General features: G+C 37.6%; 3 protein-coding genes and 1 long non-coding RNA gene across 13 annotated transcripts; 2 read left to right on the forward strand and 2 right to left on the reverse strand.

Moving 5' to 3' along the window:
- The first annotated feature begins 3531 nt into the window (after nucleotides 1–3531).
- On the forward strand, nucleotides 3532–22489 carry LOC148844409 (putative disease resistance protein RGA4). 5 transcript variants are annotated; one of them, XR_016102839.1, is made up of 6 exons: nucleotides 3532–3662; nucleotides 3733–3846; nucleotides 3930–4052; nucleotides 17178–18287; nucleotides 19584–19683; nucleotides 22287–22489. XR_016102839.1 is itself a non-coding variant. In XM_088956622.1 (3 exons), exon 1 carries the CDS (start codon nucleotides 15273–15275, stop codon nucleotides 18066–18068), a length of 2796 nt encoding a protein of 931 aa, XP_088812748.1. In that variant the 5' UTR covers nucleotides 15080–15272; the 3' UTR covers nucleotides 18069–18287; nucleotides 19584–19683; nucleotides 22287–22489. The 5 variants fall into 5 exon arrangements, 2 of the variants coding, with proteins under 2 accessions (XP_088812748.1, XP_088812749.1); XR_016102838.1 differs by lacking the exon at nucleotides 3532–3662 and having other exon boundaries at nucleotides 3708–3846; XR_016102840.1 differs by lacking the exons at nucleotides 3532–3662; nucleotides 3930–4052 and having other exon boundaries at nucleotides 3711–3846.
- A 9675-nt stretch (nucleotides 22490–32164) lies between these two features.
- On the reverse strand, nucleotides 32165–55698 carry LOC148844410 (DUF1997 family protein, putative (DUF1997)). Of its 6 annotated transcripts, none has more exons than XM_088958523.1 (8): nucleotides 55391–55698; nucleotides 55178–55259; nucleotides 54802–55041; nucleotides 54011–54119; nucleotides 45859–45904; nucleotides 45404–45489; nucleotides 33330–33388; nucleotides 32165–32699 (listed from the first exon to the last, which is right to left on the reverse strand). In XM_088958523.1, the coding sequence occupies exons 1-8, from the start codon at nucleotides 55521–55523 to the stop codon at nucleotides 32597–32599; spliced, it is 858 nt and encodes a 285-aa protein (XP_088814649.1). In that variant the 5' UTR covers nucleotides 55524–55698; the 3' UTR covers nucleotides 32165–32596. The 6 variants fall into 6 exon arrangements, with proteins under 6 accessions (XP_088814649.1, XP_088814653.1, XP_088814651.1 ...); XM_088958527.1 differs by having other exon boundaries at nucleotides 55191–55259; nucleotides 55391–55544; XM_088958525.1 differs by having other exon boundaries at nucleotides 33330–33412; nucleotides 55191–55259; nucleotides 55391–55544.
- Nucleotides 55699–57288: 1590 nt separating this feature from the next.
- LOC148844411 (uncharacterized) lies at nucleotides 57289–58428 on the forward strand. The gene is made up of 3 exons (XR_016102864.1): nucleotides 57289–57426; nucleotides 57545–57626; nucleotides 58065–58428. It is a non-coding gene; the product is annotated as an uncharacterized LOC148844411 (long non-coding RNA).
- A 5568-nt stretch (nucleotides 58429–63996) lies between these two features.
- NIAP (Major facilitator superfamily protein) lies at nucleotides 63997–94215 on the reverse strand. The gene is made up of 6 exons (XM_088958568.1): nucleotides 93936–94215; nucleotides 71581–71849; nucleotides 68222–68459; nucleotides 65877–66408; nucleotides 65549–65751; nucleotides 63997–64428 (listed from the first exon to the last, which is right to left on the reverse strand). The coding sequence occupies exons 2-6, from the start codon at nucleotides 71847–71849 to the stop codon at nucleotides 64180–64182; spliced, it is 1491 nt and encodes a 496-aa protein (XP_088814694.1). The 5' UTR covers nucleotides 93936–94215; the 3' UTR covers nucleotides 63997–64179.
- Between the last annotated feature and the right edge of the window lie 10782 nt (nucleotides 94216–104997).

Raw genomic sequence — 104997 nt, forward strand, 5'->3', positions numbered from 1 at the left:
ACTAATGAGTGTTAATATATTACAATTTTAACCTTCATAGAACAATATAAAAGATATACAAAATAAATTAACGGGTGTTAATATATTACTATTTTAATATTTATACATGAAAAAAGGAAAAGTTTCAAAAGAATATTTTTAAATATAAAATACATAAACACAGAAATTACAAAAAATGTAGAACTTTCAAATAAAAAATTATTTTCAAATTATAGAAACTATAGAAATTGAAAAACAAAATCAGAAAATAAAAATTTAAAAAAACACAAAAAATTATAGAAAAACACAGAAATTGTATAAATAACAAAAATACAGGAAAATTTATAGGTTGCAGAAAATAGAAAAATGTAAAAAATTTATAGATTGAGGGATGTTTCTTTTAATTACCTAAGCTTTATTTTATGCCAGATTCTCTACCCCCTGAATTATCATAAGTTAAACTATAGACACAGTACTGAATATTCCACAGAAATATGCCAAAATTATAGATAAAAAAATCTAAGTGAAAACAAATTTATTAATGATGAATTGAACTGGGTTAAAAGAGAACTCCACTCAAAATGTACACACTGCACAGTTCTTACACTACATATATATGTGTGCAAATATAATTGCTTTACTTAAACTTGTAATTGAGTGGCACTTAGAATGTGTGTTGATGTGAGGCTAAGGCATATGTGGCATTATGAAGTTTAAAAGTTTCAACATGCATCAGCTGATATGTCCTGATAAGATTTTGGCAAAATATGATAACTAGAGTATGATTTTATTTTTGAAAACAAATATGGTAGTCATTTTTGTATTTAAAGCAAAATCAATAATGCATTACCAACTATTCAATCATTGAAAGAAATGGTTGGAAATGATGTCCACTAGGGCAAAAGGAAAAAAACTAATAATAACAATATAAAGCTCTAGTATGCATGTATTAATCTAAAAGGACTCGTATTTTCATTTTGTAGTGACGAGCTGCCTTGGTCACAAAGTGCTTGGGAAGATAGAGTGGATGGCTTATATTTCCCCTTCCAGCAATAAGCTATCCTGATTTTACTATCGACCCCGTGAAGATAATGCATATTGGAGCATGTATTCAGGAACCCTTACGATTTAAATTGATAAGTTTTTTTAATTCATAATTTAGATATTTTTTCTTGGTCGATAATTGATATGCCCGACATAGACCGCTTTGTTTACTCATAGGCTAAATGCTGATCATTTAGTTAGACCAATCTGGTAGAGGAAAATGAACCTTGCCCATGAGCAGTGGAGGATAGTAGATGAGAAGGTCGGGAAGTTCCTCTCAGTAGACTTCGTGAGAGAGGTCCAATATTCGAGCTAGATTGCCAATCTAGTGCTCGTAAAGAAATCCAACAGAAAATGCAACATGTGCATCGACTACATCGACTTCAAAAGAGCCTGCCAATAGGATAGCTTCCCACTTCCTAGGATAGATCGCTTGGTAGATGCAACCTTGGGGTTCGAGCTATTGAGCTTCGTGGACGCCTATTCAAGCTACAATCAAATCCAAACGGATCAGACTGACCAAGAAAAAAACAACTTTTACAATTGAAACGAATTTATACTATTATAAAGTAATGCCCTTTGGTTTGAAAAATGCTAGGGTGACCTACCAACGCCTTATAAACAATATATTTTTTGATTTGATTGAAAATAAAATCGAATTTTATGTTGATGACATAGTTGTTAAAATGTAGTCTCCAAATTCTTTGATTTTCGACCTAGTAGTGTTTTTGAAATCCTAAGAAAATATAACATGAATCTCAACCCAAACAAGTGTATCTTCAGAGTTACATTGGGCAAGTTCCTCGGGTACTTAGTAAACCGACATGGCATCGAAACCAACCTAGAAAAAATCTATGCCATCCTAGACATTAGACCCCTAGGTCCATTAAAGAGGTCCAAAGACTAACCGGATAACCACCCTTGAATCGATTGATGTCCAAGTCAGTAGGGTGACGCCTTCCATTCTTCAAAACAATAAAAAAGAACCAACACTTCGAGTGGATTGAGGAATGTCAACTCGCGTTCGACGAGCTGAAAGAATACTTATGTTCTCCACCTCTACTCACTAGACTAGAGCCTGGAGACGAGCTAACACTCTACCTCTCCGTGAGTAACGAGCTAGTCAGCTGGGTAATAATTGGAATAGTGGATGGGGTACAGTGACTTGTCTACTATGTCGGTAAGGTCTTGTATGCTATAGAGTCTAGGTACCTGAACATTGAGAAGTTGGCCTTCTCGTTGGTACTAGTAGCTTACAAACTACGCCCATACTTCCAAGCGCACACTATCGTTGTACTCATAGATCGACCCTTGAGGTAGATCCTTCAGAAGCCCGAGGTGCTAGGGAGACCGACGAAATGGGCAATCAAGCATAGTTAATATGACATCCGGTTTGAGCCATGTCTTGCAATAGAGGCCCATTCCCTGGTTGATTTCGTAGTCGAGTGCATGTTTGGCATGCCGACCCTTGAGGACGAGCCCATTAACCGATTGGATGCTTCAATCAGCACGACACTCCTCTCGACTTGGGACGAAGAGCCCTAGATCCTCCATGTGGATGTCGCATCTAATCAGAGAAGAAGCGGTGTCGAACCGATAATTTGTGGACCTAGTGAGGTCAAGTTGGAGTACGCCCTTCGATTCATATTCTGAGCATCGAACAATGAAGTGCTGAGTATGAGACGCTGATAGTAGAGTTGTCATTGGGGAAGGAGGTTGATGCTAAGCACCTAATCATTTGCAGTGACTCTCAATTGGTGATTAAACAAGTGAATAAACAATACGAGGCTTGAGAGCCTACCATATTGATTTACTTGGCCAAGGTTAAAGAGCTCCCGTCGTATTTCCGCTCTTGGCACATCCAATAAATCTCAAGGTCCAAGAACATCGAGACCGATGTGTTGTCAAAGCTGGATGGTGCAATGGATAACACCAAGAGGACAGTATATATTGAACAAATGAGGGCGAATGGCCACTCTACCAACATTTAATAGGATCGAATCTGTAAATATGTACCGCAAATAAACAAGATTTTTACTTTTATCTTTTTAAATTAATCAAATATTAATGTACACTTGGTCCAATAAATTCAAATTACCTGAATAGGCCCAGCTTTTGTATAGATTAGTTAATTAGAAACTCTTTCTTTATCTTTTATTAAAATAGAACAGAGGAAACAAATAGAAGAATAAACTATAATACTTGTGCAGAGATAACTAGTAAAGTAACAATGTGATTGCAATTGCAATTTATCTAGAAACTAAATAAATAAATATACAGAGAGAGATCGAGTGGGCTAGAAAGACAAAAGATAGAAATAAATTTATATTTGTCGGAGTGAGCAAAAAATTACTGAAATATAAAAATAGAACATACAGATAAAGAGGACATATTTATGGAATAACCTTGGATATATTATTAACTGAAAATTCTGACATCTGGGATATGAGTAATCTTGTTCCAATCCTCCCGTCTCTCTGTTATATCTCCTTGTTAAATTGGGGCTATCTTCAATCTTGAGATGTTTTAGTGATGTGAAGCCTTGGATACCTTCCCACAGAGATATCAGTTTGGGGCAATTCTCGATCCACAGTGTATTGAGTGACACCGAGTTTTGATTCCCTTCTTTCTGTAAAGAGGTCAGATTAAGACAATTCAAAATAATCACCTGTTCAATCATTGTAACCCATGAAGGTAATCTTGTGCCAGGAAATCCATTTATATAGAAAGAGTTCAGATCAGAGTGAGGTTGGAGAGCTTCCAGCACATCATTGATGACTTCTAGATCATCTGGAACAGAAGAATCGCCACCACAAGTCCCAGGTGAGCCATAGCCTACGAAGTTTGTGTTTTTCCTGTAATGATTTTGCCCTGCTAATTTCTTCTCTTGCTGCTTGTTTATGGAGGTTGAGGTTGTGGAACCAGTCACCTTTGAAATCTATAAGATGATTTAAAGGGCCCGCCAGATCTCCAATACCACCACCAACAACCTTGCCCACTACAGAACCCATTAATATTTCGAGTTCGAGGTTGGTTAATTGTCCCATACCCTCTGGCATCTTCTCGATGCCACTTTCAACGATGTTCAGAATTCAACAACTGACAAATGACGAGTTTTACTTTTTTTCATGAATATTAATTCGACTTGCGGCTAATTTATTCTGTTGTTGTTGTTGTTGCTGCTGATCATTATCGTCGTCATCAACCAATGAGTTTGAGTTCGACCACAAATCAAACACATTGCATTCATCCCCATTCACTGATTGTGCAAGATCGTTCATGGGGTCATGCATCTTGCAATTCCATATTTTAATTACCAAGTTCATCTCTAGATCTCTACATCTTGGAAAAACGACGACCTAACCAACAAGTTATTGAAATACTCCTCAGCGGCATCAACCTCATCATCACCTTCTCCAACCACCACAAATCCATGTGCAATCCATTGCCTTCTCAAAACTACTTTACGAAGGTCATAATCCATTGGAAACACAGAGCAGTAGGCAAAACACTGCTCAAATAGTAAGGCAAATCATCGTAACACAGCTTTAGTGCCGGTAAAATTTTAGTATCATTTTTGCATTTCTTCCATACTTCACTCTTTCTCAGCAACTCCCATTCCTTTCTTGAGTTTTTGGTGTGCATTAGCCCTCCCAATGCGTTATTTTCACACCAGCTCCTTTCCAATTTCCTCCTAATCATCTGCGTTGTTTTTAGCCCCATCACCACCAAATGCTTTTCGCACAAATATGGACCAACAATCTTCAAAGTTCAAAGGAGAATCCTTTCAGATGGTGCAAGAGAGCGAGAAAGTGGATTTCGAAATTGTGTGTTTCGAAGTTTGATTCATGCTCATTAAATAATTTATGAAGAGGTATGAAGAAAATGTAGGTGTTGGTTTAGAAAAAGTACATTGAACAATTACAATTTCAAACATTGTGACTGTTTAAAAAGTAGTTAACAGTTAATGACTGTTAACTTTGAATTGTGACTCTTGATCACACCTAATCGAATCGTGACCATTGATCTCATCAACGATGATCAACAGTCCGAGACTCTTCTTCAATACGAAGGTGTTGCTGAATTTGCTCCAAGGTAAATTCTTCAACCTTGTGCAAAGGCTTCTTCCTGTAATCCTTCCAAGAGGGTGGAAGTTTGGCAATGATTGCTCCAACTTGGAAAGATTCAGGAATGATGATGTCAAGGGATCGAATTTTGTTGACTATCACCTGTAGCTCATGAACTTGCTCCAGTATGGGTTTATGGTCGTTCATGGTGAAATCAAAGTATTCTGCAATAAGATACTTATTTGTACCTGCTTTTTGCACCTTGTATTTGAATTCTAGGGCCTTCCAGATTTCTTTTGGAGATGTAAGTTCCTTGTAGAAGTTGTCGAGCCGGTCTGATAAGGCATTCAGTATGTGTCATCGGCACAAAAGTGAGTGCTCTTCTCGTTTTGCTCTTTCCTTCTTTAGTTTTTCTGACTCTTTGTCAGTGAGTTTAGGAAGTTGTTGCAGATTTGGTCCAACAGATAGTATAGTTTTAGTGTGGTCAGAAAGAAGATTGTCTTGTCTTGCCATCGGCTAAAGTTTGCTCCATCAAACTAGTCTAGTCGAACAAGATCTTGATCGAAGTCATGTTTGCTTCTGCCTCCATTGTAGAATAGCGTTCTAAAATTGTTGGGAATTGGGGTCACTGTAACTTTAGAGGAGAAGCTCTGAGGTGCGTCTGAAGACACTGCCTTTAGAACGTTATTTTCCCTCACTCAGTTTCACTGAGTTTGCTGTTGGTTTATAGGCAACTCCATTCCCTGGATACAACCGAGCCTTGGATGAGAATCTGCAACCAGCAAAGTTGAAGAATCTCCGAAAAAACGTTCTATAAGACTGTAGCAGACCGGACTGAGAGAGAGAGAAAGTGGATTTCGAAATTGTGTGTTTTGAAGTCTGATTCATGCTCCTTAAATAGTTTATGAAGAGGTATGAAGAAAAAGTAGTGCTGGTTCAGAGTTGTGACTATTTAAAAAGTAGTTAACAATTAATGACTGTTAACTTTGAATTGTGCCACTTGATCACACTCGATCGAATCGTGACCGTTGATCTCATCAATGGTGATCAACAGTCAGCATTGCACCAAAACCAAAGTCGCCCTTCGTGAGCCACGCGGGTGCACGCGAAGTGCGAGCAAAGTGCGCTGCTAAAGCACTTCATTGCGCTGCACACACGCACGCACACGCGTGCACGGGCATTGCGTGGTATCAATCCCCCATATTCTCCTCTACTATTTCTAAGGAGTATAAATCAGCTCCTGTTAAAATACTAAAAACAAAGCTTATAATTTTTCAATATGGGACAAGTTCAAAACAGGGTTTTGTAAAAGAAAAACTATTTTTTTTTTCAATTAAGTGTGCATGTGCAAATTCTCATCTAATTGACCAATCAAACCCATTGGATTTAATCTCTTATGAGATTAAAATCCAATAGTCCCTCACATTGATTGATCAATTACATAGTTCTCTCTCTCATTTTAAACTACTATGACACAATTATGCATACAAAAGGTGTTTATTAACTTAAACCTTTTGTTAATATAGATATCTCAGAGTCTTGTCAAAATTATTGGTGGTAAGACCTTAAACCAATTACTCTCAAGACAAACCGAAGACACCCATACACACAAAATGTCTAGTCTCTGCAAGAGTTTCAAGTTTTGCTTAGCACTGTTATGGACATGTGATTTTTTCTTGGTTTCATAAACAATCCCGAGAGCAAACCCAAACTCTCATGAGAAGCGGCACTACTTCTATGTTCACATAGGTGAAGATCTACTATGTGTTCTGTTATTTGACACATTTTAGAACTTCATTAAGAGTTTAACTCAACCTCTCATCATAACGGACAATATTGTTTATGTTGTGATGGGAAATTTCTCAATGTCAGTGCTAACAGTCACATTGCTACAACTTGTTGTTACCCATTAAACCCAATACTGATGGTTTTTTCAGTTCATGTTGGTTTACTATTATAGTGACTAAGTAAATGGTTTTAATCCCATCTCTTTGGTTGTTATTCTTACCAATTCTCTGGCCAATCCCTTAGTAAGAGGATCAACCAAGTTTTTATTTGACCTCACATAGGTTATAATGATGACTTCATCTTGAATTAGTTGCCTGACAAATTTATGTCTCAGACTTATACGTCTGGACTTACCATTGTAGGTACCACTATAGGCTCTTAACAGAGTTGCCTCACTATCACAGTAAATGGAAATTGGAGGCATAGGACTAGGCCAAAGTTTTATATCCAATAATAAATTCGTAATACATTCAACCTCTTTTCTAGCAGTCACTAAGGCTATGAATTTGGATTCCATGGTCGAGTGAGATATACAAGTTTGTCTCCTGGATGCCCAAGAGATCGCACCTCCACCAGGGACGAAAAATCCATCCAAAGGTGGACTTGTTATCTCCATTATCGGTAATCCAACCTACATCAGTGTATCCTTCTAGTACATTTGGATAATCATAGTAAAACAAGCCAAATTCCAAGGTTCTCTTGAGATACCCAAGAACTCTCCTAATTGCCTTCCAGTGCTCTGCACTGGGACTACTTGTAAACTGACTGAATTACTTATTACAAATGCAATATCAGGTCTTACAAAGCATAGCATACATCAAGCTTCCTACTGCACTAGCATACTCAAGTTGTATAATTGCTCTATCAATATTTTCTACTAGATTTATACTAAAATCATATGGTGTGCTATATTCTTTAAACCCTAAATGCTTAAATTTCTCAAATACTTTCTTAATATAATGTGATTGGCTTAATGCATAGCCCCTACTATGCTTTTTAATTTTTATTCTCAAGATGATATCTACTTCTCCTAAATCTTTCACCTTAAAGGCAGAGGGTAAGTAGTTTTTAGTTTAATTTATGCCAATCATATTTTTACACACAATAAGCATATAATCAACATAAAAACATACAATAACTCCATAATTTTCAGTGAATTTTGAGTAGAAGCATCTATTATCACTATTATGGTTAAAACCAAAAGCTAGAATGCGAGAATCAAATTTCTCATGCCACTGTTTAGGTGCTTGTTTTAATCCATATAGTGATTTAACAAGTTTATAGATTTTTTTCTCATTTCTAGGAAGAACAAATATTTCTAGTTGTTCCATATAAACCTATTCATTTAAATCACCATTTAAGAAAGCAAATTTAACATTCATTTAGTGAACAAATAAGTTATAAATGGATGTTCATGCTATGAGTGTTCTAATAAAGTTGTTCTAGCCACTAGTGCATAGGTGTCAAAGTAATCAATCCCTTCCTTTTGACTAAATCATTTGGCTACCAATCTAATCTTATAAATTTGTACAATTTCAAACATTGTGATCGTTTAAAAAGTAGTTAACAGTTAATGACTGTTAACTTTGAATTGTCTCTTGATCACACCTGGTCGGATTGTGGCTGTTGGTCTCATCAATGGTGATCAATGGTCAGCATCACACCAAAACTAAAGCCACCCTTCGCGAGCCACGCGGGTGCACACGGAGTGCGAGCAAAGTGCGCCTCTAAAGCACCTTATTGCGCCACACACACGCGCGCACCCCCTCTAAGAATCTCATTGATTGACATATGAAAGATAGCCCAATCCGACACCTAGTGCAATATCATAACCGAGTCTAGGGGTCAGGTATAATATTCTAGTTTTGCCCACTAATCTCCAAAATCCAAGGCAATACTAGAATTCTGGTCCAGTTCAGGGTTTCAAGTAAACCCACACTACATGTACATCGTGTCTCACCTTGGCAGCTGAGATAGGCTACTCCTACCAACTTGGCGGCACATCAGTGTCAGCCTTAGCATGATAGATCTCCCTAGATCAATCCAACGATTGTGAAGATTCTAAACTAACACGAGTCTCATATGTGTCCAGTTTAAGGGTATTATACAGAATCACACCACAATAACATGAATCAAATATATACTTTATTCATTTACACTAAATGTCATAATGTACATCATTCTGATTGGAGCTAAGGGCATACACTATCTAACAGCTCCCACTTGCACTTATGTCCAATCTTTTGGTACAAACTGGGGTCCCAAACTTTTTATGTGTTTCTCAAACACTTTTTGTGTTAATAGCTTAGTCAATGGGTTTGCCACATTCTCCGTTGATGCCACTTTTTAATATCAATCTCCCTTAGATCCAGTGGTATCACACAATAGTGGAATGAGTTTTATGCTGAATTCCAAATTCCAGAATAAACACCTTCATTCATTAGGCAGCCTCACTTATGACAATGTGTTCGACTTGAGTTGTGGATTGTTATTTTTGCTATTTAGGACCCTTGTTTGCTACTTATCCAGCAAACGGCACATGATCCTATCGTGAAAATATACACAGATGTAGACTTTCTTCCATCTGGATCTGACTAGAAGTCGGCATTAGTATGCCCCTGGATCTGTAGTGAGCTACCATCAAATACCAAACAAAACTCTTTTGTCTTTCGAATGTACTTAAGTATATTTTTCACATCAGTTCAATGCTCTTGCCTTGGGTTGGCCTGGAATCTGCTTACCACACTCACTGCTTGAGTAGTGCCAAGACGAGTGCATAGCATGGCATACATGATGCTCTCTACAACTGAGGCATAGGGAACGTCCTTTATGCTCTCAATCTCCTCGGGAGTCTTGGGAGACATCCCCTTAGAGAGAGTGACTCCGTGGCTGAAAGGAACATTTCCCTTCTTAGAGTTCTCCATGTTGTATCTCTTGACTATCTTGTCAATGTAACCAAATTGGGACAATCCTATTATTCTCTTCGATCTATTTCTATAAAGTCGAAGACCCAATATATAGGAAACTTCTCCAAAATCTTTAATGGAGAATTGCTGTGAAAGCCATACTTTTGCCATTGTCAACATTCCTACATCATTCCCAATGAGTAGAATGTTGTCCACATACAGAACCAAGAATGTAACCTTATCCCCACTGGATTTTCTGTAAACACAAGGCTCATCCGGATTTTGCTTAAAGTCAAACCTTTTGACAGTAGAGTCAAATCAGATGTTCCAACTCCTAGAAGCTTGCTTAAGTCTATATATGGATCTATTTAATTTGCATACCATGTGTTCCTGATTTGCAGCTAGACCTGTTCATGGGCCAGGCCGAGCCAGGCTTTTACTGTGTATTAACAATTTTTTTTAAGGCCCGAGCCCGAGCCTGGCCCGACCATTGGGCCTATAACTTGGGCCCGAGCCTGGCCCTCATAAAAAGCCCGAAGCCCGAGCCTGGGCCCAGGCCCGAAATTTTGCCTATACTATTATTATTATTAATGTTGAAGCAGCTGAATAGAGAGAGATTGAAATTATAAAGAAAAGAATAATATATATATATATATATATATATTAAATTATAAATATTGTATCATTTATATATTTTATATAATATATAAAATACATATTATATATTTCATAAAATATAAAATACTGAGTCGGGCCGGGCTTTTTTGACAAATCCCGAGCCCAACCCGAAACACAATCGGGTTTACTGTATTAAGCCCGAGGTCAGGCCCGCGGGCCTAATTATATGACCAAGCCCAACCGGGGTGCGGGCCGGGCCGTCGGGCTACCCGACCCATGAACAGGTCTATTTGCAGCTATAAAACCTTGCAGTTGTTGTATACATATATCTTCAGTAAGATCTCCATTTAGGAACGCGGTTTTGATATTCATTTGCCAATTCTCATAATCAAGGTATGCTGCTATAGCTAGAAGGATCCTAATGGATTTAAGCATGGCTACTGGCGAAAATGTTTCCTCATAATCTAATGGCAAAATGCTATACTCATAATCTTTTAAGTCTCAATTTTACCATCGGGGCCCTTCTTCCTCTTATATATACATTTGCAACCAATTGCTTTTACCCCAGGGGGTGGATCTACTAGAGTCCAAACTCCATTGGTCTCTATTGAGTCCATCCCATCTCTCATGGCATCTACCCACTTCAAGGAATTTATGTCCAACATAGTTTCTGTATAAGTCACGGGATCCTCCTCACTAGTTGTAGCTTCCACCAGGTAACTATCCTAGTCATAGCCGAGATGGACTTGAGGCCTGGAAACTTGGGTAGATCTTCTAGGTTGATCGTTACTTGGAAAACAGGAAAAACGACGATGAAGCGAGTGCCCTTTTTTCCCTCCCCTCTTCGACAGTTCCTGTTCTGCCTCCGTCGTAGTTCATTTTTTTCTCTTGATGAACAGCGTCAAGTGTGGGCCATGGTGGCGATTACAGTGACGAAATGAGAATACCACCCCTCCTGCTGGCCATGGTAGCGGTTATGGTCGCGGCCAGCGGCGAGGGCTCTGTTTCATTGTTTTTTTTTTTTTAGAAAGAAGATAATGAACAATGTGTTTTATTTTTAAGGGTAATTTTGATATTCTTAAAAATTTTAAATCGCACATGAGGTCACGTGATATACATAACGGACTGTCCATTAATGGTAGGTATTAGGTTGTTGCATTTCGAAAGTTTAGGTACTAGATTGTTGCTTTTAAAGTTTGGGTACTAAATTGGCACTTGGCCTAAAAGTACAGGGTACCTATCAGGAATTTTCCCTTATTTATATTTTATATTCTTATTATTGAATATTATTAAATCTACTATATTTAATTTTGTTTTCAAGATTTTTTTTTAAAGTTATTACATAGTTTTTTTTATTTAATCTATTTTTTGTTTTTTAAATAATCTTTAAAATATGATTTAGTAATATTTCAAAATTAGTTATTTATAACATTATTTAGTTATTTTTGTATTTTATATTCTTATTAACAAAGATTACCAAATCATTATAATTATTTTTTTTTGTTTTTGATCATTTCTTAAAGATATAATATAATTTCTTATTTAATCTAGCTTTTTTTTTTTGTTTTTGAAACAATATATAAGATATGACTTAGTTATTAATTTTTTGATATTTAAATTATTTAAAATAATTATTTACATTAATACTTAATTATTTAGATAATACCATTATTTAATTTTTCAAAATATTAATTATTTATTAAATTTAATAATCCATAAAATTAGAACTTATACTACATAATTTTGTAAAGCATAAAATTATTATTAATTCAAATATTATGATAGATAGTATAATTACTTTTCTACTCTTAAGAATTCTTTTAAATTTATTACATAATTTCGTTATTTTAACTATTTAAAATTTAGTTATGTTAAATATTTCAATATTTAAATAATATTTAAAATATTTAAGTTCTTTTGTTATTTGAATTTTATTTCTTTTAAAGTTATTACGTAATTTCATTATTAATAATATGAATTTCATTATGAAAACACTTTTATGAAAGCATAAAATCACTTTTACGAAAGCACTTTTATAAAAGTACATTTATATGAAAGAACTTTTATAAAAGTACTTTTATGAAAGCACTTTTATAAAAGTACTTTTATAAAAGTTATGGTTTTTTTTTACATTTTCTGTAATTTTTTGGTATTTTCTTCATTTTTGCAAATTTCTGGTTTTTTACATTTTTTAAAATTTTTGGTTTTTTTTTGCATTTTCTACATTTTTTGTGCTTTTCTACATATTTTTTGCATTTTTTCTGGTGTTTTCACGCACTTCCTACATTTTCCTAGTATTGTTTTGCTTTTTTTCTGATTTTTTTTTTGCCAAAGTTCTGCATTTTCTACAATTTTGTATTATTTTTTTTGCATTTTTTTTTGTAATTTATTTTGGTATTTTTTGAATTATCTGTATTTTTTTTTGTTTTTTTTTTGCATTTATCTACAATTTTTGCATTTTCAGGTATACGGGTTGACCTAACCCTTTTTTTTTTCACGTGGCAATCTTGAGAGAGATGATTGTCTAAAAAATGTTTCTTGTATATACGCAACCCAATCCGTTTTTGTCATGTGACAGTCTTAAGAGAAATGATTTTCTCAAAATGTTTTATTTTTTGAGTATGTGTGCCAACCCGACCCAGTTATTTCACATGGCATCCTTGAGAGAGATTATTCTCTCAAAAATTGTTTTTCTCGAGCATATGGGTTGTCCCGACTCATTTTTGCCACATGATAGTCTTGAAAGATGTTCCTCTCAGAATATTATTATTTTGTGTATATGAGTCGTCCCAACCCATTTTTGTATTTATAAGTGAGGGTAGGTGGGCCAATATGGGTGAGGGTGGTTAATGATCAATATGGATACGTCAAGTGGGTCAATATAGGTGGGTCAAAGTAGGTTATGACCTTTAAACATGATTAATATTCAACCCTTACCCAAACCAACTTAATCCACCTATTTGCCAGCCGCAGTGGAAACCCCTTTTTATGGCGTTAACCTTCAATTCACACATTGTAATTCCTGACGATCCTTTGAATTGAATTTACCACTAATATGTCAACAGTTTAACCAAGTAAGATAAATGACAATTAATGCAAAAGACAAATTCAATATTCTAATGTGAAAGATTCCTTAATCATTCACATATTGTTGACTGATCAAGGAAGAGAGCGCATTGTCTACTAAAACCAAGGGGGTGATTTCTGTTCTTGTCATACATATTTCTTGATCTTCAAAGTAGTTCGGGTTGTTTGTTTCTTAACCAAGGGGTGAAACTATGCATTGTAAACCTATCCATAAATGAAAATATACCAGCAGGGATGTTTTCAATGCACAGTTACAAGTGTTATAAGATCAGTGTAGGGAACAATCTTGTGAGGAGGAAATCCAAACCTTTGATGTTTACATTTCTTTGTATAACTCGTTTTCGTCTGTCATCTTAAATGAAAGCCAATACTGAAACATTTCAATGAGGCGGCCATATTTTCGTTTACATTGGAAGAGAGACTACAAAATACAGATTAGGAAGTGTGCTTTCATACATTTTTATTAATTATTTTATCATAAAATTTTATGTTTTTTTCCCGAAATTTCTGTTAATTTTCTGCATTTCTTATTATTTTTCGTAATTTCTGCTATTATTGACTGCAATTTCTATATTGTTTTTGCAATTTATGTAATTTTGGAATTTTTTTCCTTTCTATATTTCAATTAAATGATGCTATTTTTTCTGCAATTTTTATGTTTTCTTTGTAAGTTCTATATTTTGTATTGTATCTAATTATATACTAATCCGATCCATTTACATGAATCGGTTTGGATTCTGTTTCTATGGGATTGGGTCCAGAGTCCAGAGTCCAGACCATTTATAATGGGCTTACATCAAATTGGATCGGGTAGGAAAAAAACCCGGTCCATAGAAACCCCAGTCTGCACAATGGGAACATCTCCCTAATGTACAACTGTAATGGATTGTTGGAACAGGGATGATAGCGTTTGTTGGTAACACAGTAGTATTCCCTAAATCAATTAAAAGGGGAGAAAGTTTTATCCACCACTAAGAGAAGTTGCTATATGTATATATATTTCTTAATCATCAAAAGTGGTTGGGGACTTGGGGTTTATTTAAATTTATTTCCCAACAAGTTTTGATATATATTCACGTTTCTTTGTGTGGTTTCTTTTTTTCAAACCATGGTTTTTAAAACCGATTCAGAGACCAAACCAATTTACCGGGTCAAGCAATCCGACCATTCGAACCAAATGGTCGATTCATTCTGACAAAAAATTAAAAAAATAAAAAATAAAATAAAAAATAGTCAAAACCATTTGAACAATTAACCATCCGGATCAATGATTTGCTGACTAAAATCAACGGTTTTGGGTAAATTTCCAGTTTTGGAAAAAACCGAAACCGATCACCTGACTAGTTACCAATTTTCCTAGTCCGATCGTCCAATCCGTCCGATTTTGAAAACCATTGAAAAAGTAGTAGATGGCCCAATCCCATGTGTTGATGGCGAGATTGATTCAACATTGGCAAGAGGACTACTAGACTTCTCTAGCTAAAGTTCAAGTGCGACAATTTGACTTTATTATGTTTAGTAGTTGAGGCAAGCAGGAGATTTCAAAGTCTTCAAATTTGGCACTCCCACAACCACCTTCCTTCCAATATAAATATAATGGGCCATACCGTGAACCTTGTCACACCGTCCACACATAGTCTCATAGTCTGTGTCCTTTCACACTAGATGCAGTCTAGTGTGACCTCGGGATATCAGATTCGATCTCCGGATAAGCGATGACAGTGGATGATACTTGTACAGAAAGTTGATCAAAATCAAAATCAGAGAAAAATAGCTAGGGGGAATGGCTGAAGCTGTGATTGGTGGTGTCACTGAGGGTATCATCAATAAGTTGATCTACCTGATTGCTGACGAAATCGGTCTGGCATGGGGTTTCAAGGGAGAACTGCGAAAACTTCAAAACACTCTGGTGGGGATTCAGAATGTGCTTGAGGATGCCGAGACGCTCCAAGTTACAGACAAGAATGTGAAAAAGTGGTTGATGAGTCTCAAAGATGTGTCTTATGAAGCTGATGATGTATTAGATGAATTTGCAACTGAAATGTTGCGATACAAGGTTGAGAATACTGGGAACCGCTTGACAAAGAAGGTACGCAACTTCTTAACACCCAGCTCCAACAACCCAGTTGCATTTCGTCTTAGGATGGTTCATAAGATCAGAAATATCAATGTGAAGTTGGATGAAATTGCAAAAGAAAGGGAAAGATTTCATTTCAAAAATGTGACTACGAAAGAGAGAATAACAAACAACAGGGAAACCACTGCATCTCTAGATGATGATGATTTACCGGTTGTTGGGAGGGATACGGATAAATGGATCATCATAGATAAGTTGATTAACAGCAGCGCCAGCCCAGAGGCTACTGTGTCTGTGTCTGTCCTTCCCATAGTGGGGATGGGGGGATTGGGCAAGACCACACTAGCTAAATTGGTCTATAACGATGAGTCCATCCAGGGTTTTTTCGATTTAAAAATGTGGGTCTGCGTGTCAGATGACTTTGATGTCAAAAGGCTTGCCACAGAAATCATACACTCCGCTGGCAATACAACATTTGCTTCAACAACAAATTTGAATACAATCGAAACATCCCTTCGAAGCATTTTAGAAGATAAAAGGTTCTTAATCGTACTTGATGATGTTTGGAACGAAAATGTTGCAGAGTGGAATCGATTCAGAAAGTGTTTAGGAGATGGTGCTAAGAAAGGAAGCAAAATCCTTGTAACCACACGCAGTGAGAAAGTTGCGTCCATCGTGCATACGCATACGGGGGATGGACCTACTCCTCTAATAATGCACCATTTGAAAGGATTATCCTTTGAAGATTGTTGGTCCATATTCAAGCAGAGAGCATTTGGTTATTGTAGGGTTGATGTGGCAGAGGATCAAATTGATGATTTGGTAGAAATTGGAAAGGCGTTGGTGAAGAGGTGTAAGGGTGTACCATTAGCAGCAAAAGCACTGGGCGGGCTTATGCGCAACAAAAGATCAAAGGAGGATTGGGTGTGGGTGAGAGAGAGTGGAATTTGGAAACAATTCGAAAACGATACCAAGATTTTACCAGCTCTGAAGCTGAGTTACGATGATTTGCCTTACTATTTGAAGCAGTGTTTTGCTTACTGTTCTGTGTTTCCCAAAGACCATAAGATTATAAAATATGATTTGATAAGGCAATGGATTGCGCATGGGTTTGTGGTCGCAGCAGCTGAGAACGATGAGGCTAATTCATTGGTAGATACTGCAGACGGATACTTCAATATCTTATTGGGTAGATCGTTTTTTCAAGATGTAGAGAGGTATTCATCTGGTAACATATGGAGATGCAAGATGCATGACCTTATGCATGATCTTGCACTGTCTGTTAATGGAGATGAATGCAATGTCATTGAGTTGTCATCGGCAATAGATGATGATCGACAACAACAACAACATAATAATAAACTAGTAAGATGGATTCATGAAAAAAGTACAACTCGGCATTTGTCAATTGTTTCATCAACAACTAAGACTATTACAAACCTAGTTCATCAACTATTCTCGGCATATGTTAATAATTCAAGCAGAAGCAGATTCCATATCCATACTATTATTCTTCTCTCATCAAATTGTTGGAGTCGTATTAATGTTGACAAAAGGGTGTTGGATTTTATCTGCTTAAACTTTAAGTGCTTACGTTTGTTGGACTTGCAGCATGCTAAGATTAGGGAGGTTTCATCTCGGATTGGCAAGTTGAAGCATTTAAGATACCTTGACCTCTCAGACACAAATATTGAAGAATTACCCGACTTAATCACCAATCTCTACAACTTACAGACTTTATTTCTCTTTGCCTGCTACAAACTCAAACAGCTCCCACGAGATATGAGAAAGATGATTAGTTTAAGAGATCTTGATATCCGTGACAGTGGCATCAGTAAGATGCCGGAGGGAGTGGGACAATTAACCAACCTCCAAACACTAAGGGGTTTTGTAGTGGGCAAGGATGGTGGCGGTGGTATTGGAGATCTGGGCCCTTTGAATCATCTTCGTGAATTAGATATAGTTTTCAAAGCTGGCTGCTTCGACAACCTCAACCTCGACAGACGAGCGAGAGAAGAAATAAGCAGGGCAAAGTTATTGAAGGAAAAGCGCAACCTTGGTCAGTTGTCATTGTCCTGGAGAGAAGACGAAGAAGACAACTCTGTTCATCTGGATCATCAGGAAGTTGTCAATGATGTGCTGCTGGAAGCTCTCCAACCTAATTCTAATCTGAAATGGTTGCTGATAGAAGGATTTCCTGGTACAAGATTACCTTCTTGGATCACAATGGTTCAACATGTGTATATCTTTGTATGTCCTCAACTGAGATCTTTAAAAGAAGGGAACCCAAACTCGGTGTTAATTGAAGAGTTGTACATCAGAAGTTGCCGCAACCTGACGTCTCTGTGGAAAGGGATCCAAGGCTTCACATCACTAAAACAGCTATACATTGAAGATTGTCCCATTTTTACAAGGGCGCAGTACCATTCACGGGCAGGGAGAAGAACCAATCAGCTCAGCGCAGAATTTACTAGGCTCAAAGTACAGGGGAATGCATCCTAACCGTGAATTGATGCCAAATTCACGGACAGGATGTGGTTTATAGGGGGAGAAGGCTAGTTGTAGGGAGGCTGGAATTCAGAATTCTGCATCTTGTGTCTCCGTACTTCTCCGTTTTAACAATGGCATTTGACAGGGGAGAAACGATGGAACAGGGACAAGATTGCTCAAATTCCACATGTCAGCATTTTCTCTGGTAATAGTTTACTAGATTTCTACAAGGTTAGTTCATACATATATTGTCTCTCTTTCTGTAATTAAATTATTTGAATGGTGTTCTGTTTAAGGTAACTTAGATTCTTTAATTATGTGCCTATACTTTGAGGTTAGTCTCAATTTAATTATGATATGAACTTTCAAATTTGCCGCTTTTGTATCTGAACTTCTAAAAGTATACATTTATGTCCAGTTCCATTAAAATAACATTAGGGTAAGAGATAAAATTATAAAAAATACCAATCTTCTTCTTCCTTTGGACTTTTTAGGCTGTGTTTGGTTGCTGTGCAATTTGATTGACACTAGTATAAATGTATGGGATTGCAAATTCTAGTTTAATTTTGTTTTGGGTTTTACTTTATTTTGTTTTATATCTTAATTTATTTCATTTGTACTGCAACTAAACAAAATAAGCTAAAATTTAAAATAAAAGTAGGTCAGGATTTACACGAAAATCATTTACACTACCATAGTTTTGCATCAGTGTAAATTTATTTGTATTGCAAACAAACATATCCTTAGATTGAAACTAGCAATGCCAAATCAAGCATTCGGAAGTGAGACTACTCCAATGAACAAACTAGAGTGAAGTTACTTTAAAACCGCTGGTTTGCATCAATTTAATGGAACTGGACTTGAATATATATATATATATATATATTTCTGAAAGTTCAGGTACTAAAATGGCACATTCCAAAATCAAGGCCCTAAAATAAGATTACCTACAAAGTATATATGTAATTGTTTTTTGTTATACATATGCAGGTATTAATTAAATATCTCTGAGAGGTATGCATAACCATAGACTGAGAGGTTGTTTATATCTCTTCACAAGTATTGTTATTTCGAGTGCAACGTTGTTTATTCCCCTGTTTCCACTTCACATTGAGAGAAAACAATATAATAGTTCAACATTAATTAGGCCAAGTTTTCTTTATGGTTATGTTTGGTTTGAAGGAAAAAATAGGGAAAGGAAGAGAAATGTAGGGAAACCTAATACAAGGCTTGTAAAGATTCCTTTACATTTCTCTACTTTTTCCTTCAAACCAAACACAGCCTCAAGAGATTTTAATTTTGGTGAAGTTCCAATTCAATGAATTAGCTAGCAATTTGAATTTTGACAGCACATGGTAGGTCATACCAGAAATTGGCACTCAGGAAAATTTTTTTATTATTTCTTCTTTTTTTCGTTCAATCATTGGCTTTTATCTGAATTTCTTGTTGAATTCTTTATCTGAATACTCAACTTGTACCAACAAATATTTGGTTTAGACAACGTTTTCTCACATCTTGGTTGTCCAGGGAAGAGCTACAAGTTTATAGCAGGTATCTCAGTGACAAGTGGAAGCGTTTTGAGAGACCTGAATCCAATAATTGAAGCTTAATTAGTGGAATTTGTAAGGTACTATTATTTTCACATCCATCTCAAAACTCAAAATTGACAGTACTTAGGGTTAATTTGGTTCTCAGTCGGAATTGGAATCGAAATTTTTTAGAATTAGAACCAAAATTGTATATTTTCATAGTCCATTTAGTTCAGACAAGAATGAGAATGAGAATTAATGTCAATAGGAATCGGATTTCATTTCTAAGGGAGGGGGAAGGAATGGCCATTCCCTCTCTTGTAATTGCTTCTTTTGCTCTTACCCAGCAGGGTGTTTTGGTATGTATCAGATGCAAGGTTCAAAATACCATTACGTATCAGCCCGTATAAATTGATACATACCGTATTGGAGCCTTCCCGATACACCCCTACAGAGAACGTATCGGGTCTGACCATGGTTCAAAGGGTAGAAAAACTTAAACCGACCCTCTAAACCGGTTTAAAAAAAATAAAATAAACACAGAAAAAGCACAGATACTGACATATCGGCTTCTAACGATATTTAGAACCTTGATCAGAAGTTTGAATGTCCCCGAGTATGTGTAGATTCAGTGCTGATTCATTCATTGGGCGCTCTGAAATTAGCAAGGAGTGTGACTGTAATTATGTTGTTAATTTTGCTGCATATCTATCAAACCATAACACCCATGTGATGATTTTTGGTGGAAGGTTGAAAACCCTTTTCTCAAGCATGAATCCTCAATTTGTATTTTGTAGTTGCTAGTCCTTTTAATTTAATTTACTGTACATGGCAAATGGTAGTTCAATTTTTGAGAGGCTTATACCTTAATAACCAACAGAATGAAATCTGTTGCCTAACTCTTTTATATATGCCGGTTTATTATATATTACAACCTTAATTCATCGTATCTTTTACTATACAGAAACCAATGTAAATTTGAATGAAAACAACTTGATTGGTTATCAATTGGATGACACCGGTTGATTGGTTATAGAGTTGTTTACATTTTGGGTAGACCTCTTCAAGGGACAAGTAACCCAGTGGGATAGACCGGACCCAGACCACTCCTTTTCGATGGAGCTTGAGTATGTTTTGAGACTTGTGGGATCGGGCTCAGGAGAGTATCAAGCCACCCGATTAATTTTAGGCCAGGCTTGGACTAATATTTTAATACTAGTGGGGATCTGTGCGTAGAGATGTAAATTCGGCCGGACTGCTCGTGGCCTGGCACAAAGTTGGACTGGGCTGGCCTGGCCCGTCATGACAGCCCATGGACCGGGGGTTTGAGGTTCACGGGTTGGTATGGCACTACCCACCGCCTGTGTGCCGGCACGGCCTGCACCATGACCCGTCACGGATGGGCACAGCCCAGCCCGTAGCGGGCTGCGCTCGACCTGTTCGAAAACTAGCCGTTGCCACCCCCCCTAGCCCCAAGTCTCCCTAACGACTGCTTTCAGCTTTTTTTTTTTTTGGGGGGGGGGTGGGTGGGTGTTTTACATGTTTTGCTCAGAAAAATATTTTGGGGGGGTTACATATTTGTTTTCAAAAATAAAATCTTTATCATATTTTGCTCAGCAAAAAAGAAGAAAAATCATACTTTAATTATCAGTTGATAAGATGGATGTAAATAAAGTAGCAGAAAAAAATGCAATTCCAAGTGTGTTATGTAGGAGCATTATTCTTAGGTCCTATTTAGTATTCCAACTATTTGGTTGAGTGGAATTGGAATCTCATTCTCAATTTTTATGGATTAGTATTTTCTCATTTGAGGGAATGGCCATTCTCTCCCCTTCGGTGGGAATGAAATCTGATTCTAACTGAGTTCAATTCCTATTCCAATTCCTGTCTGAACCAAACAAATTATGGAAATAGATCATTCTAAATCTGATTCTGAAGGATTTTGATCCTAATTCCAATTATGAACCAAATGAATCATTAGATTGTGTTTGGTTTGAAGGAAAAAGTAGAAAAATGAAAAAAAGGTAGGAAAATCTATACAAAGCTTTATAGTATCAGGATGTATCAACTTATGCGATGAAACTTTTAAACTTGATTATGCCATATATGCCTTAGCTTCACCTCAAGACAACCGTTCTAAGTGCCACTCAATTACTATTTACTAGTTTAAATAGAGGCAGTTATAATTTGCACATATATATATCGTGTAGTTGTGTATGATCTTTGTACATTTTGAGTGGAATCTTCTAAGCTCATTACTCTCTGTTTGGATAAACTTTGGAAACACAAAATTGAACTGAAAACTGTCTCGAGTGTCTTGCTTCTAAAAGAATTATAATCTTAAGCCAATACACTTTTAAGCCCCAAAATAAAAAGCCTGTATTAGGTCTTATTGCCTTTGAGCTCAATTAAATATATCAACACCCTGTATTGGGTCCAGACCATTGTTTTTCGTAATATCCTTGTGGGCAGTGGCCCATTACAATTGATGCACATTGGTGGTTGCCATGAATAGCTAATTGGTTTTAATAAAAATATTCTGAACAGCCCCATGTTATGTTAGGGTATGATGCCCGGACCCTAGACCCATTCAGTTTGCAATGTTACATAGATTGAGCTAGCAAACTCTATCTTGTAACTTTTGTGTTGTGTTGTGTTATGTTTTCAATTTCTAGTAATTGTTTCTTTTTACTCCCTGCAGGGTGTTTTGGCATATATCAGAAATTTGACTGTGGCTGCCTATACATCTTGTATGAATACCATGGAGGCATGGACATGGAGGAAAGCTGGTTGTAGTCGTAAAATTTCTACTGTTTTTATTGTAATTTATAATTAAACTTGGGAGAACCATTGGGTGTGAATAGTGTTTTACATGATTTGAAGAGTAGGCTAAAAGCTCTGTCATCTGTTTCCCATATATATATATATAGATCAAGGTTTCCAAAACCGGTTCGGACAACGAACCGGTCAGGGGTCTGGCTCTTGGGTCGAATAGGTCGATCGTTTGAATCGAACGGACAACCTATTCTGACAAAAAAATTAAAAAAAAACAGTCAAACCGTTGAATGGTTCAAAAGGTTCGACTGCCCAAGTCAGTGATTTACTGACCAAATCAATGGTTTTAGGGGAAATAATGGCTCTAGGGCAAAACGGAACTGATGACCGGTTCTTGGTTTTTTCGGTTTGACCATCCAGTCCGGTCTGATTTTGGAAACCATGATATAGATACATCAGTCTTGATCTAACACAACACTAAGGCTATGCTTGGTTTGAAGGAAAAAGATACGGAAGAGAATTGAAGGAAAAGTCAAAGAAACCTATACAAAGTTTGTAAAAGTTTTCCTACATTTTCCTTCATTTCCTTGCATTTTCCTTACCAAACATAGCCTATATAAATCTCCCCATTTAGTAATTTAATTACTGGGCCTAAATGTAGTTAGCTTATAGTGTTTGATTTAAATCATGTTTTTTTCTCTAGCGTACTAATGTAGTCTGGATGATGAACAAATTTTCTACTAAAATGCTCCTAGGAAACTAAATGATTTGAAACCTTCATTTGATCAAGCTGCTAATTCTTCATGTGGAAGCCACCAATTTGAAGTAGTGGTAGGTCATGATCCTTTGACTATACCACAAATATTGCCTCTTTATGTATAAAGGGCTTGGACCACAATTTATGTAGGTATATTGTTTATTATTTTTTGGTAAATGGAAGTCAATATATTGGGGTTGGAGGATAGCTTGAGTGTAATCGAGTCGAGTCAAGCCAGGCATCAAACTACTCGAGCTCGAGCTCGATTCAAGTTTCGCGTATTTGGCTCGAAACTTGACTCAAATCGAGTCAATTATAAATAAATTAATATTAAGTATATTAAAAATTTGTAAATAAATTAATATTATAAATAAAAATATATTTTGGAAATCAATTATAAATGTATTTATTAATATTATAAATAATTTAATATAAAAAAGTAATGTTTATTATATTATAAATATAAATATATTAAAAAATATTATTTTATTATGAGCTCGATTAGGCTCATGAACCACTCGAACTGGTTATTGTGAAGTTCAAACTCAACTATTTGACTCGAGTCGAACTCGACTCGCTTACACCCTTACTTGAGAATGAAAATTTGGATATCACTTTGGTTATTACACAACTTGGATATAGTAGTAAGAATCATGGATATATGAGTTTTGAAGTCAAGTTGAAGTGTGACAATGGAAGTTTGATTTGGTCCTCACAAAACCTAGAAGGACCGAAGCTGCTGCTTCAATTCAAAGATCAAAGAAGGGAAGCTTCTACAAAATATATTTACTTTATACGACAGGTCCATACAATCTGCCGTATTAGACTTGTTCCAAGAATCTACCGAATGTCAAGTTGTGGTGTGCAAGGGTTGACCGTATATCCTCTTCCTCCCAAGTCCCATCTAGGGATATATAAGAGATGGTAGTAGCTAGTCCACCATCATATATATGCATGCAGATGAATTGAAAGAGATCCTTTTGTTGATCAAAGCAGAATTAACGGGATGGCCTAAGCTGTGATCAGTATTGTCATCAATATAATCTCCTTCATTGCATTGCAGTTCAGATCAATCTAGCTTTTGGGGTTTCAAGGCAGAGCTACGAAAGCTGGAGAAGATATTGCGGAAGATTCAAGGTGTACTTGGGGAGGCTGAGAGTGAGACGACATGGCAAGTAACGGAAGAAAATGTGAAAGATTGGCTGATGAATTTGAAAGAAGTGGCTTATGAAGCTGAAGACATAGAAGACGAATGTGCAACAGAAGTTTTGCGACGCGAGATTGAGATTGGAAACAGCATAAAGAAGAATGTGCAACAGAAGCTTAGTATAAACACACACTGGATTACATACACATGGGTTTGTGATTGCACCGATTGATCACGAGGTTTTGGAAGATATTTCAATAGCTTATTGGGTAGGTCGTTTTTCCAAGATATATGAGAGATGGGTTTGTACCTAATTATATCTCTTCCATCGATCCAATGCAAATTTGTTAATTAAAGGTAATTCAATTAATTTTATCTCATTTAATTCATTGCTCTAGCTACCTAATTTTAGTTCTGCATATGCACCAAACTAACCAATAGTTTGTCTTTCTAGCTTCTCTCTCTCTTTCTCTCTTATCTTCTTAATAAATTGTAATATTACCCTGTACTAGTTATTTCTGCATGTGTATACATATTTTGATGTTGTTTACTCCCCTGTTTCTATTGAGACATTTTCTAGTCTCCCTCTCTTCTTTTTTGAAAGAAGAAAAAAATTTGAGTGTCTAATTAACTAGTAGGTGTACATTTCTTTTTTTTTTTTTGATGAATCCAAGAGGTGCTACACAAACCTGGGATAACACATCCCCAAGAAATTACAAAGATACACATATAGTCTTGTTTGTTTATTTACTTATTTATAGCTAGGCATGTATTAATTACCATTTACCACTGACACCGTAGAGAGCCAATGGCTATTATGTATTGTTTGAAACCCAAACCCTTCATCAGCTTTAACACCTTTACTAATCAAGATTCATTTGGCTCTGTTTGGTTGCAATGCAAATTTATTTGCATTGATGCAAAACCATGAAAGTGCAAATGATTTATTTTTATTTCAAAATTTACCTTATTTTGTTTTGATTGTAGTACAAATGAAATAAAGTTAGATTTGAAGCAGAATAAAGTAAAACTTAGAACAAAATTAAATCAGAATTTGCATTATTTTCATTTGCATTCTTAAGCATTTGTACTAGAGCAAATTGCTGAGTTCTGGCCTGGTCTCTAAGCACTTCAGTTTAGAAATACAGCCCTTGTCCCTGTCAGACAATTTAATCTCTCTCTTTCCTTTCTTTTTTTTTTCCCTTCAATCTTTGGCCTTTATCTGAATTTCTTGTGGAATTCTTTATCTGAATATTCAACTTGTACTGATATATTTGGTGTAGCTAACATTTTTAAACATCTTGGATGTCCAGGAAAGAGTAGTTGATTGACTTTAGGTATCCAATAATTCAAGCTATATATATCAGAAATAATTTGTGTGTGCTTCCGTATATATGCCTCTTAATTGTATCACTACCAGCAGGGAGGAAAAGCATCAGTTCTGAGACAGTTCGCAATGTGTTTGTTGTATTAGTAGAGTTGTGTGAATGTGTGCATGCTTTTGTTCAAGATTTGAAGATTCAATCTAATAAGCATCATATCATGCATGCTTATTAGGGAGAATGATGGTTCAGCCCAAGGTCAAAATACTGTTGGGGTAGGTACTAGCTCGGAGTTGATGTTAATTCACGAGCAGGCATTGGTGTTAGATAGTGTATGTCTTTAATTTCAATTAGATTGATGTATTGGTACATTTATTGTAAATGGCTAGTACTACATATTTGATTCATGTTATTTTTGTGTGTTTCTATGTAATACCCTTAAACTGGACATTTATGAGACTCGTGCTAATTTAGAATCTTCACAACTGTTGGATAGATCTGAAAAGATTTTTCTTGCCAAGGCTGACATTGATGTACCGCCAAATGGGTTGTAGTGGCTTGTCTTAGCTACTAGAGTGAGATCTGAGGTACATGTAGTGTGAATTTTCTTGAAGCCCTAAATCGGACCAAATTTCAGTATTGCCCTAGACCTTGGAAATAGATGGGAAAAACTGGAATGTTATACCCGACCCCAAGACTCGATTATGGTACTACTAAGTGTTGGATTGGACTGTCTTTAATATGCCAATCAGTGAGATCCTTAAGCGGGTAAAAAACCTGAGTATGTTGGGGTAGTCTAAGAATTCACATGAATAGGTGATCATAGTGACAGGGAATGCACTCTTTCTGATGGAAACCTAAATTGCCAAGAATTCACCATTTGTCGAACAAAGTGAATGATCAGGGAATGCACTCACTCTGATGAAAACCTAAATTGCCGGCAACTGATTTCAAAGTGTTGAGATTTGTTTTGCAAAATATATTTATGTAGAGACAAACATATATATTATGATTTCATAAAATATTTGCAAAATGTTTTAATTCCTGGGATCAATGTGAGTAAAGAGTGCAACACTATATGTTGCAGCGAGGGAGAGGTCCTCTCTTGTTGGGCAGTGTTTGATCATTAAGGGTTGAAAGGTTAAGTGTATAACCATTGAGGGTTATACCTAATGGGCTAATCTTGCATTTACTAATAGTCCTTGGGCCTTCATAAGGTGGCTGGATTCAATGACCATTTAGTGTAAATGTTGGGCTCATTAAGAGTCCATACTGATGAACTCAGGGGTTCATTGTGTTCTATAGTGAATTTGGCCAGGCCTTATAACAAAGGCTGGACTGAACCCATGTGGCTGATGTGTAGATCAATGCTAGGGTCCCACGCCATACAAAAAGAGCTAAGCTAGCCAACATTGAAAGGTAAAGTGAGCTATGTGACTAAATGGGCTTAAAGCCCATTTCTAACTAGGCTTAAGTGAGTTAATTAAAAATGGACGAATTATGGTTTATAGTTTGATTAGGATTAGCTAAAGGATAAGATAAGTCTTATACATTTAAGAGTCTAGATCCAAATATTAGATTTCGATCAAGAAATTCTTTCCTAATTGGATTAGGATGCTGATCCAAAGAAGGCTATGAAATAGGGGCAAATTCACCAGTTTCATGTACTCAGCAATCCATAGGATTCTCCTCTAGTTCTTGTCCCCCCTACCCAGTTCGATTTCCACATTTGGATCTTATCAAGAATAATTCTTGATATTGTTGATCTTACCTCACCATAAGCTGTGCCATTTTCAATGGAGTGGGTTTTGGTCACCTCTTTGGGCGTGAACACCTACGTTGGGAGTTATTGTTATTCCGTATCAAGTATATCCCTATTTACTTCCTTTTGGTTTTAGATATGATCTGGTTTATTTTAAGAACGAACATTGAAAATGCGATTTTTTTTAATTAGGGAATATGATTCCCGAAAATGAGAAAGAAAGAAAATTTTTGAAATTTTGCCCAACCTCTCTACAAGGTTTGGTCATCCATATGATGGATCTTCCTTCCCTTCAATTGGTGCATAGAGTGTGGGTTGTTGACATTTTGAATGTTTATAACTCTGTAGTGGAAATAAAAAATCTGCATTGGGACTATCCGTACTTTTCCATATTTATTATTTACTATACAAACCCAAAATCTGTTTGATCATCTTTCTATGTACCAAGGTTCAAAGTATTGATATGTATCGGCCAATACATATCGTTCTGAGAACTCCCCAATACACCCCTACAGAGGGTATATTGGGGTTCTGATCGGTTAAGGGGTAGAGGAGCCTTAAACCGGCCCCTCTGAACTGGTCTTGAAAAAAAATAATAATAAAGTAAAAAAAGAGTATCAATATCGCCCAATACACCCCTACCGACATATTGATATTAACTTTGCTATGTACAACTGTCCTGTATTCAAAACAAGCTCAGTGTGTGTAGGTATCGAGGTGCTCTAGCTCTGAGGTGCTTTGGTTCTAAGGTGCTTTGGTACCAAGGTGCTCTAATTCCAAAGGGACCAAGCTCCTGAGGTCCTCTGATCTGATGTCGTGGCACCACATGCTGATCTGTCGTCTAGCTGGCAGGCCACATCCACGTATCCCTTATTCATTAGGTTGGGCCAAATCACCCTTCATTAGTTCCCAATTAAATAATAAAAAAAAAACGGGCAATCCATTCTAACAAAAAAAATTACAAGCAAAAAATTGAGTGTGTGAGGTCCATTAAGTAGTACCATATGTGTTATGTCAATCAAGCATGTGACACATACGACTAGAAGGCAAAACCATTATGGCTGCCGGTTTTTGGGTCGATAGTTCGACTGTTCGGTTTGAACAGATGGCCCGTTCTAACAACAAAAATTAAAAACTAAAAAAATGACTAAAAACCATTGAACGGATCAACGGTTCGACTGCTTGGGTCAATGGGTTGTTGACCGATTCAACAATTTTTGGCCAAGGACCGAAATTAGGATAAAACGGAACTGATTGCTTGGATGGTTCCTAATTAAAAAAAAAAACAACAACTAAAAGCCATTGAATGGATCAACGGGTCAACGGGTCAATGGTTCGACCACTCAGATCAATGAATTGTTGACCAATTCAACAATTTTTAGCCAAGAACCAAATTAATGGATCGATGGTTCCATTCCAGCCCCTGCAAAGCAGGCCCCTCCGTTAGTTATAAATTATAATCTTAAGCCAATACACTTTTAAGCCCCAAAGTAAAAAGCCTGTATTGGGTCTTTTTTGCCTTTGGGCTTTGACAGCATAAATCCGGAGAGTTTATTCAAACACAACTAAATCTAGCTTTGGTCTTTGCAAGCCAAACTAACCAGGCCAAGGCAATTGAATATATCAACACCCTGTATTGGGACCAGACCAAAACTTTCCGTAATACCCTTGTGGGCAGTGGCCCATTACAATTGATGCACATTGGTGTTTGCCATGTATAGATAATTGCTAATAAAAATATTCCGAACAGCCCCATGTTATGTTAGGGTGTGATGCCCGGACCCATTCAGTTTGCAATTTTACAGTATAGGTTGAGCTTGCAAAATCTATCTTGTAACTTTTGTGTTGTGTTGTGTCAAGTTTTAAATTTCTAGTAATTATATTGTCTCTTTTTTACTCCCTGCAGGGTGTTCTGGTATAAATCAGAAATTTGAGTGTGGGTACCTATACATCTTGTATCAATAATACCATGGAGGTATGGACATGGAGGAGGAAAGCTGGTTGTAGTGGTAAAATTTCTACTGTTTTTATTGTAATTTATAATTAAACTTGGGTGAACAATTGCGTGTGAATAGTATTTGTACTTGATTTGAAGAGCAGGCTAATTTGCTCTGTCATCTGTTTCCTATATAGATCAAGGTTTCTAAAACCGATTTGTACAACGAACCGGTCAGGGGTCTGGTTTTTGGGTTGAACGGTCCGACCATTTGAATCAAATGGATGATCCGTTCTGACAAAAAAATAAAAAAATTAAAAAAGGCCAAACTGTTGAATGGTTCAAACTGTTTGACCGCCGAGCCAGTGGCTACTGACGAAATCAACAGTTTTAGGGGACATAATGGTTCTAGGGTAAAACGGAACTAGTGATTGATTCCTGGTTTTTTCGGTTTGACCATCCAGTCCGGTCTGGTTTTGGAAACCATGATATAGATACAACAATCTTGATCCAACACAACACTAAGGCTATGTTTGGTTTGAAAGAAAAAGGTACAGAAGGGAAAGTCAGAAAAACCTATACAAAGTTTGTAAAGGTTTTCCTACCTTTCCCTTCCTTTCCCTATATTTTCCTTACCAAACATAGCTTAAATAAATCCCCCTATGGATTGTTACATTTTGAAAGTTCAAATACTGAATTGTCGCGTTTTAAAGTTCTGGAACCAGATTGTCACTTACATGGTAATGACCAGGAATTTTCCCAAAGCCTCGCCATTCATTACCCACACTGAAACCATTCTTTTCTTGTGCTCTCACTCTCATTCAGACCTTTTCTTCGATCAAAGTGAAAAACAGAGCATCCGCTCAGACCTCTCCAAAATCCCCCACACAACTATTCTCTTTTCATTTATGGAGCCCTCCCCTCCGCCCAAAGCCTGAGACTGTAATCCCTAGTAGCAGAAGCAGAAAATCGGCTACTATTTTATCATTCATTGTCCCCTTTGAAGATTTCTCATTTTCCTGAACCGATACCAATACCCTCTTTCTCCGTCTCTCAGTAATCTTTTCTTTCACAGAAAATAAACCCCATTTAGATTTAAACTTTAATATATTTTGTCTTTCTCTCTCTCTTTCTCTGCTACTAAAAATTGACATATCATCACTCCCTTTTCTTCTGTTTGGCTCCTCTTCCTCTTCCCTTATTTTCTAGCCACTTCTCTTACAGGGGACGCTATCCTTCCTTGGACAAAGTTGCAACTAGACCCCCTTGGTTAGAATCCTTGTACTTAGACCGAAATGTTTATTATCTAAGTTTTCTGTACATATGAATCATTACCCCAAACCCTTCCAATCTCTTTTCTGAAATTGATTTATTTTTTTAAATTTGCCCTTCATATCAATCACTCATAGGCAAAACTGCAATTTTAAATTCATTTTTTTTTTGTTTTCATAAAGTTTGTATTATTTTTTTCCGTAAATTGTAATTTGCATGCCTCTTTTTATAGGATTTCAATAGGAGGGGTCTACTTGCAACTGTGTCATAAAGTTTAGGAGAGGTGATTGCAACAGCCTAAAACTTCATGGGAGGTTTCAGACATTTACCCTAAATTAAAATGTCTTATGGATTCATCGTTTTGTGTAACTGATGCCTAAATTATAGACTTTCATCAAAATCCAAAAATGGGACATCAATTGAAGTTCCTAAATAGTAAATAGAGCAAGCTCAAGCTTGTCCCAAGCAGCTTAATCATTTCCTTTTGGATCGTTAGAAGCTGCTAGAAAATCAATTTCAAAGAACATGGGGCTTTTAAACACTTGACCATATCCTCAACTTCCCTCTTCAACTGGCAAATTAATTACATACTGAGTTTATTTAGTTTAACTTTTCTAGTCCTATACATTTCCTTTTTATAATACACAAAGTTGTCAATGAGATATCCAGCAAAAAATTTGCCGGGAGAATAACCGCTTTGATCTTAATTACCTAATCAAGTAATCCTTAATTAAGCTGAATAAAGCAATTCATGATATATAGGGGTAAGATACCCTATTTAATTACTGTTTTTTAAGTGTGGAAAATAATTATTTTTAACACACATATAATAAGTTAATATATATGTGTATATTTATGAAATATTGAATTTATTACATATAAATTTATATATTAAAATAAATATTTAATATAGTATTTTAATAAGATTTGATGGAATTAAATCCGCATTCAATTCAATTATTAATTACATGCACATTGTAAAATTTGTCTCCGATCAACAGATAATCCGAATCCAAGATAATCAAATTTCTGAAGTCCATGCCCTATCTGCATCAGGGGACCATTGAGACGCCCCACAAACCGAGACGCTCGAAGATTCAATTGTCATACCATATCTCGACCCCTCATCATTTCCCTTGTATTTTTTCTAATTAAACTTCTCTGTCAGTGCAGGTTATAACCTCCAAGATGCAAAGACTAACGGAATAGTTCCCCTCTCGCTCTGTTTCCTCAAGTCAGTGAGATAGCCACCATTTTGGGATCAAATGACTTTAGTATAAGAGATTGCTTTGGAACAAGAGGTTAGAAAAAAGTAGAGATTTTTAAAGCAAGTTTACACCCTCCCTCCAATGCTTACAACTCAGAACAAACTTACATCAGTTCACCTACCAAACAGGCAAGACAGTCTCAAAACTCAAAAGGATATCCACAGGACTGCAACCATAAATCTTATATTGAATCAAAGAAAATCATGGGATTGGATCTAGCTGTTCTGTCGTGAAAAGATATGGATTGGATCTAGGCATTAGGACTTTTAAAAGCTGTCGCTTTTTGTTTTTCTGTTATGCCTCAACAACAATGTACTACCGAGAACACAAAACAAAGCAATGGACTTGAATATCTTGAGAGTAATATAATTATGTTTACTGATTACAGAAAGTAAATTATGAGTAATATAGTTATGGTTTTTATGGACAAACTTATCAAGTGGTAATATGTTGCATGGGCTAACCATACAAGGTAAAAATTCCAAATTACAGTTAATAAGAAATTGGTTCAGGGACTATTCCAAAACCTGTTACACATGAATGTGCAACCATAAACACAAGCAGGCAGAGCACTACAAATGGCGCACATACAATCTTAAGACTCTGTGATTATCAGCTCAATACCCATTCATTATATCAAAACGAATGAAAAGGGAAAAAAATCTCTTGAAGACCTGAATCAACTTGATCACAAACCCACGCACAGAATACTCAAGAAAGTGCAGGCCAACAGTTTCAGAAACTTACTGAAAGTGAAATATTATGGAAGCATTCATGGAGAAATTTCTAATTGCTCTTGAACCCACTTGTCATAATCTTGGAGTAGCCTCTCAACAAGTAGAGGAACAAGTTTATCTACCAGTCTTTGCATGATTCTGTATGTGACCACATTTGCACAGATTAACGAGTCTCAATGTAATAGAAGCAATAGAAATACTTTTAGTCATGTTGAAAAGGCAAATCACAGTTGTCAGTGAACCATTCAACCTAAAAGTTTAATCTGTTAGGTGAGTCCCTGAATAGGTATTTTATTCTCTAACACACCCCCTCAAGCAAAAGCCTATCGGGCTTGAAGGCATGGGCAAGCACAGGGCCACCCATACCTTGTGCTGAAATTTAATTAATTAAATATGGGGGTGATGAGGATCAAACAATATATCATCACTTCGTCAAGCAGGCTCCAGTACTATGCCAGGGAACCTTTCAACCTAAAAGCTTAAGCAGGTGAGGTTCCTGAATACTAACAACAATCAAAGATGGGAGCACACATCTCAATTGAGAACCAGCAATCAGGATTTGTATGGTCTCAAAGGATATTTCCAAGAAGCTTTGCTTCAGAGAATAACTCTAGAAAGTGCACTACAATGTTTCAGCAACATGTAATGCTACGGAAAAAAGTTGAGAGGTTTAAGCAACTCCAGAAGCACAGTACCTATTTTCACTAGCATTCATGCTTCATTTCTGATACACAATAAAACAATTTCAACAAAATTTTAGTAACTTACAAATTTCCAGGGTTCTCAACAGCAGACACTGGAAGCAAAGTGAACGGTCGTGTATATATCTGTAAATGATACACAAAGCAAAACTAAAACAATATCATTAGTTCATTGCATAAAGTATAATAATAACATCTTCCACTTGGGGTAAATTGTATGTGATCAAGCAAGTCAATAGAACCATAATGATATCTCACTTGATCACATGTACAGAGTATAATTAGAGTACTGAATATTAAATTCAATAGGCTGCTTGAGAAAAACTTGCATCAGTTCTGAACTTCAGTACAAAATATCTCAACAACAATTTTTAAGTAATCTTGTTGGCTTGTTTTTGACGGTCAAATTAAATCAAAACTTGAATAAAGCTAAATATGGATGCAATTCTTAAACTCTGAATGCTTAAAATGGAACTGAACATTTATCAATCCATTTGCACCAAGCCATTCTCTCCAAATTAGATCAGCTTTCATTTGCAAAGCCATGTAGATATTTTTCTATCCTGAAATATGCAGGGGAACTGAGAATGATTAAGCCATATGCCAAATGTTGTCATTTGTCATCTAGCTGTGTCAACTGCTTAATAGCCAGGAAGGGTTTAAGGTATTACATATGAGGAAGAGGAATGCTATTTCCACCCTAAAATCTGAATTGGGATCTGAAGATGATCTTTTGAACATGTCATTAGATTGTCGTGTGGCTAGAAGAAACTCAGTTCAGATCATTCAACAAAGCATAAGCAATCTTATTTTATAATGATGCAATAACATTTACCTCAGACATGTTACAATGAATAAGTAACTTACAAATATGTATATTGATCTTGTTGAGCAAGAGTAAGAGCAAGTGAAGAGACGAGAGGAGAGAAGAGAGGGAAATAGGAGAGGAGAGCCGAGAGGACTGGAAGCCCCTTCGGAACTGTTAGAATGCTCGAGTCAAGGGTATTTTGGTCATTCTGGAATATCTGCTTGAGAGTGAAAGGTCTATTGTATCTGAGTTTAAGTTATGTGTCCCATCTTCTATGAGGGACAAAATGGTCTTTCCTGTAACTCTATGTTTTTTGAATAAATACAAGTGGGTCAGCTAGGGGAGATGATTTTGACTCTCTTCTAGTCTGGCCGAACCTTTCTTTCTTCTTCTTCTTCTTCTTCTTCTTCTTTCTCTTTTCTTTCTTCTTCTCTACTTCAACCTAGAATCTGGTAGAGTTTACTAACATGGTATCAGAGCTGTAAGGTCGTATCCGCATTTCTTTCTTGCTGCTGTTCTCCTTCTGGGTTCGCCGCCAACTTTCACAGTCATCTTCTTCCTTCTTCGACTGACCTGAGTGGAGGTTCGATAAGGGGCTGAAAAGGAGCTCTCGTTTTGTGGGCCTGGAGGTGAGGATGCCTCCCGTCGTTGCTGTGGTGGTCGTTGGAGTGGTATACTAAACCCTCTATTCAGTATCGAAGAGGGCTGAATGTGGACAGGTATGAACACTACTGTTGTTTGTCCAAGGGACTGTGAATGTTTCTTTTTTTTTGTTTCAAAAGTTGGTTGTGGTGGTGGTGCTCAGTGTGACTGATATGCATCTCAGTCGTGTTCCTCTGCATTTCTCTTCGTATGTATGTTGAAAGAAGAGTTGTCGACTGCTGAAGTTCACAACAGCAGTAGATTGGTGGTGGTTGTGTCGTGGTGATTGGTGTATCTATGTTTCAAAAATATTTAAAAGTGATCTCCTATACCTTGTGTGTAATCAGTTCTGCAGTGTGCAGCCCAAGTGTTTGATGTGAGGACTGAGTGATTTCAGTCTTAGTGTGTTGATGGTGAATGGTTCTGCAGTGTGCAGCCCAAGTGTTTGATGTGAAGACTGAGTGATTTCAGTCTTAGTGTGTTGATGGTGAATGGTTTGCAGTGTGCAGCCCAGGTGTTTGATGTGAAGACTGAGTGATTTCAGCCTTAGTGTGTGGTGTGTAATGTGTATTTAAAGAAGCTGGAATTGGTGGTGTTATAAGTGAGATAAGTCTTGTGAAAGAGTGTGAGGTTGTGTTGTATATTTGAAGGTAAAATAATTAAGATGGCTTCAATTGAAAATGGGAATGATAACAAAACAGGTGTAATGCTTTCTCCAGACTATCTAAGTGTTCAAATGACATCCATCAAGTTGAATGGTGAGAATTATGTACCATGGGCAAAATCTGTGGAGGTGTTCTTGAAGGCCAAGAGAAAGGTAAAACATGTAAGAGAGGAGAAGCCTCCCTCTGATTCCCCTGGGATCAGTGACTGGGAACAAGTAGATGCACAGATAATGACATGGCTCTGGAACAGCATGGAACCAAAGATTAGTGTGAACTTCATATTCCTAGATACAGCTAGGGAAATCTGGGATCATGCTAAGAAGTTGTACTCTGGACAAGACAATACAACTAGGGTGTATCAGTTGTACCAAGAGTATTTCAATTTGAAGCAAGGGAGTCAAAGCTTAGAAGAGTACTATGCAAGTTTGAGGAACATTCGTAATGAGCTTAATGTGTATCATCCTCTAACATTAGATGTTCAGATCCAACAACAGCAACGTGAGCAGCTTGATGTGACAAGGTTTCTTGTGGGGTTGAAGGCTGAGTATGAGCCTGTCAGAGCACAAATATTGGGAGGATCTGCTCTTCCCTCACTTGAAGAAGTTTTTGCTCGTCTTAAGAGAACATCCATTGAGTCGGTAGAACATTCTTCTCTCTCTAACAGATCTGGTTTGGTAGTGACTAAAGGGGGTGGTCGTGGAAATAGAAGTGGTGGTGTCAGGAGTGGACTCCCAAGCAACCGTGGTGGTCACATGTTTAGCAGGGCTAGTGGTCGGACTGGAGGTCGAGACTCAGGGGGAGGTCGGGGAAGAGGAAGGAGTTATACTCAGAGAAAGTGTACACATTGTGGTTTAGAGGGGCACACAGTTAATTTCTGCTATGATTTGCGTGGTACACCCAACACTTGGGCTAACTATGCTAGGACTAAGGGTAGTGACACAATTACTGAAAGTCAGCAAATTGACCCAATCCCCTCCACATCTACTTGTGCTTCTGAGAAGGAAATGGTGAGTGTACCACGTGCAGTATATGAGCAGTTCATTCAAACATTTCAGCAGAACACCGCTACACTTGCCCATTCAGGTATGGCTTGCTTAGCTTCCAAAGACTCACACTGGATCATTGACTCCGGGGCCTCGGACCATATGTCTGGGACTCATGATGTATTTTCTTCCCTTTCCCACTCCTCCACACCTCAAACAGTTACACTTGCTAATGGTTCTACCTCTCCTATCTGTGGTGTTGGTGATGTTAATCACCCCTCATTGCCTTTATCATCTGTTTTATATGTTCCTAAGTTTCCTTTTAACCTTATGTTTGTCAGCAGATTAACCAAGTCTCTTAATTGTTCTGTAACCTTCTACCCTTCTTCTTGTGTGTTTCAGGATCTCAAGACGGGGAGGAAGATTGGTGGAGGGCATGAAGCAGGTGGATTATATTACCTTGATGGTGGTGGTCCTCCAGTAGCTTTTCAGTCATCTCTTACTCCTCTTCAGTGGCACTGCAGACTTGGTCATCCTTCTCTCAAGGCCTTGAAGTTACTGGTTCCTTCCTTGAGTCATCTTTCATCATTAGATTGTGAGTCATGTCAATTGGGTAAACATCATAGAGTCTCATTTAGTCCAAGAGTTGATAGTCGTGTCTCAAGTCCTTTCTCTTTAGTTCATTTCGATGTATGGGGTCCAATTAAAGTGGTGTCATACAATGGGTATAAGTATTTTGTAATCTTTGTTGATGACTTTTCAAGGATGACATGGATTTATCTTATGAAAGATCGTAGTGAGTTGTTCCCTATTTTTCAAAAATTTTATGCTGAAATACGCACTCAATTTGGTGTTCATATTAAAATCCTTCGCTCCGATAATGCCAAAGAATACAACTCCTCACCATTTCAGCAATACCTAGAACATCATGGGATCATTCATCAAACTTCTTGTGCCTACACCCCACAACAGAATGGTGTAGCTGAACGAAAAAATCAACATCTTCTTGAAACTGCTCGATCCTTGATGATTAATATGAATGTCCCAAAACATTTTTGGAGTGATGCTGTTCTTACATCCTGTTTTCTTATCAATCGGATGCCCATGTCAATCCTTGGAAGTCAATCCCCTTTCTCCGTGTTGTTTCCCACTTTATCTCCATTTCCTCTTACCCCAAGAATCTTTGGCTGTGTTTGTTTTGTTCAACACTTGGGGGCCTGGGTTAGACAAGCTAGATGCTCGAGCTAATAAGTGTATCTTTCTTGGCTACTCAAGGACTCAGAAAGGGTATAAGTGTTATAACCCAAAATCCCATAAATCGTTTGTGTGCTCTGATGTCACATTCTTTGAGTCAATTCCGTTCTTCTCAGATGCTGGGGTCTCTTCCTCTCCCTCTGTGGTTCCCCTTCCTATATCTGTTGTGGACATCCTTCCAGTAGCTCCTGTTTCTACTGCAGATGCACATCCTATGCCTGTTACTACTGGGAAGCCGCCGATCACTCAAGTGTATACCCGCAGAAGTGCATCGGGCCCTCCTCCACTTCAGCCCCTGTCGACAGATCCTGCTACTGCTCATCCTTCAGATCCTGATCTTCCTATTGCTCTGCGAAAAGGTAAACGTACTTGTACTTCTCACCCCATTTCACACTATGTTTCTACTGCTCACCTTTCTGCTTCTCATTGCAAATTTATATCATTACTCTCATCTGTTCCCATTCCCAAGACTGTCCAGGAAGCTCTTGCCTCTCCAGGGTGGCGGCAAGCCATGGAAGAAGAACTCTCTGCTCTACAACATAATCACACATGGGAACTCACCGCTCTTCCTTCCGGTAAGCACACAGTTGGATGTCAATGGGTCTACACAGTGAAGTATCTTCCAAATGGCAGTATGGAGCGATTGAAAGCGAGGTTGGTGGCCAAGGGTTATTCTCAGATGTATGGTGTGGACTATATGGAGACATTTTCTCCTGTGGCTAAGATTGGTTCAGTTCGGGTGCTGATTTCATTAGCTGCTATGTATGATTGGTCTCTTGTACAACTTGACATAAAAAATGCCTTCCTGCATGGTGATCTAGTTGAGGAGGTGTATATGGAGCAACCACCAGGGTTTGTTGCTCAGGGGGAGTCTGGCAAAGTGTGTAGGCTAAAAAAGGCAATTTATGGACTGAAACAATCTCCACGTGCTTGGTTTGGCAGGTTCAGTGAAGTGATGAAAGCCTTTGGGATGAAACAATGTCAGGTTGATCATTCTGTGTTCAGCTATAACTCAAAGGATGGGAAAATCTTGCTAGTCGTGTACGTGGATGATATTGTCATAACTGGGAGTGATAGCAATGGAATCAACAGGTTGAAGAAATTCTTACAGGATCACTTCAATACGAAAGATCTGGGGAAGCTGAAATATTTCCTGGGAATAGAGGTTGCGAGGTCAAAACATGGGATCAACCTATGTCAGAGAAAATATGTTCTTGATCTACTTGAAGAAACAGGGTTGTTAGGTGCTAAACCAGCAGAAACTCCTATGGAAATCAATGCCAAGCTGAGTGTTGATGCGGGTGAAGAGTTTGATGATCCTGGAAGATACAGAAGGTTGGTGGGCAAATTGAACTACCTGACCATTACCCGACCAGATATATCATTTGCTGTGAGTGTGGTGAGCCAGTTTATGCAACATCCTCGGGTTCCTCACTGGGAAGCTGTTCTGAGAATTGTTAGGTACCTAAAAGGTGCTCCAGGTCGTGGTTTGTTATACCAAAGTGGAGGAACTCTTGAGATAGTAGGGTACATAGATGCTGATTGGGCTGGTTCTATATCAGACAGGAGATCAACTACAGGGTATTGTACCTTCCTTGGTGGCAATCTTGTAACTTGGAAGAGCAAGAAACAAACAGTGGTGGCAAGAAGTAGTGCAGAAGCAGAGTACAGGGCTATGGCCCATACCACATGTGAGTTAGTATGGCTAAAGAACTTGCTTCAAGAGATGGGATTCTCAATTGACAAACCCATGAAATTATACTGTGATAACCAAGCTGCTGTTCACATCTCTTCCAATCCCGTCTTTCATGAGAGAACTAAGCATATCGAGGTTGATTGTCACTTTGTAAGAGATAAAGTAATAAGTGGGGTGATAATCACATCTCATGTGAGCTCAGGAAATCAGTGGGCAGATCTCCTCACAAAGGGATTGTCTCGGGGAAGAATAGATTACATTTGTAACAAGCTGGGACTATATGATATATATTCTCCAGCTTGAGGGGGAATGTTAGAATGCTCGAGTCAAGGGTATTTTGGTCATTCTGGATTATCTGCTTGAGAGTGAAAGGTCTATTGTATCTGAGTTTAAGTTATGTGTCCCATCTTCTATGAGGGACAAAATGGTCTTTCCTGTAACTCTATGTTTTTTGAATAAATACAAGTGGGTCAGCTAGGGGAGATGATTTTGATTCTCTTCTAGTCTGGCCGAACCTTTCTTTCTTCTTCTTCTTCTTCTTCTTCTTCTTCTTCTTCTTCTTCTTTCTCTTTTCTTTCTTCTTCTCTACTTCAACCTAGAATCTGGTAGAGTTTACTAACAGGAACTTAGGGGGCGAAAGAATGATATATTATTATTTATACTAGTACAGCCGAATAATGTAAACAAAGGAGAAATTACAACAGTACTCTTATGGTACTAAACCTGAATACATAAACAACTAACAACACTCCCCCTCAGGTTGGAGCATAGATATCAATCATGCCCAACTTGTCACAAAGATCATGATGTCTGGAAAGGTTTAAACCCTTTGTAAAGATGTCTGCAAGCTGGTTCTCAGAAGTGACATAGGGGGTACACACTTCGCCTGTGATAACTTTCTCTCTGATAAAATGCTTGTCAACTTCGATGTGTTTTGTTTTATCATGTAGCACCGGATTGGCAGTAATGCTTATAGCTGCTTTGTTATCACAAAATAGAATTATAGGTTTGGTCACTGGGAAACCCAACTCCCCCAACAAATTCTTTATCCACCTTCAACAACCCCATGGGCCATAGCACGATATTCATCTTCAGCACTGGATCTAGCTACCACATTTTGCTTTTTACTCCTCCATGTAACAAGGTTCCATCGTATAAAGGTGCAGTAGCCACTAGTAGACTTTCTGTCACTTTGGGATCCAACCCAATCGGCATCTGTATAAACTTCAACTTTCAAATGTCAGTGCTTTTGAAACAACAAACCAGTACCCGGATACTTCTTCAAATATCGGAGGATTCTCTCTGCTGCTTCAAGATGAGAAGACCTAGGAGCATGCATGAATTGATTGAGGACACCAACAGAATATGCAATGTCTGGGCGAGTCATAGAAAGGTATAACATTCTCCCTACAAGCCTCTGAAACTGTTTCACATCCTTGAGTGATTCACCACAGTTGTCACCTAATTTATGGTTGGGGTCAATGGGAGAGTCAACTGGCTTCACCCCCATCTTTCCAGTGTCCTGAAGTAAATCTAGGACGTATTTCCTTTGAGAAATGAAGATACCCTTCTTTGATCGGGCAACTTCAATTCCAAGGAAGTATCTGGTAGGTCTTAGATCCTTCACTTCAAACTGAGTGGCAAGAAAAATTTTCAATTTCTGAATTTCATCCTCCCAATCACTAGTAACAATTATGTCATCCACATACAATTAGAGCAACAATTTTACCTTCTCCTTTTTTCACGAACAGTGTGTGATCTGATTGACATTGCCTGTATCCTTTCTGCTGAACTGCCACATGGAATCTACTGAACCAAGCTCTTGGTGATTGTTTCAGCCCATATAAGGACTTCTTCAACTTGCACACTTTCTGTTCATTGCCTTGGGCTAGAAACCTAGGAGGTTGAATCAGGTACACTTCCTCTTCAAGGTCACCATTCAAGAATGCATTCTTGATGTCCAGCTGGTGTAAAACCCAATCTAGATTGGCCGCAAGAGAGAAAAGGACTCTAATGGAATTCATCTTGGCAATGGGGACAAAAGTTTCTACATAATCAACTCCATACACTTGAGTAAATCCCTTTGCCACTAAGCGAGCTTTATACCTTTCCACTGTTCCATCAGCCTTATACTTGACTGTGAACACCCATTTGCATCCAACTGGAACCTTTCCCTTAGGAAGATCAACAAGTTCCCATGTGCCATTTTTGTGAAGGGCATTAACTTCTTCCCTCATGGCATTTGTCCATTCAGGAACTGAAAAAGCTTCTGCCACATTCTTAGGGATAGGGACACTGTCAATAGAGGTAAAGAAGGCACGGAATGAGGATGAAATGTTCTCATAAGAGACAAAGTTGGAAATGGGATGTTTTGTGGTGTACAATCTAACACCCTTCCTGTGAGCAATAGGACGGTCAAGATCATTAGCAGTAGAGGAATCATTTTCAATAGATTCAAGGACATCATTGGGAGCTAAAATACCTGAGTGAGTATGATCCTCCCTCGAGGAGTCTGGTGGCACTGGAGGTACAGCTTCGGATTCTCTACAGCTCTTGGATTTTGTTGGCCTTTGCGACGACGAGAAAAAACACGAAAAGGTGGAGGGTTAGGGAGAGAGGGAAGCTGAACCAGTTTCTCCTCATGTCTACACTCCCCCTGAGGAGAAACAGGATAGAAAGGCTCATCTTCAAAGAAAGAAACATCCATGGAGACAGAGAATTTACGAGAAACAGGATAAAAAACATGGCCTTTTGAGTGAAGGAGTAACCAAGAAATATGCAAGATATAGCACGAGAGTCCAATTTCCCACGGGTGGGAGACAGATTTTGGACAACACCGGCAACCAAAGACACGAGGAGGAATAGAAAGAAGGGGAGCCTTAGGAAAGAGAAGTTGATGTGGGGCTTTGTACTCTAATCGACGAGAGGGCATACGGTTTATAAGGTAAGTGGAACAAAGAACAGCTTCAAACCAAAACCGTTTGGGAACATTCATATGAAGTAGTAAACCTCGAGCCACTTCAAGGAGATGTCGGTTCTTCCGTTCGGCCACACCATTTTGTTGTGGTGTGCGGGCACAAGAGCTACGGTGAAGGGAACCATGCGAAGCAAAAAATTCCATGAGGTCACTATGAAAAAATTCTTTTGCATTATCTGATTGGAAAATTTGGATTTCAGTTTGAAATTGAATGAAGACCATCCGCTGGAAATCTTGAATGATTTTTGGTACTTTTTCCCTGGTTCGCATCGGGTATACCCATGTAAATCTAGAATAATCATCAATGAGGGTAATGAAATACTTGTAGCCACTCTCAGATGGTAAAGTAACAAGGCCCCACACATCAGAATGAACAATGTGAAATGGAGATTTAGATTTACTATGTCTTTGAAGAAAATGAGTTCTACAATGTTTACTCAACTGACACGTTTGACAAGAAAAATCAGAGACAGACATTGACTTAAACAGTTATGGGAATACAACTTTCAAAGACTCAAAAGACAAATGACCAAGACGACAATGCCATATATAGACTTTTTTCTTACAGGACTGACTCATAGATTCTGTAACATGAAGACCGGCCTTATTCTCCAGCATGTAAAGTCCATTAGCCATACGACCCCTACCAATCGTCCTCCCTGAGGCCAGATCCTAAATCACATAATGAGAAGGGAAAAAAGTCACTGAGCAATTCAAGGAATTAGTAACACTATTAACAGAGAACAAATTAATGGGAAAATTTGGAACATGAAGAACATCAGAGAGGGTAAGGCCAAGAGGAAGAGAGAGAGTTCCTTGACCAGCTATGGAAGAGTATGATCCATCGGCTAGTCTCATCTTGTCTCTTCCAGAAAGAGGGTGATAGGTTTGAAAGTAAGAGGACGTACCAGTCATATGTTTTGATGCTCCAGAATCAATGATCCATGGAGAGTCATGGGTGTGAGAAGCAACATGGAAAGCAGTGGCAGGGTTACCTGACGTAGATGCAAATGAGGTTGAGGGAGGAGTATCCATCTGACGAATTGCTCTACCATAGAGCTCTAAAAGGTCACGGAAGGAATTCATAATGTCCTCCCTCGGGTCAGGTCCAGTGAGATATGTCTGAGTCACAGTAGAAATGGGGGGCTGATGCTCCCGAGTAGCCATGTTGGCCATGTGATGTTTCTTTGTATTTTGCTGTCCGTACTTCTTATTCACCTTTGAACCTTGCTTCTTAGTCAGATCTTGAGCCCATTTTGGTTTCCCATGAATATCCCAACAGGTATCTTTGGTGTGTCAGGGTTTCTGGCAATGAGTGCACCACAATTTTTCCTTATCTTCTATTTTTTTCTGGAGATCTCCTTTCTGGGAAGAAGATCCCACACCAGTAGATACACCCCCTTTTGCAACTAACACAACATCATCCCCACCAGGGCTGTTCATCAAATTTCTCCTGCTTTCTTCAGATTGTACAAGAGCATAGACTTCCTGAACAAAAGGGAGATCCTTAGAGCTGAGAATCTGAACTCTGATAGATTCATACATAGGATTCATACCATGAAAGAATGCAAACACCCTTTGCTGGGAGACAAGCTGTTTGTACTTCTTAGCATCCTCATCACACTTCCAATCCACACTCTGGTAGTGATCCAACTCCTTCCAGGCAGATGTTAAGTTAGAGTAATAGACCGATAAACACCTTTCCCCCTGTCTACAAGTAGAAGATGCTGCCTGCAGTTGATAAATTTTGGCATAGTGTCACAATTCTGAATATGTAGACTTTGCTTGTTCCCAGATTTCATTCGCAGTTTCAGCCCACATGAAATTTTTCCTGATTTGAGGTTGCATGGAAACCAAGAGCCAGGACATAACAATACTGTTCTCCTGATTCCTTCTATCATATTCAGCACTCCTGGAGGATGGTTCTTTTATCCTCCCATTAATATAGCCTATCTTCCCCCTTGCAGTGATGTATAACTTGATCCCTCTTGACCACTCTAGGTAATTTAAACCATCAAGAGGGACAACAGCCATAGGAAAGGATAGGTCACCCCCACCCATTCCATTCAACATTGAGGAAACTCTAGATGTGGTTGAATCTTCACTACTCATGATTTTTGGTTTAAGAAAAAACAGCAACCAAATGAGTACTTCCGTACAAGGCTATTATAGAAACAGGTCCTTCTGACCTACGGTTTCACTGGGAGCAAAGACTGAACACTGCTGTTGCAGTACTGGAATAGGTCTGTATAACCTATGGTCTTGTAGGAATCCAAAAAAAAAACACTGCAGTTGCAGTACATAATCAGGTCTGTATGGCCTACAATTGTACAGAGGTCATATGACCCTCCAACAGAATAGAAAAAACAAGGTGAAGTTCACCACACCCCTAGTCGACAGGTCTGGAAGCCGAACAGTCAATGACTGAGATCAATACAATATCTGCTTTAGGACATCAACAATCCATCGAAGGGGTAAAGAAATACAAAAAAAAAATGTCGAATACAGCTGCTTTGTTAAAGAAATACAGTCCATCAATAGTCCATCAATCGGCTGAACAGTCAATCCGTAAGGCAGCCGAACAGTAAATGAACAGTACCTCTTTTAACTTCAGATGATAGCCTCTCTGTAAACCAGAACTCCCTCTACGAACCTCAGATGATAGACTCTCTATAGTCGAATAGACAATGAATACAACTTCTGGGCTGGAAGATGAAAAGTCTCTATAACTTCTGGGTCGAACTGAACACAACTGATTAGCAGTTTGATGGATATAGCCCTGGGAGATGAAAAGACTATCTGCTCGACATTGAACAACAGGTTTGCTTGACACCACCCTTCGGGCCTGGACGACTTGCTCTGATACCATGTTGAGCAAGAGCAAGAGCAAGTGAAGAGACGAGAGGAGAGAAGAGAGGGAAAGAGGAGAGGAGAGCCGAGAGGACTGAAAGCCCCTTCAGAACTTAGGGGGCGAAAGAATGATATATTATTATTTATACTAGTACAGACGAACAATGTAAGCAAAGGAGAAATTACAACAGTACCCTTATGGTACTAAACTTGAATACATAAACAACTGACAATAGATCTTAAGCTTAAAGGATAAGATAAATGACCTCAAGAGTGATACTCAACTTCACATCCACATCCAATGATGGCTTAGAAGTACTTGCATCCCACTTCATGTGATTTGCCATGGATGCTGCATATTGAAGACAAAGGTTGAAGAACATGTATTTTCACCATGAAAAATCAAAGGAATATAAGTTACTTATAGCATACATAGTGATTTGTTTCTTTTCTTACTCAATAACACAAGGTCGCACATCCAAGTATGCAAGTGTGGTGATAATTTTTTTTTTTAGTTTTTTTAGGGCTTTTAACAACCCCATTACTGCAAAAGCATTGACAAGGTGTTCTTTTCAAGTTCAAAAGTTATGGAAACTTGGATAGAAACCAACATGACTGGTATCATGTTGAGTTTGAACCATAAGCCAAATATCATTCATCTAGGAACCATCTTGATTTGGTTGCACACTTACAAATCATTATATTAGTCCAAAATATGTACCTGAGAAATGGTCATTTTGGCGTTCCATGGCCTCTGAACCCTCAAACTGTTATGTAAAGAGAGAACATTAACAAAAAAAAAAAAATTATATATATATATATATATATATATATATATATATAAATTTTGCATGACCAAGAAAATGCATTACTTGAACATATGTATAACTTACAAAACAAAAGGTTATGTCTCAAATATTAATGCAATATGTGAAAATGTAATAAAAAAAAAAAGAGTTGTGATATATGGAATTCATGCTTTTAAATATCAATCCAATGTCATGTTTGTTGTTCATATTCAATACTTGTGGCATATATCTATTTCATAGATAATGATGGTGTTAATCAAAAAAAATAAATAAAAAGAATGAATTGGAACCCTGAGTAAAAGAGAGCAGGAGTGTCACAAAGCTAAACAAGGACCATGAGAAAAGGGCCCTCATTGAGGCAAACTCATATAAGACAACTCCTACATAGTAATGATTTCACCAGTGGAAATAAAATAAAATAAAAAACTAGAGCTATAGGACCCAATTATGGCCAAACAAAACTACAACGAAACTGACAATCCCTAAGGTTCTCTAGAACCAGATGTTCATAGTAAAGGTGAAGGCTTTGGCCTCCCTGATAAAGTGAACTCAGGCCCCATGGACCATCTGGGATGCCAGTTAACCACCACATCATTAATGGCAATAAAATTGCCACTGCAACAGTTCCGCAACAAAGAAAAGACAATAGCTCCTTATTCCTTTTTCTTCCTTTCCTTTTTCCCCTCTTTACTTGATTAGCAATGATTGTGCTAGGGCCCATTGCTTGGTTAATGGTAAAAGCTCAGACCAATAATCATGAAAACACGGGTTTGAGTCTTGGAGCAGCTACTATGTGCAATGATATGCCAAATGCTAGGTCTGTATACAGCCCACCCCTCCCAAGACCCAAATCAATTTTACCAACATTAGCAATAGTATTTTGTGCTAGGAAAATGAGTAAAGAAATTTTATCTGAGCCTCTCTGGAGTGGGAGGGGATTCTAGAGGTGATTCAGGGGATACATTGACAGTCCATTCAGGGCTTATAAGCACCTTGGAAAGGGAAAATCACCTAACATAAGGGGAATCTCTGCATTTACCCTTACAACTTTCACAAAAGAGTAGCTCTTGGCCTTTGCACATTCCTACTGTCATTCCATTGTGGCATGCTCTAGGTATTATCTGAAACATGACACATTATATCTTGAATTCATATTCAAATATCATTACATATTGTTCCAATGTTCTCAGACATCAGAATATTTCAGCTTTCTTGCATGATAGGATATATATGTACTGGCTAAATCCTCATAAATTTGAGAGTTGATCAAGGAACCCACTCTGTCTAAGAAAGCTTACACCAACTACATGGGATAGACATTTAACGGTTCTAATTACCATGCAAAAAAAAAAATCATGAGGCTAGATTAGCAATTATAAAATATATACTTCTGATGAGATTATAATGCAGTAAATAATACAAAATGTAGAAAATATCTGCACAAGATATCTAAATTTTACAATCTTGACATATTAATGCTAGAACATAACCTATGTAACTTCATCATCTACATTATATTACTTAAGTGGGGTTCACAGCCACAGTGCCCAGATATGGATACAGACACAGAGACAGAAGTGGGAAACAGGATATGACTCTCCATTCACTGTGACCTAGGACATGCGTATGGATACAATTATTCCATCTATTAATGATACTGTTTTTCTATATTGATATTTTTATGAATAACAGAAAATTTATTAATGATTAAAGCCAAAAGATACAACAAGGGTAGCCTCGGTTACCCCTGAAAAACAGAACAAACAAACACCAAACTTTGATAATTACATCTGAGTCCAGAAACAAGTTTCCTTGAACACCCCTTGTTTTGCTAACTGATCTTCCATGATATTTTTCTATATTTATGCTGCATTCAATTGTGAAGAAAATAGAAATGACTTTCCTTAGTTTAGTTGACAAAGGAAATGAAAATACAAAAAAAAAAGAAAATTACTTACCGAAAAACGAGAAAAGAAAATTAAGACAATATAGGTGACATTAGTCTAGGATTTTCAATAGCAACAAGAAGATGAGAAAAGTCATAGGAGGTATATTCAAATGAGTGCCTATAAAAGGGTATGTTTTATCAAGAGGACAGAACATATGTATAATTACAATAATACCCTTTAAGGTTATATATGTATGTATGTATGTAAGGGTATTTTTGGGATCTTTTCATGTATTTGAGATCTATGGATATACATTCATGTTTATGGGGGAAATGTTGGAATTTTACCTTTAACATGTTAAGAAATAAAACGTATTGAGAGGTTGGGGTCACGACTTAACCCTTCACTCCTCTTCTTCATCTCTCCTAAACCACTAAGTCCTACACACAAATTTGACAAGAGACAGAGCCATTATCCAATGTTGGACCTTGCTATTCAGGGTCTTGGGAGGGTGAATTGGATATGCCCCTAACCTCCAGCATTTTTTGCACCAACTGCTGCTTTCTAACCAAGAGATCGGAGATGGGCAAATGGATACCAAAATAAACCTTTAAGTGACCTTGATGTGGATGCTTTTATTGGGAAGACATATCACCGCCAACAGCAACAATAAAGGGAGCAAGATTTGCTGATTCTCATCTTATCTAATTCTAGCTAGATACAGTACTTATCTTACCTACTCAGTATTGTTTTCAGTAGTATGGATTAGTAGGGAGTCTTATCTTATCTTATCAGTTCAGTAGTATGGATTAGTAGGGAGTCTTATCTTATCAGTTCAGTATGATAGATTAAGGGAGTCTTATCTTATCTTATCAGTTCAGTAGGATAGATTAGTAGGGAGTCTTCCTAATTAGCAAGGAGTCTTCTTAAAAATAGGATTCTTATCTCTTGTAATCTCCTATTTAAGGAGCTGATATTATTCAATAAAGGCATCGAAAATTTCAGTCAAGAAAGAGAGCAGAGGAGAGTTAGGTGATCTCTTGAACAAATCACCATTAAGGCGCCAAGATAGGTTCATCAAGAAAAGGGAGGAACAAGGGAAAACAATAGGTTTTCCCTGTGGACCGACCCGTGACGAGGTCCTATTCCCGGGCTCATAACAATTTGGTATCAGAGCAAGGCGTCATGGGTGACTTTGAGCAATTGACGTCTAGGGTTCATTATCTGGAGCACAAACTCGTGGAAAATAGCAAGGAGGTGCGTGAGATCAAGGACAACGTCCGAGAATTAAGGCGCTTGATGGAGTTGTACTTTTCCAGCAAGAAAAGGAACCCGGAAGGGGCTGCAACCACAACCAGCCGCCGACCAGACATGGCAGAATCGTCCGACAAGCAGCAGGTCGTTGCCCTAGCACAGGTTAGCAACACCCAGAATGTCCCAATCAAGTAGGGATCTGGTGTCGTCGAGGATTCCATCGACGAGAGTTCAAAGAAGAATAAGAGCAACTATTCCAAAGTCGTCATCGCTGGTGAAGAGCTTGTATGCCTCATGTTGCGGCTGCAAATGTTGCAAAAGAGTTGTTTGTTAGCTGTAATCAGATCAGATCCTAGGGCTGCACATATATGGGTGAATCTTGCTAATGCATACTATTTAGCTGGTGATCATAGAGATGCTGGAAAGTGCCTGGAGACAGCAGCAAATTGGAGCCTAATTGCATGTCAACTCGATATGTTGTTGCGCTTCATCGTATCAAGGAGGTAGAAAGGTCTCAAGATCCCACTGAACAACTTTCATAGGCTGCGAATGAAATGGCTTCAATACTCAGAGAAGGGGACTTTGCAACAATTGAGCTTCGGATAGCATGGGCAGGACTTGCCATGGTTCACAAGGCTCAACATGAAATTGCAGCAACGTTTGAAACTGGACATAATGATTTGATAGAAGTGGAAGAGGGAGCTCTGTACACACTAAAGCAGGCAATAAAAGAGGATCCAGATGATGCAGTTCAGTGGCACCAGCCTGGCGTTCACAATCTTTGTACTCATACAGTTCAAGACATCTCAAAAGTACCTTAAGGCTGCAGTTGCCCGCGACAAAGAATGCAGCTACGCATGGTCAAATCTTGGTATCTCACTGCAGCTGTCTAAGGATGAACCCTCTTCATTGGAACCCGATCCAGGAGGGCAAAATCATTCTACCTATCCGGGATTCCTTTGACTGTGTTTCAAGACACCCATCCTGAATTCGAGCTTGAGTACAAGCTCATAATCCAGGAAGGGAGTAATGATGTGGATGCGTATTGGGAAGACATATCGCCGCCGGCAGCAATAACAGTAATTTAGTGTTCTCGGCAATAGTAATTTAGTGTTCTCATCCTATCTTATCTATTTAGTATTCTTATCTTATCTGCTTTCAGTAGTAGGGATTAGTAGGAGTCTTATCAATTCAGTGTTCTTATCTTATCAATTCAGTAGTATGGATTAGTAGGGAGTCTTATGTTATCTTATCAGTTCAGTAGGATAGATTAAGGGAGTCTTATCTTATCTTATCTTATCAGTTCAGTAGGATAGATTAGTAGGGAGTCTTCCTAATTAGCAAGGAGTCTTCCTAAAAGTAGGACCCTTATCTCTTGTAATCTCCTATTTAAGGAGCTGAGAATATTGAATAAAAATCATCGAAAAATTCAGTCAAGAAAGAGAGTAGAGGAGAGTTGGTGATCTCTTGAACAAATCACCATTAAGGCACGAAGATAGGTTCCTCAAGAAAAGGGAGGAACATGGAAAACAGGAGATTTTCCCCGTGGACCGACCCATGACGAGATCCTATTCCCGGGCCCATAACAGACCTCTTCTGTTAATAATTGAGTGGATATCAGGGTACAATTGGGATTAGTGACCAAGAGATTACCTTTTTTGTTACCTTGGTTTGATAATTCATAACAAAGGAGAAATGGAGGTGGATGTTGCCTAGAGAACTAGTTGGATGGGAAAAATTGACCATACAAGCATGGAATCAAGAATCCATGTAGAAAGAAATCAGTTTTTCCCAATTTCTCATCCAATGGTGTTTTTTGTACTGTCGAGTTCTTTAAATTGGGTCTTTAAGTGGAATCACACCCAAAACCACATAGGGTGGTATGAGTTAACAATGCAAACCTTAAATCCTGCCCCTTTATTTCAAAAGCTCTATAGAGGTGTGTTAGGGCTGCTATATGCTAGACAATTTGGAAAGAAAATAACTCAAGAATTCTTTATGGCAAGGAGTAAGGAGGCCATTACTGAGGTAGTTTCTATTAGAGTAGTACAGTTTGGTGCTGTCTCTGGAATGTTTAAAGGTATCTCCACAGATATGATCAGAAGGAATTGGAAGGATGTGGCTGATTCGGCCCCTGCACAAACCAAGGTTAGCCCCCTTTAGTCTCCACCAGCTTCTAGATTCACTAAACTTAACTTTGATGGCAGTAGTGAAGATAACCTGGGGCCATCTGGAAATGGTAGAACCTTTGGGGATGAAGAGGGAAGAGGGATTGCTTTATTTTCTTGTCCTACTAGTGGTGGTGACTCACTTCTTGGCACTGATGGAAGGAGTGAAGAAGGCTATGAGTTGAATTGTCGCAAGCTCATTGTTGAAGGGGATTCAAAACTGGTCATTGGCTGGCTGCAAAAAGAAGAGAATGGTCAATGGAAGTTTTCAATCGACTAGCACAGGACTTGAAAATTCAGTTACAGTGGGTAAAGAGATGGGAAGGGAACAAATGTTCTGGGCTATGTTGTAAATTGCTTTTTGTTTTCCTTGGGAGAGGATTAAGAGGGTTTACCTCTCCCTTTCCTTGTAATCATTTTTTTCCTCAATGAAAGTTTTCTATCATTGATAAAAAAAAAAAAAGGTGGAGCAGTGAAGCTTGGTTACTTGTTCTATTGGAGATACAGTGCATTGTAATGCCCTGCCTACTAAAATTTGCTACAGTTTCCTGGGACAACAAGGGTTATAAAATCGTGATGTAGAAGATAATAGTAGGCAAATGCTTATTCATTCTTTACAGGTAATAAGTATATCACATTGATGCCTGGACATAATTTGCCAATACCTGAGCTTGAGAGGAATACAGGTACTTTATTGCTTACACATTTGCCCAAAGACAGAATACTTGGCTGTCTTCCAATCTCAACGAGTCAAGTTTTTCCAGAAGAAGAAATTTGGTGCAACAGCATGTATTTGGTTAGATCAATCTGAGTTCCTTTAGAATCTCAAAAAAAAGATAACAGATCTAAAGAGAAGAAAGAAATAGCATTAAAAAATCTTGTGGCTTCATTCTCATCTCAAGGGAATTTCACAGGAGAAGAATTGGTGAAAACCAAGAGTGGGATCACTTGAGATGCCCTTCTTATATTGAAGTTATAGGTGCACTGGAAATAGGGTTTTAAGTTTTCTAGAAATTTACTGTTATTTATGAAGTACTATTTATGAGAACTTTCAGACACTATTTATAGTAATTCCCATAAATGCCATATATAATAAATCACAATTTACTAATTTTAGTAATTTCTAATGTTGCTAGGGAGTTAAGAGTCCTTATTTGAGTGTCATCATGGGTTTTCATAGTTATAAATCAATATAGAAGTTATCTTAGATCAGTTTCCTAGTCCAAATTGGAGTCTATAAGGAGTCATCCAAGTTGTTGCTAGAAATGGTCATTTGAATAGTGGTAATTTGGTCTATTTACATTACTCTATGTTAATTATGTTTTTACAAGCTTGTATATATTTAAGTTACATCCCCCACACTGAAATAGGACTAGTAACGTTTATGTATCCCATCCCCATGATAACTAATATACAAAGGGTCTTGCTGCCTAGGGAGAGTTTACTTTCTCTTCTGCCCTCATTTCTTTATTTCCTCTTTCTTTCTCCTCTCTTTCTGTTCATACAGCCTCCTTTCTTAACCTATGCTGAACAAAATCTACCTTTCATGGTATCAGAGCTCTATGGGAGATTGCCTAAGGTTGCGATCACTCTTCTACAGATCTGCAATCTTCTTTCTTGGTGTTCCAGTGCTTGATTTTCTGTTAGGAAATAAAGAACTCAAGTTGGTAGGCTGCAATCTCTCCTTTTCTTCCTTCTTGCTGTGGTCATCATGGGTGACATGTTGATGGTGCGTGTGAAAGTTTAAGGAACTCTAATAGGTTGTTACCAAGATGGACTGTATGCAATAGGTTGATTGTGGTGTGGTTTAGCACATCGTATGAGCTGCTGAATCTACACAAATGTGAATCTCATGTGGTGGAGAGCATAGTGTGTTGATGGTGATTTATCTCTGTTGGTGATAGTGGTGTGGAGAATTTCAGAATGATGTATCATAGTCCCTTTTGTACAGTTTTTTTGTAATTTATAACCTTTGTATTTGTTCCTTTTCTCTTGTGAACTCTGATTGTTGCTAGAAAATTTTCTCCTTTTTTTTTCCTACATTTTTCTTTTGGATCAAGGAATTTTCATTAATTAAAGCAAAACATCAGAGTAAAATTGCTTTTCTCCAAAGACTAAAAAACATTACAATTGAGCCCAAAACAGTTGATTTCTCCCCACCTTTTGTTTTGCCAAGTTATCATATATACTATTTTCCATACTTTAAACCCATTGCCATCTCACATCCATACCCCTATATAGCCATTTAATCTTCTTTAGTTCATTTTGATACTTCCATAGGCCATTCCCTTTATTTTGTAAGAGCCTGATCACCAATTGACAGTCACCTTCTATAACCAGCTTGCGCAAACCTAATTCCTTTGCTTTGACTACCCCTTCCACAACTGCCATTAATTCTGCCCTCAAAGAATCCCCATGACCAATGGACCCAAACAGAGTGCCACCACATGACTTCACTCATTTCTAAATAAGTCTCCTATACCAGAGGGTCCTAGATTCCCTCTATTGCCGTCATCAAACTTCAATTTTATGAATTCCTCGGTCAGTGGTGTCCAAGACAAAATACTTCTAGATTCTCTCTAGGGGCATGCTGAAAGTCTCACCTGACAAGAAGTTTCAAATTAAAATAGATGAAAACCACAAATTACTTTATCTCTTTCAATATGACGAGTTCTATGATGAATTTTTTTCACCAAGATAAAATCAAAAGAAATAAAGAATTTGTCAAGTCAAGAATAGAAAGAAAAGCTCACCTTGCAAGATAACATCTCAACTATGCAATCTTCATTTGTTGTTGTCACTCGTAAATCCAACACAGGAGCTACTTCAAAGTTGAGAAGTTGAATTTTCTGCAAAGTGCACCTGCACATGACACTAGTCAAGCATATTGATGTGGAATTTGACATTGCCACCTTGACCTGCCAACCAATTTTCCTTAGCCCTGCTCATTGTTTGAGCAAGACCCAAATTTTCTGTGGGCCTGTGGCATTGCTTATTAGTTTTTATCAGTGTAAAGAGGTTATCAACATGTATGCTAGTATCACAACCCTACACTGAGTATTTTGACATAGGAACTTGAGGTAATACTAAAAGGACTTTTTGGTTATGTGGCAAAGTGAGCATGTCTTCACACACTGATACCATATGATGTTCGACAATGCCAAGTTTTGGAAACTTAAGTATTCTTGCTAGATAGATTTTTAGCTAACTAATGTCACTCTTAGCCAAAACTTCAGCTTGAGAGTAAAGAGAAAGCTTGGAGTGGCAAAGCCTTCCAAAAAAGCATGAATACCATTATTAGCAAGAGAGTTGCATTGTCATTTGCTAATCTTAGAACATACAAGAAAAAGATGTTCAAAGAAAAAATCAAGTGACTTTATTGAGTGATCAGTGATGAAGGTTATTGGCATCGCAGCAATTGAGAAGGAACTCGCATCATCATCAATCAACCAAAGAACTTAATAACAGGCTTAAAGGAGGCATCAGCGTCATCAGTTATCAGTAAATAAAAGAAGAAACGAGTGGAAGGGGGTGACCTCCCCACCTGTAAGTGTTAGAGTCCAAGGATTGAAGACTTTGCAAGGCGTCCTTGTTCAAGATGGTTTCGACCCCCGAAGGATGATTAAGAAATGCGCTAATAGGATACAAATTCCCACCACAACCATCGTCATAATTCGGCAGCTTGACACTTTCCTTCCGCCTAGCAAACAAATTAGCTTTCTTCACGTTAGAGTTAGATCCTGACACCTCTGCCTTTGGTAGTTGGATTGCTTCAATCTTGTTGCTGAAAAACACAATTGACTTCAGAAACCGCAGAACTGATATTTGCATAATTGCATTTGAAGGGGAAAGAAAGAAGGAAACCATTAATGTTGTAATTGTTTGGTGAGATAGCATGAAGTCAAATACAGAGTACAGACCTTCTTGTAATACCTGGAAAAGAGAAGGGTACTTGTACTCTGCATCTAGTAATCCCCATTACTACTGATTGAGTGGCTCTGTCTGTGCAGAATTACCAATTCGCTTCCCATATAAGTACCAATATCCGAATGAATGGGAGGAATTAATGCGAGAAGAGAGATCAATTAGCGTAACCATGTCATGAATAAAAGAAACTAAAGTACAGCAAATACCTTTTAACCGTTTGATTGGAAGAGACCGATGAGAAAGGAGGGGAGAAGAGGTGTTGAGGAAGATGGAGCACTCTCCCCCGCAACCGCAAGCCATGGATAGCGCCTGCCACACGCGCGGAGAGAGAAAGAACATTGCCCACAAACGAACCAAAACGGACGAGACGACTAACCATAACCAGTAACTATGAATTATGAAAAGGGGTAAATTGCAGGTAGCTACCAGTCTCACCGGTGTAACTTTTGCCACTTTAACACCTGAACTTTTATAAATGATATCTGGAAAATTTCTGACCAATCAATTGAACCATAAACGTGATAAACAAGCAGATGTTATTTATCAAAATTTTAAATTTATGGATGGATTTTGATTACTCAAAACTCTTCTTATACCATATTTTTTCCACGTCATACAATATATTTTTAAATTCAAATCTGTTAAATTAATAAAATTATGAAAATGCCGATGTTTCGATTTTCTTTTTTCGTTATTCAGCTTCTTCTACCTTTTGGAATGCGGCAAAAATAAATTCACGCTGGAATGATATGTTCGTTGGGGTAGTCATCAAACCTAAAAGTAAAAGAAAGATGAACAATGAAAAATATAGGTATTTTTGTAAATTTATCCTCCACTAAATTTAACGGAATTAGGTCTGGAAGTTATAGAGCATTAAAAAATGAGATTAAACCCAGGGTACCTATGCTGATAGTGGCACTATTATGTTGTGGAGTTTTGCCTCACATCAATGCGTGAATCGTGTGATTTATGCCGATGCCATAGTGTCACGGGGTAGTGATATAGTGGAATAAATCCGTGCGGCATTCAGGTCAAGGTAGGTTAGGACAAGTCTTTGTGTGCTTGGAGGTTAGGAGTTGTCCGATGGGATGGTTCTATCAAAATCAATAGCACTGGATCATGATCTCAAGTCCAATGGTCGGGGCACTCTTCTGGCTTAGACCGATTCATGGGAGGCACCGCTTATGTGCTAAAGGGAGACGACCATAATGCAAGGCGACTGCGCGCCGATGATGTGACTTGGCACTGATGTGATGGGTCTTCTGTATGTCGACGATGATAGGCACCTGCTTGGGCCGGAACACACCCGTGTGCTAGAGGCAACGAGATAGCTCACTCAGCTTGGGCAAGGGGCTGGCGAGGTGAAGGGCCATGCTTAAACCAGGCCTGCATGTCAAGCCTCCCTTGAATGTCGGCACCGCAGTGTCGGTCCAACATTGTCCCCATGAGCATGTGTGCGTCCATGAGGAACCCTGGTAGCCATGCTAGCCATTAACCAGGGCCGCCCCGCAAGGGAATGAAGGTCTAGAAGTGCCAAGGTTAGGCACCCAAGGAGGTCGACCACCCCTCCTCGAAGAATACGTTAAGCTTTTGGTGGTCTGCCTGAAGATGACATCAATTCTCCCAAAAATCTTATATGCAAAAATGACGGTGATGTCCCTAACGTAAGCCTGCCAAGCATAGGCAAGGCTAAGCCTGTGTTGAACCGTAACAATAGGTTGTGTTTACTTTCATAGGCATTTATTGAAAAATCACCGCCACATTGGCGTTTATTACGTATGAAGCAAAATGAAACGATTGTTTGATTTTACCGTTTATCAAATAAGGGAAAATCTATGATATGAAAAAAGTATCTTTTCCATATCATATTGCATGAGATGGACCGATGAACATTCAATTTTCTGTTTCGGTGAATATGGGTTATCCTGGGTAACCGGTTTCAAAAACAATTATTTAAATTACATTTCAAAAATGAAATTCATTTCAAGGTAAGAAAGGCCTAAACGTTTTCACCATTAAACTCACCATCCCCCTTCTCTCTTTCTCTTCAAATTCCAACCCCCATAGATTTTTCCTCAAATTCTAACCCCATGCCCTGAGTTATGCCAACCTTATTGCCAAGAAGCAATCGAGTCCCGCTACAGAGAGAGACAACCTTTATTGCCGATGGAAAATGGCTTCCCCAACTGCAATCGAGTCCATTGTCGTCTTCAAGAGACCAGACAAACTTCGCTGGCGAAAAGTAATAATTAATTAATTTAGCTCTTCAAGTATTAACCACCTGCAGCCAATCTATAGGAGATGAGTGGGGTGTTTTTCTGCATTTTGGTTATTAACCAGATTTCTTTTTTCCTATGCAGTCACCAAAGAGGGACTGTTGTAGGATTCTGCCATCGAAGAAGAGTTCCACAATGCATATATTCGTGGGCAACTGCCGAAGTGGTAAAGTAACTAAATTGTAGCACTGGAGATTGAGTTAGTTTTTGATTCATTAATCTGTATTTTTAGGGGGGGAGTGAGTTCATGAGGGTAAGATTAGTCTCTATTCACATTACTATAACTGCTAATTCGTATAATACAGCATCGTAGGTAATAATGGACTTTCTTAGTAGAGCTCCGACTCCAACATGACAAATCGTAAAAAAAACAAAATATCAAAATCTCTCCAACTGGTAATAAATTCAGAAATATGTCCAACCTAGAAGAAAATACAACTCAATTATTTTTTACCGACTGACCAAGTGTTTCAGCTTCTTTGTTAGCATTTAGTTCTTCTGAAAATACAACTCAATTGCTATTTCCCTGTATGTGTTTATTTTAAACTTCTCAAAGCATTTTTTCACTTACTATGCCTTGTGTTTGTTGATTTTTGGTTTACAGACTGCAGTTATGCCACTAGGAGAGGAGGAACTCCATTTGGTAGCCATGTTATCTAGGAAGAATGATGAACAATATTTATGTTTTTGGGGTTTTAATGTTGCACCAGGGCTTTACAATTCTTGTCTTGTCATGCTAAATCTTAGACGTATTTGATCTTGATGAAACACTTATAGTTGTAAACACAATGCGACCATTTGAGGATCGAATTGATGCCTTACAGCGGAAAATAAATACAGAGGTGGATCCCCAACGCATTGCTGACATGTTAGCAGAGGTTAAGCTCTATAAGGATGACAAGATTATTTTGAAACTATATGCATAAAATGATTAGGTTTTTGACAATGAAAAGGTGATTAAAGTTCAATCTGAGATTGTTCCAGCTTTGTTTGACAGCCATCAACCAATTGCCCGTCCACTTAGAAGGTTACGGGAAAGGAACATTATTTTCACTCGCATAAATTCTGGGGTATGTATTCACCAAATCCAAATCCTTTATTTAGGTCCAATCAATAACCCAATTGTAGATTTACGATTTCAAAAGGGAGAAGTTCGACTAGAAGAGGGAACTTGAAGGAAATAAGAATGGGTAACGAGGATTCGGTTAACGGATAGGTTAAAGAGTGTTTTAAATTTTAATTAATATAAAAAAAATTAATTACCAGTTAAATAAATTCAGTAACTGTTGTATACGTGGCAGTAATAGAGGTTTTAGATATGATATGTTTTTTCATATCATATTCGGACCTATCAAATAAATAGTAGAAAACTGAAATGCTTTAATTTTTGTGCATGGGGCATTTGGGAAAACATCAAATTCTTGTTTCCCCAATGCCTCAACGTTTCTTGAAATTAAATGTTGATGTGGCACACTTTAATGGGTATTAATCTGAGGTGGAGAATAAAAAACATTTAAAGTGGAACCCAACCAGAAAACAAAAGAAGTGTTTAAAGTAAAAAAAAAAAAAACATTTGAAGTGAAAAAGCACAAATAAATGTTTAAAGTGAAAAAATACAAATGATCATCCTATCCATAAATGCCCATGGAACCAAATACATACAAAATGAATGGAACTCAAAAGTTTGAAGTTTGAATTCCGGTTAATGTATTGGGCGCAAGGATTAAGGTATCGATACGATACTCTCAATACAGGCCGTATCATATCCGTATCCATGATCATGGATATAGGATACACTACGATTGGATACATATCCTACGAGTCATGTGTATCGGGTCATATCACACTGTATTGGTGGATACGATCCAATACACACCGTTATGAAGGTGTATCAGTGTCTAGATTGACAAAATTGTACATTGAGTACTTTTGGATTGTTTTTCATCTTTAATACAAGTTAAAAAATAGTATATGAAAACTAAATAAATAATTCAAGATTTAGTTTTCCTAAAAAAATTAATAAAAATTGAAAATTAAAGAAAAACAAAATATTTATTATTTAAAAAATAGAGTTATTATATAAAAATACTAAATAAATAAATCCCCCCAACAAAATTAGTGAAAAACAGAAAATTATAATTGTAAAACCAAAATGAATAATTTAAGATTTAATTTTTCCCAAAAAAATTTAATAAAAACTAAAATTAAATATAATTTATTTTATCTACCTAAATGATTTATTTGTTTTATTTTACAATTATGTGTAAAATAAAAACATTATATGTTAAAAATGAAAACATATTTATTATTTAAAAAATAATTGCTATTTAAATAAATTACTAAGTTAATAAATATTCCCAAAAATTAATAAAAATTTAAGTTTATAATTATAAAATTGAAAGAGCGATATTTATTGTACAATGTTTGAATGTTCTAGAGTCCCGGTATTGTTTATTGTAATATTTCTCTTCATATAACTTATTGAAGTATGCATTTCTCATATGTTTATATCTTATTTATAGATAATTCAACTTTTGGTTTAGTATGATTAATGTATTTATGTGATTTGTATGCATTTCACTTGTATATCCAAGCGTTTCTATGTCTTCCGTTCATATCCATATGTTTTCAAAGCGTATCTATATCCGTATCCATATCCGAGTTATCTGATATGATACTCAATACCAATACTTTGATCTTTAATTGGGCGCCAATACTACGTATCACCTTATGAGCAGTTGCAGACTCATGACCCTCGGTGTTAGCATTTTGATACAATTTGTAGAGGTCTTAGGAATCGTTTACATATTCCTGTGCTAAGTTTTACTTCATTTTCTCTATAATTTCAATTTGGTACATTTCTGGATAACTTTACCTCTTTGTTTATTGGCTTAATTGTTTGTTTGTTTGTTTGATCTTGTTTATAATCTAAGATTGATTATGAGTTTCATGACAATTACAATGCCGGATGACATACCATGGCCGATATGAAACGATTCCCATTCCATCCATAATCCATCATCCATGTTTTACTATGCGTATGATAGGCCTGCAAACAAATCGAATTCGAATTGAATCAGGCTAAATTCAAATTCGAAACCGATTATGAACACTAATATTCAAATTCGATTCGATATCCAACGAATATCAAATCTTTGAGTTCGAATTCGATTTCAATTGGATATTCGATTTGAATTCAATTGATTGAGGCAGGGGACGGCGATAGGCGTGGATTCTCGGTGGCAATCGTGGGTTGCAGCACAAGAAGGTGATGTTGGCGGTTCACACTGAGACTGAGAAAAGAAGGTGATGGGTTCCCGACAACAATTGTGGGTTGCAACACAAGAAGGTGATGCTGGTAATTCACATTGAGACTAAGAAAAGAAGGTGATGTTGGCGGTTCACACTAAGACTGAGAAAAGAAGGTGATGAGTTCCCAACATCAATCGTGGGTTGTAGCACAAGAAGGTGATGTTGGCGATGATTCACTGTCTCACTATCACCGAAATTGAGAAAAGAAGTTGAATAATGATGGGTTCCTGGTGGCGATTCACTTTCTCATTGTCACTAAGACTGAGAAAAGAGAGATAAAGGTAAGATGAGATGAGAAACAATAATGATGAGGGGCGATGACCGGTGACGGACCAATGGTGGTTGCTCGGGCAGCATCCGGCGACGGCGAAGGGAGTGACGAAGGCCAGAGGGTTAGGGTTTTACACTTTTACTTTAGGGTTTTGAGAAGATGAGAGAGAGGTGGTAAGGAGGTTCGTTCGAATGAAGAGTTTGATTTTGAGATTTTTGAACTCATAATTCATTAAGTCATTAGTTATTTTTTATTTATTTTTAATCTTTATATTATATAATAATATAATATATATATATTATCCATGTTTTACTATGCGTATGATAGGCTTGTAAGCGAATTGAATTCGAATCGAATCAGGCTAGATTCAAATTCAAAACCGATTATGAACACTAATATTCAAATTCGATTCAATATCCAACAAATATCAAATCTTTGAGTTCAAATTCGATTTCGATTGGATATTCGATTTGAATTCGACTGATTGAGGCAGGGGACAATGGTAGGCATGGATTCTCAACGACAGTCGTGGGTTGCAGCACAAGAAGGTGATGTTGGCGGTTCACACTGAGGCTGAGAAAAGAAGGTGATGGGTTCCTGGCAACAGTCGTGGGTTGCAACACAAGAAGGTGATGCTGGTAATTCACACTGAGACTAAGAAAAGAAGGTGATGTTGGCGATTCACACTGAATTGAGAAAAGAAGGTGATGAGTTCCCAGCAACAATCGTGGGTTGCAGCACAAGAAGGTGATGCTAGCAATAATTCACTGTCTCACTATCACTGAAATTGAGAAAAGAAGTTGAATAATGATGGGTTCCTGGTGGCGATTCACTTTCTCATTGTCACTAAGACTGAGAAAAGAGAGATAAAGGTAAGACAAGATGAGCAACAACAATGATGAGGAGCGATGACCGGTGATGGACCGATGATGGTTACTCGGGCAGCGTCCGGCGACGGCAAAGGGAGTGACGAAGGCCGGAGGGTTAGGGTTTTATACTTTTACTTTAGGGTTTTGAGAAGATGAGAGAGAGGTGGTAAGGAGGTTCGTTCGAATGAAAGAGTTCTATTTTGAGATTTTTGAACTCATTATTCATTAAGTCATTAGTTATTTTTTATTTTTTAATCTTTATATTTTATATATATATATATATATATATATATATATATATATATATATAATCGATTCAGATATTTATCAGATTAGATCAATGCATATCCAAATTTGATCCGATAATTTAATCGATAAAAAATAGTATTCGAATTCAATTGAATATTCGATTTGATTGTGCTGAATCTCGAATTTGAATTCAGATTTTTGAATACGGTTTATAGGCCTATGCATATCAGCCAACGCTTTTAGGCTTCCATCTTCTTGCAATGCAAATTTGTACTTTTTGTCACATTTACACTTATTGACGGTGCAAATTTAAAACTGATGCAATATGTGCACACCTTCCTCACACCTCAATTCTCTCTTGGATAAAGTGGAGACCACATCATTTTGCTTCCAACCTCACTCCCAAAACAAATAACTCTTCTCTTACCTTCATTTTGTTTCAAATGAATTGCCTATTATTTCACTTTATTTTTATTTTTATTTTACTTCTCGAAAAAATATCTGAAGTAAAAACAAATCAGAATTTACAAGCATATTTGCAATTTTGCACTCACTCCCGTGCATTTAAACCAGTAAAATTAAATTTGCACTGCAAACAAAATGAGCCTTACACAAGTATGATTGCATTAAGTTTTAAGGGCGACCATCCCTGTTGTCCCAAGTTACCAACTGCCATTATGGCATTATTAGTTTAGACTTTGTTGCTATGGGATTTCAATAGCCCACTTTCTTTTTTGGACTGTTCACTCTTTCATATGATGCAACTTTAAGATGTCTGAAACAGTCCAAAAAAGAAAGTGGGTTATTGAAATCCCACAGCTACAAAGTCTAAACTAATAATGCCATATGATGCAACTTTAAGATGTCTGAAAGTGCTTACTACTAACTAGACACTACATTGCATTCACAACTGACATTTATCCAGTTACCGTCAATATATTACAGCCTACAAATTATAACCCATGATTCATGAACTCATGTCCACCAATGCTATATGAGAGTCACCAACTAAATAAACAACTGTAAGCAACATGACACAACAGAATGGTGGTGGGTACAGACCAACTACTTTCACGTTTCTTGACAGCAAGTACCAGATCCTCCCACAGTCTGGTCTGCAGACGGCATTTAAACAAAGAAACAAGTAACTTTGGCCATTCTTCAGATTGCATCGATTCAAAACACTCAAATAGCATTGACAGCAATATCACCTCTGCAGGCTCTTCATGGAGCTGCGGCAATGCCAGAGTCCCAGTTGGTGGCCCTCAGCCCCCTTCAAACAGTAACTGGTAGAAACAAACAACATGTTTACACTAGCCATACTTTATACCATTTCATTTCTAGTGCAACATCTTTTCGTCTCATCCATCCTCATCAGCCTCCTTTGTCAATTTGCTTTCCAACTTAACTGAAGAGAGAGCTTATCACCTCTGCAGACTTTTCTTGGAGCTGCGGCAATGCCAGAGTCCACAAAATTAGCCTTTGTCCATGTCACACTCACACACCAGGCAGCTTATCAAACAGTAACTGGCAGCAATATCGCCTCTGCAGGCTCTTCTTCAAGCTGCGGCAATGCCAGAGTCCCCAAAATTATCCTTTGTCCATGTCACTCACACACCAGGAAGCTTATCAGTTGGTGGTCCTCAGCCCCCTTCAAACAGTAACTGGTCGAAACAAACAACACGTTTACACTAGCAGAAACAAACAAAATATTTAGCAGAAACAAATATCAGATGGAAGCACAGAAATGAGAGTTCAAAGCACCTACCTTACTGGCTTATCAAATATGTGGTCACTACCACAATTCACAATTGGTAGCAAATAAATCTGGAGTATGCTAGAGAAATCTATAATTTAACATTTTATGGGCTCCTTATAGGAAATACATTATATTACATACAGGTGAAGTACATGTAGCTTCTCGGTGCATTCCTGTTCTACTTACCCCAAGGAATAAACTGGAGAAAGATCAACCTATTTCTAAAAAAATTGAGATACAATCACAGTGGTATCATCCATCAGGCCACTGCATTAATTTGTTTTGAGCCAGATACAGTATCACTCAACTCACGGCCCTTGGTTTCAAAAGGGAAGAGCATAACACAGAACCCTGAAAGGAACATCACAATCACAAATAGAATAATGGATGCAGTTTGATGACAGCTATGTACTAATCCCACAGCTACAAGAGGACATATCATCCCCCCAATTCTTCCAACAGAGCTTGCAACTCCAAGGCCAGTGGCCCTTATTGATGTTGGATATATCTACAGAAAGAAGCAAGGGATGTGGAAATTAGCTATTTGAAAACAAAGCACCCAACTCCATAAAACAAAAGAGAATAGAAAAGAAAAACGGATAGAGAAAGAGGAGGTTCTATACCAAATTATGAAATTTAATGTAATTTCCACTTCCCTTTTTTTTGAAAAAAAGGTAACTTTCATTCAAAAAGGGGGAGGGAGGATGTACATTCAAAAACCATATCACATTGTAGAAAAATGTAATAACTAATATCAGGGCATAGTCTATTATTATGGGATCAATTATGTAACTGATGGAGGCCGGGTAAAAATGAAATGCAATTCCAGTGTTGTATGTGATGGCACCAATTTCCTTTTTCTTACTCTGGGTAAGTGATTACACTAAATTCTGGTTGGATTTAGAAATTTCCGGTACACTCTTAAGAAGTAAAATAGATGAGACACGTTAACAAGAAAAATATCAATGCAAATTGTAAACTTTCTTCAAAAGAAACCGTAGAGAGAGTCAAGATAGTAGTTCGATTGAAAAGTATTCTTATAACAATCAAAAAATCAAAGAGACTATCCCTTTCACACACTGAACTTTGTGACTAAAAAAATGAAAAACAAAGAAAAAGAAAGTTCTGGTTGAGAAAGGGTTAGAAATTTAAATTTTTTACCTAACAATCAATAAAATTAAATTTTTACCAAAATGTAGGGAAGGTACCGTTATTAAGATTAAAATGATACCATTTTATGCTGAAAATGCAGAGTAAGGGTCCATTTGATTCACAGTCGGAATTGTTACCAGAATCAAAATCCCTTGGAATCGGAATTGGAATGATCTATTCCCATAGTCTGTTTGGTTCAACAGGAATTGGAATCAGAATTGGAATAAGCTGGAATAGAATTTCATTCCCAAAGGAAGGGGAGGGAATGGTCATTCCCTCAAATGGAGGAATGCCATTCCAGCAGGAATGGGAATAGGATTCCGATTCCAATCAACTGAACAGTTGGAATTAGAATGACCCATTTCACAGTTAAGAAATGCTTCTCCCAGATTCTATGGATGTCTTTGTCATATCTAGCTCGGCCATGTGATCTTAAATAGTCTTTCAAAACAAAATAGTATATTCCATCAACTAACCTCTGGAGCATAAATATAAACCACTGTGAAGGTTCCAGTAATGCATATGCGTGCACCAAACAGAAGACCAGTTGTCAAGATCTCAGCTCGATGGATTACCAGTGGGAGAAGAAAAATGCAACCTAAGAAGAACATAGCTGACATTGTAAACTTGCGACCAACACTGTCAATAGTTGCTGCTGACAACAGGAGACCAGGAAACTCTGGAAGCATATTAGAGTCAAATATCAATTGGCCTTTTTCTTGGAGGAAAAATTGGCATATAGTTGTGATGCCAAGAAGAAATTTTTGTAACAGAATGAAAAGAAAAGTCATACATAAAGGATACCTGCAAAACTAGTGATAAAAGCATCTCTGTAGACATTTGTATTATGGTAATTTTCTGAATGCAAAGCATTTGGTGTACATTTTCCTTTCCCACTGCTCAACTCGGAGGTCAGCAATACAAGACCATAATATGAAAAGGCATTCCCAAAGAATGCCATCCACAGAAGGAGGGTTGACCTGACTAGTTTTGGCGAAAGAAGAATAAACAGAGAACTAAGGGCTCCCACTTTGGAGCTCATATTCTTAGAAGATATGGTTTCCTTTCTTCTTGGTGAGAGTAAATGAGTATCTTCTAATGGAATACATTCTTCATCCCGTTCAATTTTGTAATCAGAAACAAGCATGCCAGGAGGAAGTTCAGTTTGGTTCACTCTTGCTATTTTCTCCAAAACATCAAGAGCTTCAGTGGTTCTACCTCTCAGACAGAGATACCTCGGTGACTCTGGTGTTATACTATAGAAAAGAGGCAGAACTAATGACGGTAAAGAGGACAGTGCAAGTAGCCACCTCCATCCCAGTGTTGGCATGATAACCTGCAATGCAAATGAAGGATTAAGTGTCAAGTGGTCTGAAGTCTATCTCATCCTGGTCATCTGTAAAGCAATCAGAAACTGTATGGAAGGTAGTCTTTAGGATGTCATATACATGATTCCCGTCTTTAAATATAAAGAGATCCTTATAATGTACCATGTATTCAAAAGTGAAGATGCCAACAATGTATGATTTCTTCAAGTATATCACCATTGTGTGTTTGTGCTGATTCAGTAATGTCAAGGTTGTTGCCTCGAAAAAATTGACTCTACTTGCAAATGGGGACAGAAAGTTCCTGATACTGTTTTCATATAACAGTCTCTGGTTTTTCTCTTAATAGATGGTTGGAAAAGATGCTCCCAGTTACCACTGAACCCATTTCACTTCAAATGAGCGTATTTCTGTAATCTGATCTCTCTCTCTCCCTCTCTTTGACAATTAAGAAGTTTTTATTGAATATAATAACAGGAAATGGGATAAGGGAAAGTTCAAGACAATGACAGAAAGGAAATTTTGTTAGGAAAACTTACACTAAATGTATAAAATGGAACGCCTGTGTATCTATACGTATGAAGACACCCATCATGTGATCATACAGAAATGATGATAATCTTAGCCAATCTGATAAATTACTACTAGACAACAAAATAATACTAGTTGATTTAGAGTACTTCAAGAACAAATATCTGAGGTGCATAAGTAATATGGAGAATACTAAATAATAATTACATGAATATTGCTTCAATGGATATTGATAGAATCTAGTTGGTAGGGCTATTTTGGTCATTCTGTCAGACCGTTTTAGTAGCTATCTTATTTCTCTCTTAGTGTCTCTTAAATAAGGGCATAGTTGCAATTTAACATTCATCCTTATGAAGTAAAAAAAGGGGTGGACAGTGAAGGAGAAAACAGTTCATATTCTTCTAACTGAAAATCCTTTTCCTTATTCTCTTTTTCTCTTTTCCTCTTCATAGCAGAAATCTTTTCATTCCTTTTTACATTTGTTTTATTGCTAGATTATTAAACAAAGCCACATGGTACTAGAGTGTTGAGGTTCAGCAGCTTTCGTTTCTTTTTATTAAGTGTTATTAGGCCCAAGGCCCAACAGTTTATGTTTAGTTTTTATGTTTGTTTTCACGTTATTAGCAGAAGCAGCCCTATTAAGGGAATATTGTTCATTGTATTCTCTCTCTTTTATTTAATAAGCATATAAGATATTGAGTGGGGCAGCCAAATCAGCTATTGGCCTCCCTCTCTCTTAAGAAGTTTTTTGTTGAATATAATAAGGGGAAAATGTCTGTTGAATATAATAAGGGGAAAATAGAATAAGGGAAAGTTCAAGACAATGACAGAAAGGAAATTTTGCTAGGAAAATTTACACTAAATATACAAAATGGAACATCTGTGTATCTATATGGGAGAAAATACCCATCATGGGATCATATGGAAATGATGTTAATCTTAGCCAATCTGATAAATTACTACTGGACACCAAAATAATACTATTCAGCAACAAATATCCAAGGCAGTTAGGTAATATGGAAAATACTGAATAACAATAAGATGAATTTCAATGGATATAGGTCTTATTGACCATGTTAATCAGATAGAATGATCAAGGAATGTCCTATCAGTTCTTTCTCTGGTTAGTAATCTCATTCATAACATTTTTCCTTGAGAATTACAATGAAAAAACTAGTTAAAATAATGAATTATAGATTCCTGCCAACTTCCAATTTCAAATCACAAGGATTGAGTATAGGAAAAGGATAGTAATCGCTACATATATCTATGGTGGAGAAGTGATGGAAGTACCCAAGCAAGTGAAGCCTCAAAAACTGTTCCAAGAGTCCAAAAAGCTGAAAAAACAACCATCCAAGTACCTCTTTTTGGGGCAGGAATAAACTCTAAAAACCAGGATGAAAGCACAGGACCACCTCCCAAACCAATTCCAACCAAACAACGCAGAATAATCAATGAAATATAATTTGGGGAAGAAGAACTTAATAAACCAGCTCCAGCAGTAATTATTGCTGTAATGAAAAACCCAGTCCTGGAGAATGAAATGAAATAAAACTGTAAAAGTTAAAGGGTGTATCAGAGAATAAGAGCACATACAAAAGTAAGTAATAAATAAAGAAATAAACTAAAAAAGAAGTGCTAAAAAATAACAGCTATCTTGCAAATAACAGTTAAATATAGGAATAGATAGATATAATCAATCTGAATGAAATGAATTGTACTCAATAAACAAGGCATACCCCTAGTTAACAGACAAAAGCACTGTTTAAAAATAAAATACTACAGTAATTCAAAAACTTACAAAACAATGTTGTGATGTAGGACAGAGTGCCCTAATACCAAGCTGATCAAGGACCGACTGTTCTGATATCAAACCAATGTAGGACAGTTATGACTCAAGAGTGAATCTAGAAATGTAATGATAAACTAAATAAGATTTATGAATGATTCATTGACTAAAGGTAAGAATTGGGAAGCACTGAAAAGGTTTGAGCTAAAATCACTAAGCTTGCAAATTTTCGAGAAGGTTTAAGAAAAATCAGAATAAATATGTAGAGACGGAATTTTTCAGTGAAAACTTGCATAGATTTTTATTGATGAGATGGAGTCATCTAATTTGAATGCACTCCGATAACATTTTCCACAAGAGGACAAAAAAATTCTCTTCATGAGATAAACTTTCAAAATTCCAGAAACTGGGGTTTCGGACAAGAGGCCATTATGAGGTGATTTGGCACAAAAGTACTAAGACTATTAAAATGTCAAACTTTCATGCTGTATGTAAAGTTGTAAACAAAAAGAATGTAACCAAAGGTCAGACCTCACAGAATTTGTGGAATGATTTAAATACCTCAACAGCAAAATATATCATAAAGTTTTCAGAAAAATCACAACATTCGTTGCTTTGATTCTTAGAACACATAAGCTTTGGACCCCCATCCAAAGGGCACATTTTCTTGCGTGCCCCTGTTTAAGTCTTTGTTCCTCTACCACTTCCCAATTATGCAATTACCTAGTGATCCTGCATGATTCTTTTCTATTTTATTGACAACCTTCACAAGGCCTCAACAATGATATGAAGAAAAATTATGACCGATTGGTAAAGGTATGTTGGCCTTTGGTGAGTATAACACAACACCGAGGAGGAATGAAGTTTTTCTTCATGAAGAAAATTTGTTGCATAATCTTTCAAAAATCAGAACCCAGAATCAAGTGCTCTAGGGCATCCACCAAGTGGAAAACAAAGGATTAAATCCCCTCACAACCTAGGCCCGAAGCATAGCCCTTATTCCCTTCTGCATATTTATTGCAGCAAAGAAACTTCTATTTTACGTTTTACCCAAAGAATGATAGAAGTAGCTGATGACATTTTTAACATCTTGAGGGTGTCATTAGTGAATTAAAGGTTGGATAAAGATACAGCATCCTTCCCCCAGGCCCCAGCCTAACATCACTGATCAAGATGAACCTGTCACCCTAACTGACAAGTTACTAAAAGCGGCTCCAATTATGTAAGGATAAAAATGAGAAGGAGCCTTTGTGCAGTGAACCCCTCCTGTATCTTGCATTGTGTTTTCCTTAATAAAATCTTACTTTACCTCCTCAAAAAAAAAAAAAAAGAGAAGGAGCCCATTTTCTTGATTTTGTCAAATCATCAATTCTTTCATTTTTTGTAAAAGGAAATTTACCAAGGATTAGTTACCTTCTGTAAGCAAACCTTGAGAGGGAGTTTCATTGATTCATCAAGAAAATACCTAGGAAATAAGCTTCTAGATAATAGTAAAATAAACTGGTTGAGTAATATTGCTAAGCTCTTTTCATTTTTTTAAAAGTTGCATTCACATTTTAGAAGGTATTTTACAAGACTATTTACAAGGAATTGGGAAGTTGTAGCGAGAAGTGTTGTAACCATGTGACTCGTCGAAACCAAATCACCCAGGAATGCACTCATTGGGTGATTTGTTTTTTCATTTGACTGATATCATGCTTGTGTTTTATTAGAGTTTCACAAGAAAGTGCCATGACCATGTGAGCTCATTACCCCACATATTAGGCTAGAATTCACAGTGCGATTTGGCTTATGATTTGTTTGATTCCATGTTTTTGTTTTATCAGAGGGTTGCAAGAAAGTGTTATAACCATGTGAGCTTAGTGAATCCAAACCACCCAGGCATCCAGGTTATTTGCTTATTGGAGGGTTGCAATAAAGTGTTGTCACCAATGTGAACTCATCGAAGCCAAACCACCCAGGTACATCCTTACTGGGTGGTTTGGTTTCTCATTTGTTTGATAGCACATCCATGTTTTATTTGAGGGTTGTGAGAAAAGTTTTGTGACCATGTGAACTACAACGTATATTAGGTTGACTTGGTATATCCTAGTTGTCATAATAAGGTTTTATTTCTCTGTATTGTATTGATAGGATCCTTGTATTTTATTGGAGGGGTCACAAGAAATTGTTGTGGCCATATGAACTCAAGGAAAGCAAATCACCTAGGAATGCACATACTGGATTGTTTGCTTTTTCATTTGATTGATATCGTGTCCATGTTTAATTGGAGGGTTGTTAGAAAGTGTAATTTTTTTATCTGTTAGGGTCCAATCACCTAGGAATTCACTTGCTAGTTTCTTCTTATTATTTTCTTATTTATTAGGGTTCAATCAACACGCACATTGCCCTATGCTGTCTCAAACACTCAAAGACTTCGAAACCAGAACCGATAAGTAAGAAAGAACTTAAAATTTTATCCAATCAGCACTTCTTCCTAGGACATTCTTCTACTTCTTGAAACCTGAACCAATAAGTAAGGAAAAACTTGAAATTTCTTTTCTTCTTTTCCTAGGACAAAAATAGGGCTCAGCCCTTGTATTTTCAGAATTTTTCTTTTTTTTCTTCTTTTCCTTCTCATGAGTATGTTGACTTTCTATACACTAACATGAAGTTTATACTTTTCTTAGATAATTATTAAGGAAACATCATGATCACTAGTTGCTAATGGAACCTAGGGAATTACCCTAGGATAATATGGTTTTTACTTGCAAAAAAAAAACACACACACACACATTGCCCAGGGGAGGCCTAGGCACCCCCTATGGCCTAGCCTCACCTTGGTGCCTTGAAAACTATGCATATAAAGTATAAAACGGCATACCTCCGTCCATAGTTATCTGAAACAATGCCCCATGAATAAGCTCCAACTAGCATGCCAGCAAAAACAACACTGGTTATTAGACTCTCTTCATGAGAAGAAAGCCCCCACTCAGCCTGAACTGCTGGTCCCACAAAAGAAAGAAGCATCATTTCCATTGCTTCTGCAATCCAACCAGCCCCAGCATAAGCAAGCACAAAGATTTGGAACTTCCCAAACCCCAAGGACACAAGTGCTTCATCCACAGTGTACACTGGGCAATCATTTCCCATCTGCAAAATTGAAGAAATACAAAATATAAGTTGCCATATACTTGAAATGCACATTTACACTGAAATTTAGACACAAGAGATGACTCAATCAAAGGAGTCTGGATCTGCTCCCAACGAAACTTGTCCCAACACACTTCCAACATGATCTGTATTGGTACATCTCAGACATGTTTCATACTCATTGATGGGGCCATACTTTTGAGATGGTAATCAGGTCCAAGATGTGCAGACATATCATGTTGGAAGCTTGTTGGGACAAGTTTTGCCAGGAGCAGATCCAAACTACAAAGTAAATGATGCCAACATGTTTGAATCATTCATATTTTGAGAGTCCACAGTTCCTCACTTGTCATACAGTGGTTTAAAAGTGAGGACTGCAATAAAAGAACAAGGGTTCCAAAAGCCTGAAGTATGGTAAATTAAAATGAAGGTTAGCAATGTTATGTTATAAAAATTAAGGTTGTAGTCTTGTAGGTTCATGTCCTGCATAGGCTAAACTGTTCAAACTCCAATCATCACAGCTACAATATACAATATGGTAAGTTACTTATTGAAACATCAAATCCAAAAGGTTAATTCAGGCTACTGAGTAGCTAGCAAATGCTGGCCATGCTGGAAGTGATACTTTTTATGGTAGTTCCTTGTGATTATCTTATATTTCTGCAATGGACATCAGGGAAGGTGTTACCCCCATCTTGTGTAGCTCCATTTCCATGTTACCTAAAAAACAGGAAAGAAAATCAAGGTTGATATAAGCACAGTAAGGTGCACTCCCTAATATGAGCCTTGTCAATGTGCCTAGACATGCCTTATAAAACACTGTTGACACATCTTTTTCATTAAGAGCAGAAGAGCTGTGTTAATGATCAAAATAGGGGGCCCACTACCCAAGTCCAAAGCCATGATAACATTATAAGATACAATGGCTGCTAAATTTATAATGTTAAGTCGGCTCTCCTCATGCAGGATGTCCATCACTAAATTTATAATGTAAAGTCCTCTTTCCCTTTACACCCAAAACCACTACTTCTCTTCCTCTCTATCTATCATCACTAAAAGGAAACTCCACATCACTAAATCTGTTCTGAACAGAAACCCCATTTCAAACACCCTCAAAAACATGCCATCCCAGACCACTTTATCTGCCTTAACAAGAACAATTGACTTGTACCTGTTTACACTGTGTAGATGCACTGCAAGCAATAATTAGATCCAAGCAACACATTTTTTTGTTTTTTTTTTTTGAAAAAGGTAATTTTTATTGATGAATAAACAGCATACAAATTACAAAGGGCCTTTCCACTAAAGCACAAAACCAAGAGTACAAAGAAAGTTAGATCTCCCCAGCCAGCAGCTGGGTTCCTAAATTCGCACACATTAAATTGTATTTTAGCTTCTATCTCTTCGTCAACACAGAAATCAGAATAGCATCTATATAGACTATCTAGAAATCTATCATTAAACATACAAGGAGTACAGACCATAGATAACCTATTACAAAACCTCCCTTTCTGCCCTTGTCATTACACCCTCCGTTCTTTATCTCCAACACAGAACAGGACCCATATGCTGCAGGAAACTAGTCTCCAACACAAGAGTTGGGAGCTAAGGCATTTCGGGTGTACAGGTCTGCCAACTGTTTAGCAGATGGTTTAGCTAAACAAGGGGCAATTTATAATTAAAGAAGTTATGTACCTTGCAGGAGAATTTGTAATTAAAGTGTGATAGTTAGCTTAGGCTAGCTGCTCATCTCATCATTGGAATCTGCTTATATGCCATTTAAACATTCCTTTTAATATTGCTAAATGAAGAACATGATTGAATAGTTCCTACAATTACATCATTTGGTATTGACTCCAAGCTACAAGGTGTTGACTCCTAGGGATACCTAATGGTGTTAACCCCATCTTGACTCATCTTTGACCTACCACAGGTATTTCAATCTTTGGTTGGGTAACAGCCTATTGAATTTTGCATCGTTATTTTAAATAGTTTTTTTTCATCTTACTTTCCTCTTTATTGTTGAATCATCTCCTGTACTTTTGATTTATCTTCTTGTTATTCCACTCTTTCCCCCCTTTTTCTTTTCCTTTGTGATCTTTTTGTTGAAATTTTCTTTGTCATCTATTAGTTGTACACCAACCATCCTCACCAGCCTTTTCTACTTACTAAACAAATCCATAAGCTCTATTCTTTTAAATTCTTGTGAGTCTATTTTGCTGGGTATGTCAGAGCTAGATCTCAAATTAACAAGCTGAGGGCTTTGTGGTCTATTCCAGCTTACTAAGGTCCATTTTAACAACCTAACTAGCTGCTGTTTGGGTGGGTCCTGTATCACTCTTTGTCGGTAAGATATGATTTGCGGCAAATTAAGAAAGATATGATTTGCTGCAAATTTAGAAAGATTTGATTGATTACAGATATGAATAAATTTAGGAAAGATTAGATTTGAATAAATTTAGGAAAGATTAGATTTGAAAAATTAGGAAAGCTATATCCTAGGATTAAGGGAAAGATTTAATCAGTCCCTAATTAAGAGAGATTCTAGGAGTAATTGAGAGAGATCCTAGGAGTTTCTCTCCTATCTTTTTCTATTTAAGTTGTATGCTTAACATGTTTTTTTAACACATTATCAGTACAGAATTAATTCTTCTTCTCTTCCTCTTTATTTTTCCACATGGTATTAGAGCTTTAGGGTCTGATCATGAATTTTAAGGCCGCCATGGTTGGCTCTGGTTCAGCCTCTTCGGATGCTACCAGTGGTGTGACATCTTCAGAGGGAGGTATTCAATCAGCGGCCATCTCTCTTTCTGAGAATTCTCTTCAAATTACCATTCACAAATTGAATGGAAAGAATTATCTTGAGTGGTCTCAGTCCGTGCGGTTGGTGATCGACGACAAGGGGAAACTCGGCTATTTGAATGGCGAAGTGAAACCGCCAGCCACTGATGATCCAAAGTACAAGCAGTGGCATTCTGAAAATTCAATGGTTACCGCCTGGTTGATCAACTCTATGGATCCTGTGATTGGAAAACCATTCATGTTCCTGCCAACTGCTCGTGATGTGTAGGAAGTTGTTAGGGAAACCTATTCAGATCTGGACAATTATTCACAACTGTTCGAACTGAATACCCGAATGTGGAAGATACAGCAAGGTAAGCGTGAAGTAATTGCTTATTATAATGAGATGATGGCTGTTTGGCAGGAGCTGGATCTATTTGAAGAAGAAGAATGGGAAAGTTCGAGTGACAGTGCTCGGTACAAAAAGAAGATAGAAAGAGGCCAGGTCTTTGTCTTCTTGGCTGGTCTGAATAAAGAACTCGATGAGGTTCGGGGACGTATCTTAGGGAAAAAGCCCTTGCCTACTATAAGAGAAGTTCTTTTTTTCAGGAAGTGCGTAGAGAAGAAGCACAGCGGCAAGTGATGTTGAAGAATGTTAATGAAACAAAAACTAAGAATGCAAACGTAGACGGAGATAAACGAGGAGGAAAGCAAAGGCCTTGGTGTGATCATTGTAAAAAGCCATGGCATACTCGAGAAACTTGCTATAATAAAAATCATTCATGTTTTAAGTGTGAATCTTGTGAATTAGCAAAACATCATCGTGTTGTTTTTCCATCCCAACCATATAAAAAATCAAAACCATTTACCATGATTCACAGTGATGTTTGGGGTCCTTCTAGAGTAACAACTCTTTCTGGAAAGCGTTGGTTCATTACTTTTATTAATGATCATACTAGGGTCACTTGGGTTTTCCTTTTAAAAGAGAAATCAGATGCTGAAACTGTGTTTAAAACTTTCTATAACATGGTTCAAACACAATTTCAGACTCAAATTAAAATTTTTCGAAGTGATAATGGAAAGGAATTTTTTAACAATGTGTTAGGGAATTTTTTTGCTAAGAAAGGAATTGTACACCAAAGTTTGTGTAATAATACACCTCAACAAAATGGGGTGGCTGAAAGGAAAAACAAACATCTCCTTGAAGTTGTTAAAGCCCTAAGTTTTCAAACTAAGGTTTCTAAGTATCTTTGGGGAGAAGTCGTTTTAACAACCACTTATTTGATTAACAGACTGCCTACACGAATTTTGGATTTTAAAACACCCATACAGGTTTTCATTGACTGTTTTCCAAATTCTCGACTAGTGACAAACACTCCCTTAAAAATTTTTGGAAGTGTGGCCTTTGTTCATAACCATGATCCTAAACGGTCAAAACTTGAACCAAAAGCACATAAATGTATTTTTGTAGGCTATCCCACTAATCAGAGAGGTTACAAATTCTTTAATCCAGATTCGAAAAGGATGTTTGTGACTATGGATGTCACATTCTTTGAAGGAACCTCATACTACAGACACTCCCATCTTCAGGAGGAGAGCAACACTAGTGAAGATGGTCTTTTAGATGGTTCAGATTTAATGTTTGAATTTGTCCATAATGATGTTCCTCACAACCAGTCACTGAAAGAAAGTGAGGCAGGAAATACAAAATTAGCGGAAACTGAAGAAAACTGAAGAGAGGAGAGCTTGAGAGTTCAGCAATGAGGGTCTGGGAATGAGAGTTTCGAACCTACCCTTTCTCAACACCTTAACATTCTTTTATTAAGATATATTTGAATAATTACAAGGAGGCCCTTAGTTGGGAAAGAATTTACAAAGAACTTAATATAGACAGAATGGGCCTAGAATAAGGCCCATTACAGAAAAGAAACATAAATAACAAAAAAGAATAAACAACCTATGGGCCATTCGGCCCCTCCCCCTCAAGCTGAGCATAGATGTCAATCATGCCAAGCTTGCTGGTATCATGCTGAAGTTTTGGTGAGAAAATCTGCCAACTGTCCTTCAAATGTGATGAAAGGAAGACACACTTCACCCGAAGAGATCCTTTCCCTAATGAAGTGTCAATCAACTTCAATATGCTTGGTTCTATCATGTTGCACTGGGTTGTGAGCAATGTTGATGGCAGCCTGATTATCATAGTACAACATCATTGGCTTGTCATATTCAACTCCAAGTTCTTCCATCAATGATTTTAGCCATAATAATTTAGAAACCCCATGTGCCATGGCCCTGTATTCTGCTTCAGCAGAAGACCGAGCAACAACCGATTATTTCTTGCTTCTCCAAGAAACAACATTACCAGCCACCAAGTTGCAATACCCAGAAGTAGATCTTCTGTCATCAATGTTTCTGGCCCAACCAACATCGATGTAGGCTTCAAGTTTCATATGACCATGCTTGGAAAACAGAATACCTTTTCCTGGGGAGCCCTTCAAATAACATAGGATTCTCTCTGCTGCTGCCATATGAGTGTCTCGGGGAGCATGCATGAATTGGCTAATGCAACTGATTGCATATGCAATATCTGGTCGAGTCATGCATAGGTACAAAAGTTTCCCAAGAAGTCTCTGAAAGATTCCTTTGTCTTCTAACAATGTCCCTTCTAAGGCTGAGAGTTTATGACTCATATCAATAGGAGTAGCAACTGGTCTAGCACCCATCTTTCCAGTCTCGGAGAGCAAGTCAAGAACATACTTCCTTTGGGAGATAAGAATCGCATCCTTGGATCGAGCCACTTTACCAAGAAAGTATCTCAAGTCCCCCAAATCTTTAATCTCAAACTCTGTATGGAGAAAAGATTTTAGATCATGAATTCCTAAAACATCATTACCAGTCACTACAAATCATCTACATACACAATGAGGTATACTGCCAGAGGTTCGCTCCTCTTCACAAAAAGAGTATGATCGGACTGTGTCTGCACATAACCAAAGTTAACAAGTGCTGTTCTAAATCTCTCAAACCATGCTCTAGGGGACTGTTTTAGTCCATAAACAGATTTCTTCAGCCTGCATACCTTCCCTTTCGTATTAGTTCCATACATTCCTGGAGGAAGAGACATATAAACCTCCTAATGTAAATCATCATTTAGAAATGCATTCTTCACATCCAACTGATAAAGGGGCCAGTCAAAGTGAGCAACTAAAGATAGAAGAACCCTCACAGATGTCATCTTGGCAACAGGTACAAAGGTCTCTAAATAATCAATCCCATATGTCTATGTATAGCCTTTTGCAACCAGCCTGGCCTTGTACCTTTCAATAGTGCCATCAGCTTGGTATTTGATAGTAAAGACCCACTTGCAACGACTGGATCCTTCCCTTCAGGCAAATCCACCATTTCCCATGTGTCATTCTTGTATAGGGCATCGATTTCAGATCTCATAGCATCCCTCCACTCTGGAATCTTAAGAGCTTCTGACACAAACCTGGGAATAGGATGAGAAGCAACAGAAGAGAGATAGGCAAAGTATGGAGGTGAAAGCAAACTGTAAGAAAGGTGCTTGGAAATGCAGTGTGCAGTGCACTTCCGTTTTCCTTTCCTAACAGCAATGGGAATATCAAGGTCAGGGAAGGATGAATCCAAAGATGCTGAAACAGTACCTGTTGTCTCTTCTGTGACTGGAAGTGTATGAGGCTCATGTGTTGTAGGAGAAACAACCTGCACATTTCTGGATCTTTGCCTTTGATACACCTTGGGATTGAGGATAGGACGAGGAGGTAGAGTACTGGGACAAGGAGAAAGGAATGACTGATCCACCCTTGATGCATTTGAAGGAGAAGCAGACACATCAAGAGACTCAACAGGGACAGGAAGAGGAAGAGCAAACACCTGTGACAAATCCTCCCCTTGTGGACAATGTCCTTCTGGAGAGGAACCATAAAAGGGGGAAAGCTCATCAAAGGTGACATCCATTGAGACATACCGATTGCCAGATTTTGGATCAAAACAACAATAACCCTTATGTGTGGGAGAATAACCAAGGAAGATACACTTTTGAGCTTTGGGCTCAAATTTATGCCTTTGGACACTTTGAACATGTACATAACAGGTGCAACCAAAGACACGAATAGGAACAGGAAAAATGTCCTTGTCTGGATGAAGAAGATTGAAGGGAGACTTAAACCCCAAAACCCTGGATGGCATACGGTTTATAAGATAGGTAAGAACATCATCACCCCAAAACCCGGTAGGAACATGTGAGGCAAATAAGATACTTCTTGCAACTTCAACAATATGCCTATTTTTCCTCTCAGCAATCCCATTCTGTTTTGGGGTCCTAGCACATGAGCTTTGATGAATAACCCCCATGTCAGAGAGATAGCAGGATAGGTTTTGCTCAAAGTATTCTTTTGCATTGTCAGATCTGAAGATTTTAATCCTGGTATCAAATTGGGTTAAAACAAATTCATGGAATTGTCTTACAAGTCTTGGAACTTCATCACGGGATTTCATCAGGAATATCCAAGTAAACCGAGAAAAATCATCAATAACCAGGATAAAATATTTATAGCCACCCATGGAAGGTAAGTGGCAAGGCCCCCACACATCAGAGTGCACAATATTAAAAGGAAAAGAAGATCTTTTATTATTCAAAGGATAATTGTTTCTACAATGCTTTGACAATTCACAAGACTCACAATGAAGACTAGACAAACTAATTCCCTTAAACAGTTCAGGGAAAAGATGACTCAAGGCAGAAAAAGACAGATGACCAAAACGATGATGTCACAACATAATCCGACTAACAGACTCTGAAGAAACAGATCCAAGAGCAACATTCCCAAGATGATCAGTGCATTGTTCCGGGGTATCAAGCAGGTATATTCCGTTCGCCATGGCCACTCCCAATCACCTTCTGAGACTCCAGATCCTGAAAAACACAGTAGGAAGGAAAGAAGGTCACACAACAGTTTAGTGACTTGGTTAAACTGCTTAGAGACAATAAATTTGTATTTAGTTTAGGTACATGAAGGGCAGAAGGTAGGAACAAGGAATCCGTATCCTTGATGGCTCCCTTACCAGAGATAGGGGCAAGCGAACCATGAGCTAAAGTGATTTTATCACGTCTAGGAAGCAAGTCATATGAAACAAATAAGGTAGAAAGATTGGTCATATGGTCAGAAGCACCTGAGTCAATAATCCAAGGGATCTTGAGATTACCTGAAGTGGTAGCATAGCAGAAGCCCTTATACCTGAATGAGCAAATGCTGAAGCAGCAGAAGAATTGCCTGAAGGGTTGGAAGAAGAGGTCACATCACTTGGCTGACTGATCATCTTCCCAAACTTTTCATATTCTGCTCTCATGGCTGCCAACTGTGCAGAAGCAGACATTTCTTCACTATCTGGCTCGGCAACTACATTTGCACTTCCTGATCTTTTACTATCATGCTTTTTCTGAAACCGACTGGGAACAAGATTAGGATGTAGTTTCCAGCACTTGTCTTTGGTATGCTTCGGCTTCTTGCAATACTCACATATAACTTCTTTCTTTCTTATGCCACCAGAAGTTCTAACATTCCCTTTGGGTTTAATCCCCATATTGGCAAAGTGATCATTAATATCAGCCCTTTGAACCTGAACAGCCCTTATGCTCTCTTCACTACTCACCAATGCATAAGCTTGTGACAAAGAGACACACTCCTTGGAAAGAATATTTTGTTTTGTGATATCATATTCTGGGTTTAGTCCAGTTAAGAACTCAAATACCATATTCCTTTCAACCAATTTTCTGTAGATCTCTGCATCATTGGTGGTGTCCCAAGTTACAGCTTCTATTAGGCCAATCTCTTGCCATAGGGACTTCAAGGTTGAGAAATATACAGCAAGAGGTTTCTCCCCTTGTCTTAAATTCTTTACATCACTTCTCAATTTATATGTCCGGGCCACATTGAGTTTTTGTGAATAGGTTTCCGCAACACTGTCCCAAATTTCTTTTGCTAAATTCATCCATAGGTAGTGTTGGCTGATTTGTGGCTGCATTGAGTTCACAAGCCACCCAATGACAGTGTAATTTTCTTGCATCCACTTCTCGTAGGATGGATCATCTTCTGGGGGAGCCTTCTTACTCCCGGAAATGAATCCCCACTTTCCTCTATTACAAACATGAATCTTTACTGATTGTGACCATGTCAGATAATTAGTTCCATCTAGTTTAACTGTGGTCACAGTCAATAAGGAATCACTTGGAGTCCCCTAAACCAGTCCATATTCAGCACCACTTTTGTTTTCAAACTCTGAGGAGTACATCATGTTAACACTCTAAACAGAGTTCAGCCGACCACAAGAAGACAATATACTGAGTTCAGCCTTCAAGAAGTAATCGGAAACTCCTAGGCACTGTGCACTCAGCCTAAGTACCTTTTCGAAGCTGTGCACTCAGCCAAGAAGAGTAAATACCAATCGGTATTGCTGAACAGGCCTTTTCACAAACACAGTGTGGGCAATAGAGACAACCCCACTGTCAAGGAAGAGAAAAGACCCCAAAAACAGTTTGTACAGCCCCTTAAAACAGCCAAAATATGAGTAACAATACACAGCCTTGTTACAAGGATGTTTTGAAAGGTTTTAACAGTTCAAGAAGAAGAGAAAAATAGCACAGAAATTTCTGGGTTAAACCAGATTTAATGCAGTCGAAAGTAGTACAGAACAGCTAGGGTTTTCAGACACTTCAACAGTCCAAACATAGTGGAAGATAATACAGAACAACCAGAAAACTGAGCACAACTAACAGTTCGAGCTTCAACAGTCCAAACACAGTCGAGGTTCAAAAACAGAACAACCAGTCCAAACACAGTCCAGCTTCAACAGTCCAAACACAGTCGAGCTTCAGAACAGAAAACTGAGCACAACTTACAGTTCGAGCTCCAACAGTCCAAACACAGTCGAGCTTCAAAAACAAAACCGAGTTGTTCCCCTTCCCCTCTTTTTTCTCTGATTCTTCCTGGCCACCGAACCACTTCCTCAAGAGATTCTAGTCTTGGGCTCATCCACTGACCTCCAAGAATCAGGCAGTACGTGACTAAGCTTCCAGCCCTATGATATTCAAGTTCAGATATTCTCTGATACCATGAAGAAAACTGAAGAGAGGAGAGCTTGAGAGTTCAACAATGAGGGTCTGACAATGAGAGTTTCGAACCTACCCTCTCTCAGCACCCTAACATTCTTTTATTAAGATATATTTGAATAATTACAAGGAGGCCCTTAGTTGGACAAGAATTTACAAAGAACTTAATATAGACAGGATGGGCCCAGAATAAGGCCCATTACAGAAAAGAAACATAAATAACAAGAAAGAATAAACAACCTATGGGCCATTCGGCCCATCTTCTCTACAGAAACAAATGAATTAAATATTGAAAATGAACAACCTTCGGTGATGCCATCTCAAAATGAAAAAGTTGAAATAGCAAAGATGTGTGCAAAACAATATAAAGGCCTCGTATATTCAAGGGAACATCTAACACTTAAAAGGATAGGCACTATTCCGCAACATCAACAAGAATCTGATCTGAGGGTGGATCATGAAATTCATGATAATTCTCCAAAAATACCTAAAAATATTCCTCCAGGTAATTCTAATTCTTCCAATTAGCTTGATCTTCCCATTGCTCTTAGGAAAGGTGTTAGGTCTTGTACAAAACATCCTCTGTCAAATTTTGTATCTTACAAAAATATTTCACCTTCATATTGTGCCTTTATTTCACAAGTGTCTAGTGTATCCATTCCTAACAGTATCCAGGAGGCTCTAAATGTTCCTGAGTGGAAAGAAGCTGTTTTTTAGGAGATGAGAGCTTTGGAAAAGAATGCTACTTGGGAGAAAATGGATCTATCGGATGGAAAGACAGTTGTTGGTTGTAAATGGGTGTTCACTCTGAAGTACAACTCAGATGGATCCTTGGAGTGATACAAGGCTCGCTTAGTAGCTAAAGGCTTTCTTAGACATATGGAGTGGACTACTCTGAGACCTTTTCTCCAGTGGCGAAACTAAATACCGTTCGAGTACTCTTATCTGTTGCAGCTAATATTGATTGGCCACTAAATCAGCTGGATGTGAAAAATGCCTTCTTGAATGGAGACTTGGAAGAAGAAGTATATATGAAGCCTCCACCTGGTTTCATTGAGAAGTTTGGAACTAAGGTATGCAAGCTAAAAAAGTCTCTATATTGACTTAAACAGTCTCCTAGAGCCTGGTTTAAAAGATTCACAAGGTTCGTTAAAAGTCAAGGATATAGTCAAGGACAATCTGATCATACTCTTTTCACAAAAAGATCCACCAAAGAAAAGGTATCAGTTTTGATTGTCTATGTTGATGACATAATCTTGACTGGAGATGATATTGAAGAGATGAGCAGACTAAAGCAGAGCTTAGCCAAGGAATTCGAGATTAAAGACTTAGGCCAGCTAAGGTACTTTTTGGAATGAAAGTGGCTAGATCAAAGAAGGGCATTGTGGTTTCACAACAAAAATATATTCTAGACCTCTTGAAAGAAACTAGAATGAGTGGATGCAAACCTTCAGATACTCCAATAGAACTTAAGGCTAAACTCGGAAAAGTTAAAGATGGGGTTCCAGTAGATGCGGGTAGATACCAAATGATGGTAGGAAGATTGATTTACTTGTCACATACACGTCCTGACATTGCCTTCACTGTGAACATGGTGAGTCAATTTATGCACTCCCTGTACGAAGAACATCTTGAAGTTGTGTATCGAATTCTTAAGTATCTAAAAGGCACACCAGGAAAAGGACTCTTCTTCAAGAAAAATGAGAAGAGAGGGGTTGAAGTGTATACAGATGCGGATTGGGCAGGCTCGATCACTGATAGAAGGTCAACTTCGGGGTACTGCACATTTCTTTGGGGTAATTTAGTTACTTGGAGAAGAAAGAAGCAAAGTGTAGTTGCTAGAAGTAATGCTGAGGCTGAATTCAGATCAATGGCTCAAGGAGTGTGTGAGGTTCTTTGGCTAAAAAGGGTGCTAGAAGATCTTAAGATACCAGTGATTTTTCCTATGAAACTGTATTGTGATAACAAGGTAGCTATCAGCATTGCTCATAATCCGGTTCTACATGACAGGACTAAGCATGTTGAGATTGACAGACACTTTATAAAGGAGAAACTTGTAGAAGGAATAATTTGCAATTTGTTTGTACCATCCACACAGCAAGTTGCAGATGTTTTGACTAAGGGCTTGTTGAGACAGCCATTTGAACTTCAAGTTAGCAAGTTGGGCATGATAGATATCTTTGCACCAACTTGAGGGGGAGTGTCGACAAGATATGATGTGCGGAAAATTAAGAAAGATATGATTTGTTGCAAATTTAGAAAGATTTGATTGATTGCAGATTTGATTTGATTGATTACAGATTTGAAAAAATTTAAGAAAGATTAGATTTGAATAAAATTAGGAAAGTCATATCCTAGGATTAAGGGAAAGATTTAATCAATTCCTAATTGAGAGAGATTCTAGGAGAAATTGAGAGAGATCCTAGGAGTTTGTCTCTCCTATCTTTTTCTATTTAAGTTGTATGCTTAACATGTTTTTTCAACACATTATTAGTACAGAAGTATTTCTTCTTCTCCCCTCTTCATTTCTTCTTCTCTTCCTCTTTATTTTTCCACACTCTTTTCCTCATCAATAAAAGAATTCATTAAAGTAAGATTTGAAGTTAAAGTTTGGTACAAAAGTAGGAGCACTCCAACCAACTCCCATGTATAAAGGTTAACACTTGGCCCTGTAGAGATACTGGGCCGAATGGGCCCTAGTATCTTTTCTTGTAATATGTTATTAGATAATGGGCCTATCTTTATGGGCCTGTTATTTCTTTTTGTTAGTTTTCTTTATGTTACTGCCTAGCTGGCCACCCACTTAAGGGCATACTTGTAATTAACCTCAGATTTGAAGTTTAACAAAAGGATTAGAGGAGGGAAGAGATATTCGAACTCTTCTTCTTCTTCCTTTGTATTGCTGTTCTCTATTCTTCTTCCTTCTTTCTCTCTAAATTTTACCAAGTTTATATCAGTTTTACAGGACTGATTTACATCTTGGTATTAGAGCAGGTTTCTTTTTCTTTCTTTTTCTTTTTTCTCCTTTTCCCATACACCCTTCGATTAAGAGAGTGTATGGAGAGATAGGTTCTCTATAGTTCAGAGGACCTTTTGCCTAGTTGGTAAAGGGTTTGGAGAGTTGTATTCTGGCCGGAAATTTCCACGAAGTGATGCTGTACTGTTCTGGACCAAAACCCTAGCCGATTAGAGATTTTCGAAGTTGCAGATAAAAGTGAAGCATTGGGTGTGGCGCTCTGTGCTTGGGAGGTGTCTTTTGACTTCTAAAAGAGGGCGGTTCAGGTTTGGAAGAGATTGGGAAGCTCTGGTAGGAGCGGCTGCATCTTCTCTCTTTCTCCCCGACAACCAGGCATAATGAAATCCTAGTTTTCAAGCTTCTAGGTACTGGTTTGACTTCAGTAAGTTTATAAAGATCAGATTTCTGGTTTTTTATTTTCGTTTGATTAATGGAGCAATACGGAAGTGAGTTCAAGCAGGTGCCTATTTCCGGGCTTAGCTCGGTGGATTCTATTTTGACTGGTGTGACCACAATTAAGTTAGATGGAGCTAATTACCTTGCTTGGGCACAATCTATAAGGATTTATGTCTATAGTAGAGGAAAATTGGGGTATCTCACAGGCAAAAAGGTGAAACCCAAAGAGAGACCCTAAATTAGAGAATTGATGCAAGAGAACTATACAGTCATAGGATGGTTGGTCAACTCTATGCAGCCTCATATCAATCAGCACTATCTCTAAATGTCCTCGGCCAAGGAGATCTAGGACAATGTTATTGAAACCTATTCACAGAAGTTGAAATAGCTAGAGTCTACATGCTGAAAAGTGATGTGAAGAACCTAAGACAAGGGGAGAAGAGTGTGGCAATCTACTATTCTATGCTGAAATCCCTATGGCAGGAGATTGATGTTATGGAGACAATTGTATGGGAGAGTACGAAGGATGCAGAAACTTATAGGAATTTGGTGGAACGAAACAGGGTCTTTGAGTTTCTTACAGGACTCAACCCTGAGTTTGATATCATTAGGCGGAATATTCTAGCCAAAGACGAGGTTACTCTTGCCCAGGCTTGTGTTATGGTAAGAAATGAGGAGAGTAAGCGGCAGGTTCAGTTACAGAGTCCACCTATGGAATACTTTGCACATGCTGGAATAAAGCCAAAGGGTCCAACTGAGAAGAAGGAGCAGGTATGTGAATATTGCAAGAAACCAAGGCATACTAAGAGCACTTGTTGGAAGCTTCATCCTGATCTTCTACCTGACCGGTTTAAGAATAACAACAATCTTAAGAAGACTAGTTAGACAGGAAAGCCTAAGTCAGCTAATGTTGCCACAGTACCTGAAGGAGGATGTAAGGAGGGTGAAGAGAAGTCAACCGTGGAACAATTGGTAGAAATGAAGGCAGATTTTGAAAAGTATGGAAGGTTGTTAAATCACTTGGAAGCTATTGTCTCTACATCTCACTCTTCAGGCAACACATCATCATCATCATCAGCATTTGCTCACTTAGGTATTCGTGCTTTTGCAAACCATGCTTTAGTTTTAGGTAATCATAAAATCCATTGGATCATTCATTCTGGTGCATCAGACCATATGACCATCTTGTCTAATCTTTTCTGTTCATACCACCTCTTCTCTGGTAGAGAGAAAATCTCCCTTGTTGATGGGTCACTTGCTCCTATTTCTAGCAAGGGGGATATCAAGACTTCTGACACCCTTTATTTATCCTTTGTCCTTCATGTCCCTAAACTTAATACAAATCGTTTATCTATTAGCAGTTTAACTAAATCCATGAACTGTAGCATAACCTTCTTTCCCACTCATTATGCTTTTCAAGACCTACAAGCTTAGAGGATGATTATGAGTGGCCATGAGGTGAATGGAATATACTTGTTGGACACACTTGATAGAGTTCTTGGACCACCTCATGGAGTTGCCTTGGAGTCAGTTTTGTTAGAATCTGTTGACAAAGTCATGTTATGTCATTTTCGATTTGGTCATTTGTCTTTTACTGCTTTGAGCCATTTGTTCCCAAATATGTTTAAGGGAGTGTCTTAATTTAGTCTTCATTGTGAGTCATGTGAACTAGCAAAGCATTGTAGACAATCTTATTCAGTAAGCAATAAAAGATCTATTTCTCCTTTTCATATCGTTCATTATGATGTGCGGGGGCCATATCATTTGCCTACTATGGGGGGTTATAGGTACTTTATCCTTTTTATTGATGATTACTCTCGTTACACTTGGATGTATCTCATGAAATCCCGGGATGAAGTACAAACTATTGTGCAAAAATTTCATGAACTCATCCTTACCTAGTTTAACATCCACATCAAAATATTCCATTTTGATAATGCTAAGGAGTATTTTGAGAAAACCCTCTCAGTCTATCTTAGAAAATTTTGGGGTTTTTCATCAGAGTTCTTGTTCCTACACTCCACAACAGAATGGAGTGGCGGAAAGGAAGAATCGACATGTGGTTGAAGTTACCAGATCCCTCTCTTTTGCATCCCATGTTCCTATAAAATTTTAGGGAGAAGCAGTCCTTACTGCTACCTTTTTGATTAACTGTATGCCTTCCCAGGTTGTTGGCTTTAAAACCCCCTTTAGCCTTCTCTTTTTGAATGAGGATCTATTCTCTCTTCCTCTCCATGTTTTTGGGTGCACTTGCTATGTATATGTTCACAACCATCAAAGGCACAAATTTGAATCTAAGGCTCGTAAATGTTTTTTCCTGGGAAATGCCTCCACACAGAAGGGATATTGTTGTTTTGATCCAGATAGTGGCACCTGTTTTGTATCTCGGGATGTTACATTTGTTGAATCTACTCCTTTCTTTAGCATTCCTCCTTATGGGGAGAAATTTGAGGAACACTTTTCTATGTCTCCAACAGTTCCTCTTCCTGTTCCTTTTGAGTCATTTAATGAGGTGTCCACTTCTCCCACTAGGCCTACCACCAATATTCCTGTTCCTCCTCCCCCTCCACCTCATCCTCTTGTAATTCCTCCTCATCATGTCCTCCAAAGGTGGTACCAAAGACACAAATTCAAACATGGAAAAGTTGTTTCCACTCCTACAGATGAGCCTCTTGCTCCTCCCATCATCATTGAGGTAATAGGTCAGCCTTCGTCTGACCCATCTACTTCTTTTCCAGACCTTGATCTTCCTATTGCTCTTCGCAAGGGCAAGCGGAAGTGTACAACCCATTGTATCTCTAAGCACCTGTCCTATAGCCTTCTATCTCCTACCTACTACTATTTTCTTGCTTTTGTTTCTTCCCATGTGATACCCAGGTCTACACTAGAAGCCCTATCTAAACCTAAATGGAGGGATGCTATGATGGCTGAATTGGATGCTTTGCATAAGAACCATACCTAGGATATTGTTGACTTACCAAAAGGGAAGGAACCAGTGGGTTGTAAATGGGTATTTGCCATTGAATATCATTCTGATGGCTCTATTGAGAGGTTTAAGGCCAAGTTGGTTGCTAAAGGCTTCACTCAGATGTATGGTATTGACTATCTTGAGACCTTTGCTCCTGTAGCTAAGATGACCTCAGTCTGGGTTTTGTTGTCCCTAACTGCTACTTTTGAATGGCCTCTCCACCAGTTTGATGTTAAAAATGCTTTCTTGAATGGTGATCTACATGAAGCGGTCTATATGTCTTTGCCTCCTGGAGTGTATGGAAAGGAAATGCAAGGGAAGGTGTGTAAACTGCAGAAATCCATCTATGGTCTCAAACAGTCTCCTTAGGCTTGGTTTGAGAGATTTAGGGCTGCTCTTGTCTCATTTGGTTACACACAAACTCAATCTAGCCATGCCTTGTTCTTGAAGAGAAGTGGCTCTTTGGTGACCTTTCTGATAGTCTATGTTGATGATATTGTGGTCATGGGTAATGACACCCAGGAGGTCAATAATCTCAAAAAGTTTCTTAACTCTGAATTTGAAATCAAGGATTTAGGAGATCTCTGATATTTTTTGGGCATTGACGTTGCTAGATCTAAGGATGGTATCTTCATTTCTCAGCGCAAATATGTCTTTGACCTCTTCATTGAGACTGGTAAACTTGGTACTAAACCAGCCTCCACTCCTATTAATCCCAATCAGAGCTTTCTGCTATAGATGGTGAGCGTTTATCTGATAGGAGAGTGTTTCAGAGACTGCTTGGGAAGTTGTTATATCTTTACATGACTTGGTCGGACATTTCCCATGCAGTGGGTGTTATTAGCCAATTTATGCATTCTCCTAGAGATACTCGTTTAGCTGCTGTAGAAAGAGTTCTGTGTTACTTGAAAGGTACTCTAGGGAAAGGCATTCTATTTGCCAAACATGGACACATGAAGCTGGAAGCATACACTGATGCTGATTGGGCAGGATGTAATCCAGGGAAAGGCATTCTATTCACCAAACATTGACACATGAAGCTGGAAGCATACACTAATGCTGACTGGGTAGGATGTATTGATGATAGGATATCCACTTCGGGTTATTGTGCTTTGGTGGCGGAACATTGTTTCATGGAGGAGTAAGAAACAGTCAGTAGTTGTCAGATCCTCTAGGGCAATGGCACATAGTGTGTCAGAATTACCACGGCTACAATCACTTTTAGAAGAATTGGGGGTTGACTATGAGAAGCCAATGATGCTCTACTGTGATAACCAAGCAGCTATCACTATTGCACAAAATCCTATTCAACATGACAGAACTAAACACATTGAGGTTGATAGACATTTTATATGGGAAAGAGTTTCCTCAGGAGAAGTTTGCTTGCCATTCATCGCCTTAGAAGAGCAATTGGCTGATATTTTAACCAAGGGAGTTCCAAGAGGGAAGCTGACACACTATATAAGCAAGTTGGGCATGATTAACATCATAGTTCTCAAGGCGACTAGGCGATTTTTGAAGGTTGCCTCGCCCAAACACCAGATGTTTTGTGCACTAGGCGCCCGCCTAGAGACTTAGGAGGGCGCTTACATACAAGGTGGGCACCTAATGTATCTAAAATATATTTTTTAAAATTTATTAGTTTAATGTTCATTGGTTGTTGTATTCTTTTAAAAAAAGCCTTGTTACACTGTATCAATTTAGTATTAAGGCAACTATAGAATAGTGTATACAACTAAACTAAGACAAGGGTCTACAAGGGTTTTGGTTCAACTAGAGAGGGAGGAGAACCAAACAGGTGAACTATGCAAGCTCGAGCAGCCCAGCTCCATCGCAGTCGCAGTCGCACCTTAGTTCGAGCAGGTACTTCAAGGGCTCCGTCAGTCACTCTCAATGAGTCGGCTCCGCCCTACTCTTCTCCTCCCTTCAATCATTCACAGTTTCACATTTGAAGTCTTGAGTCATCTCAGTTTTTAATCTCTTCTTTAATTCTTCTTCTTCTTCTCATTCAATTTTTTTTTATATCATTAGTATATATGATTATGTGGCTGATTTTTTTATGGCTGAATTAAATGTCTTGAATCTGAAACTTGAATCAAATGTTTATGGCTGATTCTTCTTCTCATTCAAATTTTTTTATGGCTGATTCAGTGATTGTATGGCTGAATTGAATCAAATGTTTTTTTATGGCTGAATTACATGTCTGAAAAGCATATATAAGGTAAAAACTCAATAAAACAAGCATTTTAAAATTCCAATGCCTAGGCGCCTTGAAAACTATGATTGACATCTATGCTCAGCTTGAGGGGGAGTGTAGAGAGACTAGGCTGAATGGGCCCTAGTATCTTTTCTTGTAATATGTTATTAGCAAATGGGCCTATCTTTATGGGCGTGTTATTTCTTTTTGTTAGTTTTCTTTATGTTATTGCCTAGCTGGCCACTCACTTAAGGGCATACTTGTAATTAACCTCAGATTTGAAGTTTAACAAAAAGACTAGAGAAGGGAGGGAAGAGATATTCGAACTCTTCTTCTTCTTCCTCTTCTTTTCTCCACCTTCTTCCTTTGTACTGCTGTTCTCTATTGTTCTTCCTTCTTTCTCTCTAAATTTTACCAAGTTTATGTCAGTTTTACAGGACTGATTTACATCTGGCCAAAAACAAGTGATATCTATTAACCTCCTGTTTTGATAATATATCTGACATCCCATTTACAGTTCTTTTAGTCCAGATAAAGGTGGTATTGAGTTCCCTTGAAGGTAACCTAACTCCCTGAAGGTGTGCCTGTAACTCCAAGGTGCTGTATTAATTTTTTTTTCTTTTTTTTTTTTGAGCAAAGGTAAAGTATCATTGTATTAAATTGTTTTGTCCGAGACATGACAAATTTTGGATCTCCTTCCACTTCCAAATCTCAGAAATCAAGTTGTGCTAACCTCGGTCCTTGCAAAAATGCCATTATTTCAGCTTTAACTGAGTCACCACTACTAATTGACCCTCAATACATAACCACCACCATGCCTAAATGGTTCCTGAACACACTCCTTATGCTTGTCCTCTCCGGATTGCCCATAGAGCTACCATTAAAGTTCAACTTCATTGTCTTTCAGCTAGGGTTTCTGATCAGTTATTTAAGGTGAAGCTTAAAAACAAAGGAAGAAGAAGAGAAAGGAGGAGAAGAAGGGAGAAACCAGATTCTACTCGTTCACCCCAGGCAGAGTGAATGAGTAGGTTAAAGAAAAAGTTGAAAAAAGGGACAGAAAAAAAAAGAAGACATCAAGGGAGGGAAACCAGATTCTACTATCATTCAAGTTTTGTTTCATGAAAACCAAATCCAACTTAGCCAAAAGGGGAGGGATTCATGTTCATTATCCCTCAATCCCCTCCTAAAACCAAAGTCTTAGTTTATTCCAAAAGGGGAGGCTACTCCAAAGTCCAACTTTTGAAATAGGTTTAAATTTGTAGTTACAAAGGGAGTGAAGCATAGGGAATTACAATTTGAGGGGCATGTCACCAATCCATATATCCTCCTAAAACAAAACTCTGTTCCAACAACACACATCAAAATGAATGAAGTTAAGAAATGTTGGGAGTACCTCTTGTATTGCTTTCCAAGGAGAAGTTGAAGAAGAACATGGAGCCACCTTATTTTAATAAAATCTTTGATTTTTACCTATCAAAAAAAAAAAAACATGGAGCCACCTTTGCATCCCAACCATTTTCCGTGACACTATGAATGCTTCAATGACCCTGTGCCATAGCCTATCACTTTCTAGGGGAAATTTCCACAATGACTTTTTTTTTTATCAGTAAATCTCCACAATAACTTATCTAGCAGAGTTGTGTTTCTCTTAATCAAGTTTCCAATAGCTAGCCCACCTTTTTACTTGGATCCACACACATGTTCCCACTTGACCAAATAGTCCTTCCTTTTGTCCCTCAGTTCCCATATGAAGTCCCTCATGTCTTTTCTTTAACTGCTTAGCCATTTTCTTTAACTGCTTAGCCACTTAAACTGAAATGCAAAATGTGGACGGGTAGTAAATGAGCAAGTTGGCTAGTGTAGATTTAATTAGGGTCATTCTCCCACCAATTGAAATGTAATTCCTTTTCCAAAGAGCCAACGTTTTAGCAAATCTCTCTAATTAGGGCCATTCTCCCTCCAATGGAAGTCCAATGGTACTCTAGTGGCCAATCTTTAACTTCACAACCCAGGATTCCTACTAATAATTGAATTTCATCCTCTCCCATGTTAACTCCCATAAAACAATTTTCCCCCAATTCACCTTTAAATTAGAGACCCTCTAAAAGGTATTGACTAAAAAGGTTCCTGATAACACCTTCATCACTCCCATCACAGAAAACAATTACATCATCTGCAAATTGTAAGTGAATAACAACTACCTTATTCCACCTACCCTCCAAAGTCCAAGCCATAATCAAGTTGTCCAAATCAGCCTTGATGACCAATGTACTTAGAACTTCAGCAATTAGTGTGAAAAGTAAAGGAGAAATGGGGTCTCCTTGTCACAAACAGGGTTCCGCATCACTCTTAATAACACATGATAATTATGGTTCTTCCCTTACTGTTTTTTTCTTATTTTTGTTTGTTTTCTATCGAATTAAATCTTATATTCATAGTTCTCAACTTTATCAAAGTCTAACTTGGTTCTCTCTTTAATATGTAAAGCCTTTTTTATGAATAACAGAAAATTTATTAAGAGAAAATATAGGTGAAGAAGAGAATCTTTCTATACAAACTATACAATAGGGTACAGCCCCTATTAGCCCACCCTTTTACATTTTAAATTTTACAATTTAGCTCAATATAAATGTCTCCTGTGCACTCTTTATTTAGCTAGTTATTTAGCTAGATTATCATCCAAGGAATTAGTTGATCTTGGTTGCCACCGTATTGTTACTTGCATACTCCTTGAGAGCCATCCCAAATGTTTGATCCCATTCCTGTAGGTCCAAAATGCATCACCCTCCAACCAACTTATCATCACTTCCCAGTCTTCTTCAATTACAAGTCTCTTCATCCCCATTTTATTTGCATTTTGTACTCCACAAGCTACTGCCAAGAGTTCTTGCCTTACGGAATTTCATTCCTGTAGGTCCAAAATGCATCATCCTCCTTGACAGCCTTTCATGTACCCTGTACATCTCATTCCGGTCTGGAGCAATACCCTAATTTTGATTTTCTAACAAAATTTAAATCACCCCACCACCCACTTTTCAAAGCGGAATTCAACTACATACATTAGCTAGAACGTAGAAGATGCTGTATGGTAAGTCTTGAAAACAAAGCACTATATTGGCAGTTTCCACTACCTTGTTTTTTTTCTTTCTTCTGATAGATAGGGTCCACTACTATATTCAAAGGCTTGGTGTCACGATTACTGTCGACGTTTAGCAAAATTAAGCCAGAACTCAGCAGCGATGAATTTCCAATGATAAAAATAATAAAGCCTGACTTTCAAAATCAAGCATAAGTAATTGGGAAGAAAATCATACAAACCTAACCTATCGAATCAAAAAAGAAAAAAAAAATTGCCCCAGGACTACAGCAATTAGTATGGAAATTGAATATGGTGAATTAAAAACAAAACTACTCACAATAAATAGTAGAATATAAATCAAACCCGAACCTTTAAACACAAAAGCATATACCATATATCTATATCTAATGAAAAACTAGAGCTGCCAAAGAAAACAAATCCAGAAATAAAGTCTTGAGCTGGAACGATTATAGATTTCAAAATACAGGAGAATCGGATACGATCAGAAAGACAAATCTACCAGAAAAATCAAGGAGTTGGTTGATGAGATTGAGATCCTTCGTGTTCTTCTTTCGTCTACGATTTGAGAGAAATGATCGTTAGAAGATGAGACCCAAAAACAAAACAAAAAAGAATGAAAAATGTATCCGTTCGAAATGTTACGGAACCAAGCGAGACTCGTTGAAATTGAAATAATGGAATCGCATGAAGCCAAAACAAGCCGGCTATGTACGGGCCTTGTCGACTTTTCGTGGTTTGAATGGCGCGACGTTGGTCAGCACGTAATAGTTGTGTGACACATGTCGTAACTAATAAGCCTTTCGTTGTATTTATCTAACGTGCCTATCACATCTGGGACCCATAGGCATGGGTTCGGATGCAGTAGGCCCGTAATAGTTGTGTGACACATAACGTAACTAGCTAGTTAATAAGCCTTTCATTGTGCTTACCTAGCGTACCTACTGCATGCATCTAGACCCCTTACATACACGCCACTCTCTAATCTCTAAATCTGATTTTACTAATGACAAACGAGACACGGGATCTCCTGTAATCACAACCTAACACGTTAGCATCGCATGGTTGAGGGTTCGACTTGTGCGAACGACTCCGTTTAATGGAAAAAGAAAAATGGCAGTTTTAACTGCCAAGTCGAGGGAAACTGTTTTACAGCTTCAAAGAAATCGTGTCTACGACAAAGAAAATATAATTCCCGAGTTTATGATGACGCCGCCATTTTAGACTTTTTAGCTTCAAAGAAATCGTTTCTAAGCCAAAGAAAATAGGGATTTTGGGCTTAATGCGATTTTGGTCTCTGAATTTTAAAATATGACAATTTAATATTCAAATTTTTAAAAACATGTCAATCCAATACATACCATCAACCAGCCCTTAAATGACATTTAAAAAAGACAATAATGCCTTTTGAGTGTCATCTAATTTTCTTCATCCACCATCCAAATGTTGATAAAAAATTAATAGTCCTAAATCCTTGTCTCTCTCATTCAAGAGGTTTTAGTGGGCATTCTAGACCCCAACTTTCTTGAATAAGAGAGGCAAGAATTTAGGATTGTTAACTTTTTGTCAATGTTTGGATGGTTGATAAACAAAATTAGATGAAATTCAAAGGGCATTTGTGTTTTTTCAAATGTCATTGAGCAACTAGTTAATAGTAGATACTAGATTGACACATTTTGAAAATTTGAGTGCTAAATTGTCGTATTTTAAAGTTTGGGGGCCAAAGTGACATTAGGCCCAAAGTACAAGGTAGTAATAAGAATTTTCCCAAGAAAATATAATTCCCAAATTCGGGTTGAACAGTAAAGTGTGCAAAATCAAGAGTATATGACTCTTCTTTCCTTTCCCGTGCTATCTGAAATTGAAATCAGATTCACAACCTCATGGTAACTGTGCATTCGAAATATATCCCCATAAATAAAAAGAGAAAATCTATGATGTGAGAAAGATATAGTATGGAAAGATGTACCCAATGCCAAATATCTCCCCACATAAAAAAGTACAATTAGGAAGATGTATCCAATGCGATCAAATCCAATTTTGTCATCACAACCGTGCTCACATCGTTCTCTCCACGATTTTCATGATCGTACAGTTCAGGTCAATGTCAAGTAGGAAAGATTCTCAATTGACGACTGTGTGAACAAGGTTACATGAGGACCAAATCCAATCTCTGGTCATTCTTTTATCTCTATTCTATTCCTTTCAGGTAAGATATTTTCTATGTAAATTTAAAGATATTTTCTATGTAAATTAAGATATATATATCTTAACTCAAAATATATACTTCCGTCCACTCCTGGGTATTTCGTCCAGCCACTTCTCATGATGATATTCTCATATGTACAACATTTAAAAGGGACTATGTTGGCATTTCAATGCTATTTTTTTTTTTGGCAATAATGACATCCTTTGGTGATGATTTTACTTCACCGGAGATTTTCTACTCTTATCGGAGAAATCCACTTCTTCCCACGTTTTTGAAAGAATGATAGGATCCATCGAATGGACGTCATGAAGGGTGCGGAATGGAGGGCGAATTTCAAAAAAAATTTCTTACTTTCTTCCAATTGGGAATCATATTTCCTAATTTAGAATACTTTATTCAAGGATCCTACTTGAACCATAATCAAACCAGATCTGAACGAAAAAAAAACAGGAATGATTATACCTGATCCAGAGAAATAATATCTCCCAAAGTTGGTGTTCACGCTCAAAGAAGTAACCAAGATCCGCTCCTGCTGAAGATGACACAGCTGTGGATGGAACGGAACCAGCAGGGTGCGTCCTACACACTGGATTCTTTACAAGAACCCTCTGGAAACCTTGAACACCGAATCCTTTTGTCTTCTTGCAAGACTATTGTCAAGAACTGCTTTCTTGACTTCCTGTTGCTGTAAAGATCCAATCTTCTAGCAGGGAGTGGCGACGGCTGAAGGAGGAGAAGTCCAGGGACGAAGAGGGCATAACTGTCTCTTCTCTCTGGAGTCAGTGAGAGATGAAATCTCAGATTGCAGGATGTGTTTCTTGCTTGCTCAAACCCCCTAGTTCGAAATCTGATATTTCTGCTAGGGTTTTCTCATCTTTCTTCTTGATTAAGAAACCTCCCAATATTTTTGGGAGTTATCCCAATCCAAATCAGTATTTGGATAGAGGTTAAACTTAATTCTTTCTGCAGATTAAGTTAGTTAACTCATGATCTTATCAGGAGGTTACCATATTCAAATCTAATTTGAATTTGGTCTCTTAGAGTGGATAAGGTTAAATACCCAATCCTTTTACTAACATTAATCTCAGATTCGCCTCATGAACTGGTGATCATATCAGCCCAGTTCGAAATGGGCTTTTGGCCCATTAAGTGTTCAGTGTTTAACCAGTTTCCAATCTGCTGCTCAGTTGGGGCTTCTTTGTATGGCGTGGGACCCAAGCATTGATCTACACACCAGCCACATGGGTTCGGCCCGACCTTTATTACAAGGCCCATCCGAACTCACTGAAAAACTCAGTGACCCCCTTGAGCCCATCATATGGACCCTATGGGCCCAACACTTATATTAAGTGGTCCCTGGGCCAAGCCATCTTATAAAAACCCATGGACTGTGGGCAGGTGCAAGATTAGCCTATCAGGTATTATCCTAAATGGTCTTACACTTAACCTCTCAGCCCTTAATGATCAAGCACTACCCGACAAGAGAAGACCTCTCCCTCGGCTGCAAGGAACAGTGCCACACTCTCTACTCACATGGATCCCGAGAATTAAAACATTTTGCAAATCTTTTGAAACCGTACATATACATGTTATATATATATATATATAAATTTTGCAAAACAAAATTCCAACGATTGAAATCAACTGCCGGCAGTTTAGTTTCCATCAGAGAGAGTGCATTCCCGATCATTACCATTGTCCGACAAAGGGGCTGATCCTGTCACTATGACCACTCACTCAGATGAATTCTCAGACTGCCCCAACATGTCCAGGTTTTGACCCCCACTAAGGATCTCACTGATTGACACATCAAAGACAACCCGATCCGACACCTAATGATGTGTCATAATCGAGTCTAGGGGTTAGGTGTAACTTTCCAGTTTTGCCCATCTGTCTCCAAGGTCTAGGGCAATACTGGAAATCTGGTCTGGTTCAAGGGTTCAAGCAATCCCATACTGCATGTGCCTTGGGTCTTACCCTGATGACCGAGACAAGCCATCCCAACACTTGGTGGCACATCAGTATCAGCCTTGGCAGAATAAATCTCCCCAGACTTATCCAATGGCTGTGAACATTTAAAACTAACACAAGTTTCTATAAGTGTCCAGTTTTAGGGTCTTACACAGAATTACACCAAACAACATGAATCAAACATGCACTTTAATTTATTTCCACTAAATAATAAAAGTACATCAAATCCGATTGAAGCTAAGGGCATACAAGACTGTCTAACAACTCCCACTTGCACTTAGGTCCAATTTGGTACAAGCCGGAGTCCCATACTTTCCATGTGTTTCTCAAACACCTTCTGTGTCAGTGGCTTAGTCAATGGGTCTGCCACATTATCCATTGATGCTACCTTCTAAATTAGGACGTCCCCTCTACCAACAATCTCCCATAGTACATGGTACTTCCTTTCGATGTGCTTTGACTTCGATTGGGCCCGAGGCTCTTTAGCCTAGGCGATCGCTCCATTGTTGTCACACAACAACGGGATAGGTGATGTGCTGGACGGAATCACTCCCAATTCGTGTATGAATTTCTTCATCCACACGGCTTCTTTGGCAGCTTCACTTGTGGCAATGTACTCGGCCTCGGTTGTGGAGTCTACAGTGGACCCCTATTTGCTACTTTTCCAGCAAACAACACACAATCCTATCGTGAAAACATACCCAAATGTAGACTTTCTATCATCTGGATCCGACTGGAAATCGGCATCGGTATACTCCAGAACTTGTAGTGAACTACCATCGAATACCAGACCAAACTCTTTTGTCCTTCGAAGGTATTTAAGTATGTTCTTCACAGCAGTCCAATGCTCCTGCCCTGGGTTAGCATGGAATCTGCTTACCACACTCACCGCCTGAGCTATGTCCGGGCAAGTGCACAGCATGGCATACATGATGCTCCCTACGGCTGAGGCATAGGGAACGTCTCTCATGCCCTAGTCGCATTACCGATGTCAAAAAAGAGGCACAAAAATGTTAAAATACCCATATAATTACTGTAAGTGCTTGTAATTCCTCATTACCCTAGTCGCATTACCGATGTCAAAATAAGGCCAAGAACATATATGTATTGACACACAAGATCTCCCAAAACTTGCGATGCAATGAGGTTAAAAGTCGTTGCAGACTTGCGATGAACCCAAAAGTCATCATAGACTTGTGATGAGCCGAAACAACCCATGATGAGATGTCTAGTAGATGGCAGGGCGGTTAAGCAAACACAATGGACCAACTCTGACGTCGTTCGTGACACATCAGTGTGGAAGACTTGTAACGGGAAGTAGTACACATTTATTACGAGAATCCTCAAACAAAAGGAAACTTTGTCCTACAAAGATCTCATTCAACACATGGCGAACCCCTAGTAATGTCCTCCTTTCCCTTTCCTAATGGGAATCAAACCCTTTTTGTATTGTTCTCCTTAAATCCTCGGGATCTCCTTTATAAAAGGATGTGAACCGAGCACAACTAGGATCATCACCCTCCGACTCTATTTATTTTTCTGCAACCAAATATACCCATACTATTCTACCTTATCCCAAGAACCTACCCTCAATCATTCTCCGTCTTTCAAGGAGACCATTCCTTTCAGCCTTACCACCATACTTACAATTACTATTGAGGTTGGTTTCTATAAAAATAATACAAATTTTATAAACAACAAAAAAAATAGAGAATTTAAAGTTGCAAAGTTTCCTTTTAATGATTGAAATGAAAGGAAAATTTGGAAATAAGTCATTTTCAAAAAAAAAAAGAGATTGGAAGGGTTTGGGCTAGTGATTCATATGAGGAGAAAACTTTGGAAAATAAACATTTTGATCAAAAGTAATTGAATGGGCATTTTGGACAACTTTATGCCTCTTTTTAGAAGATTCTACTAAAGGGGATCTATGTGTGCCTATGTCATAAAGTTTAGGGGAAGTGATTTCAATTACCAAACTTCAGGGGAGGTTTTAGCAACAACCAAAAACTTCAAGAGAGATTTTAGCAACTTACCCTTTTGAAAAAAATTACTTTACAACATAAAGAATTAAAAGGGTCATTTTCACCTGTACTTTAAGTCAAAAACAGACAACGGACATCGTTGTTGACAGCTCCATTATATTGAACAAAAATTATAAGATATTCTTATATTATCATTGTTTAAATTTGAAAAAAAAAAATAGACTGCCACTTTAATAAAGTTAATTAATGAAGTAAATTAAATAAATTGTAATAATTAAGATAATTAAGTAAATTAAGTCAACTATGTAAACTAAACAATTGAATAACTAAATTAAATAAATACATAAATTAAATTAATTACGAAAACTAAGTTAACTAAGTAAATTGGAAAAACAAATAATCAATCTAAATAAGTAAATTAAGCCAATTAAGTAAGGTTTTAAAAACTAACCTAAAAATGGAACCAGTTTAGCCACCAATTTTTGGGTCAAAATTTAAATCATACGGTCCAAAAAAATCTTGTGACATTTTAAAAAATAAAAAATCCTTGAAAATCATTTGTCGAGTTTAGTGGTTCAACCATCCAAGTCAATAGTTCAATCATCCGGTCTAAATGGATTAGCCTATGACATTTCAAAAAAAAAAAAATTTAAAAAGTTTCAAAAACCACTCATCAAAATTTTGGTAGTTCAAATGTTTAGGTCAATGGTTTGCTAACCAAATGAACATTTAGGGATGCAATCAAATCATGCTCTAATCAAATATTTTTGGCTTAACTTTGATTAGGCTCGATTCAAGTTCAAATCGAGTTTGAATCTTGGGTTAAGCTCAATTATTATTTTAAACTTGAGCTCGATCAACAAAAAAGTTCAGCTTGAAAGCTTGCAAGTCTATCTCGATTAAGATAAATACATAAAAATATAGTTTATAATATATTTTTGTATAATAATATACTATATATTATATAAGAACATACTACAAAAGTATATTTTATGATATATTTTATACTTTATATATAATATGAGAATATACTATATATTATAAAAATATTCATTTTTTACCTTTCAAGCCAAATTCAAGCTCATCAAATATTTAATTGAACCAACCTTGAATTGAAAATTAGAGTTTAGATCGAACTTGAACTCAAAAGCAAACCAAGTAGTATTTTAGTCGAATTGAGTGAAGGCATGCCAAAGTTCAACTTAATTCATCTCGACTATAGCCTTACCCCCTTATCTAAATCCTCTAGAAGCTTCAAAGCAACCCTCTAGAGTTTCACCTATGAGCTCAAAGAATTTAATAGTAGATATATAAACCTAAGCCAATGGACATAAATCTTTTCAGAACCCCATAAAAGATAATTGCACTAGAGAGAATCATACACCTTTAAAATATCAAGTTTGATAGTCATTAACCCCTCCCCTCCATTGATTTCTTTTTTTTTCATGTGATGAATCACTTCTTAAGTTATGCTTGCATATTGTTATTCTGGGATCAAGGCAAGGCGGGCTAAGTCTTCCCCTGTATATATATTCACTCATAGTGATTTATTTAATAAAATCTTAAGGTAGCCACCCTTCCACTTGGATCAAACTTTGGGGCCCAAAAGAATCATTTCTGAGTTATAATGATATTACATTGTAATTGTCTTTCGTGGATGAAGGTAGCTTGAGAGTGAAAATGATTGAAGCTATTAAAATGTTCAAAGACTCAATATTTAGAATTGGGTGACCCTGATTAAATGATACCTTAAATATCGATACTTTGAACCTCGCATTAATCTAAAATAGGGTAGATGACAAACATTCCCTTAGATTTCAGAAATTGATTTATATAAGGTGATGGTATTAGTGGTCTTAGTCTTGAAGTTTAGAAAAAAGAGTAGTAAATGGTGTAAAGGCAACACTCTAGGGATGGTCTAAGTTCTGGAAATGAGACCAGTTTAGGGAAGTGAAAATAGAAGCTTTCAAAGAATGAAGGATGAAATGATGCTAGGGTTAAAAAGCACAAGAAATGACTTGAGTATGAACAAAATGAATAAAGGAATAATGAAATCATAAAATGATCGAATTTTCCATTTCACAAAATGGGCCTTGTTATTTATAAATGAGAGTAGGGTTCACTTTGTGCATAGGCAAGAATTCTAGAAGATCCCCTAGGCGATTAGGAGCTCTCTAAGGACCAAGAATTTCAGAATATTCTTTGGGTAGTTAAGAGCTTGAGTTTTAGGTCACTTTGATAAGACACGTGTTGGGTTGTAATGTGGGGAACATATTCCCTTTGATTCCCACGCCTACAAATTCCTATTATGTGTTATCTCAGGGAAGACAATATATGCCCTACAATAAGGATTTAAGACTTAAGAAAACAATGAAGAAAACTATATGAAAAACCCCCTTCCTCTGAAGGAGGGTTCTCTATTTATAGGTTGAAAGGAACACACACATATATGCATGGAATAAAGAATTTTAGAACTTCCCAATGTTGTTAAGATCAGATTTCTAGGTTGATTCGATAGGAACATGCGTTAAATAATAGAGTGGGGATCAACTACTAGTCTATGTGGGCTACTATTGTCACCCCTTTTTCAGTCTCACCATGTATCACTCATGGGATGCCTTTGTAGAGCAACATGTTGTACAGAGATTGAGCACTTCTCATCTGTGAGCTTGCATCAATAGCATTATGCAAGGTGTATTTTGGAACATTGTAGTTAGCAAGCCAGGCTTTTGTAACATAGCAACTAATTGCAATTAATAATAAAGTTGTAATTTTTGTGCCAAGGTGGATAGTTGTGGTTGTTTTAGAGGTAGAGACCTATCCATATGTCCACAATTCATGACATTCCTCCACACCATTGTGCTAATTGTTGATATATAAGCTCACTCTCATACAATTTAAACATGCACTAAGTTTTTCAAATATAGCATGTGTTTGATCCCACAAAACTTAACATACCTTCCATTGTTAAAAAACTATAAATACGTGATATCATGTGAGTCATTTAAATTTTAAAAATCATGTTGTGCCCTATTATAATTGCTAATGACTTATGTAAAACAAAACCAACTAACCCTTACCTATTCAACAATCTAAATAGGGATCAATTCAGAAAATGCCCCCCCCCCCCAAATGGGGTAACAACGTAATGTGCCAAATAAATAAATGGTGACCATCAAAGCATGTTTGTCATTTCCAAACACTATAGAAAAATTGTTTGTTTTGTATAAAGGCTTCTCACTTCTTCAATCAAACTCTCTTGGTGTTGAATTGTGCTTCTTATTCAGTATTTCATTATAACCTTCAACATTGTTTGTAGAACCTTACTTTTTCATTTTTAAGAATTGTCTCCTAGAGTGTGTTTTTCTATTATGACTAGAATTCAAAATGGGAAATTGCATAACCAAACACGAGTGTGTTCTTCAGAGTGATGCTAAATAGGACAATAATGAACAAAAAGTGTTTTCCACATTATCGAATAGTAACAATAATGTATTACATTGCCCATATATAAATCTAACATCAACTAGTTATATTACTGTAATTGGCCTTTGATTTAGCTAAATCAAATGGACTTAAATATGTCTTTCCACCTTTTTCTAGGGGTGATGTCTTAAGGTAGAAAGAACTCTGTTTTACATCTTAACAAAAGGGAAAAGCTATCTTTAGATAATGAAGCCCATTTCAAAAACTCATGTTTAAACATTTATCCTATAAAATAAAATATGTGCATATGCATATACAAAGCATTGAGAGTAATATATAAATATATTTTGGGATGTGCTAGTCAAGTCCATGCCTTTTATGTTTTGATTGCTTGTTTCAAATTTTGCTTAATCACATCAACTGTTTGACCATTTACCATTCTATTTAAACATTTTATTTTCCTTTTTTTTGTCTTTTTTTTATGCCCCTTCTTATTTGTATCTCTTCGAACAAGTGGGTTGCACATTGTTTGGAGAGATATCTCTCTCTATAACAATACCTCTATGTCTACTCAGGTGACTAAACACTCTCTATTAATAGAGTGTTGATCAACTCGGTGGTACAAAACAATATAGCACTACATTCTTATATGTCCATCTTCTCTTAACATCTTTGAGCATATTCCATTAGTGATTCATGAAGGATTGGTAAGAAAGTGCACCTCTATTGGAAACATATACATTGTTTCATATTAGAAACCAATTTCTGAATATCCGGTTGCACCATAGGGGGGAAATGCGATTTTAAGGAGTGTGACCAAGTGACATGATTAAGTCCATTCGTACTCTTTGCATGGTTCTACTTACAAGTTTATTGTTCATAATCAACATTTTCTAAAGCGATTTTGCACCACTGTAACACTCTGAATTTAAAAAACACAAATTGTTAAGTTCCATTTTCCCTTTATTACTGTTTTTATAACAATCTTAAAACCACATTTTATGGAACCTATCTTTTCTACCCTTATCATGGAAAATTCGTTACTATCAACACTTCTGGATTTTTCTAAGATTGAACCATTTAATAAAACCATTACAAGTATTGAAGACAATGCCTTCTCTTTTCCCTAAAGCAAATAGGGTTTGCCTTTGGTCTAGTTGAACTAAACCCAACAAACATGGAATAACTAGCCTATTTTGTTGTTGTCGAACATTAGTTTATGACTGATTTATGCAAGAACCACATCCCGAATAGCCTATCCAATAAACTTTACAACGTCTATTGCTCATATTATTGTGGCTATGAAATCAAGAATGCCTTAGAGAAAAAAGTATGCTTTGGAAGATGCCAAAAATATGAAATATTCCATTGTCCTACATCATACCATGAAAGAAGGCAAATATGTATTTGCTCAAATTGATGAGTTTTAGGTGTCTATGTGGAAATTAGCAAAGGAATGGTATTGTCTAATGAGTTTGTTGTAGGTTCTCTCATAGAGAAATTGCCACATATATGGAATGATTTCAAAACAAGTATGAAGCATAAAAGAAATGATACTACTTTGGATCAAGTGGTAGTCTAGACCAAAATAGGATAAAAGAATAGAAATGAGGATCAAGTAGAGAGAAATAAGATTTTCAAGACCAATTTAGTGAAGGAAATGACAGTAAAATTAAAAAAGAGTTTAAATGTTACAAATGACAAGAAGTTTAAGAAGCAACAAAAGAAAAGAAAATGTTATATATGTGGTAAACTCGGGCACTACAAGAATGATTGTTGTCACTGAAAGGACTTTGGGAACCAAAAATCAAACTTGGCTGAGGTAAATATTAGTGCAACCATAGTAACTAAGGTTGCAAAAAGAGTTTAAATGTTAAAAATGATAAGAAGTTCAAGAAACAACAAAAAGAAAGGGAAATGTTATGTATGTAGCATACCTGGGCATTACAAAAATGAATGTCATCATCGAAAGAAGG

This window comes from Nelumbo lutea, chromosome 8, assembly GCF_056320005.1.
Source record: "Nelumbo lutea isolate HS-2025 chromosome 8, American lotus-T2T, whole genome shotgun sequence".
Classification (NCBI taxonomy): Eukaryota; Viridiplantae; Streptophyta; class Magnoliopsida; order Proteales; family Nelumbonaceae; genus Nelumbo; species Nelumbo lutea.

Excerpts from the sequence above, each read along its gene's own strand:
- LOC148844409 (XM_088956622.1), top strand. The coding sequence starts at position 15,273 with ATGGCTGAAGCTGTGATTGGTGGTGTCACTGAGGGTATCATCAATAAG.
- NIAP (XM_088958568.1), bottom strand. The coding sequence starts at position 71,849 with ATGGGAAATGATTGCCCAGTGTACACTGTGGATGAAGCACTTGTGTCC. Across the intron at positions 66,409-68,221 it reads TTGAGGCTTCACTTGCTTGG|GTTATCATGCCAACACTGGG; the intron begins GTACTTCCATCA and ends TTTGCATTGCAG. Across the intron at positions 64,429-65,548 it reads TTTATATTTATGCTCCAGAG|ATATATCCAACATCAATAAG; the intron begins GTTAGTTGATGG and ends TTCTTTCTGTAG.
- LOC148844410 (XM_088958523.1), bottom strand. The coding sequence starts at position 55,523 with ATGTTCTTTCTCTCTCCGCGCGTGTGGCAGGCGCTATCCATGGCTTGC. Across the intron at positions 54,120-54,801 it reads TTGGACTCTAACACTTACAG|GTGCACTTTGCAGAAAATTC; the intron begins GTGGGGAGGTCA and ends TGTCATGTGCAG. Across the intron at positions 32,700-33,329 it reads GTTGAGAACCCTGGAAATTT|AATCATGCAAAGACTGGTAG; the intron begins GTAAGTTACTAA and ends GGTCACATACAG.